General features: G+C 47.7%; 2 protein-coding genes across 3 annotated transcripts; one reads left to right on the forward strand and one right to left on the reverse strand.

The window, feature by feature from the left end:
• The first annotated feature begins 30,438 nt into the window (after positions 1–30,438).
• Positions 30,439–104,594, forward strand: LOC134908827 (zinc finger protein 239-like). 2 transcript variants are annotated; one of them, XM_063914974.1, is made up of 4 exons: positions 30,439–30,563; positions 91,103–91,214; positions 92,515–92,615; positions 103,048–104,594. In XM_063914974.1, the coding sequence occupies exons 2-4, from the start codon at positions 91,153–91,155 to the stop codon at positions 104,019–104,021; spliced, it is 1,137 nt and encodes a 378-aa protein (XP_063771044.1). In that variant the 5' UTR covers positions 30,439–30,563; positions 91,103–91,152; the 3' UTR covers positions 104,022–104,594. The 2 variants fall into 2 exon arrangements, with proteins under 2 accessions (XP_063771044.1, XP_063771045.1); XM_063914975.1 differs by lacking the exon at positions 30,439–30,563 and adding an exon at positions 30,704–30,742.
• A 9,542-nt stretch (positions 104,595–114,136) lies between these two features.
• Positions 114,137–118,099, reverse strand: LOC134911085 (fucolectin-like). The gene is made up of 3 exons (XM_063919467.1): positions 118,029–118,099; positions 116,239–116,535; positions 114,137–114,349 (listed from the first exon to the last, which is right to left on the reverse strand). The coding sequence occupies exons 1-3, from the start codon at positions 118,097–118,099 to the stop codon at positions 114,172–114,174; spliced, it is 546 nt and encodes a 181-aa protein (XP_063775537.1). The 3' UTR covers positions 114,137–114,171.
• Between the last annotated feature and the right edge of the window lie 26,080 nt (positions 118,100–144,179).

The raw sequence follows: 144,179 nt of genomic DNA on the forward strand, positions 1-144,179 counted from the left end.
TATACTGTAAACATTTGTGCAGTGACAATGTGTAGATGTAATGCAGTGTAACCTTGTTAGCTTAAAAGCTGTATGTGCGACTATGACGCTCTGAGAAACCTTTATGCATTTATAATAACCAATCAAATACCGGTCTAAGGTTCTAACGCCTTTAGTAAGAATGTTATTACTTGCAAAAAGAGTAATACAGTACAAGTCACACACTACAATATAACATAGACTAACTAACCAGATAACTGCACAGGAAATACAATACAATTACGTTTAAGGGAAAATGAGAGAAAAAGAGGAGAAGAGAGAGAGAGATATGGCTCACAATAACAAAGACAATATGATTGCAGAGAAGCTTACACATGTGAGGAACAATCGCTGCGCAGTTAGTCAATGCTGAGAATCTTTGTGGAGAAAATACTTGAGCTTACCCATACTGGCTGTCCCTATATACACAACCCTACAATACCGCATGGGACAGAAGCTAGACTCCATTTTGGGAAAACTCCAATGATTCCAAAGACTGCAACACATGGTTGAAAGGGGGAGGGGAAAACACCCAGCAGCAGCCATTTTACTCAAACCAACTAATCTTATTCCACATTCCAATCCAACTTCCTAGAACCATCTTATTCAATTTCACATTCCAAACAACTTCCTAGAACCATCTTATTCAATTTCACATTCCAAACAACTTCAGTATCTCAATAACCAGAGCATATTCATCACAAGACCAGATCACAATGTAACCACACATATCAGCCTGCCATTGCTACCAGCACATATTCCCAGATCTATCACACAAACAAGTTACAATATCCTATTTAAACCAGCACCATTGACCTTAAAGCAATCTGTCTATATTTCCTTATCTAGCCATGTGAATTCAATACTTAGCCTTTAGCTTGGAGGTCAGTCCTGGGGATGTAGCCGCCATGCTGCTGGGTGCCAGGTAGCTGTGTGAGTGAGTGAGCCCTGTGATCTCCAGTGGGTATATCATACCCTCATTCCAGCTGTGGGGGTGTGTCAACAACAGGATGTGTGTGTGTCCCTCACAGCATGTGAGCCAGCTGCATCAGTGGCCTTGGTTATGCAAAACAATGGATGATGACTAACACATTCCTGTCTTGTGGGAAGCTATTGTTTGGCGAATACTGTCCCACTGTCCACTCTCAGTTGAGACAATGACATCTCAGCAATCATTCTTCTGGAGACAAATCCAGCCCCATTTCGTAAACACAGGTGTTGGCCCTCCTCATTGAGTCTCAAAGCTCAGTGTAATTAAAGGCTATTGTACTCCGTCTGTGGGAAAGATACTGATTCGGAATACAATTAATCTTCAATTACTATTCCTGTGCTTAACTATGCATATGAAGATGTGAAGCCCTCCCAACATGCAAACTATTGTTTGGGGAATCTCTAAGGTCAAACACCTAAGATACATAGGAGAAACTTCCCAACATCCATTATGACTCCTTGAGCCCATTCTCCTAAACCAGAGAACCAATTTTGCGGGTTCAACCATGACACCCAACCAGTCAGCTCATTACCTACAGCAGCAAGAGTGAGATTGTGTCTCCTGCGAAATTCCCACTTTAATTGGAGAATATCGTCCATCTTTTGGTCTATGACCTCGACCGGGTCCTCGGTACTATTCGTAATATATGTGCAACATTTCACGCCGTACTGCGTTGCCAGTGTGACACAATATCCACCTGTCACTGCTGTGAGATAATTAAGAACCATTCTATGCTGAACCAGTTCTGTTTTATAAGCTTGAAGTTCTCTTCCAGTATACCTAAACGTGTCATCATACATTTCCGTGATATTGTCTAACAAATTGGCAAGCGCAGATATGTATCTATAGTTCATCACTCCTCGAGCGGTGCAAGTGAAATCTAGCGCAAGTAGAACCTGAATCCCGGTGGATTCATGGATCATGTCAGAGGCCAAATGCTCTGTCCTTTCTGTCAGTTGCCTTTTAACTACGTGCTCGTAATGAGTGTGAGTATAAGGAGCTTGGGCACCATGGTGTATATCTTTCATTTTGGCATGTGATACAGTCATTACTTCAGGCAGTACTTTTCCAATATAACACAATCCTTCAGAGTTTGGGGCAAGCCACTTATACGCCTTCCTCCCGCATATGAAATATGCATCATCGGGGAGGACATATGGGACGGAGTAGGACATTACCATATTACACATCTTCCATGTGAAATCTCCTAACCCTAATTCTCCCATCTGTTTTGTACACGTATCAGTTTGTACGATATGTGCACAGTATCCTGGTGATACCTCTCCAACTCTCGTAATCCTACTTCCTAGGGTATACATATACCGGAAAGATTTTCCTCTACTGGCTATGTGGCGTATAAGTTCTGTATCTGTTGGCATTCTATCGGCTCTATGTGAAAAGGTCATGGTTTGGTTACTCCATGACACTTCCCAATTTCCCGGCTTTCGGGGATTGGAAATGTTAAAATATATTAGGGATCTATCCACATGATATTGGTGGAGCTTCAAGCTAGGAGGACTGGAGATATTAAACCTCCTGTCCACAGGTCTCCCACCCTTTAGCTCAAGTACCTCCCCTACCGTTAAAGGAAATGGTACTAGCCCTGATTTGCTATGACCTTGAGGTACTTGAGAGCATACCCAACAATCTGTCTTATTTAACACACTACCCACTAAGGAGTGATAGTCACTCAATGGATGCCGGTCCATGTGGATATTAAAACTGGATTGGCATTTCTTAATGCACCCATCCTCAACTACATTGTCACAGAGCCTACAGATACAGAACTTCAGCTAACAATCCTTCACAATGTTTACAAATAACATGGCTGCTAGATCGTTTCCGGTACTCGCCGTTGCTTGGTGATTGTGTTGCTATTGGAAATTTACACCTCCGTCTCAGTCATCGGAACCTTTCTGGATCCTTTCTCGACCTCACTGGTACTCTCACCGAAACAGACTGCTCTGGTCAACATCAGGGTCAACATGAAAACACGGATCACAGTCTCTTGAGGCGAGTCCATCTTACAGGAGGAGAAAAGGAGACATTTGTAATGGGGGTATAGGAAAACAGTTTGAGGGGAAGAGAAACTTGTTACGATAATTAGTTCTCTAGTCTTGTTGTTCTTCTCGTTCTGCTGTCATCTCAAAGTTGCTGTCTCTCAGTCTTCCAAACGAACATTCCGGTGATGCAATATTCCTTCCAAACCAGCGATCTTTCTGTAGGGAGCAAAAATCTTGCATTACCATTTGTCTAACTGATGTGTGACATACCATCTTTAAAACATGAGTGAGAAGAGAGAAACAAAAAAAAAAGAGAGAGAGAACAATTTATATATATATATATATATATATATATATATATATATATATATATATATATATATATATAACATAACACATCAATAAACAACAACAGGAAAAAAAACATTTTTCAAACATTTTAAAACATTGTCATATCATCAGGCTGTCATATCTACATGTCCAATGGTTTCCTTGCGCAGTCCCTCCCACCAGCACCTCCATACTCCACCCTCTGTATCTGGCCAGGATACATTGATGCGGATAGGTCATGCTGGGGTTTGGTAGACTTCTGCAAAGACCAAGCAGATATGCAATGTTTGAGTCCTATCAATAATCGTCAGAGATGGGGAGAGAAAAGAAACATTTCACAGATACATTTACAACGTTTCACCCGGTCATTCCTGTGTCTTCAGGGAATGACCTCCCAATTTATTAACTGTTACCTCAGGCTTACCATCAGTCCTAATGATCACCTTTTATAGTTTGGTGTGTCATATTCATGTCTAGGGGGTCTGACTTTATGTGGGCTGTTGCAGTTACTGGCATAATGCCCTTCTCTTTTGCAAAGATCACAAACCCTGGGCTTCCTCCAAGTGTCAGTGAAATGGGGTCTTGGTTGATTTGATGTCTCCTCAAAAGCTTGGATGCTCATCACCATCAACTGCTTTCCCTGTACCTCCCTGATTCCTTGGATACCCTGATTATGTCGTTGTCTAGGGAGTTGATATACCTTCTGTGAATCTTTGATCATACACTTAGATCTTTCCTAGGATCTGGGAAATCAGACATGATTGATCTCAATTCTGTCCGGGACCAGGGATGGCGCATTGCACTGTCCTTGACGGGAATGATTCCCTGATCGTCAGTCTTCCCATTGGGGACTGTGATCATCCTGACAGGACTAAATTCAATTACATCACCTTGTGTTGGTCTTACAATATGGGGTACATTTGTTTGTGCGTGATATAAAACATTGTACGTACCTGTGGACACGACCTCACCTGACCCTCCATTAGGGGGTTTGATTATTGCCTTTACCGATTTGGTCGCGTCCACCTGGATGTCTTGTGTGATGGCTGCTGGAAGGGGTGCCGATATCGTGCTGGGCTCACTTTCTTGCTGGCAATCCTGAGGGAAGTTTAACATGGGGTGCGACTTGCACAGGTTAACATTTGTGATTTTTACACTTTCATTTTTATAAACATTATTACATTTGTTACTTTCGTTCTAAATACAGTTACTAAGTGCATTTTTATCGTACAACATTGTGCCATTTCTCTGCAACCATAATCCTCTCCATTGCCATGTCTCTCTTCCCAAGATGAGGGTCAGATATGTAAGTTAAATTTCTTTGCATTTCACTTTCCTGTTGCCATAATTTTAAACAATCATAATGTTTGATCCGTCTCTTTACTGATTTAATGAGACCTATCCTTCTCCTTAGATTTAGTAACACATCTGGGCTGAAGCTGCCTACTCTTGGGAATTTCTCCCCGTCATGTACTGTCATTCTCTCCCATTCATCACATAAAACCTCTGTGTGTGAACCGTATTTTTCACACATTACATATCTTGCCGACCCAATTGGTCGGTTTACTGAATCAACCCGAACCGAGGTTGATCGTCCCCTACCTGAACAATTGGCCCCCATAACTTGCAGGCGTTGCTCTTAGCGAACCCTTACAAACAAACCAAAATGTTCAAAATAGGCCAACGGTGGCGGTTTACCGAGTACCCCACTCACTCGCCCACGCCGACCAATACGACCTACACACTGCCCTAGTGCTGGTGTACTCGACCCAGGGCCCCTGACCTGAACCTCTATTTACTGGAACATGCGAGGGTTATCCGCAGAACACTTACTCTTTCCAGTAACTATTGGTTGTTGGACAATTCCTGAGTGACCAGCGAACTTCCCTTTAGAAAATAAAAAATTACACAAATCACGTCAGAATGTACAAATAGCGTTTATGACCCTTAATGGTACGCAAATGGTACTGGTCAGGTTTACTAATGCACACAATTACGTGCGGTACAATCGTTCAGTACATAAGCAACTAATCTTATGTACGGAGCGACCAACGGAATCGAAAATTTCGGCTGCGAATTCCTTCAGCAAGAACTTTATGGCCTATATGGGTTCTGCACCAACCCCCGGGGTTGTGCTCTTTTCTCTATTTATAGCGGACTTCCTTGTCTGCTGTACCTGGACCTCCTGGTCTGTTCTGGACCTCCTGGTCTGTGCTACAGTATGACCTCCTGGTCTGCTATGCTCTAATGCTCTGATTTATGTTTAACAAGGGATGCCTCCCTAGCCACCATGTACGTCACTTACACGTATGTACCCTGCGGGAACCCGACTTCCTGTGGTTCAACCTCAAAATTGTATATAACACACTCACTCACCACATGTACACTTTTGTTTCTATTTCTATTTCTGCGCAGAAATTTCTCTTTAGACCAGATGTGTTGTAAATTTGGAGAAGGATCTGTTAGTCTAAATTTCGGACACTTGCGCTATTTATCGCGTTGCCACCTCTTCGCCTGCTAAAATAACACTATCGTGTGACTTGAGTTACGTGGGCGTACCCAGACGCTCCGTTGCGTAATTTACGTTGCGTGCGTCGGCCTTTGCGCACGCGAGTCTCACCCTTTGTTAGAGACACGTGTACACCAGTCTTTTATCCACCGTAACACAACTAACACGTTTATCAATGTAGATGATCCTCGATCGTCTACCGAGCACCACATCAATCTCTCCTTGTACCTTTAGGTAGAGCTGCGTGTGTGCTTTTTAAAATTATACCCTTAAATATTACTTTTTATCTTTTTAACTACTAATAGCAACAAATCTTTCTTAGCACGTTATCAATGCAAATTGCAAACAGGAAGGTGAGATGTGAAAATTACACAAATGAACATGCAATTCTAAATTTAATCTAATAACATACATTGATGTAAGCACACGCATATAGATATTACATATAAGTACCAATCACTATTACTTATGATTGACTATGATATAGATTAAATAAATGCATTAAAAAAAACTAATTAAATGATGATTTCTTTTTGACAATGGATGGCTGATTATTTCCTGAGTCAACTGAAAATCAGCCGCTTAGGGAGAAAAAAATAAATAAAAAAATGTGACCTTCCCAAAATGGCCGCTGCTCCTCCCCCTTTCACCTCCATGAGGGTCACACAAAATGGTGGACAGACCATGCTGCTTCTTGTCACAAAGAAAGTCATCATTCAAACTCCTAAAGTTATCATGCTATGCAGAGCGATTAAAAATAATTTTAAACCTATTTAAACAGACAAACCATCCAATCTGCGTGTGTAGTTAGGCACAAAATAGAAATAAAAAAAACAGATTTTCAAAGACAATAACGTACTGTTCTTACCTTCCAGTTCCCGAATTCCCTCAGCACTCCTTACCAAGTGAAGCAGACAATTAACTGGTCAGCACTGCAGTATCCCCGACCTCCAAACGGTTTAACGAGGGATACTACCTTCTCCGCCCTTTGCTGACCGATAATGTCTGCTAAAATTACCTAGTGCAGATATGTGAAGACCGGAGGACGAGTCCCCAATTGACAATGTCTATAATATTTGTCCTATTAAAAACACGTTAATGGTTAAAGAACACAGTACGCCATTGGCGCAAAAAGTACCGCAAGGGTACTCCCTTAACTATACCTTAAGGAATGTACTTATACTGTAAACATTTGTGCAGTGACAATGTGTAGATGTAATGCAGTGTAACCTTGTTAGCTTAAAAGCTGTATGTGCGACTATGACGCTCTGAGAAACCTTTATGCATTTATAATAACCAATCAAACACCGGTCTAAGGTTCTAACGCCTTTAGTAAGAATGTTATTACTTGCAAAAAGAGTAATACAGTACAAGTCACACACTACAATATAACATAGACTAACTAACCAGATAACTGCACAGGAAATACAATACAATTACGTTTAAGGGAAAATGAGAGAAAAAGAGGAGAAGAGAGAGAGAGAGAGATATGGCTCACAATAACAATAAAGACAATATGATTGCAGAGAAGCTTACACATGTGAGGAACAATCGCTGCGCAGTTAGTCAATGCTGAGAATCTTTGTGGAGAAAATACTTGAGCTTACCCATACTGGCTGTCCCTATATACACAACCCTACAATACCGCATGGGACAGAAGCTAGACTCCATTTTGGGAAAACTCCAATGATTCCAAAGACTGCAACACATGGTTGAAAGGGGGAGGGGAAAACACCCAGCAGCAGCCATTTTACTCAAACCAACTAATCTTATTCCACATTCCAATCCAACTTCCTAGAACCATCTTATTCAATTTCACATTCCAAACAACTTCCTAGAACCATTTTATTCAATTTCACATTCCAAACAACTTCCTAGAACCATCTTATTCAATTTCACATTCCAAACAACTTCCTTGAACCATCTTATTCAATTTCACATTCCAAACAACTTCAGTATCTCAATAACCAGAGCATATTCATCACAAGACCAGATCACAATGTAACCACACATATCAGCCTGCCATTGCTACCAGCACATATTCCCAGATCTATCACACAAACAAGTTACAATATCCTATTTAAACCAGCACCATTGACCTTAAAGCAATCTGTCTATATTTCCTTATCTAGCCATGTGAATTCAATACTTAGCCTTTAGCTTGGAGGTCAGTCCTGGGGATGTAGCCGCCATGCTGCTGGGTGCCAGGTAGCTGTGTGAGTGAGTGAGCCCTGTGATCTCCAGTGGGTATATCATACCCTCATTCCAGCTGTGGGGGGGTGTCAACAGGATGTGTGTGTGTCCCTCACAGCATGTGAGCCAGCTGCATCAGTGGCCTTGGTTATGCAAAACAATGGATGATGACTAACACATTCCTGTCTTGTGGGAAGCTATTGTTTGGCGAATACTGTCCCACTGTCAACTCTCAGTTGAGACAATGACATCTCAGCAATCATTCTTCTGGAGACAAATCCAGCCCCATTTCGTAAACACAGGTGTTGGCCCTCCTCATTGAGTCTCAAAGCTCAGTGTAATTAAAGGCTATTGTACTCCGTCTGCGGGAAAGATACTGATTCGGAATACAATTAATCTTCAATTACTATTCCTGTGCTTAACTATGCATATGAAGATGTGAAGCCCTCCCAACATGCAAACTATTGTTTGGGGAATCTCTAAGGTCAAAGAGCCATTTGAGACCCACTGATACCTGCTGGACTCAGGGGAATATTAACTTATAAAATACATTATATGGTTAAATTATGTAACGATTGAGTCGCACGCTACGAACACATAAACTTCACCGTAAATGCGCATACCGTGCGCCTGCGGGTGCACGCAACAGCGAGTATGCGCACGCACGGGAGAGCTCACGCATGCGCAGCGCGGACATGTATGAGGTGCAAATATGGCAGTGTGCATAGTGATATTTTTCTGACTTTGACACTGGTCACATGTTACCTTTCAGCCAGTGGCGTAACTAGAAATTTTTCTCCCCCAAGCCAAAAAATCCTTCTGCCCCCCCCCCCCCATACCCCCCGTAAGTGGCACTAGCAAAAGTAGAAAATGCGTGCGCCGCAGGCGCGCGTCGGAAAAAAGGGTGTGTGGCTTTGTCGAAATGGGCGTGAAGGGCGTGGCATTGCAGGAAAAGACTACCTTATACCCCAGTTTTGCAACCTGCACGCCCAGACGTTGGCCACCACAGGAAAGAAAAATAATCCTGATTCATGCCCCTTACATTATTTGTCATTTTTCCTCCTTATAGTAATGCCCAGTATACATTATTCCACATACTGCAATGGCCCTTAGACATTATTCCACACACAATAATGCACATGACACAATATGCACACACCGTAATGCCCCAGACACATTATGCCACACACCGTAATGCCTGTGACACATTATGACAGGAATCGCAATGCCCGTTATACATTATGCTACACACTGCAATGCCCCTGATACATTATAGCACATACAATGTCTGTGACACAGTATGACACACACCACAATGATCCTGAGACATTATACCACATACCACAATGCCCGTGATATAGTATACAACACATCGTAATGCCTGATACATTATGACACACACCGCAATGTCCGTGATATATTATGCCACACACCGTAATGCCCATTACACATTAAGTTCTACAGTAAGGCTTCTAATTACTTTTAAATTACCTGCTCGTTGCCAGGGGTTTCATGCTCTTGGTTCCATGCACGGTGCCAGGGGTTTTCATGCTCAGGGTGTCATGCTCGTTGCCAGGGGTTTCATGCACTGGGTGTCATGCTCGTTGCTAGGGGGTAGTGCTTATTGCTAGGGCCATGCCCCCAGTGCCACATATGCCCCCAGTGCCACATATGCCCCCAGTGCCAGATATTCCCCCCTAGTGCCAGATATTCCCCCACAGTGCCAGGTACATGCCCCCAGTGCCACATATACCCCCCCCAGTGTCACATATGCCCCCTCAGTGCCTGCTCCCCCCAGTGCCAAATATTCCCCCACAGTGGCACATATGCCCCCTCAGTGCCTGCTCCCCCCAGTGCCAAATATTCCCCCACAGTGCCAGGTATATGCCCCCAGTGCCAGATATTCCCCCACAGTGCCAGGTATATGCCCCCAGTGCCAGATATTCCCCCACAGTGCCAGGTATATGCCTCCAGTGCCAGATCTTCCCCCCACAGTGCCAGGTATATGCCCCCAGTGCCAGATCTGCCCCCAGTGCCAGATCTGCCCCCACAGTGCCAGGTATATGCCCCCAGTGCCAGATCTGCCCCCACAGTGCTAGGTATATGCCCCCAGTGCCAGATCTTCCCCCCACAGTGCCAGGTATATGCCCCCAGTGCCAGATCTGCCTCCACAGTGCCAGGTATGTGCCCCCAGTGCCAGATCTGCCCCCACATTGCCAGGTATATGCCCCCCGTGCCAGATCTTCCCCCCACAGTGCCAGGTATATGCCCACAGTGCCAGGTATATGCCCACAGTGCCAGGTATATGCCCCCCCACAGTGCCAGGTATATGCCCCAAGTGCCTGCTTCCCCCCCCCATGTGTTGGAGGGACACGGAGCGCATCGCGCGTCTCTCCTGTGTCCCTCCTGGCTCTCCCCCGGCTGGTCTAATAAAGGAAGTGCCGGTTCGTGAGCCAATCAGAGCTCACGAACGGCACTTCCTTAGACCAGCCGGGGGAGAGCCAGGGAGGAACACAGGAGAGACGCGCGATGTGCGTTCCGTGTCCCTCCAACACAGCAGGGAGGGAGAGGAGACCGCAGATTGACATGCGGATGCTCGTCCGCATGTCAATCTGTTCTATGTCAGTGGCGCCCCCGCAGCCCCTCGCCCCCAAGCCACCGCGAGGGCTGCGGGGGCAGTAGTTACGCCACTGCTTTCAGCCTATCAGCTGCACTCTGGTTTCTACCTGATTACCCAGCAGCTGCACTCTGGTCTCTGCTTAATCAGCCAGCCAATCCCTGCTTCCCAGCAGGTATAAATTAGTGATGAGCGGGTTCGGTTTCACTCGGTTTTACTCGGTTCTCAAAACGGCATCTTATTGGCTCACGGATGTCACGTGTTTTGAATAGCCTATAAGGTTCGGTTTTGAGAACCGAGTAAAACCGAGTAAAACCGAACCCGCTCATCACTAGTATAAATATCTTGTTCCTGGGCTGGAAAGTAAGTCAGTGCTTCAATTGTCTTCACAGATTCCAGTGTGCAGTTCTCCCATGGACTTTCTCTGCAGTACAGCCTGACTCCCTGGTGACTGACTCTGCAGTGTCTCAACATTGCACCCTGTGACTGGCAGTTATCCGACACCGGCTTCCAGCTTCTAGCTTCCAGCGGTGCTCTGCCCTGCCAGTAACCATTGGTGTTCCGCCATTGATCCCAAGTCTCCATCTGTGTTCCGCCATTGATCCCAAGTCTCCATCGGTGTTCTGCCATCGATCCCTAGTCACCATCGGTGTTCCGCCATCGATCCCAAGTCTCCATCGGTGTTCCGCCATCGATCCCAAGTCTCCATCGGTGTTCCGCCATCGATCCCAAGTCTCCATCGGTGTTCCGCCATCGATCCCAAGTCTCCATCGGTGTTCCGCCATCGATCCCAAGTCTCCATCGGTGTTCCGCCATCGATCCCAAGTCTCCATCGGTGTTCCGCCATCGATCCCAAGTCTCCATCGGTGTTCCGCCATCGATCCCAAGTCTCCATCAGTGTTCCGCCATCGATCCCCAGTAACCATGGGTGTTCCGCCATCGATCCCAAAGTAACCATCGGTGTTCCATCATCAATTCCAAGTCACCATCGGTGTTCCGTCATCGATCCCAAGTATTTCTCTGAACTGTGTTTCCTATTACCAGTACCAAGTCATCAGTATTCCTCTGAACTGTGTTTAATAAAACCTTTGAACTTTCCCTTGTTGTCGTGGTCACGCCTTCGGGCATTTGTTCTAAAGGTTCCCTGCATGTCCAAGAACCCTGTACTGCCTCCCAGGTACACATATACCTCAGCCCCTACAACTGAGGCTTCCCCCTGGTCAGCACCAGCCCTCAGTTGTGACATTTGGTATAATCCCCATGGTCCTTACGGAGTCCCCAGCATCCTCTAGGACGTAAGAGAAAATAAGATTTTAAACCTACCAGTAAATCTTTTTCTCCTAGTCCGTAGAGGATGCTGGGCGCCCGTCCCAGTGTGGACATATTTCTGCATGACTTGTATATAGTTATTGCTTACATAAGGGTTATGTTACAGTTAAGATCAGTCGTTGGCTGATACTGTTTTGTTCATACTGTTAACTGGTTGCGTATATTCCATGTTATACGGTGTGGATGGTGTGGGCTGGTATGGATCTTGCCTTTGGATTAACAAAAATCCTTTCCTCGTACTGTCCGTCTCCTCTGGGCACAGTTTCTCTAACTGAGGTCTGGAGGAGGGGCATAGAGGGAGGAGCCAGTGCACACCCATTCTAAAGTTCTTTATAGTGCCCATGTCTCCTGCAGAGCCCGTCTATACCCCATGGTCCTTACGGAGTCCCCAGCATCCTCTACGGACTAGGAGAAAAAGATTTACCGGTAGGTTTAAAATCTTATTATAATTACCTACCAGTAAATCCATTTTTTCGTAGTCCGTAGGGGATACTGGAAATCCATTTAGTTCCATGGTGTATAGACGGGTCCCCTAGGAGCCATGGGTACTATGGAAGTTTGATTAGGTGTGCTGGCTCCTCCCTCTATGCCCCTCCTACCAGACTAAGTCTAGGAAACTGTGCCCGAGGAGATGGACATACTTTGAGAGAAGGATATAAAAGGAAAGTGGTGAGATTTCGAACCAGCACAACCATAACAAAAGGAAAGCCATGCTAACCAAAACTTGTAAACAGGAACAGCAACAGCTGAACCAAACAAGAGTAGTTAAACAATTAACCATGTAGGAAGAACGAAGCACCGGGCGGGCGCCAAGTATCCCCTATGGACTACGAGAAAAGGATTTACCGGTAGGTAAATAAAATCCTATTTTCTCTTACGTCCTAGGGGATACTGGGAATCCATTTAGTACCATGGGGAAGAACCAAAGCTTCCAAACCGGGTGGGAGTGTGCTGAGGTCCTGCAGAACTGACTGACCAAACTCAAGGTCCTCAGAGGCCAAAGTATCGAACTTGTAAAACTTAGCAAACGTGTTCGAACCTGACCAAGTAGCTGCTCGACAGAGCTGTAAAGCCGAGACACCCCAGCCAGCCGCCCAAGAACCCACCGACCTAGTAGAGTGGGCCTGTACAGATTTCGGAATTGGCAAGCCTGTTGTGGAATAAGCATGCTGGATAGTGAGCCTGAACCAGCGTGCAATTGACTGCTTTGAAGCAGGACACCCAATCTTATTGGTAACATAGAGAACGAACAGCGAGTACGATTTCCTATGATGAGCTGTTCTCTTTACATTCACCTTCAAAGCCCTCACAACATCCAAAGACTTTGAAGTAGCAGAGGTGTCCAAAACAAATGGAACCACAATAGGTTGGTTTATGTGAAACGCGGACACCACCTTAGGAAGAAATTGCTGACGAGTCCTGAGTTCAGCTCTGTCCTCATGGAAAATCAGGTAGGGGCTGACGCCCCCAACTTCGAAACACGTCTTGCTGAAGCCAAGGCCAACAGTGTGACGGTCTTCCACGTAAGGTACTTTACGTCTACCTCCGGTAATGGTTCAAACCAGTCTGATTGGAGGTACTGCAGCACCAAATTGAGATCCCAAGGTGCCGTGGGAGGCACAAAGGGAGGTTGGATGTGCAGAACACCTTTCAAGAACGTCTGGACCTCAGGGAGAGAAGCCAATTGTTTCTGAAAGAAAACAGACAAGGCCGAAATCTGGACTTTTATGGAGCCTAGACGTTGGCCCATATCCACTCCCGACTGCAGAAAAACCAGGAAACTTCCCAGATGAAATTCGACCGCAGACTATTGTCTGCTCTCACACCAAGAGACATATTTCTTCCAAATACAGTGGTAATGTTTAGACATTACCCCCTTCCTGGCTTGGATCATAGTCAGGATTACCTTGTCAAAAATCCCTCTCCTGGCTAGAATCAGCCGTTCAACTTCCATGCTGTTAAACATAGCCACGGTAAGTCATGATAGACGAATGGGCACTGTTGCAGAGGATCCTCATGAAGAGGTAGATGCAGCATATCAGAAGATCATCCAGGAATGGAATTATGTTCACTCCTCGTTTGCGGAGTAATAACATAATCTCTGCCATCACTTTGGTGAACACCCTCGGTGCCGTGGAGAGACCAAATGGCAGGGCCTGGAACTGGTAGTGACAGTCCTGCAGTGCAAACCGTAGATAAGCCTGATAAGGGGGCCAGATCGGAATCTGAAAGTACGCATCCTTGATATCCAGAGACACTAGGAATTCCCACTCCTCCAGACTTGAGATCACCGCTCTAAGAGACTCCCTCTTGAATTTGAACACACGTAAGTACGAGTTCAACGACTTGAGGTTCAGAATAGGTCTTACCGAACCGTCCGGCTTCGGTCGTACAAACAAGTTGGAATAATAACCCTTGTTTTGTAGATGAGCTGGAACTGGAACAATGACCTGTGTCTGTAACAGTTTTTGAATGGCGTCCTGTAAGGTTATTCCTGCCTCCTGTGAAACTGGTAAACCTGATTTGAAGAATCTGTGAGGTGGGAGCTCCTGGAACTCCAGCCCTGGTATATAAGGACTATCCTGGCACGATCTTGTCCAGATGTGACTGACATTTTTTAGTCGGGCTCCCACCTGCCAGTCTTCCAGGCATCGCGGTCCACCGTCATGCAGAAGGTTTTGAGGAAGCAGAGCCTGAACTCTGTTCCTGTAAACCGCCAGTAGCTGGTTTCCGTTGTTTACCTCTAGTACCTCTGGCCTTGCCCCTAAACGTAGCCACCCGAAAGGACTGTAAGTTGGACCCTGAATAGGCCTTCCTAGCTGGGGGAGCTGCAGAAGGTAGGTATGTGGACTTATCCGCAGTAGCTTTGGAGATCCATTTGTCTAGTTCATCTCCAAATAAGGACTCGACTGTGAAAGGTAGGCCTTCCACGCCTTTCCTGGAGTCTGGTGTAGCCATAAACCCCTGCATGCAGACACTGCCATAGCTGTAGTGCATGCATTAAGCAAGCCTATCTAACCCCTCAATTAGGTTACCGGACCATTTAGCAATGGCTCGCGTAATCCACCCACATGCTATAGTGGGCCTCTGGACCACAAAGATTTGAGTGTAGCCTCAGGAGGAAAAGGAAAAGATGATAACAACCATTTAGGAATTTGGAATTTCCTATCAGGATTAACCCACGGTTCTTCATACGGGGTATTTAGTTCCTTTGACACAGGAAAAGTGTCTGAGGATTTCTTCTTTATATTAAAATAAGATTCCTCACTCTCCTCTGTCACCTTATCAGGGATATTCAGAACATCTCTGATAGCCTCTATTCCCTGAGACAGAGTACCCTCCTCCACCTCTGAGTTTACCTCACCCTCCTCCATTTCTGACCCCTAATTATCAGAGTCGGATTGCAGGATATGGGCCAAAGTACGTTTTTGCTGACAAATGGCAGGGAACTGAGACGCTGGTTTGGGGACTGAGGGGCAGATTTATTAAGCCTGGTGAAGGGATAAAGTGGAAGGTGATAAGGCACCAGCCAATCAGCTCCTAACTGACATGTCACAGGCTGGGTTTTAAAAATGACAGTTAGGAGCTCATTGGCTGAAGTTTTATCACCTTCCACTTTATCACTTCGCCAGGCTTAATAAATCTGCCCGAGTCTTTTTTCATAAACTTAGTCATAGATTGTCTTAAGTATTGCGTCTGAGATAACTTAGTAGAGATTGTGGAAATCATTCCCCTAATGGAGTCCAGCCATGCTGGTTCTGCCCCGCTAGCTAGGGAAGGGTATCCGGACTCCAGGTCGACATCACTTAGGTCGACACCAATTGGTCGACACGCCTTAGGTCGACATAGACAAAGGTCGACATGAGTTTTTCACTTTTTTTTCATTTTTTTAACTTTTTCATACTTTATGATCCACGTGGACTACGCTTGGGAACGGTAATCTGTGCCAAGCGCAGCGGTAGCAGAGCGAGATACCTTGCCTGAAGCATGGCGAAGTGAGCCATGCGAGGGGACACAGTGCACTAATTGGGGTTCCTGGTCACATTATGGAGAAAACGACACCAAAAAACATAAAAAACTCATGTCAACCTTTTTCCATGTCGACCTTGTTCATGTCGACCTTTTGCCAATGTCGACCTAAGGTGTGTCGACCAATTGGTGTCGACCTGAGTGGTGTCGACCCTGAGTCCCAGACCCCATGGGAAGGGATACTACATTGAGTACACACTAGTGAACCCCCTGGAGAAGAGGAACACTGTGCCTTACATGAAACACACTCTTTGCCTGACATACTGTAACAGTGAAAGCACACACACACACGAAAAGGTTAAATGCACAACTAACCCACAAAGCCCTTCCAGGGAGACACAGAGAGAGTATGGAACCAGCACATGGCGCCCTAATCGCTAATGCTAAGCTTAGCCAGGTCGCAGACTAAGTACCAAGATTAGGTATCCCCTAGTACGTAAGAGAAAATAGGATTTTGATACCTAACGGTAATTCCATTTCTCCTAGTCCGTAGTGGATACGGGTGTGGTATTGAAAGTCGACAGTAACTAGGTCGACAATGTCTAGGTCGACCACTATTGGTCGACAGTAACTAGGTCGACAGGGTGTCTATGTCGACAGGGTCTTTAGATCGACATGTTCTAGGTCGACAGGTCAAAAGGTCGACATGAGATTTTCATGTTATTTTGGTGTCGTTTTCTTCGTAGAGTGACCGGAAACCCCAATTAGTGCACCGCTTCGCTCGCCATGCTACGGGCATGGTGCCTTCGCTCCGCTACCGCTTCGCTCGGCACAGATTACCGTTCCAATCGTAGTCCACGTGGATCGTTAAGTATGAAAAGGTTCAAAAAAAGAAAAAAATTGTGAAAAACTCATGTCGACCTTTTGACCTGTCGACCCAGAACATGTCGACCTAAAGACCCTGTCGACCTAGACACCCTGTCGACCTAGTTACTGTCGACCAATAGTGGTCGACCTAGACATTGTCGACCTAGTTACTGTCGACTTTCAGTCCGGATCCCAGTGGATACTGGGGTCTTGTACTTTAGTACCATGGGGTATAGATCGGGTACACTGAAGCCTGGCACTTTAAAAACCATTAGTGTGTGTATGTGTGTGCTGGCTCCTCCCCTCTATGCCCCTCCTACCAGACTCAGTGTAGGAAAACTGTGTCCGAGGAGACGGACATAATATGAGAGAAGAACAATATACCAACAATAAGCCAACACACAACCATAAACGAAAGGAGGGCGCTAACCAGAACAGAGGATAGCAACACCAACCTAACCCGGATAGCACAGCTATCCCAACAACATAATGAAACCGCAACGCTGGTCCAGACAAATACTTACAAAGGTAAGCAGGAACGAAGCACTGAGGCGGGCGCCCAGTATCCACTACGGACTAGGAGAAAAAGAATAACCGGTAGATATCAAATTCCTATTTTCTCTTACGTCCTAGTGAATACTGGGGTCCTGTACTTTAGTACCTCGGGGAAGTCCCAAAGCTCCCAAATGGGTGGGATAGTGCTGAGACCCCTGTAAAACCGCCTGACCAAACTGAAGGTCATCCTTGGCCAAGGTATCGAGCCTAAAGAATTTAACAAACGTGTTCGAACCACACCAAGTAGCAGCTCGAAACAACTGTAGGGCCGATACTCCCCAGGCAGCTGCCCCGGAAGATCCCACCGACCTCGTCGAGTGGGCCTGAATAGACATCGGCAAGGACAGAGCCGCCAAAGTATATGCCTGTTGAATGGTCAACCGGAGCCAGAGAGCAAGAAATTGCTTAGAAGCCGGCCGACCAACTTTGGATTCATCATAAAGGACAAACAGCGAGTCAGATTTCCGGTGACGGGCTGTACTTTTGACATAAATCTTCAAGGTCTTGACCACATCCAAGGACTCAGGACCAACGGAAGCGTCAGACAACACTGGAACCACAATAGGTTGATTCACATGAAAGGCTGACACCACTTTTGGTAAGAACTGAGGACGGGTGCTAAGTTCCACTCTGTCTTCATGAAATATCAAATAAGGGCTATTACAGGATAAGGCCCCCAATTCAGACACACGTCTGGCAGACGCAAATGCCAATCACATCACCGTCTTCCAGGTGAGAAATTTTAACTCCACCCTATGTAAGGGTTCAAACCAGTCCAATTGGAGAAAGGACAGAACCACATTGAGGTACCACGGAGCCGTGGGAGGTACAAAGGGCGGTTGCAAATGAAGAACTCCCCTCAGGAAAGTTTGTACTTCAGGCAACATGGCAAGTTGTTTCTGGCAGAAAATAGAGAGCGCAGAAATCTGAACTTTGAAGGAGCCTAACCGTAGGCCCATATCCACTCCCACTTACAGGAAAAGTAGAAAATCGCCAATTCTAAATTCAACGGGAGAAACCTTTCTACCCTCACACCAGGAAACATACATTTTCCAGATACGATGGTAATGTTTTGACATTGGCCTGGACCATGGTGGAAATGACCCAGGAGGGAAGACCTTTCCTAGCTAGAATTTCCCTCTCAAATTCCAAACCGTCAAACTTAGCCGCTGTAAGTCTGGATAGACAAACAAACCTTGTTGAAGAAGATCTTCTTGGAGTGGTAGAGGCCAGGGATTCTCAAGAGCCATGGTTAGGAGGTCTGAGTAACACGCCCGTCAAGGCCAATCCAGGGCAATTAGAATTGCCTGAACGCTTTCCCTTCATAGTCTTTTGAGAACCCTTGGGATTAGCGGTAGAGGAGGGAACAGGTATACAAACTGGTACATCCATGGCGTCGTCAGCGCATCCACTGAAACAGCCTTCGGTTCCCTCGTTCTAGAACAGTAACGGCATAGCTTCTTGTTGAGTCGAGAAGCCATCAGATCTATCTGCGGACAGACCCACCAGTGAATTAACTGTTGAAACACCTGGGGATGTAGGCCCCATTCCCCTGGATGGAGGTCGTGCCTGCGGAGGAAGTCTGCTTCCCAGTTGTCCACTATTGGAATGAATATGGCTGAGATGGCCCTTGCGTTGGCATCCACCCAGTGGAGGATTTTTGACACCTCTCGCCTCACCGCTCTGCTTCTTGTTCCCCTTTGTCGATTTATGTACGCCACCGCCGTGGCATTGTCCGACTGAACCTGGATCGCCTGATCCTGCGTCTCTCATCCACACTCATTACTCGCTCCCACTCACGATGGCAGGACTATCATCGGGCTGCACCCACTCTGTGAATTGCCCAACCACGTACAATAAGACTCTCCTCTAGTCTCCAAACCTTCAAGCATTCCCTGAAAACTCACCTCTTCAGGCAAGCGTATCAAATTCCAGCACCACCCACATAACTTTCATAAACCTTCCTATCAAATTGCATCCACTGTGCACAGTCCACACATATCCTAACATGTCTTCTCATCCTTCCTCTCGTCCCCGGTTCATTATTGCTGTATGACCATATCATACAGCCCACCAAGAACCTTTGCAATCTGGTGGACAACTATGCAATAGATAGCACCTAGCCTTGTGTATCCATGCCTATTTCCCTATAGATTGTAAGCTTGCGAGCAGGGCCTTCCTACCTCTATGACTGTTTGTTATTACCCAGTTTTGTTATATCATTGTTTTGTTATATCATTGACATTTCCAATTGTAAAGCGCAATGGAATTTGCTGCGCTATATAAGAAACTGTTAATAAATAAAATAATTAAATCCTTCAGGATATGAGAAGCCTGCAGAGGAGCATTGTAAATTGGCCTGAGTTACAGGATGTTTATCGGCAGAACAAATTCCTGTCTTGACCATATCCCCTGGAACTGGGCTCCTTGGGTCAAAGCCCCCCAACCCCGGAGGCTGGCATCCGTTGTCAGTAGAATCCACAAGCGGACATTGAAACTCCTGCCCTCTACCAGGTGAGGAACCTGTAGCCACCATAATAGAGAAATCCTGGCTTTCGGAGATAAGATCACTTCCTGATGCATGTGAAGGTGAGACCCCGACCATTTGTCCTGCAGATCCAGCTGAAATGGCCGGGCATGAAATCTGCCATATTGGATTGCCTCGTAAGCAGCCACCATCTTGCCTAGTAATCGGATGCAAAGATGTATGGATACCTTGCGAGGACTGAGCACCGAGCGAACCACAGCCTGGATAGTCAAGGCCTTGTCCATCGGGAGAAACACCCAATGAGACACTGTATACAGAATCAGTCCCAGAAACTGAAGATGTTGGGTTGGTTCCAGGTGAGATTTCTGAAAATGTAGGATCCACCCATGATCCGTAAATAGGCGAGCCACCAGATCGATGCTGCGCAGCAGACACTCCTTGAACACAGACTTGAGGAGATTGTCCAAGTAGGGGACTATGTTTACTCCCATCATGCACAGTTGCAGCATCATCTCTGCCATGACTTTGGTGAAGACCCTCGGAGCTGTGGATAATCCAAAGGGTAAGGCCTGAAACTGGAAATGGTCGTCCAATATGGTGAACCTGAGGTAAGCCTAATGAGGGGGCCACATGGGAATGTGTAGGTAAGCATCTTTGACATCCAGAGACACCAGGAATTCCCCCTCCTCCGTCTTGCATGCACAGTTCTGACCCGATCGCACCGCTGCTATAAACTGCAGCGTGTGATCGGGTCAGAATGACCCCCATAACCTTGTCAACAGACATCTTACACAATAGTAATATAGCGCAACTCTCTGACCAACACCTCCACACAGACCCTAGAGAGCCCTTGAAGTGACACTGAGGAGCGGACACCAGCACACAGAACACAGCAGCGCAGTGTGTAGAAATATGTGTATGACCCGATATTAGTGCAACGGCGCTACCGCCGTCGTGCTCCCCCGTCTATGACCCCCTGGTCACAGTGTTAGAATCTGTAGCAGCGTGGGTCCTGGAGAAGCAGCGTGCATGCAGCCTTGAAGAACCACAGCAGCAGGAAATGGTGCCTTTCCGCCGCTGGTCCAGTTCCAGGAAGCCCCGCCCCTTGTAATGGCGCGCAGTCCCTATCACAGTTTATACTGGCCACGTAGGAAACTATGCATTGTACAGTATACACAAAGCTTTGATACAGTGAGCACTGCGGGGCAACAGCCCTGAGCCAGTTTGTCCACGGCGGGCACCGCAGCTCCGGGCCCGTGACCGCCGCATGACTTGCCGACAAAACTGCACCGGGGACCCGCTAACCGGGACCCCGGTGGAACTCTCACCGCACCTTGTAACTTTGGCATCTGTTAGAGGGTGGCGGCTAGCTGCCAGCGTGGGCACACATACTAACGGTGTGTGATCAGCACATCAGGAGCTCAGTGTCCTGTCAGCTGGGATTATGAACTATTAACCCTCAGGAGGTTGGTTCGGTCCCCCCTCTAAGTCCCATGAGAGGCTGACCTATGGAACCATGAGGGTAATTCAGACCTGATCGCTCGCTAGCGTTTTTTGCACCGCTGCGATCAGGTTAGCACCGCATGCGTATGCACCGCAATGTGCAGGCGTGTTGCATGGGTACAAACTAGATTGTTGCTGTGCAATGGGTTTTACACAGAATCCATTCGCACAGCTGATCGCAAGGAGATTGACAGGAAGAGGGCTTTTGTGGGTGTCAACTGACCATTTTCTGGGAGTGGATGAAAAAACACAGGCATGTCTAAACGTTTGCAGGGCGGGTGTCTGACGTCAATTCCGGGCCCGGACATTCTGAAGTGATCGCAGCGGCTGAGTGAGTTCTGGGCGTCTCAGAAACTGCACAAAGTTTTCTGGTACCGCTCGGCTGCACATGCGATTGCACACTTGGACAGCTAAAATACACTCCCCGGTGGGTGGCGGCTATGCGAAAGCAGGACTACAAAAAACAGCTAGCGAGCAATCAGGTCTGAATGACCCCCGTACATTACGCAGTAAGCAGAGAGGACACTGCAGATCAGTAATGCAGTGATAACGGCATACATGCACCAGCTCTACGTAACAATGCATGCACCAGCTCCGACTGTGTAATATTGCATGCACCAGCTCTGTGTAATAATGCATGCACCAGCTCCGACTGTGTAATATTGCATGCACCAGCTGTGTAATAATGCAAGCACCAGCTCTATGTAATAATGCATGCACCAGCTCTATGTAATAATGCATGCACCAGCTCCGACTGTGTAATAATGCATGCACCAGCTCTATGTAATAATGCATGCACCAGCTCCGACTGTGTAATATTGCATGCACCAGCTGTGTAATAATGCAAGCACCAGCTCTATATAATAATGCATGCATCAGCTATATGTAATAATGCATGCACCAGCTCTGACTGTGTAATAATGTATGCACCAGCTCTATGTAATAATGCATGCACCAGCTATATGTAATAATGCATGCACCAGTTCTGACTGTGTAATAATGCATGCACCAGCTCTATGTAATAATGCATGCACCAGCTCTATGTAATAATGCATGCACCAGCTCCGACTGTGTAATAATGTATGCACCAGCTCTATGTAATAATGCATGCATCAGCTCTACGTAACAATGCATGCACCAGCTCCGACTGTGTAATAATGCATACACCATCATACCATATAAACTGGAATATACGCAACCAGTTAACAGTATGAACAAAAACAGTATCAGTCAAAGACTGATTCCAACTGTAACATAACCCTTATGTAAGCAACAACTATATACAAGTCTTCCAGATTTAGTCCGCACTGGGACGGGCGCCCAGCATCCTCTACGGACTAGGAGAAAAAGATTTACCAGTAGGTTTAAAATCTTATTTTCTCTTACGTCCTAGAGGATGCTGGGGACTCCGTAAGGACCACGGGGTTTATACCAAAGCTCCAAACCGGGCGGGAGAGTGCGGATGACTCTGCAGCACCGATTGAGCAAACGCGAGGTCCTCATCAGCCAGGGTATCGAACTTGTAGAAATTTGCAAAAGTGTTTGAACCCGACCAAGTAGCTGATCGGCAAAGCTGTAATGCCGAGACGCCTCGGGCAGCCGCCCAAGAAGAGCCCACCTTCCTCGTGGAATGGGCCTTTACTGAATTAGGTAACGGCAATCCTGCCATAGAATGAGCCAGCTGAATCGTGTTACAGATCCAGCGAGCAATAGTCTGCTTAGAAGGAGGAGCGCCAACCTGCATACAGGACAAACAGAGCCTCTGTTTTCCTAACCCTAGCCGTCCTGGCTACATAAATCTTTAAAGCCCTGACCACATCAAGGGACTTGGAATCCTCCAAGTCTCCCATAGCCACAGGCACCACAATAGGTTGGTTCATATGAAACGATGACACCACCTTAGGCAAAAATTGAGGACGAGTCCTCAACTCTGCTCTATCCTCATGGAAAATGAGATAGGGGCTCTTATGAGATAAGGCCGCCAGTCCCCCGTAGCCACAGGCACCACAATAAGTTGGTTCATATAAAATGAAGAAACCACCTTAGGTAAAAATTGAGGACGAGTCCTCAACTCAGCTCTATCCACATGGAAAATCAAATAGGGGCTTTTGTGGGACAAGACCGCCAATTCGGACACCCGCCTTGCCGATGCCAAGGCCAATAACATGACCACCTTCCACGTGAGAAATTTGAATTCAACCGTTTGAAGAGGCTCAAATCAGTCAGATTTCAGGAAACTTAACGTTAAGGTCCCACGGTGCCACTGGGGGCACAAAGGGGGGCTGGATGTGCAGCACTCCCTTCACAAAAGTCTGGACTTCTGGGAGAGAAGCCAATTCCCTCTGAAAGAATATAGATAGGGCCGAAATCTGTACCTAAATGGAGCCTAACTTCAGGCCCATATCCACTCCTGTCTGTAGAAAGTGAAGAAACCGGCCCAGATGGAAATCTTCCGTAGGAGCATTCTTGGCTTCACACCAAGATACATACTTCCTCCAGATACGGTGATAATGTTTCGCTGTCACCTCCTTTCTAGCCTTTATCAGAGTAGGGATCACTTCGTCCGGAATACTCTTCCCAGCTATGATTCGGTGTTCAACCGCCATGCCGTCAAAAGTAACCGCGGTAAGTCTTGGAACACGCAGGGCCCCTGCTGCAACAGGTCCTCTCTGAGAGGAAGAGGCCACGGATCTTCTGTGAGCATTTCCTGAAGATCTGAGTACCAGGCCCTTCGAGGCCAATCTGGAACAATGAGTATTGTCTGTACTCTTTTACTCTTTTTCGTCTTATGATCCTCAAAATTTTTGTGATGAGAGGAAACACATAGACCGACTGAAACACCCATGGTGTCACCAAGGCGTCCACTGCTACTGCCTGAGGGTCCCGGGACCTGGCACAATACCTCCGAAGCTTCTTGTTGAGGCGTGACGCCATCATGTCTATTTGAGGAATTCCCCAGAGACTTGTTATCTCTGCAAAAACTTCTTGATGAAGTCCCCACTCTCCTGGATGGAGATCGTGTCTGCTGAGGAAGTCTGCTTCCCAGTTGTCCACTCCCGGAATGAAGACTGCTGACAGAGCGCTTACATGATTTTCCGCCCAGCGAAGAATCCTGGTGGCTTCCGCCATCGCGACTCTGCTCCTTGTCCCGCCTTGGCGGTTTACATGAGCCACGGCTGTGACGTTGTCTGATTGGATCAGAACCGGTAGGTCGCAAAGAAGATTCTCCGCTTGTCGTAGGCCGTTGTATATGGCCCTCAATTCCAGTATGTTGATGTGTCGACAAGCCTCCTGGCTTGACCATAGTCCCTGAAAATTTCTTCCTTGTGTGACTGCTCCCCATCCTCGGAGGCTCGCATCCGTGGTCACCAGAACCCAGTCCTGAATGCCGAACCTGCGACCCTCTAGAAGGTGAGCACTCTGTAGCCACCATAGGAGAGACACCCTGGCCCTGGGGGACAGCTTTATTTTCTGATGTATTTGTAGATGGGATCCGGACCACTTGTCCAGAAGGTCCCACTGAAAAGTCCTTGCATGAAACCTGCCGAAGGGGATGGCCTCGTAGGCTGCCACCATTCTTCCCAGAACTCGAGTGCATTGATGAACTGACACTCTTTTTTGTTTTAGCAGGTCTCTGACCATGTTCTGGAGGTCCTGGGCTTTTTCCGATGGGAGAAAAATCTTCTTTTGTTCAGTGTCCAGAATCATGCCTAGGAATGATATTCGTGTCGTTGGAACCAATTGTGACTTTGGCAGATTGAGAATCCAACCGTGCTGTTGGAGCACCCTCAGGGAGAGCGACACGCTCTTCCGCAATTGATCTCTCGATCTCGCTTTTATCAGGAGATCGTCTAAGTATGGGATAATTGTGACTCCTTGTTTGCGCAGGAGCACCATCATTTCCGCCATCACCTTGGTGAAAATCCTCGGGGCCTTGGAAAGCCCAAATGGCAACGTCTGAAACTGGTAATGACAGTCCTGTACAGCGAATCTCAGGTACTCCTGATGAGAGGGATATATGGGGACATGAAGGTAAGCATCCTTTATGTCTAGTGACACCATAAAATCCCCCCCTTCCAGGCTGGATATTACAGCTCGGAGCGATTCCATCTTGAATTTGAACTTTTTCAAGAACAGGTTTAAGGATTTTAGATTTAAAATGGGTCTGACCGAGCCATCCGGCTTCGGGACCACAAACAGGGTTGAATAATACCCTTTTCCCTGTTGGACCATGGAAACCTTGACAATCACTTGCTGTTGACACAGCTTTTGAATTGCAGCTAACACTACTTCCCTCTCTGGGGGTGAAGCTGGTAAGGCCGACTTGAAAAATCGGCGAGGGGGCACGTCTTCCAATTCCAGCTTGTAGCCTTGGGAAACAATTTCCATCGCCCAAGGAGCCTTAGGGGAGCCCCAGCGTCATGCGGTGGATTTTGTAGAAGCCGGGGAGGACTTCTGCTCCTGGGAACTAGCCGAAGCTGGCGTTCTTTTCCCTCTACCCTTACCTCTGGCAAGGAAGGAGGAACCCCGACCTCTTCTGGACTTATGCGACCGAAAGGACTGCATCTGATACTGTGGAGTTTTCTTTTGCTGTGGGGGAACAAAAGGTAAAAAGGTAGATTTACCCGCGGTAGCTGTTGAAACCAGGTCCGCGAGCCCCTCCCCAAACAAGACTTCACCCTTGTAAGGTAAAACCTCCATATGCTTCTTCGAGTCTGCATCACCCGTCCATTGGCGGGTCCATAGAGCTCGTCTCGCAGAAATAGCCATGGCATTGGCTCTGGAACCCAGCAGCCCAACGTCCCTTTGTGCGTCTCTCATATATAAGACTGCGTCTTTAATGTGGGCTAAGGTTAATAAAATGGTATCCCTGTCTAGGGTATCAAGGTCAGTTGACAAGGGATCTGTCCATGCTGCAACTGCGCTACATACCCATGCCGATGCTATTGTCGGTCTGAGCAAAGCACCTGTATGCGCATAAATAGACTTTAAAGTAGTCTGCTGTCTGCGATCAGCAGGATCCTTGAGGGCTGCCGTGTCCGGAGATGGCAGTGCCACCTTCTTGGACAGGCGCGTTAAAGCCTTGTCCACCCTGGGAGAGGATTCCCAACGTACCCTGTCCTGTGCAGGGAAAGGATACACCATAAGAATCCTTTTGGGAATCTGCAGTTTTATATCTGGAGTTTCCCAAGCTTTTTCAAACAACTCGTTCAGCTCATGAGATGGGGGAAAGGTTACCTCAGGTTTCTTTTCCTTAAACATGCGCACCCTCGTGTCAGGGACAGTTATATGCAAAACATCTTTTATTGCAATAATCATACAGTGAATACTTTTTGACACCTTTGGGTGTAATTTTACATCATCGTAGTCGACACTGGAGTCAGAATCCGTGTTGGTACCAGTGTCCACTAATTGGGATAGGGGACGTTTTTGAGACCCAGAAGGGCCCTGTGACCCAGTCCAATCCGTGGATTGACTCTCTGTGTTCTCCCTGGACTCTGCTTTGTCCAGTCTTTTATGTAATGAGACCACACTCGCATTTAACATATGCCACATGTCCATCCAATCCTGAGTCGGCATTGCCGACGGTCACACATCACACATCTGCTCCACCTCCTCCTTAGACAAGCCTTCCGCTTCAGACATGTCGACACGCACCTACCGACACCCCCACACACACAGGGATATATCTACAAGGGGATAATTCCCCACCAAGATCCTTTGGGGAGACAGAGAGAGAGTATGCCAGCACACACCCAGCGCCAAACTTACACTGGAACAACCCAGATGTCGCTATATATATATATATATATATATATATATATACTCAATGTTATATACTCACTGCGCTTTAAACATGCCCCCCCCCCCCTCTTTTCAGCCCTCTGTCACCGAGTTTAGCAGGGGAGAGTCCGGGGAGCCAGCCTCTCTGCAGCGTTCTGTGGAGAAAATGGCGCTGGTTAGTGCTGAGGGATCAAGCTCTGCCCCCTCGAGCGGCGGGCTTCGGTCCCGCTTCAATATACAAAAATGGCGGGGGAACTATTAATTTACTGCCTCCGCAGCCTAATGTACCCTTTTTATTGCCAGACAGAGGTTTATTGCTGCCCAGGGTGCCTCCCCCCCTGCGCCCTGCACCCATCAGTGCCCGTTCTGTGTGTGTAGTGTGTGGGAGCAATGGCGCGCAGCGTTACCGCTGCGCGCTTACCTCAGTGAAGATCTGAAGTTTTCTGCCGCCCTGAAGTCTTCTTTTCTTCTTATACTCACCCGGCTTCTATCTTCCGGCTCTGCGAGGAGGACGGTGGCGCGGCTCCGGGACGAACGGCAGGGTGAGACCTGCGTTCCGACTCCCTCTGGAGCTAATGGTGTCCAGTAGCCTAAGAAGCAGAGCCTATCAGTTAAGTAGGGCTGCTTCTCTCTCCTCAGTCCCACGATGCAGGGAGCCTGTTGCCAGCAGAGCTCCCTGAAAATAAAAAACCTAACAAAATTATTTTTTCAGAGAAACTCTGGAGAGCTCCCCTGTAATGCATCCAGTCTCCTCTGGGCACAAGATCTAACTGAGGTCTGGAGGAGGGGCATAGAGGGAGGAGCCAGTGCACACCCATACTAAAAGTTCTTTATAGTGCCCATGTCTCCTGCGGAGCCCGTCTATACCCCATGGTCCTTACGGAGTCCCCAGCATCCTCTAGGACGTAAGAGAAAATGCATGCACCAGCTATATGTAAAAATGCATGCACCAGCTCTGACTGTGTAATAATGCATGTACCAGCTCTATGTAATAATGCATGCACCAGCTGACTGTGTAATAATGCATGCACCAGCTCTGACTGTGTAATAATGCATGCACCAGCTCTGACTGTTTAATAATACATGCACCAGCTCCGACTGTGTAATAATACATGCACCAGCTCCGACTGTGTAATAATACATGCACCAGCTCCGACTGTGTAATAATACATACACCAGCTCCGACTGTGTAATAATGCATGCACCAGTTCTGACTGTGTAATAATGCATGCACCAGCTCTGTGTAATAATGCATGCACCAGCTCTGACTGTGTAATAATGCATGCACCAACTCTGACTGTGTAATAATGCATGCACCAACTTTGACTGTGTAATAATGCATGCACCAACTTTGACTGTGTAATAATGCATGCACCAACTCTGACTGTGTAATAATGCATGCACCAACTCTGACTGTGTAATAATGCATGCACCAGCTCTGACTGTGTAATAATGCATGTACCAGCTCTATGTAATAATGCATGCACCAGCTGACTGTGTAATAATGCATGCACCAGCTCTGACTGTGTAATAATGCATGCACCAGCTCTGACTGTTTAATAATACATGCACCAGCTCCGACTGTGTAATAATACATGCACCAGCTCCGACTGTGTAATAATACATGCACCAGCTCCGACTGTGTAATAATACATACACCAGCTCCGACTGTGTAATAATGCATGCACCAGTTCTGACTGTGTAATAATGCATGCACCAGCTCTGTGTAATAATGCATGCACCAGCTCTGACTGTGTAATAATGCATGCACCAACTCTGACTGTGTAATAATGCATGCACCAACTTTGACTGTGTAATAATGCATGCACCAACTTTGACTGTGTAATAATGCATGCACCAACTCTGACTGTGTAATAATGCATGCACCAACTCTGACTGTGTAATAATGCATGCACCAGCTCTGACTGTGTAATAATGCATTCGCCAGCTCTGTATAATAATGAATGCACTAGCTCTGACTGTGTAATAATACATGCACCAGCTCTGTGTAATAATGCATGGACCAGCTATGACTGTGTGATAATGCATGCACCAGCTCTATGTGATAATGCATTCACCAGCTCTATGTAATAATGCATGCACTAGCTCTGTGTAATAATGCATGCAGCAGCTCTATGTAATAATGCATGCACCAGCTCTGTGTGATAATGCATGGACCAGCTATGACTGTGTAATTTATGCATGCACCAGCTCTGACTGTGCAATAATGCATGCACCAGCTCTATGTAGTAATGCACGCACTAGCTCTGACTGTGTAATAATGCATGCACCAGCTCTATGTAATAATGCATGCACCAGCTCTGACTGTGTAATAATGCATGCACCAGCTCTATGTAATAATGCATGCACCAGCTCTGTGTAATAATGCATGCACCAGCTCTGACTGTGTAATAATACATGCACCAGCTCTGTGTAATAATGCATGCACCAGCTCTGACTGTGTAATAATGCATGCACCAGCTCTATGTAATAATGCATGCACCAGCTCTGTGTAATAATGCATGCACTAGCTCTGTGTAATAATACATGCACCAGCTCTGACTGTGTAATAATGCATGCACCAGCTCTGTGTAATAATGCATGCACCAGCTCTGTGTAATAATGCATGCACCAGCTCTGTGTAATAATGCATGCACCAGCTCTGTGTAATAATGCATGCACCAGCTGTGTAATAATGCATGCACTAGCTCTGTGTAATAATGCATGCACCAGCTCTGTGTAATAATGCATGCACCAGCTGTGTGTAATAATGCATGCACCAGCTCTATGTAATAAAGCATGCACCAGCTCTGTGTAATAATGCATGCACCAGCTGTGTAATAATGCATGCACCAGCTCTGTGTAATAATGCATGCACCAGCACTGTGTAATAATGCATGCACCAGCTCTGTGTAATAATGCATGCACCAGCACTGTGTAATAATGCATGCACCAGCTCTGTGTAATAATGCATGCACCAGCTCTATGTAATAATGCATGCACCAGCTCTGTGTAATAATGCATGCACCAGCTCTGTGTAATAATGCATGCACCAGCTCTATGTAATAATGCATGCACCTCCTCTGACTGTGTAATAATGTAACAGTGCCAGTTATTCATCTGCATGGCTCATGTTGTGCCCCATTCCCCATACACCCAGGGCCAGCAGTGACATGTGCCCCTTACTCCCCAGGGCTGCTGGCAGACATACACACAGTGATAATAACAGAGAACTACATTTCCCAGAGTGCTGCAGCCAGGGCATTGTGTGCAGGAACTGGTTCCTGGGTTGGCTGGAATTTCCTTCCCTGGCACATGCACCAGTCACTGCCTGTCTGCTGCCCCGGGAGACCCCATGCCCAGGAGCTCACCCCCCCGTGGTCACCTGAGGGGTCTGACTCTGCAGTGTAAGTGAGGCGGGGGCTGTGCACAGTGCGGGAGGGGGGAGGCAGGACATTAACCAGTGCAGCACCAGAGGGGAGCAAGGTGCACCATATACGCTGCATACACAATAGTATATATATAGGGATGTTTGCACAAACAATGATAATCAGGGAGACATGAGTTGGGGTGAGCCGGGAGACAGGTGTGTGTGGCCTGTGTGCAGCATCCTGTATAACACATATTTCCTGTATCAGCCAGTGCAGTGTTATTCCCCTTATCCTACACACCTCACCCTGCTCACCTTACCCTGCACACTGCTCACCTCACCCTGCACAGCAGTGCACACTGCTCACCTTACCCTGCACACCTCATCCTGCACACTGCTCACCTTACCCTGCACACCTCATCCTGCTCACCTTACCCTGCACACCTCTCACCTTACCCTGCACACTGCTCACCTTACACTGCACACCTCACCCTGCTCACCTCACCCTGTACACTGCACACCTCACCGTGCACACTGCACACCTCACCCTACACACTGCTCACCTCACCCTGCACACTGCTCACCTCACCCTGCACACTGCTCACCTCACCCTGCACACTGCTCACCTTACACTGCACACCTCACCCTGCTCACCTTACCCTGCACACTGCTCACCTCACCCTGCACACCTTACCCTGCACACTGTTCACCTCACCCTGCACACTGCTCACCGCTCACATTACCCTGCACACTGCTCACCTCACCCTGCACACCTTACCGTGCACACTGCACACCTCACCCTACACTGCACACCTTACCCTACACACTGCACACCTTACCCTACACACTGCTCACCTCACCCTGCTCACCTCACCCTGCTCACCTCATCCTGCACACTGCTCACCTCACACTGCACACCTCACCCTGCACACTGCTCACCTCACACTGCACACCTCACACTGCTCACCTTACCCTGCACACCTCATCCTACACACTGCTCACCTCACCCTGCACACTGCACACCTCACCCTACACACTGCTCACCTTACCCTGCACACTGTACACCTCACACTGCTCACATTACCCTGCACACCTTACCCTGCACATTGCACACCTCACCGTGCATACTGCACACCTCAACCTACACACTGCTCACCTTACCCTGCACACTGCTCACCTCACACTGCACACCTCACCGCGCACACTGCTCACCTTACCCTGCACACTGCACACCTCACCCCGCACACTGCTCACCTTACCCTGCACACTGCTCACCTCACACTGCACACCTCACCCTGCACCCTGCTCACCTTACCCTGCACACCTCACCCTGCACACCTCACCCTACACACTGCACACCTTATCCTGCACACTGCTCACCTCACCCTACACACTGCTCACCTTACCCTGCACACCTCACCCTACACACTGCTCACCTTACCCTGCACACCTCACCCTACACACTGCTCACCTTACCCTGCACACTGCTCACCTCACCCTGCATACTGCTCACCTCACCCTGCACACCTCACCCTGCACTCTGCTCACATTACCCTGCACACCTCACCGTGCACACTGCTCACCTCACACTGCACACTGTACACCTCACCCTGCACACCTCACCCTACCCTACACACTGCTCACCTTACACTGCACACCTCACCCTGCTCACATTACCCTGCACACCTCACCCTGCTCACCTTACCATGCACACTGCACACCTCACCCTGCTCACTTTACCCTGCACACCTCACCCTACACACTGCTCACCTTACCCTGCACACCTTATACTGCTCACTGCACACATTACCCAGCACACTGCACACCTCATCCAGCACACTGCTACCTTACCCTGCACACCTCACCCTACACACTGCTCACCTTACCCTGCGCACCTCACACTACACACCTTACCCTGCGCACCTCACACTACACACCTTACCCTGCACACCTCACACTGCACACCATACCCTGCACACCTCACCGTGCACACTGCACACCTTACCCTGAACACTGCACACCTTACCCTGCACACCTCACCCTGCACACTGCTCGCCTTACCCTGCACACCTTATACTGCTCACCACACACCTTACACTGCACACCTTGGCCCTCATTCCGAGTTGTTCGCTCGGTAAATTTCATCGCATCGCAGCGATTTTCCGCTTAGTGCGCATGCGCAATGTCCGCACTGCGACTGCGCCAAGTAAATTTGCTATGAAGTTAGGATTTTTACTCACGGCTTTTTCTTCGCTCAGGCGATCGTAGTGTGATTGACAGGAAATGGGTGTTTCTGGGCGGAAACAGGCCGTTTTATGGGCGTGTGGGAAAAAACGCTACCGTTTCCGGAAAAAACGCAGGAGTGGCCGGAGAAACGGAGGAGTGTCTGGGCGAACGCTGGGAGTGTTTGTGACGTCAAACCAGGAACGACAAGCACTGAACTGATCGCAGATGCCGAGTAAGCCTGAAGCTACTCAGAAACTGCTACGAGGTGTGTAATCGCAATATTGCGAATACATCGTTCGCAATTTTAAGATGCTAAGATTCACTCCCAGTAGGCGGCGGCTTAGCGTGAGCAACTCTGCTAAAATCGCCTTGCGAGCGAACAACTCGGAATGACCTCCCTTATCCTGCACACTGCTCACCTTAACCTGCACACTGCTCACCTTACCCTGCACACTGCTCACCTCACCGTGCACATTGCACACCTTACCCTGCACACTGCACACCTTATCCTGCTCACCGCACACCTTTATCCTGCACACTGCACACCTTTATACTGCACACCTTTATCCTGCACACTGCACACCTTTATCCTGCACACTGCACACCTTATCCTGCACACTGCACACCTTATCCTGCACACTGCACACCTTATCCTGCACACTGCTCACCTTATCCTGCACACTGCTCACCTTAACCTGCACACTGCTCACCTTAACCTGCACACTGCACACCTTACCCTGCACACTGCTTACCTCACCGTGCACATTGCACACCTTACCCTGCACACCTTATACTGCTCACCGCACACCTTACACTACACATCTTATCCTGCACACTGCTCACCTTACACTGCACACCTTACCCTGCACACTGCTCTCCTCACCGTGCACACCTCACCCTGAACACCTTATACTGCTCACCGCACACCTTACCCTGCACACTGCACACCTTACCCTGCACACTGCACACCTTACCCTGCACACTGCACACCTTACCCTGCACATTGCTCACCTTACCCTGCACACTGCACACCTTACACTGCTCACCGCACACCTTACCCTGCACACCTCACCGTGCACAAAGCACACCTTACCCAGCACACTTCACGCCTCACCGTGGGGGTAATTCTAAGTTGATCGCAGCAGGAATTTTGTTAGCAGTTGGGCAAAACCATGTGCACTGCAGGGGAGGCAGTTAGGTTTGGGTGGGTTATTTTGTTTCTATGCAGGGTAAATACTGGCTGCTTTATTTCTCTGACGTCCTAGTGGATGCTGGGAACTCCGTAAGGACCATGGGGAATAGCGGCTCCGCAGGAGACTGGGCACAAAAGTAAAAGCTTTAGGACTAGCTGGTGTGCACTGGCTCCTCCCCCTATGACCCTCCTCCAAGCCTCAGTTAGATTTTTGTGCCCGGCCGAGAAGGGTGCAATCTAGGTGGCTCTCCTGAGCTGCTTAGAGTAAAAGTTTAAATAGGTTTTTTATTTTCAGTGAGACCTGCTGGCAACAGGCTCACTGCATCGTGGGACTAAGGGGAGAAGAAGCGAACTCACCTGCATGCAGAGTGGATTGGGCTTCTTGGCTACTGGACATTAGCTCCAGAGGGACGATCACAGGCTCAGCTTGGATGGGTCCCGGAGCCGCGCCGCCGGCCCCCTTACAGAGCCAGAAGAGCGAAGAGGTCCAGAAAAATCGGCGGCAGAAGACGTTCCTGTCTTCAATAAGGTAGCGCACAGCACTGCAGCTGTGCGCCATTGCTCTCAGCACACTTCACACTCCGGTCACTGAGGGTGCAGGGCGCTGGGGGGGAGCGCCCTGAGACGCAATAAAACACGTTTTAAACCTTATATGGCTAAAGAAATGCATCACATATAGCTCCTGGGCTATATGGATGCATTTAACCCCTGCCAGTTTTCCTAAAAAAAAAAAGCGGGAGAAAAGGCCGCCGAAAAGGGGGCGGAGCCTATCTCCTCAGCACACAAGCGCCATTTTCCCTCACAGCTCCGCTGGAAGGACGGCTCCCTGACTCTCCCCTGCAGTCCTGCTACAGAATCAGGGTAAAACAAGAGAGGGGGGGCACTAATTGGCAGATAATACAAATACAGCAGCTATAGAATGGAGAAACACTTATATAAGGTTATCCCTGTATATATATAGCGCTCTGGTGTGTGCTGGCAAACTCTCCCTCTGTCTCCCCAAAGGGCTCGTGGGGTCCTGTCCTCTATCAGAGCATTCCCTGTGTGTGTGCTGTGTGTCGGTACGATTGTGTCGACATGTATGAGGAGGAAAATGATGTGGAGGCGGAGCAATTGCCTGTAATAGTGATGTCACCCCCTAGGGAGTCGACACCTGACTGGATGGTCGTATGGAAGGAATTACGTGACAGTGTCAGCACTTTGCAAAAAACTGTTGACGACATGAGACAGCCGGCAAATCAGTTAGTGCCTGTCCAGGCGTCTCAAACACCGTCAGGGGCTCTAAAGCGCCCGTTACCTCAGATGGTCGACACAGACCCAGACACGGATACTGACTCCAGCGTCGACGGTGACGAGACAAACGTAATGTCCAGTAGGGCCACACGTTACATGATCACGGCAATGAAGGAGGCTTTGAACATTTCTGATACTACAAGTACCACAAAAAGGGGTATTATGTGGGGTGTGAAAAAACTACCCATAGTTTTTCCTGAATCAGATGAATTAAATGAGGTGTGTGACAAAGCGTGGGTTTCCCCCGATAAAAAACTGCTGATTTCTAATAAATTATTGGCATTATACCCTTTCCCGCCAGAGGTTAGGGCGCGTTGGGAAACACCCCCTAGGGTAGATAAGGCGCTCACACGCTTATCAAAACAAGTGGCGTTACCGTCTCCTGATACGGCCGCTCTCAAGGAACCAGCTGATAGAAGGCTGGAAAATATCTTAAAAGGTATATACACACATACTGGTGTTATACTACGACCAGCAATCGCCTCAGCCTGGATGTGCAGCGCTGGAGTGGCTTGGTCGGATTCCCTGACTGAAAATGTTGATACCCTGGATAGGGACAGTATATTATTGACTATAGAGCATTTAAAGGATGCATTACTATATATGCGAGATGCACAGAGGGATATTTGCACCCTGGCATCAAGAGTAAGTGCGCTGTCCATTTCTGCCAGAAGAAGTTTATGGACACGACAGTGGTCAGGTGATGCGGATTCCAAACGGCATATGGAAGTATTGCCGTATAAAGGGGAGGAGTTATTTGGGGTCGGTCTATCGGACCTGGTGGCCACGGCGACGGCTGGGAAATCCACCTTTTTACCCCAGGTCACCTCTCAGCAGAAAAAGACACCGTCTTTTCAAACTCAGTCCTTTCGTCCCCATAAGGGCAAGCGGGCAAAAGGCCACTCATTTCTGCCCCGGGGCAGAGGAAGGGGAAAAAGACTGCAGCAGACAGCCTCTTCCCAGGATCAGAAGCCCTCCCCCACTTCTGCCAAGTCTTCAGCATGACGCTGGGGCTTTACAAGCGGACTCAGGCACGGTGGGGGCCCGTCTCAAAAATTTCAGCGCGCGATGGGCTCACTCGCAAGTGGACCCCTGGATCCTGCAGGTAGTATCACAGGGGTACAAATTGGAATTTGAGACGTCTCCCCCTCGCCGGTTCCTGAAGTCTGCTCTACCAACGTCTCCCTCCGACAAGGAGGCAGTATTGGAAGCTATTCACAAGCTGTATTCCCAGCAGGTGATAATCAAGGTACCCCTCCTACAACAGGGAAAGGGGTATTACTCCACGCTGTTTGTGGTACCGAAGCCGGACGGCTCGGTGAGACCGATTTTAAATCTGAAATCATTGAACACTTACATAAAAAGGTTCAAATTCAAGATGGAGTCACTCAGAGCAGTGATAGCGAACCTGGAAGAAGGGGACTATATGGTGTCTCTGGACATCAAAGATGCTTATCTCCATGTCCCAATCTACCCTTCTCACCAAGGGTACCTCAGGTTTGTGGTACAAAACTGTCATTATCAGTTTCAGACGCTGCCGTTTGGATTGTCCACGGCACCACGGGTCTTTACCAAGGTAATGGCCGAAATGATGATTCTTCTTCGAAGAAAAGGCGTCTTAATTATCCCTTACTTGGACGATCTCCTGATAAGGGCAAGGTCCAGGGAACAGTTAGAGGTCGGAGTAGCACTATCTCAGGTAGTGCTACGTCAGCACGGGTGGATTCTAAATATTCCAAAATCGCAGTTGATTCCAACAACACGTCTACTGTTCCTAGGGATGATTCTGGACACAGTCCATAAAAAGGTGTTTCTCCCGGAGGAGAAGGCCAGGGAGTTATCCGAGCTAGTCAGGAACCTCCTGAAACCAGGACAAGTGTCAGTGCATCAATGCACAAGGGTCCTGGGAAAGATGGTGGCTTCTTACGAAGCGATTCCATTCGGAAGATTCCATGCAAGAACTTTTCAGTGGGATCTGCTGGACAAATGGTCCGGATCGCATCTTCAGATGCATCAGCGGATAACCCTATCTCCAAGGACAAGGGTGTCTCTCCTGTGGTGGTTGCAGAGTGCTCATCTTCTAGAGGGCCGCAGATTCGGCATTCAGGACTGGATTCTGGTGACCACGGATGCCAGCCTGAGAGGCTGGGGAGCAGTCACACAGGGAAGAAATTTCCAGGGCTTGTGGTCAAGCATGGAAACGTCTCTTCACATAAATATCCTGGAACTAAGGGCAATTTACAATGCCCTAAGTCAAGCAAGGCCTCTGCTTCAGGGTCAGTCGGTATTGATCCAATCGGACAACATCACGGCAGTCGCCCACGTAAACAGACAGGGCGGCACAAGAAGCAGGAGGGCAATGGCAGAAGCTGCAAGAATTCTTTGCTGGGCGGAAAATTATGTGATAGCACTGTCAGCGGTGTTCATTCCGGGAGTGGACAACTGGGAAGCAGACTTCCTCAGCAGACACGACCTCCACCCGGGGGAGTGGGGACTTCACCCAGAAGTCTTCCACGTGATTGTAAACCGTTGGGAAAAACCAAAGGTGGACATGATGGCGTCTCGCCTCAACAAGAAACTAGACAGATATTGCGCCAGGTCAAGGGACCCTCAGGCGATAGCGGTGGACGCTCTGGTAACACCGTGGGTGTACCAGTCAGTGTATGTGTTCCCTCCTCTGCCTCTCATACCCAAAGTATTGAGAATCATAAGAAGGAGAGGAGTAAGAACTATACTCGTGGCTCCGGATTGGCCAAGGAGGACCTGGTACCCGGAACTTCAAGAGATGCTCACGGAGGACCCGTGGCCTCTACCTCTAAGAAAGGACCTGCTCCAGCAGGGACCTTGTCTGTTCCAAGACTTACCGCGGCTGCGTTTGACGGCATGGAGGTTGAACGCCGGATCCTGAAGGAAAAAGGCATTCCAGATGACGTCATCCCTACCCTGATCAAGGCCAGGAAGGATGTAACCGCGAAACATTATCACCGCATTTGGCGAAAATATGTTGCGTGGTGTGAGGCCAAGAAGGCCCCTACAGAGGAATTTCAACTGGGTCGTTTCCTGCATTTCCTGCAAACAGGACTATCTATGGGCCTAAAATTAGGGTCCATTAAGGTTCAAATTTCGGCCCTGTCAATATTCTTCCAAAAAGAACTGGCTTCAGTGCCTGAAGTTCAGACGTTTGTCAAAGGGGTACTGCATATACAGCCTCCTTTTGTGCCTCCAGTGGCACCTTGGGATCTCAATGTAGTGTTGAGTCTCCTAAAGTCACATTGGTTTGAACCACTCACCACTGTGGAATTAAAATATCTCACATGGAAAGTGGTCATGCTGTTAGCCCTGGCTTCAGCCAGGCGTGTCTCAGAATTGGCGGCTTTATCATATAAAAGCCCTTACCTAATTTTTCATTCAGACAGGGCAGAACTGAGGACTCGCCCTCAATTTCTCCCTAAGGTGGTTTCAGCGTTTCACATGAACCAGCCTATTGTGGTGCCTGCGGCTACTAGGGACTTGGAGGACTCCAAGTTGCTGGACGTAGTCAGGGCCCTGAAAATATATGTTTCCAGGACGGCTGGAGTCAGAAAATCTGACTCGCTGTTTATCCTGTATGCACCCAACAAGCTGGGTGCTCCTGCTTCTAAGCAGACGATTGCTCGTTGGATTTGTAGTACGATTCAGCTTGCACATTCTGTGGCAGGCCTGCCAAAGCCAAAATCTGTAAAAGCCCATTCCACAAGGAAGGTGGGCTCATCTTGGGCGGCTGCCCGAGGGGTCTCGGCTTTACAACTTTGCCGAGCAGCTACTTGGTCAGGGGCAAACACGTTTGCTAAATTTTACAAATTCGATACCCTGGCTGAGGAGGACCTGGAGTTCTCTCATTCGGTGCTGCAGAGTCATCCGCACTCTCCCGCCCGTTTGGGAGCTTTGGTATAATCCCCATGGTCCTTACGGAGTTCTCAGCATCCACTAGGACGTCAGAGAAAATAAGAATTTACTTACCGATAATTCTATTTCTCATAGTCCGTAGTGGATGCTGGGCGCCCATCCCAAGTGCGGATTGTCTGCAATACGTGTACATAGTTATTGTTACAAAAATCGGGTTATTATTGTTGTGAGCCATCTTTTCAGAGGCTCCTCTGTTATCATGCTGTTAACTGGGTTCAGATCACAGGTTGTACAGTGTGATTGGTGTGGCTGGTATGAGTCTTACCCGGGATTCAAAATCCTTCCTTATTGTGTACGCTCGTCCGGGCACAGTATCCTAACTGAGGCTTGGAGGAGGGTCATAGGGGGAGGAGCCAGTGCACACCAGCTAGTCCTAAAGCTTTTACTTTTGTGCCCAGTCTCCTGCGGAGCCGCTATTCCCCATGGTCCTTACGGAGTTCCCAGCATCCACTACGGACTATGAGAAATAGAATTATCGGTAAGTAAATTCTTATTTTTTACACTGCAATTTAGATTGCAGATTGAACACACCACACCCAAATCTAACTCTCTCTGCACATGTTATATCTGCCCCCCCTGCAGTGCACATGATTTTGCCCAACTGCTAAAAAATTTCCTGCTGCGATCAACTTGGAATTACCCCCCATGTACACTGCTCACCTTACCCTGCACACTGCTCACCTTACCCTGCACACTGCTCACCTTACCCTGCACACTGCTCACCTCACCCTGTACACTGCACACCTTACCCTGCACACTGCTCACCTTACCCTGCACACTGCTCACCTTACCCTGCTCACCTTACTCTGCACACTGCTCACCTTACTCTGCACACTGCTCACCTTACCCTGCACACTGCTCACCTTACCCTGCACACTGCTCACCTTACCCTGCACACTGCTCACCTCACCCTTTACACTGCTCACCTTACCCTTACCCTGCACACTGCTCACCTTACCCTGCACACTGCTCACCTTACCCTGCACACTGCTCACCTTACCCTTACCCTGCACACTGCTCACCTTACCCTTACCCTGCACACTGCTCACCTTACCCTTACCCTGCACACTGCTCACCTTACCCTGCACAATGCTCACCTTACCCTGCACACTGCTCACCTTACCGTGCACACTGCTCACCTTACCCTGCACACCTCACCCTGCACACTGCTCACCTTACCCTTACCCTGCACACTGCTCACCTTACCCTGCACACCTTACCCTGCACACTGCTCACCTTACCCTGCACACTGCTCACCTTACCCTGCACACTGCTCACCTTCACCCTGCACACTGCTCACCTTACCCTTACCCTGCACACTGCTCACCTTACCCTGCACACTGCTCACCTTACCCTGCACACTGCTCACCTTACCCTTACCCTGCACACTGCTCACCTCACCCTGCACACTGCTCACCTCACCCTGCACACTGCTCACCTCACCCTGCACACTGCTCACCTTACCCTGCACACTGCTCACCTTACCCTTACCCTGCACACTGCTCACCTTACCCTGTACACTGCACACCTCACCCTGCACACTGCTCACCTTACCCTTACCCTGCACACTGCTCACCTTACCCTGCACACTGCTCACCTTACCCTGCACACTGCTCACCTTACCCTGCACACTGCACACCTTACCCTGCACACTTTACCCTGCACACTGTTCACCTTGCATTGCACACATTACCCTGCACACTGCACACCTTAACATGCACACCTTACCCTGCACTCTGCTCCTACCCTGCTCACCTTACCCTGAACACTGCATACCTTACCCTGCACACTGCACACCTTAACATGCACACTGCTCCTACCCTGCTCACCTTACCCTGCACACTGCTCCTACCCTGCTCACCTTACCCTGCTCCTACCCTGCTCACCTTACACTGCACACCATTCTCAGCATCTTAGTATCTTATGCGTTTTATGCTTATTGAAGGTGATAGTTCAGTGAGCGCTGTCAGGTCCGTGCTTACGGTACATGCCCCTGCAGATCAGTCTAAAACATTGACAACTATGGGAACTGTGAATTGTAATCAGATAAAGGATAAAAATACAGATGTGTCCTGAATGAAGTAGTGTCTTGTGCCATATGGTGCGATATGACTGGTGCCACTTAGCACCATGGATAGTAGTGTCTTGTGCCATCTGGTGCGATATGACTGGTGCACTTAGTGCCATGGATAGTAAGTAGTGTCTTGTGCCATCTGGTGCGATATGACTGGTGCACTTAGTGCCATGGATAGTAGTGTCTTGTGCCATATGGTGCGATGTGACTGGTACCACTTAGCGCCATGGATAGTAGTGTCTTGTGCCATATGGTGCGATGTGACTGGTACCACTTAGTGCCATGGATAGTAGTGTCTTGTGCCATATGGTGCGATGTGACTGGTACCACTTAGTGCCATGGATAGTAGTGTCTTGTGCCATATGGTGCGATGTGACTGGTACCACTTAGTGCCATGGATAGTAGTGTCTTGTGCCATATGGTGCGATGTGACTGGTACCACTTAGTGCCATGGATAGTAGTGTCTTGTGCCATATGGTGCGATATGACTGGTACCACTTAGCGCCATGGATAGTAGTGTCTTGTGCCATATGGTGCGATATGACTGGTACCACTTAGCGCCATGGATAGTAGTGTCTTGTGCCATATGGTGCGATATGACTGGTGCCACTTAGTGCCATGGATAGTAGTGTCTTGTGCCATATGGTGCGATATGACTGGTGCACTTAGTGCCATGGATAGTAGTGTCTTGTACCATATGGTGCGATGTGACTGGTGCCACTTAGCGCCATGGATAGTAGTGTCTTGTGCCATATGGTGCGATGTGACTGGTGCCACTTAGTGCCATGGATAGTAGTGTCTTGTGCCATATGGTGCGATGTGACTGGTGCCACTTAGTGCCATGGATAGTAGTGTCTTGTGCCATATGGTGCGATGTGACTGGTGCCACTTAGTGCCATGGATAGTAGTGTCTTGTGCCATATGGTGCGATGTGACTGGTGCCACTTAGTGCCATGGATAGTAGTGTCTTGTGCCATATGGTGCGATGTGACTGGTGCCACTTAGTGCCATGGATAGTAGTGTCTTGTGCCATATGGTGCGATATGACTGGTACCACTTAGCGCCATGGATAGTAGTGTCTTGTGCCATATGGTGCGATATGACTGGTACCACTTAGCGCCATGGATAGTAGTGTCTTGTGCCATATGGTGCGATGTGACTGGTGCCACTTAGTGCCATGGATAGTAGTGTCTTGTGCCATATGGTGCGATGTGACTGGTGCCACTTAGCGCCATGGATAGTAGTGTCTTGTGCCATATGGTGCGATGTGACTGGAGCCACTTAGTGCCATGGATAGTAGTGTCTTGTGCCATATGGTGCGATGTGACTGGTGCCACTTAGTGCCATGGATAGTAGTGTCTTGTGCCATTTGGTGCGATGTGACTGGTGCCACTTAGTGCCATGGATAGTAGTGTCTTGTGCCATATGGTGCGATGTGACTGGTGCCACTTAGTGCCATGGATAGTAGTGTCTTGTGCCATATGGTGCGATGTGACTGGTGCCACTTAGCGCCATGGATAGTAGTGTCTTGTGCCATATAGTGCGATGTGACTGGTACCACTTAGCGCCATGGATAGTAGTGTCTTGTGCCATATGGTGCGATGTGACTGGTACCACTTAGCGCCATGGATAGTAGTGTCTTGTGCCATATGGTGCGATGTGACTGTAACATAGTATCTGAGGTTGAAAAAAGACAATTGTCCATCGAGTTCAACCTATTTGTGGTCTCCTATGCATGATGATTTGACTAAAATTTCTGACTGATGCTGCTGTCAGCCGTTGCATTTTATCCCTTTTTATAGTAACTATAGGGCATGACTATGCACCATACCCCTGGATATCCTTATCCAATAGGAATTTATCTAACCCATTTTTAAAGGTGTTGACAGATTCCGCCATTACAACTCCCTCGGGCAGGGAATTCCAAACACGTATTGTCCTTACCGTGAAAAAGCCTTTACGACGTATTGTGCGGAATCTCCTCTCCTCTAACCTGAGCGAGTGTCCACGAGTCCTCTGTGTTGATCTAACCAAAAACAGGTCCCTCGCAAGCTCTTTGTATTGTCCCCTTATATATTTGTAGATGTTGATCATATCCCCTCTTAGTCTCCGCTTTTCTAATGTAAACATGCCTAGTCTTTCAAGCCTTTCCTTGTATTCCATCGTCTCCATGCCCTTAATTAGTTTGGTCGCCCTCCTCTATACCTTTTCAAGCTCCAGGATATCCTTTTTGTAGTACGGTGCCCAGAACTGTACACAGTATTCAAGGTGTAGCCTCACTAGTGATTTATATAACGGGAGTATAATACTCTCGTCCCTAGCATCAATACCCCGTTTTATGCATGCTAATATCTTATTAGCCTTCTTTGCTGCAGTCCTACTTTGGGTACTACTGCTTAGCTTGCTATCTATGAGGACACCTAAGTCCTTTTCCAGTACAGAATCCCCTAATTTTACTCCATTTAGTAGGTAGGTGTAATTTTTGTTCTTGTTACCACAGTGCATTACCTTACACTTGTCTGTGTTGAAGCGCATTCTCCATTTGGCTGCCCATGCTTCTAATTTAACTAAGTCGTTCTGAAGAGACTCTGCATCCTCCTCTGTATTTATAGCCTTACACAATTTGGTATCATCTGCAAAAATTGACACCATGCTCTCTAGACCTTCTGTTAGGTCGTTAATGAAAATATTGAACAATAGCGGTCCTAATACTGAGCCTTGCAGCACACCACTTAGCACTTCAGTCCAAGTTGAAAAAGATCCATTAACCACAACGCGCTGCTTCCTATTATCTTACCAGTTTTTGACCCAAGTGCATATTGTGCTTCCTAGCCCTGATTCTTGTAGCTTGTATATAAGTCTGTGTGGTACAGTATCGAACGCTTTGGCAAAGTCTAAAAAGATTACATCCACGTCTTTACCCTGATCTAGGTTTGCGCTTACTGTTTCATAAAAGCCAAGTAAGTTGGTTTGACAGGATCTGTCCTTCATAAACCCATGTTGATTCCTTTTAATGACCTTATTGGTTTCAAGGAACTTCTGAATACTATCTCTTAGAATACCTTCCAATACTTTCCCCACTATAGATGTAAGACTAACTGGTCTATAATTACCTGGTTCAGCTTTACTTTCCTTTTTGAATATAGGCACTACTTCCGCTATACGCCAGTCTTTGGGAACCATACCTGATATAACTGAATCCTCAAAGATCAAAGATAGCGGTTTTGCCAGTTCAGAGTGAAGCTCCATTAGAACCCTTGGATGAATACCATCGGGCCCTGGTGATTTATTAATCTTTAAATGTTTTAATCGGTCACAGACTACTTCCTCGCTTAAATAAGTACCTATCAGTGTGATATTGTCATTATTGAGATTGTGTGTCAGTTCCTGAATTGGGTCCTCTCTAGTGAATACTGTTGAAAAAAACTAATTTAGTGTGTCCGCTATGTCATTATCATTTTTGCTTAAGACTCCCAACTTGTCTTTCAAAGGGCCTATACTCTCCTTTTCTCTGACGTCCTAGTGGATGCTGGGGACTCCGTAAGGACCATGGGGAATAGACGGGCTCCGCAGGAGACTGGGCACTCTATAAGAAAGATTTGGTACTATCTGGTGTGCACTGGCTCCTCCCTCTATGCCCCTCCTCCAGACCTCAGTTAGATTTCTGTGCCCGGCCCGAGCTGGTTGCACACTAGGAGCTCTCCTGAGCTTCTAGAAAGAAAGTTTAAATTAGGTTTTTTATTTTACAGTGAGACCTGCTGGCAACAGGCTCACTGCATCGAGGGACTAAGGGGAGAAGAAGCGAACCTACCTGCTTGCAGCTAGCTTGGGCTTCTTAGGCTACTGGACACCATTAGCTCCAGAGGGATCGACCGCAGGACCCGTCCTTGGTGTTCGTTCCCGGAGCCGCGCCGCCGTCCCCCTTACAGAGCCAGAAGCATGAAGATGGTCCGGAAAATCGGCGGCAGAAGACTTCAGTCTTCACCAAGGTAGCGCACAGCACTACAGCTGTGCGCCATTGCTCCTCATACACACTTCACACTCCGGTCACTGAGGGTGCAGGGCGCTGGGGGGGGGCGCCCTGAGCAGCAATAATATCACCTTGGCTGGCAAAATAACCACAATTTCTCTGACGTCCTAGTGGATGCTGGGGACTTCGTCAGGACCATGGGGGATCAGCGGCTCCGCAGGAGACAGGGCACAAAAATAAAGCTTTAGGATCAGGTGGTGTGCACTGGCTCCTCCCCCTATGACCCTCCTCCAAGCCTCAGTTAGGTTTTTGTGCCCGTCCGAGCAGGGTGCAATCTAGGTGGCTCTCCTAAAGAGCTGCTTAGAAAAAGTTTTTAGGTTTTTTATTTTACAGTGAGTCCTGCTGGCAACAGGCTCACTGCAACGAGGGACTTAGGGGAGAAGAAGTGAACTCACCTGCGTGCAGGATGGATTGGCTTCTTAGGCTACTGGACACCATTAGCTCCAGAGGGATCGAACACAGGCCCAGCCATGGAGTCCGGTCCCGGAGCCGCGCCGCCGACCCCCTTGCAGATGCCGAAAAGTGAAGGTCCAGAAACCGGCGGCAGAAGACCTTTCAGTCTTCATGAGGTAGCGCACAGCACTGCAGCTGTGCGCCATTGTTGTCACACACTTCACACCAGCGGTCACTGAGGGTGCAGGGCGCTGTGGGGGGCGCCCTGGGCAGCAATGAAATACCTATACTGGCTAAAAGATACATCACATATAGCCCCTGGGGCTATATGGATGTATTTAACCCCTGCCAGGTCTCAGAAAAACGGGAGAAGAAGCCCGCCGAAAAGGGGGCGGGGCCTATTCTCCTCAGCACACAGCGCCATTTTCCCTCACAGAAATGCTGGTGGGAAGGCTCCCAGGCTCTCCCCTGCACTGCACTACAGAAACAGGGTTAAAACAGAGAGGGGGGGCACTTATTTGGCGATATGATTATATATATTAAGATGCTATAAGGGAAAAACACTTATATAAAGGTTGTCCCTGTATAATTATAGCGTTTTGGTGTGTGCTGGCAAACTCTCCCTCTGTCTCTCCAAAGGGCTAGTGGGGTCCTGTCCTCTATCAGAGCATTCCCTGTGTGTGTGCTGTGTGTCGGTACGTGTGTGTCGACATGTATGAGGACGATGTTGGTGAGGAGGCGGAGCAATTGCCTGTAATGGTGATGTCACTCTCTAGGGAGTCGACACCGGAATGGATGGCTTATTTAAGGAATTACGTGATAATGTCAACACGCTGCAAGGTCGGTTGACGACATGAGACGGCCGGCAAACCAATTAGTACCTGTCCAGGCGTCTCAAACACCGTCAGGGGCGTTAAAACGTCTTTTTACCTCAGTCGGTCGACACAGACACGGACACTGACTCCAGTGTCGACGGTGAAGAAACAAACGTATTTTTCTTTTAGGGCCACACGTTACTTGTTAAGGGCAATGAAGGAGGTGTTACATATTTCTGATACTACAAGTACCACAAAAAAGGGTATTTTGTGGAGTGTGAAAAAACTACCTGTAGTTTTTCCTGAATCAGATAAATTAAATGAAGTGTGTGATGATGCGTGGGTTTCCCCCGATAGAAAATTATTGGCGGTATACCCTTTCCCGCCAGAAGTTAGGGCGCGTTGGGAAACACCCCTTAGGGTGGATAAGGCGCTCACACGCTTATCAAAACAAGTGGCGGTACCGTCTCCAGATAGGGCCGCCCTCAAGGAGCCAGCTGATAGGAGGCTGGAAAATATCCTAAAAAGTATATACACACATACTGGTGTTATACTGCGACCAGCGATCGCCTCAGCCTGGATGTGCAGCGCTGGGGTGGCTTGGTCGGATTCCCTGACTGAAAATATTGATACCCTTGACAGGGACAGTATTTTACTGACTATAGAGCATTTAAAGGATGCATTTCTATATATGCGAGATGCACAGAGGGATATTTGCACTCTGGCATCAAGAGTAAGTGCGATGTCCATATCTGCCAGAAGTTGTTTATGGACACGACAGTGGTCAGGTGATGCAGATTCCAAACGGCACATGGAAGTATTGCCGTATAAAGGAGAAAAAGACAACGTCTTTTCAGCCTCAGTCCTTTCGTCCCCATAAGGGCAAGCGGTCAAAAGGCCAGTCATATCTGCCATGGGATAGAGGAAAGGGAAGAAGACTGCAGCAGGCAGCCCATTCCCAGGAACAGAAGCCCTCCACCGCTTCTGCCAAGTCCTCAGCATGACGCTGGGGCCGTTCAAGCGGACTCAGGTGCGGTGGGGGGTCGTCTCAAGAGTTTCAGCACGCAGTGGGCTCACTCGCAAGTGGACCTCTGGATCCTACAAGTAGTATCCCAGGGGTACAGATTGGAAGTTCGAGACGTCTCCCCCTCGCAGGTTCCTGAAGTCTGCTTTACCAACGTCTCCCTCCGACAGGGAGGCAGTACTGGAAACAATTCACAAGCTGTATTCCCAGCAGGTGATAATCAAAGTACCCCTCCTACAACTAGGAAAGGGGTATTATTCCACACTATATTGTGGTACTGAAGCCAGACGGCTCGGTGAGACCTATTCTAAATCTGAAATATTTGAACACTTACATAAAAAGGTTCAAATCAAGATGGAGTCACTCAGAGCAGTGATAGCGAACCAGGAAAAAGGGGACTATATGGTGTCCCGGGACAGATGCTTACCTCCATGTCCCAATTTGCCCTTCTCACCAAGGGTACCTCAGGTTCGTGGTACAGAACTGTCACTATCAGTTTCAGACGCTGCCGGTTGGATTGTCCACGGCACCCCGGGTCCTTACCAAGGTAATGGCCGAAATGATGATTCTTCTTCAAAGAAAATGGACGATCTCCTGATAAGGGCAAGGTCCAGAGAACAGTTGGAGGTCGGAGTAGCACTATCTCAAGTAGTTCTACGACAGCACGGGTGGATTCTAAATATTCCAAAACCGCAGCTGTTTCCGACGACACGTCTGCTGTTCCTAGGGATGATTCTGGACACAGTCCAGAAAAAGGTGTTTCTCCCGGAGAAGAAAGCCAGGGAGTTATCCGAGCTAGTCAGGAACCTCCTAAAACCAGGAAAAGTGTCAGTGCATCATTGCACAAGGGTCCTGGGAAAAATGGTGGCTTCTTACGAAGCGATTCCATTCGGCAGATTTCACGCAAGAACTTTTCAGTGGGATCTGCTGGACAAATGGTCCGGATCGCATCTGCAGATGCATCAGCGGATAACCTTATCGCCACGGACAAGGGTGTCTCTTCTGTGGTGGTTGCAGAGTGCTCATCTGTTAGAGGGCCGCAGATTCGGCATACAGGACTGGGTCCTGGTGACCACGGATGCCAGTCTGAGAGGCTGGGGAGCGGTCACACAGGGAAGAAACTTCCAGGGAGTATGGTCAAGCCTGGAGATGTCTCTTCACATAAATATACTGGAGCTAAGAGCGATTTACAATGCTCTAAGCCTGGCAAAACCCCTGCTTCAGGGTCAGCCGGTGTTGATCCAGTCGGACAACATCACGGCAGTCGCCCACGTAAACAGACAGGGCGGCACAAGAAGCAGGAGAGCAATGGCAGAAGCTGCAAGGATTCTTCGCTGGGCGGAAGATCATGTGATAGCACTGTCAGCAGTGTTCATTCCGGGAGTGGACAACTGGGAAGCAGACTTCCTCAGCAGACACGATCTACACCCGGGAGAGTGGGGACTTCATCCAGAAGTCTTCCACATGATTGTGAACCGTTGGGAAAAACCAAAGGTGGATATGATGGCGTCTCGCCTCAACAAAAAACTGGACAGGTATTGCGCCAGGTCAAGAGACCCTCAGGCAATAGCTGTGGACGCTCTGGTAACACCGTGGGTGTTCCAGTCAGTGTATGTGTTTCCTCCTCTGCCTCTCATACCAAAAGTACTGAGAATTATACGGCAAAGGGGAGTAAGAACGATACTCGTGGCTCCGGATTGGCCAAGAAGAACTTGGTACCCGGAACTTCAGGAGATGCTCACGGAAGATCCGTGGCCTCTACCTCTAAGACGGGACCTGCTTCAGCAGGGACCGTGTCTATTCCAAGACTTACCGCGGCTGCGTTTGACGGCATGGCGGTTGAACGCCGAATTCTAAGGGAAAAAGGCATTCCGGAAGAGGTCATTCCTACACTGGTAAAAGCCAGGAAGGAGGTGACTGCACAACATTATCACCGCATTTGGAGAAAATATGTTGCGTGGTGTGAGGCCAGGAAGGCCCCCACGGAGGAATTTCAACTGGGTCGATTCCTACATTTCCTGCAAACAGGATTGTCTATGGGCCTCAAATTGGGGTCCATTAAGGTTCAAATTTCGGCCCTGTCGATTTTCTTCCAGAAAGAATTGGCTTCAGTTCCTGAAGTCCAGACTTATGTAAAAGGAGTACTACATATACAGCCCCGGTTGTGCCCCCAGTGGCTCCGTGGGACCTTAATGTAGTTTTGGATTTTCTCAAATCCCATTGGTTTGAGCCACTCAAATCGGTGGATTTGAAATATCTTACATGGAAAGTAACCATGCTACTGGCCCTGGCTTCAGCCAAGAGAGTGTCAGAATTGGCGGCTTTATCGTATAAAAGCCCATATCTGATTTTCCATTCGGACAGGGCAGAACTGCGGAAGCGTCCTCAGTTTCTGCCTAAGGTGGTGTCAGCGTTTCACCTGAACCAGCCTATTGTGGTGCCTGCGGCTACTAGCGATTTGGAGGATTCCAAGTTGCTGGATGTTGTCAGGGCATTGAAAATATATATTTCAAGGACGGCTGGAGTCAGAAAATCTGACTCGCTGTTTATACTGTATGCACCCAACAAGCTGAGTGCTCCTGCTTCTAAGCAGACGATTGCTCGTTGGATTTGTAGCACAATTCAACTTGCACATTCTGTGGCAGGCCTGCCACAGCCTAAATCTGTCAAGGCCCATTCCACAAGGAAGGTGGGCTCATCCTGGGCGGCTGCCCGAGGGGTATCGGCATTACAACTCTGCCGAGCAGCTACGTGGTCGGGGGAGAACACGTTTGTAAAATTCTACAAATTTGATACCCTGGCTAAAGAGGACCTGGAGTTCTCTCATTCGGTGCTGCAGAGTCATCCGCACTCTCCCGCCCGTTTGGGAGCTTTGGTATAATCCCCATGGTCCTGACGGAGTCCCCAGCATCCACTAGGACGTCAGAGAAAATAAGATTTTACTTACCGATAAATCTATTTCTCGTAGTCCGTAGTGGATGCTGGGCGCCCATCCCAAGTGCGGATTGTCTGCAATACTTGTACATAGTTATTGTTACAAAAAAATCGGGTTGTTATTGTTGTGAGCCGTCTGTTCAGAGGCTCCTACGTTTGTCATACTGTTAACTGGGTTCAGATCACAAGTTGTACGGTGTGATTGGTGTGGCTGGTATGAGTCTTACCCGGGATTCAAAATCCTTCCTTATTGTGTACGCTCGTCCGGGCACAGTATCCTAACTGAGGCTTGGAGGAGGGTCATAGGGGGAGGAGCCAGTGCACACCACCTGATCCTAAAGCTTTATTTTTGTGCCCTGTCTCCTGCGGAGCCGCTGATCCCCCATGGTCCTGACGGAGTCCCCAGCATCCACTACGGACTACGAGAAATGGATTTATCGGTAAGTAAAATCTTATTATATAGCCCCAGAGGCTATATATGTGGTAATTACCCCTGCCAGAATACAGAAAAAAGCGGGAGAAAAGGCCGCCGAAAAAGGGGCGGAGCCATCTCCCTCAGCACACTGGCGCCATTATTCCCTCACAGTTCCGCTGGAAGGAAGCTCCCTGACTCTCCCCTGCAGTCTACACTACAGAAAGGGTAAAAAAGAGAGGGGGGCACAAAATTTGGGCGCAGTTTAATACAATAAGCAGCTATAAAGGGTCATAATTCAGTTAGTCCCTGTATTATTATAGCGCTCTGGTGTGTGCTGGCATACTCTCTCTCTGTCTCCCCAAAGGGCTTTTGTGGGGTCCTGTCTCCTTTAAGAGCATTCCCTGTGTGTGTGCGGTGTGTCGGTACGGCTGTGTCGACATGTTTGATGAGGAGACTTATGTGGAGGCGGAGCAGATGCCTATAAATGTGTTGTCACCCCCTGCGGGGCAGACACCTGAGTGGATGGACTTATGGAAGGAATTACGTGCAAGTGTCGACTCCTTACATAAAAAATTTGACGACATGCCAAATGCGGGACAGCCGGCTTCTCAGCTCGTGCCTGCCCAGACGATTCAAAGGCCGTCAGGGGCCCTGAAACGACCACTACCTCAGATGGCAGACACAGATGTCGACACGGATACTGATGCAAGTGTCGACGACGATGAGTCAAATTTAATGTCCACTAGGGCCATTTGTGGCATGATTGAGGCAATGAAAGAGGTATTACACCTTTCTGATATAAACCCAGGTACCTCTAAAAAGGGTATTATGTTTGGGGAGAAAAAACTACCAATAGTTTTTCCCCCATCTGAGGAATTGAATGATGTGTGTGAAGAAGCGTGGGCTTTTCCCGATAAAAAATTGGTGATTTCAAAAAAATTACTAATGGCGTTCCCTTTCTCGCCAGAGGATAGGTCACGTTGGGAAACTCCCCCTAGGGTGGATAAAGCACTCACACGTTTGTCTAAAAAGGTGGCACTACCGTCTCCGGATACGGCCGCCCTAAAGGAACCTGCTGATAGAAAGCAGGAGGCTATCCTAAAATCTATATACACACACACTGGTGTTATACTGAGACCAGCTATTGCTTCAGCCTGGATGTGCAGTGCTGCTGCTGCTTGGTCAGATTCCCTGTCGGAAAATATTGACACCCTAGACAGAGACACTATATTGCTAACCATAGAGCATATAAAAGACTCAGTCTTATACATGAGAGATGCACAGAGGGAGATCTGCCGGCTGGCATCTAGAATAAGCGCATTGTCCATTTCTGCTAGGAGAGGCTTATGGACTCGGCAGTGGACAGGAGATGCAGATTCTAAAAGGCACATGGAAGTTTTGCCTTATAAGGGTGAGGAGTTATTCGGGGACGGTCTCTCAGACCTTGTTTCCACAGCTACAGCTGGGAAGTCTGCATTTTTGCCCCATGTCCCCTCACAGCCTAAGAAAGCACCGTATTACCAGGTACAGTCCTTCCAGAAAAACAGGCGGGGAAAAGGCGGGTCCTTTCTGTCTAGAGGCAGAGGAAGGGGGAAAAAGCTGCAACACACAGCAGGTTCCCAGGACCAAAAGTCCTCCCCCGCTTCTTCCAAATCCGCCGCATGACGGTGGGGCTCCACAGGCGGAGCCAGGTACGGTGGGGGGCCGCCTCAAGAATTTCAGCGATCAGTGGGCTCGCTCACGGGTGGATCCCTGGATCCTTCAAGTAGTATCTCAGGGGTACAAGCTGTAATTCGAGGCGCCTCCCCCCCGCCGTTTCCTCAAATCGACCTTACCGACGACTCCCTCGGGCAGGGAGGCTGTGCTAGAGGCCATTCACAAGCTGTATTCCCAGCAGGTGATAGTCAAGGTACCCCTACTTCAACAAGGCCGGGGCTACTATTACACACTGTTTGTGGTACCGAAACCAGACGGTTCGGTGAGACCCATTTTAAATTTGAAATCCTTGAACACTTACATAACAAAATTCAAGTTCAAGATGGAATCGCTCAGGGCGGTTATTGCAAGCCTGGACGAGGGGGATTACATGGTATCCCTGGACATCAAGGATGCTTACCTGCATGTCCCCATTTACCTTCCTCACCAAGAGTACCTCAGATTTGTGGTACAGGATTGCCATTACCAATTCCAGACACTACCGTTTGGACTGTCCACGGCACCGAGGGTGTTTACCAAAGTAATGGCAGAAATGATGATACTCCTTCGAAAAAAGGGAGTTTTAATTATCCCGTACTTGGACGATCTCCTTATAAAGGCGAGGTCCAGGGAGCAGTTACTGGTCGGAGTAGCACTATCTCGGGAAGTGCTACAACAGCATGGCTGGATTCTAAACATTCCAAAGTCACAACTGGTTCCTTCCACTCGCTTACTGTTCCTGGGGATGATTTTGGACACAGAACTGAAAAAAGTGTTTCTCCCGCAGGAGAAAGCCAAGGAGCTGTCATCTCTAGTCAGAGACCTCCTAAAACCGAAACGGGTATCGGTGCATCACTGCACACGAGTCCTGGGAAAAATGGTGGCTTCATACAAAGCAATTCCATTCGGCAGGTTCCATGCGAGGACCTTCCAGTGGGACCTCTTGGACAAGTGGTCGGGATCGCATCTTCAGATGCATCAACTGATAACCCTGTCTCCAAGGACCAGGGTGTCTCTACTGTGGTGGCTGCAGAGGGCTCATCTTCTAGAGAGCCGCAGATTCGGCATACAGGACTGGGTCCTGGTGACCACGGATGCCAGCCTTCGAGGCTGGGGAGCAGTCACACAGGGAAGAAACTTCCAAGGACTATGGTCAAGTCAGGAGACTTCCCTACACATAAATATTCTGGAACTGAGGGCCATTTACAATGCCCTAAGTCAGGCAAAACCCCTGCTTCAAAACCAGCCGGTACTGATCCAGTCAGACAACATCACGGCAGTCGCCCATGTGAACCGACAGGGCGGCACAAGAAGCAGGATGGCGATGGCAGAAGCCACAAGGATTCTCCGATGGGCGGAAAATCACGTACTAGCACTGTCAGCAGTGTTCATTCCGGGAGTGGACAACTGGGAAGCAGACTTCCTCAGCAGACACGACCTACACTCGGGAGAGTGGGGACTTCATCCAGAAGTCTTCCTACTGTTGGTAAACCGTTGGGAAAGGCCACAGGTGGACATGATGGCGTCCCGCCTCAACAAAAAGCTAAAGAGATATTGCGCCAGGTCAAGGGACCCTCAGGCGATAGCTGTGGACGCTCTAGTGACACCGTGGGTGTACCAGTCGGTTTATGTGTTCCCTCCTCTGCCTCTCATACCAAAGGTACTGAGAATAATAAGAAGGCGAGGAGTAAGAACGATACTCGTGGTTCCGGATTGGCCAAGAAGGGCTTGGTACCCAGAACTTCAAGAAATTATATCAGAGGACCCATGGCCTCTACCGCTCAGACAGGATCTGCTACAGCAGGGGCCCTGTCTGTTCCAAGACTTACCGCGGCTGCGTTTGACGGCATGGCGGTTGAATTCCGGATCCTAAAGGAAAAGGGCATTCCGGAGGAAGTCATTCCTACGCTGATAAAAGCCAGGAAAGAAGTAACCGCGAACCATTATCACCGTATTTGGCGAAAATATGTTGCGTGGTGTGAGGCCAGGAAGGCCCCAACAGAGGAATTTCAGCTGGGTCGGTTTCTGCACTTCCTACAGTCGGGAGTGACTATGGGCCTAAAATTGGGTTCCATTAAGGTCCAGATTTCGGCCCTGTCGATTTTCTTCCAGAAAGAACTGGCTTCACTGCCTGAAGTTCAGACTTTTGTAAAGGGAGTGCTTCATATTCAGCCCCCTTTTGTGCCTCCCGTGGCACCTTGGGATCTCAATGTGGTGTTGAGTTTCCTAAAATCACATTGGTTTGAACCACTTAAAACTGTGGATCTGAAATATCTCACGTGGAAAGTGGTCATGTTATTGGCCTTGGCTTCGGCCAGGCGTGTGTCAGAATTGGCGGCTTTGTCTTGTAAAAGCCCTTATCTGATTTTTCATATGGATAGGGCAGAATTAAGGACTTGTCCCCAGTTTCTCCCTAAGGTTGTATCTGCTTTTCACTTGAACCAACCTATTGTGGTGCCTGCGGCTACTAGGGACTTGGAGGATTCCAAGTTACTGGATGTAGTCAGGGCCTTGAAACTTTATGTTTCCAGGACGGCTGGAGTCAGGAAGACTGACTCGCTTTTTGTCCTGTATGCACCCAACAAGATAGGTGCTCCTGCTTCTAAGCAGACTATTGCTCGCTGGATTTGTAGCACAATTCAGCTGGCGCATTCTGCGGCTGGATTGCCGCATCCTAAATCAGTGAAAGCCCATTCCACGAGGAAAGTGGGCTCATCTTGGGCGGCTGCCCGAGGGGTCTCGCCTTTACAACTTTGCCGAGCTGCAACTTGGTCAGGGGCAAACACGTTTGCTAAATTCTACAAATTTGATACCCTGGCTGAGGAGGACCTAGAGTTCTCTCAGTCGGTGCTGCAGAGTCATCCGCACTCTCCCGCCCGTTTGGGAGCTTTGGTATAATCCCCATGGTCCTTACGGAGTCCCCAGCATCCACTAGGACGTCAGAGAAAATAAGATTTTACTCACCGGTAAATCTATTTCTCGTAGTCCGTAGTGGATGCTGGGCGCCCATCCCAAGTGCGGATTGTCTGCAATACTTGTATATAGTTATTGCCTAACTAAAGGGTTATTGTTGAGCCATCTGTTGAGAGGCTCTGTTATATTTCATACTGTTAACTGGGTATAGTATCACGAGTTAAACGGTGTGATTGGTGTGGCTGGTATGAGTCTTACCCGGGATTCAAAATCCTTCCTTATTGTGTCAGCTCTTCCGGGCACAGTATCCTAACTGAGGTCTGGAGGAGGGGCATAGAGGGAGGAGCCAGTGCACACCAGATAGTACCAAATCTTTCTTATAGAGTGCCCAGTCTCCTGCGGATCCCGTCTATTCTCCATGGTCCTTACGGAGTCCCCAGCATCCACTACGGACTACGAGAAATAGATTTACCGGTGAGTAAAATCTTATTTTTTAATCTCTTGCTATTAATGTATTTAAAGAATTTTTTGGGATTCGCTTTGCTTTCCTTTGCTACTAGTTTTTCAGTTTCTACTTTAGCCGCTCTTATTTCCTTTTTGCAATTTTTGTTACATTCCTTATAGTGCTGAAATGACTCTGCTTCCCCGTCAGATTTGTATTTTTTAAATGCTCGCCTTTTCTTGCCCATAAGTTCCTTAATCTTTTTGTTAAGCCACATCGGTTTATGATTTTTATTCCCTTTTTTGCTACTCATAGGAATATATTTGAGTGTATTTTTAGCTAGCAGGAATTTTAGTACTGGTGCCACTTAGTGCCATGGATAGTAGTGTCTTGTGCCATATGGTGCGATGTGACTGGTGCCACTTAGCTCCATGGATAGTAGTGTCTTGTGCCATATGGTGCGATGTGACTGGTACCACTTAGTGCCATGGATAGTAGTGTCTTGTGCCATATGGTACGATGGGACTGGTACCACTTAGTGCCATGGATAGTAGTGTCTTGTGCCATATGGTGCGATGTGACTGGTACCACTTAGTGCCATGGATAGTAGTGTCTTGTGCCATATGGTGCGATGTGACTGGTACCACTTAGTGCCATGGATAGTAGTGTCTTGTGCCATATGGTGCGATGTGACTGGTGCCACTTAGCGCCATGGATAGTAGTGTCTTGTGCCATATGGTGCGATGTGACTGGTGCCACTTAGCGCCATGGATAGTAGTGTCTTGTGCCATATGGTGCGATGTGACTGGTGCACTTAGCGCCATGGATAGTAGTGTCTTGTGCCATATGGTGCGATGTGACTGGTGCCACTTAGTGCCATGGATAGTAGTGTCTTGTGCCATATGGTGCGATGTGACTGGTGCCACTTAGTGCCATGGATAGTAGTGTCTTGTGCCATATGGTGCGGTATGACTGGTGCCACTTAGCGCCATGGATAGTAGTGTCTTGTGCCATATGGTGCGATGTGACTGGTACCACTTAGTGCCATGGATAGTAGTGTCTTGTGCCATATGGTGCGATGTGACTGGTACCACTTAGTGCCATGGATAGTAGTGTCTTGTGCCATATGGTACGATGTGACTGGTACCACTTAGTGCCATGGATAGTAGTGTCTTGTGCCATATGGTGCGATGTGACTGGTACCACTTAGTGCCATGGATAGTAGTGTCTTGTGCCATATGGTGCGATGTGACTGGTACCACTTAGTGCCATGGATAGTAGTGTCTTGTGCCATATGGTGCGATGTGACTGGTGCCACTTAGCGCCATGGATAGTAGTGTCTTGTGCCATATGGTGCGATGTGACTGGTGCCACTTAGCGCCATGGATAGTAGTGTCTTGTGCCATATGGTGCGATGTGACTGGTGCACTTAGCGCCATGGATAGTAGTGTCTTGTGCCATATGGTGCGATATGACTGGTGCCACTTAGTGCCATGGATAGTAGTGTCTTGTGCCATATGGTGCGATGTGACTGGTGCCACTTAGTGCCATGGATAGTAGTGTCTTGTGCCATATGGTGCGGTATGACTGGTGCCACTTAGCGCCATGGTTAGTAGTGTCTTGTGCCATATGGTGCGATGTGACTGGTGCCACTTAGCACCATGGATAGTAGTGTCTTGTGCCATATGGTGTGATATGACTGGTGCACTTAGTGCCATGGATAGTAGTGTCTTGTGCCATATGGAGCGATGTGACTGGTGCCACTTAGCGCCATGGATAGTAGTGTCTTGTGCCATATGGTGCGATGTGACTGGTACCACTTAGTGCCATGAATAGTAGTGTCTTGTGCCATATGGTGCGATATGACTGGTGCCACTTAGTGCCATGGATAGTAGTGTCTTGTGCCATATGGTGCGATGTGACTGGTGCCACTTAGTGCCATGGATAGTAGTGTCTTGTGCCATATGGTGCAATATGACTGATGCCACTTAGTGCCATGGATAGTAGTGTCTTGTGCCATATGGTGCAATATGACTGGTACCACTTAGTGCCATGGATAGTAGTGTCTTGTGCCATATGGTACGATGTGACTGGTACCACTTAGTGCCATGGATAGTAGTGTCTTGTGCCATATGGTGCAATATGACTGATGCCACTTAGTGCCATGGATAGTAGTGTCTTGTGCCATATGGTGTGTGGCCGGAGAGACCCCCAGCCACGAGGCAAATGGCCGCCCTGGCACTGAAGGGGTTAACCCCTAGTGCCCGGCGCCATTTTTAAAGACAAAGGGGCGCTTGGCGCCAAATTTGAATTGTGTTGGGCGCTAGGCGCCGTGTTTGTAAAAATGTGTTTAAATTGTATTTTTAAACTGTGCCGTGGTCCCGGACCCCTCCGGAGACCACGGCAGGGAGGACAGCTCCCCGGCGCGCTCAGCAGAGTGTGCGCGCCGGGGGAGAGGAGGCAGCCGCTGACCGCCGGAGTCCGGGAGCTCCGCTCCCGGCAGCGGTCAGTGTAGCCCCGGGCGCACTGGAGTGTGCGCGCCGGGGAGAAGGGTGAGCGCTGCGGCTGGGAGCTCGGCTCCCGCTGCAGTGCTCTATGTGAGAGCCGCCGCTGGGGGCCGGGAGCTCTGCTCCCAGCGCCTCAGCCCAGCACAGGTGGCCAGCCGCAGCAGCCGGGATGGACGTTGCTAGCCGGCGAGGGGGGTGCGCTGCAGCCCGGCTCCCCGCCGGACGCTGCAGCGAGGCTACCAGACAGGCGCCGCTCATGGGGGACCGGGCTAGCCGGCTCCCTAGCGGCGTGGGTGAATTAGGCGGGCGAGCAGGCTGATGAACACTGGGGTCCGGGAGCTACGCTCCCGGCGCCCCAGCGCCACAACAAAGCCAGAGTCACGGCGGCCGGGACAAGTGTCCCGGGCCGCCGGGCTTAGGTACAGGGGGGTGCGCCGCTGCGTGCGGCGAGGCCACAAAGGTAGTGCCACACTGGGGGGACAGGGAGAGCCAGCTCCCTGGACCCCAGTGGCAGGCAGACAGGCTGGAGGGTGGGGGAAGCCAGCCCCATACCTCCAGCACACAGAGAGCCCTAGCAGCCAGGCTGCAGGGCTAGGGAAGGCACTGCAGTGCCTGAGTATGTAGAGTCTGTGCAGGGCACAGGCTCAGTGTATAGTTACAGGGAAATGTACAGTGTGATTTAAAATGTAATGTATTTAAAGATAAAATGCACTTACTTGATTGTGTGTCCCAGGAGGGGGGAATCCATAGCTGTGCAGGCTGATGGATTCTCCCAGACCTTTTCCCTAAAAACGGAATGCTTTCCCATCCAGCCTCACAGTTCCAATGGGCACAGGGAGAAAGAGAAGCAGCTTAGCTATAAAACAAGCTGAGTGGTTTCTTGGAGCTCCATGGAGATCTGCCGTAGTGCCAAGAAACCTGGACCGGGGAGCCAGGCTGCCCAGCTCTGGAGCCCAAATCCAGGCTGCAGGCAGTGAGAGGGGTCCCGGGCAGGTTTCTGGAAGTCAGTTTAGGAGGGAAAAACTTCCCCCCAGCCAGACTGAACGGCACCGGGGAGTGCCCTGACTCTCCCAGATAGGAGGGTCAAAGGAGACCGACCACTCCCCACTGTCCATAGGGAACAATGTAAAGGTGTGCATGAGACCAGAGCATGCACAGCTCATGGGTAAACATTGATTGGTTGTACACCACAGGGCGGGCTTACCCCCTGTGGTAAGGGGTCTTGGAGAGGGATAAAAGAAGGGCAGTTGGCCCATAGGAGTGTGTATTATAACATCTTCTGCTGAAAAGATCTTGATTGTATGCTGTTGCCCCTAGCAATAGGGAGGAGCCTTTTTAAAGGTTATTTGAGCAATAAACACCTTTGCCTCAAGAAGACTGCTTCATCTTGTGACCAACAGGGTTAGGCCAAACCTAGCCCCGTTCTCCGGCTGTCCAGGGAAGCACCTGACGTCTCCAAGCTCCGCCTTCCGCCAGCTACCGGTAGAGGCCTAGCAAGTGGCTAGTGGGGATTCGTCGACACCACACAGGTGTGGTAAAGCAGTGCGTCGGCACATACAGAGCAGAACCGTGGTTCCAAACGCCACGGCAGGTTAGGAGTTTGGTGGTGGCAGCGAGAACCCGCCCACAGCGCAGTGGGTGGAGTCAGTAACAGGCGGTTACTGACGGTAAGCGGGAATCCCCTATGTGGTCAGGCCTCGTGCGGCTTGACCTTCCAATCTGTGCGCAGTCGACGGGACGCGGCAAGCGGCGAGTGCTTCCGTACGGTACCGTCCTGTCACATGGTGCAATATGACTGATGCCACTTAGTGCCATGGATAGTAGTGTCTTGTGCCATATGGTGCGATGTGACTGGTGCCACTTAGCGCCATGGATAGTAGTGTCTTGTGCCATATGGTGCAATATGACTGATGCCACTTAGTGCCATGGATAGTAGTGTCTTGTGCCATATGGTGCAATATGACTGGTGCCACTTAGCGCCATGGATAGTAGTGTCTTGTGCCATATGGTGTGATATGACTGGTACCACTTAGTGCCATGGATAGTAGTGTCTTGTGCCATATGGTACTATGTGACTGGTACCACTTAGTGCCATGGATAGTAGTGTCTTGTGCCATATGGTGCGATGTGACTGGTACCACTTAGTGCCATGGATAGTAGTGTCTTGTGCCATATGGTGCGATGTGACTGGTACCACTTAGTGCCATGGATAGTAGTGTCTTGTGCCATATGGTGCGATGTGACTGGTGCCACTTAGCGCCATGGATAGTAGTGTCTTGTGCCATATGGTGCGATATGACTGATGCCGCTTAGCGCCATGGATAGTAGTGTCTTGTGCCATATGGTGCGATATAACTGGTGCACTTAGCGCCATGGATAGTAGTGTCTTGTGCCATATGGTGCGATATGACTGGTGCCACTTAGTGCCATGGATAGTAGTGTCTTGTGCCATATGGTGCGATATGACTGGTGCCATGGATAGTAGTGTCTTGTGCCATATGGTGCGATATGACTGGTGCCACTTAGCGCCATGGATAATAGTGTCTTGTGCCATATGGTGCAATATGACTGATGCCACTTAGTGCCATGGATAGTAGTGTCTTGTGCCATATGGTGCAATATGACTGGTGCCACTTAGTGCCATGGATAGTAGTGTCTTGTGCCATATGGTGCGATATGACTGGTGCCACTTAGCTCCATGGATGGTAGTATCTTGTGCCATATGGTGCGATATGACTGGTACCACTTAGTGCCATGGATAGTAGTGTCTTGTGCCATATGGTGCGATATAACTGGTGCACTTAGCGCCATGGATAGTAGTGTCTTGTGCCATATGACTGGTGCCATTTAGTGCCATTGATAGTAGTGTCTTGTGCCATATGGTGCGATGTGACTGGGGCCACTTAGCGCCATGGATAGTAGTATCTTGTGCCATATGGTGCGATGTGACTGGTGCCACTTAGTGCCATGGATAGTAGTGTCTTGTGCCATATGGTGGGATGTGACTGGTGCCACTTAGCGCCATGGATAGTAGTGTCTTGTGCCATATGGTGCGATGTGACTGGTGCCACTTAGCGCCATGGATAGTAGTGTCTTGTGCCATATGGTGCGATATGACTGGTGCCACTTAGCGCCATGGATAGTAGTGTCTTGTGCCATATGGTGCGATGTGACTGGTGCCACTTAGCGCCATGGATAGTAGTGTCTTGTGCCATATGGTGCGATATGACTGGTGCCACTTAGTGCCATGGATAGTAGTGTCTTGTGCCATATGGTGCGATGTGACTGGTACCACTTAGTGCCATGGATAGTAGTGTCTTGTGCCATATGGTGCGATGTGACTGGTGCCACTTAGCGCCATGGATAGTAGTGTCTTGTGCCATATGGTGCGATGTGACTGGTGCCACTTAGCTCCATGGATAGTAGTATCTTGCGCCATATGGTGCGATATAACTTGTACCACTTAGTGCCATGGATAGTAGTGTCTTGTGCGATATGACTGGTACCACGTAGTGTCTTGTGCCATATGGTGCGATGTGACTGGTGCCACTTAGCGCCATGGATAGTAGTGTCTTGTGCCATATGGTGCGATATGACTGGTGCCACTTAGTGCCATGGATAGTAGTGTCTTGTGCCATATGGTGCGATGTGACTGGTACCACTTAGTGCCATGGATAGTAGTGTCTTGTGCCATATGGTGCGATGTGACTGGTACCACTTAGTGCCATGGATAGTAGTGTCTTGTGCCATATGGTGCGATGTGACTGGTACCACTTAGCGCCATGGATAGTAGTGTCTTGTGCCATATGGTGCGATGTGACTGGTGCCACTTAGCGCCATCGATAGTAGTGTCTTGTGCCATATGGTGCGATATGACTGGTACCACTTAGCGCCATGGATAGTAGTGTCTTGTGCCATATGGTGCGATGTGACTGGTGCCACTTAGCGCCATGGATAGTAGTGTCTTGTGCCATATGGTGCGATATGACTGGTGCCACTTAGTGCCATGGATAGTAGTGTCTTGTGCCATATGGTGCGAAGTGACTGGTACCACTTAGTGCCATGGATAGTAGTGTCTTGTGCCATATGGTGCGATGTGACTGGTACCACTTAGTGCCATGGATAGTAGTGTCTTGTGCCATATGGTGCGATGTGACTGGTACCACTTAGCGCCATGGATAGTAGTGTCTTGTGCCATATGGTGCGATGTGACTGGTGCCACTTAGCTCCATGGATAGTAGTATCTTGCGCCATATGGTGCGATATAACTTGTACCACTTAGTGCCATGGATAGTAGTGTCTTGTGCCATATGGTGCGATATGACTGGTACCACGTAGTGTCTTGTGCCATATGGTGCGATGTGACTGGTGCCACTTAGCGCCATGGATAGTAGTGTCTTGTGCCATATGGTGCGATATGACTGGTGCCACTTAGTGCCATGGATAGTAGTGTCTTGTGCCATATGGTGCGATGTGACTGGTACCACTTAGTGCCATGGATAGTAGTGTCTTGTGCCATATGGTGCGATGTGACTGGTACCACTTAGTGCCATGGATAGTAGTGTCTTGTGCCATATGGTGCGATGTGACTGGTACCACTTAGCGCCATGGATAGTAGTGTCTTGTGCCATATGGTGCGATGTGACTGGTGCCACTTAGCTCCATGGATAGTAGTATCTTGTGCCATATGGTGCGATATAACTGGTGCACTTAGCGCCATGGATAGTAGTGTCTTGTGCCATATGGTGCGATGTGACTGGGGCCACTTAGTGCCATGGATAGTAGTGTCTTGTGCCATATGGTGCGATATAACTGGTGCACTTAGCGCCATGGATAGTAGTGTCTTGTGCCATATGGTGCAATGTGACTGGTGCCACTTAGTGCCATGGATAGTAGTGTCTTGTGCCATATGACTGGTGCCACTTAGTGCCATTGATAGTAGTGTCTTGTGCCATATGGTGCGATGTGACTGGGGCCACTTAGCGCCATGGATAGTAGTGTCTTGTGCCATATGGTGCGATGTGACTGGTGCCACTTAGTGCCATGGATAGTAGTGTCTTGTGCCATATGGTGCGATATGACTGGTGCCACTTAGCGCCATGGATAGTAGTGTCTTGTGCCATATGGTGCGATGTGACTGGGGCCACTTAGTGCCATGGATAGTAGTGTCTTGTGCCATATGGTGCAATATGACTGATGCCACTTAGTGCCATGGATAGTAGTGTCTTGTGCCATATGGTGCAATATGACTGATGCCACTTAGTGCCATGGATAGTAGTGTCTTGTGCCATATGGTGCAATGTGACTGGTACCACTTAGTGCCATGGATAGTAGTGTCTTGTGCCATATGGTGCAATATGACTGGTGCCACTTAGCGCCATGGATAGTAGTGTCTTGTGCCATATGGTGCGATGTGACTGATGCCACTTAGTGCCATGGATAGTAGTGTCTTGTGCCATATGGTGCAATATGACTGATGCCACTTAGTGCCATGGATAGTAGTGTCTTGTGCCATATGGTGCGATGTGACTGATGCCACTTAGCGCCATGGATAGTAGTGTCTTGTGCCATATGGTGCGATATGACTGGTGCACTTAGTGCCATGGATAGTAGTGTCTTGTGCCATATGGTGCAATATGACTGATGCCACTTAGGGCCATGGATAGTAGTGTCTTGTGCCATATGGTGCAATATGACTGATGCCACTTAGTGCCATGGATAGTATTGTCTTGTGCCATATGGTGCGATGTGACTGGTACCACTTAGCGCCATGGATAGTAGTGTCTTGTGCCATATGGTGCGATGTGACTGGTGCCACTTAGTGCCATAGATAGTAGTGTCTTGTGCCATATGGTGCAATATGACTGGGGCCACTTAGCGCCATGGATAGTAGTGTCTTGTGCCATATGGTGCGATATGACTGGTGCCACTTAGTGCCATGGATAGTAGTGTCTTGTGCCATATGTTGCGATATGACTGGTGCCACTTAGTGCCATGGATAGTAGTGTCTTGTGCCATATGGTGCGATATGACTGGTGCCACTTAGTGCCATGGATAGTAGTGTCTTGTGCCATATGGTGCGATATGACTGATGCCACTTAGTGCCATGGATAGTAGTGTCTTGTGCCATATGGTGCGATGTGACTGGTGCCACTTAGTGCCATGGATAGTAATGTCTTGTGCCATATGGTGCGATATGACTGGTGCCACTTAGCACCATGGATAGTAGTGTCTTGTGCCATATGGTGCGATGTGACTGGTGCCACTTAGTGCCATGGATAGTAATGTCTTGTGCCATATGGTGCGATATGACTGGTGCCACTTAGTGCCATGGATAGTAATGTCTTGTGCCATATGGTGCGATATGACTGGTGCCACTTAGTGCCATGGATAGTAGTGTCTTGTGCCATATGGTGCGATATGACTGGTGCCACTTAGCACCATGGATAGTAGTGTCTTGTGCCATATGGTGCGATATGACTGGGGCCACTTAGTGCCATGGATAGTAATGTCTTGTGCCATATGGTGCGATATGACTGGGGCCACTTAGTGCCATGGATAGTAATGTCTTGTGCCATATGGTGCGATATGACTGGTGCCACTTAGTGCCATGGATAGTAATGTCTTGTGCCATATGGTGCGATATGACTGGTGCCACTTAGTGCCATGGATAGTAGTGTCTTGTGCCATATGGTGCGATATGACGGGTACCACTTAGTGCCATGGATAGTAGTGTCTTGTGCCATATGGTGCGATGTGATGGGTACCACTTAGTGCCATGGGTAGTAGTGTCTTGTGCCATATGGTGCGATATGACTGGTGCCACTTAGTGCCATGGATAGTAGTGTCTTGTGCCATATGGTGCGATGTGACTGGTGCCACTTAGCACCATGGATAGTAGTGTCTTGTGCCATATGGTGCGATATGACTGGGGCCACTTAGTGCCATGGATAGTAGTGTCTTGTGCCATATGGTGCGATATGACTGGGGCCACTTAGTGCCATGGATAGTAGTGTCTTGTGCCATATGGTGCGATATGACTGGTGCCACTTAGTGCCATGGATAGTAGTGTCTTGTGCCATATAGTGCGATATGACGGGTACCACTTAGTGCCATGGATAGTAGTGTCTTGTGCCATATGGTGCGATGTGACGGGTACCACTTAGTGCCATGGATAGTAGTGTCTTGTGCCATATGGTGCGATATGACTGGTGCCACTTAGTGCCATGGATAGTAGTGTCTTGTGCCATATGGTGCGATGTGACTGGTGCCACTTAGCACCATGGATAGTAGTGTCTTGTGCCATATGGTGCGATATGACTGGGGCCACTTAGTGCCATGGATAGTAGTGTCTTGTGCCATATGGTGCGATATGACTGGGGCCACTTAGTGCCATGGATAGTAGTGTCTTGTGCCATATGGTGCGATATGACTGGGGCCACTTAGTGCCATGGATAGTAGTGTCTTGTGCCATATGGTGCGATATGACTGGTGCCACTTAGTGCCATGGATAGTAGTGTCTTGTGCCATATGGTGCGATATGACTGGTGCCACTTAGTGCCATGGATAGTAGTGTCTTGTGCCATATGGTGCGATATGACTGGTGCCACTTAGTGCCATGGATAGTAGTTTCTTGTGCCATATGGTGCGATATGACTGGTGCCACTTAGCGCCAGGGTTGGCATTATAACATCTCCCAGACATACATCCCAATACGGAATTACAGTGTAGCTGGGACTTGGGATCTGTACCTCTCACAATCGTGACAGTGTAAATTCACAGGACGCTGTGTGGCGGGTTGTGTGGCGCAGCTCAGTCATATCAATTAGCGTGACACACAAATCCACTAGTGGTGTACTGGGTATGTGTGTGTGTGTGTGTGTATATATATGTATATATATATATATATATATATATATATATATATATATATATTTCTCTAACGTCCTAAGTGGATGCTGGGGACTCCGTAAGGACCATGGGGAATAGCGGCTCCGCAGGAGACTGGGCACAAAAGTAAAGCTTTAGAACTACCTGGTGTGCACTGGCTCCTCCCCCTATGACCCTCCTCCAAGCCTCAGTTAGATTTTTGTGCCCGAACGAGAAGGGTGCACACTAGGGGCTCTCCTGAGCTGCTTAGTGAAAAATTTAGTTTTAGGTTTTTTATGTTCAGTGAGACCTGCTGGCAACAGGCTCACTGCATCGAGGGACTAAGGGGAGAAGAAGCGAACTCACCTGCATGCAGAGTGGATTGGGCTTCTTAGGCTACTGGACACCATTAGCTCCAGAGGGACGATCACAGGCCCAGCCATGGAGTCCGGTCCCAGAGCCGCCGTCCCCCTTACAGAGCCAGAAGCAAGAAGTGTTCCGGAAAATCGGCGGCAGAAGACATCAGTCTTCACCAAGGTAGCGCACAGCACTGCAGCTGTGCGCCATTGCTCTCAGCACACTTCACACTCCGGTCACTGATGGGTGCAGGGCGCTGGGGGGGGGGGGGCGCCCTGAGCAGCAATATAAACACCTTGCCTGGCAAAATCATCACAATATATAGCCCCAGAGGCTATATATGTGATAAATACCCCTGCCAGAATCCATAAAAAAGCGGGAGAAAAGTCCGCGAAAAAGGGGCGGAGCTATCTCCCTCAGCACACTGGCGCCATTTTCTCTTCACAGTGCAGCTGGAAGACAGCTCCCCAGGCTCTCCCCTGTAGTTTTCAGGCTCAAAGGGTTAAAAAGAGAGGGGGGGCACTAAATTTAGGCGCAATATTGTTTATACAAGCAGCTATTGGGGGAAAAATCACTCAGTTATAGTGTTAATCCCTGCATTATATAGCGCTCTGGTGTGTGCTGGCATACTCTCTCTCTGTCTCCCCAAAGGACATTGTGGGGTCCTGTCCTCAGTCAGAGCATTCCCTGTGTGTGTGCGGTGTGTCGGTACGGCTGTGTCGACATGTTGGATGAGGAAGGTTACGTGGAGGTGGAGCAGAGGCCGATAAATGGGATGTCGCCCCCTGTGGGGCCGACACCAGAGTGGATGGATAGGTGGAAGGTATTAACCGACAATGTCAACTCCTTACATAGAATAAAGAAAGTCTCTAGGACAACAGTGGGCGCTGATTAAGAATGTATTTATTTAACTTCAAAATTGAATGTGTTTGTTAGATCAAGTCTTTAACGAGAGTCTATTGAATGATCTAAACAAAAATAGCTCTCACCCTTCTGGCTGCCCACAAAGGTGAACCTGGCTATCCACCGTATACAGCACAAGCGGAATATGGGGAAAAGAGATGTAGGCGCTCTGGGGAAAGAGTGAGTCAATTGCTGCTGGTTTTGCAAAAATAAAAGTAATTTATTGATAGAAGATTTTATCACAAATGGACAATGGATAATTGTAATGCCATTAGCAATATATAAATATATTCAAATAAAAATAGTTTTCTAAAATCACAACAATTCAATAAAATATAACTGGTAACTGTGTCCAGGGCCTTTAAGGCTAAAGGTTGGGTACCCTCCCTTTTTAAATTTGAATTGACTTGCATGCAAAAAAAGCTTATTGTTAGTTGCAATTAGGGTTAGTGCATGTTAGATTCAAATTGCACTTTGCGGAATGGAGGCTGTATGATGTTGAAAGAAGCCTGTTAGTACTTCACCTGAAAACTGGTGAATAGAGTCAGAGATGTAACTGAGTGTTCAGTATGCCAATCCCGCATTTGTCTCCTGTGATCTTAATGGTTTATGTCACTCACTGCTCAGATGACTGACCGCACTGCGGCGGTTCTCTTGGGTATCGCTTGGTGTCCTGCACTATCCTTGAGTGCCGTACTCGGACAGGAGCGGAGACAGGGGTACACGTGTCCAGGTCCTGGATGGCAGGGGACGCTGTAATGCCGCGATACGCGGCTTCCGGGTTCGGGGCTTCCGGTTGCGGTCCACCTGCGTTCCACAGTCGTATCAGGTCACCTGACGCGTTTCTCCGCCTCCAAGGTGGGCGGTTTCATCAGAGGTAATTGACTCACTCTTTCCCCAGAGCGCCTACATCTCTTTTCCTTACATAGAAGGCTGGATGACGTAAAACAGCTGTGGGACAGCCGGCTTCTCAGCCCGCGCCTGCCCAGGCGTCTCAAAGGCCATCAGGGGCTCAAAGGGGCTCAAAAAAGCGCCCGTTACCTCAGATGGCAGACACAGATGTCGACACGGAGTCTGACTCCAGTGTCGACGAGGTTGAGACATATACACAATCCACTAGGAACATCCGTTACATGATCTCGGCAATGAAAAATGTGTTACGCATTTCTGACATGAACCCAAGTACCACATAAAAGGGGTTTTATTTTTGGGGAGAAAAAGCAGCCAGTGTTTTGTTCCCCCATCAGATGAATGAATGAAGTGTGTAAAGTAGCGTGGGTTCCCCCGATAAAGAAACTGGTAATTTCTAAAAAGTTACTGATGGCGTACCCTTTCCCGCCAGAGGATAGGTCACGTTGGGAGATATCCCTTAGGGTGGATAAGGCGCTCACACGTTTGTCCAAAAAAGGTGGCACTGCCGTCTTAGGATACGGCCACCTTGAAGGAGCCTGCTGATAAAAAGCAGGAGGCTATCCTGAAGTCTGTATATACACACTCAGGTTATATACTGAGACCTGCAATTGCCTCAGCATAAATAGTGCTGCTGCAGCGTGGTCTGATACCCAGTCAGATAATATTAATACTCTAAGACAGGGATAATAGTTTGCTAACATAGAGCATATTAAAGACGTCGTCTTAGATATAAAGGATGCACAGAGGGATATTTGCCGGCTGGCATCCAGAATTAATGCAATGTCCATTCTGCCAGGAGGGTATTAGAAACCCGGCAGTGGACAGGTGATGCTGCCTATAAAAGGCACATGGAGATTCTGCCTTATAAGGGTGAGGAATTGTTTGGGGATGGTCTCTGGGACCTCGTATCCACAGCAACAGCTGGGAAGAAAACATTTTACCTCAGGTTTCCTCACAGCCTAAGAAAGCACTGTATTTTCAGGTACAGTCCTTTCGGCTTCAGAAAAGCAAGCGGGTCAAAGGCGCTTCCTTTCTGCACAGAGACAAGGGAAGAAGGAAAAAGCTGCACCAGCAGCCAGTTCCCAGGATCAAAAATCTTCCCCCGCTTCCTCTGAGTCCACCGCATGACGTTGGGGCTCCACAGGTGGAGACAGGTGCGGTAGGGGCGCGTCTCGGGAACTTCAGGGACCAGTGGGCTTGCCCACAGGTGGATCCCTAGGTTCTGCAAATAGTATCACAGGGATACAGGCTGGAGTTCGAGGCGACTCCCCCTCGCCGTTACCTCACATCAGCCTTGCCTGCTGCCCTCGGAGAAAGGTAGTACTGGCGGCAATTCACAAGCTGTACTTCCAGCAGGTGAAATCAAGGTACCCCTCCTTCAACAAGGCCGGGGTTACTATTCCAAAATGTTGTGGTACCGAAACCAGACGGTTCGGTGAGACCCATTCTAAAATTAAAAGCCTTGAACACTTATATACGAAGGTTCAAGTTCAAAATGGAATCGCTCAGGGCGATTATTGCAAGCCTGGAGAATTTCATGGTATCACTGGACATCAAGGATGCTTACCTGCATGTCCCTATTTACCCTCTTCACCAGGAGTACCTCAAAATTGTGGTACAGGATTGTCATTACCAATTCCAGACGTTGCCGTTGGTCTGTCCCCGGCACCGAGGTATTTACCAAGGTAATGGCCGAAATAATTATCCCGTACTTGGACGATCTCCTTATAAAGGCGAGGTCCAGGGAGCAGTTGTTCGGCGGAGTAGCACTATCTCGGGAAGTGCTACAACAGCACGGCTGGATTCTGAATATTCCAAAGTCGCAGCTGGTTCCTACGACGCGTCTACTGTTCCTGGGTATGGTTCTGGACACAGAACAGGATAAAAAGGGTTTCTTCCGGAGGAGAAGTCCAAGGAGTTGTCGTCTCTAGACAGAGACCTCCTAATACGTATACAGGTGTCGGTGCATCAATGCACGCGAGCCATGGGAAGGATGGTAGCTTCTTACGAAGAAATTCCATTCGCGAGGTCCCATGCAAGGATTTTCCAGTGGGATCTGTTGGACAAGTGGTCCGGGTCGCATCTTCAGATGCATCGGCGGATAACCCTGTCTCCAAGGGCCAGGGTGTCTCTGCTGTGGTGGCTGCAGAGTGCTCATCTTCTAGGGGGCCGCAGATTCGGCATACAGGACTGGGTCCTGGTGACCACGGATGCCAGCCTTCGAGGCTGGGAGGCAGTCACACAGGGAAGAAACTTCCAAGGCTATGGAAAAGTCAGGAGACTTCCCTACACATAAATATTCTGGAACTAAGGGCCATTTACAATGCCCTAAGTCAGGCTAGACCCCTGCTTCAACACCGGCCGGTGCTGATCCAGTCAGACAACATCACGGCGGTCGCTCATGTAAACCGACAGGGTGGCACAAGAAGCAGGATGGCGATGGCAGAAGCCACAAGGATTCTCCGATGGGCGGAAAATCATGTGTTAGCACTGTCAGCAGTGTTCATTCCCGGAGTGGACAACTGAGAAGCAGACTTTCTCAGAAGACACGACCTCCACCCGGGAGAGTGGGGACTTCATCCAGAAGTTTTCCAAATGATGGTACACCGTTGGGAAAGGCCACAGGTGGACATGATGGCGTCCCGCCTCAACAAAACGCTACAAAGATATTGCGCCAGGTCAAGGGACCCTCAGGCGATAGCTGTGGACGCTCTGGTAACACCGTGGGTGTACCAGTCGGTGTATGTGTTCCCTTCTCTGCCTCTCTTACCCAGGGTAATGAGAATAATAAGAAGGAGAGGAGTAAGAACTATACTCATTGTTCCGGGTTGGCCAAGAAGAGCTTGGTAACCAGAACTCCAAGAAATGATCTCAGAGGACCCATGGCCTCTGCCGCTCAGACAGGACCTGCTGCAGCAGGGGGCCTGTCTGTTCCAAGACGTACCGTGGCTGCGTTTGACGGCATGGCGGTTGAACGCCGGATCCTGAAGGAAAAGGGCATTCCGGAGGAAGTTATCCCTACGCTATTTAAAGCTAGGAAAGAAGTGAACGCAAACCATTATCACCGCATATGGTGGAAATATGTTGCGTGCTGTGAGGCCAGGAAGGCCCCAAAGGAGAAATTTCAGCTAGGTCGATTTCTGCACTTCCTACAGTCAGAGGTGACTATGGGCCTAAAATTGGGTTCCATGAAGGTCCAGATTTCGGCTCTATCGATTTTCTTCCAAAATAGAACTGGCTTCACTGCCTGAAGTTCGGACTTTTGTTAAGGGAGTGCTGCATAGTCAGCCCCCGTTTGTGTCTCAAGTGGCACCGTGGGATCTCAACGTGGTGTTGGATTTCCTGAAGTCGCATTGGGTTGAGCCACTTAAATCCGTGGAGCTACAATACCTCACGTGAAAAGTGGTCATGCTGTGGGCCGTGGCGTCGGCCAGGCGTGTATCAGAATTGGCGGCTTTGTCATACAAAAGCCCTTATCTGTATTTTATATGGATAAGGCGGAATTGAGGACTCGTTCCCAATTCCTTCCTAAGGTGGTATCAGTTTTTCATGTGAACCAACCTATTGTGGTGCCTGCGGCTACTTGGGACTTGGAGGATTCCAAGTTACTGGACGTAGTCAGGGCCCTGAAAAGTATATGTTTCCAGGACGGCTGGAGTCAGGAAAACTGACTCGCTATTTATCCTATATGCACCCAACAAGCTGGGTGCTCCTGCTTCTAAGCAGACTATTGCTCGCTGGATCTGTAGCACGATTCAACTTGCACATGCTGCGGCTGGACTGCCGCACCCTAAATCTGTAAAAGCCCATTCCACGAGGAAAGTGGGCTCTTCTTGGGCGGCTGCCCGAGGGGTCTCGGCTTTACAACTTTGCCGAGCTGTTACTTGGTCGGGTTCAAACATTTTTGCAACAGTCTACAAGTTTGATACCCTGGCTGAGGAGGACCTAGAGTTTGCTCATTCGGTGCTGCAGAGTCATCCGCACTCTCCCGCCCGTTTGGGAGCTTTGGTATAATCCCCATGGTCCTTACGGAGTCCCAGCATCCACTTAGGACGTCAGAGAAAATAAGATTTTACTCACCGGTAAATCTATTTCTCGTAGTCCGTAGTGGATGCTGGGCGCCCATCCCAAGTGCGGATTGTCTGCAATACTTGTTTATAGTTATTGCCTAACTAAAGGGTTATTGTTGAGCCATCTGTTGAGAGGCTCAGTTATATTTCATACTGTTAACTGGGTATAGTATCACGAGTTATACGGTGTGATTGGTGTGGCTGGTATGAATCTTACCCGGGATTCAAAATCCTTCCTATTTGTGTCAGCTCTTCCGGGCACAGTATCCTAACTGAGGTCTGGAGGAGGGTCTTAGTGGGAGGAGCCAGTGCACACCAGGTAGTCCTAAAGCTTTCTTTAGTTGTGCCCAGTCTCCTGCGGAGCCGCTAATCCCCATGGTCCTTACGGAGTCCCAGCATCCACTACGGACTACGAGAAATAGATTTACCGGTGAGTAAAATCTTATTTTATATATATATATATATATATATATATATATATATATAGAATGCAATAATCCGGCACTCGGATGATCTCCACAGTGTATTTGCCCGGTGCCCTCCGAATTAAGCTGCAATTAGCATACAGCTCCATACAAAAGTCATTCGCGGCGGCACTCAGGACTGCATATCCAAATAAAATCACAGACGCATAAGGTAGCTTATCAACGTTTCAGTGCTTGCGCACTTTTATCAAGATGTGTCACAATAATAATACAACAAACACTTACCGTCTAAATAGACCCAGTGAGTGAACGTCTCTGGCGCCACTTCCCGCCACGCCATCCGAATCCTTGGCGTCGCTAGAAGATGACGTCAGACACACTCGACGTGTTACCTAGTAACCAACAAACAATACACAAAGATCCCATTATTCCTCTTCTAAAGCACCACCAGCGAATTACAACTGCATACCAGTGACACTTAATGCATCCTAGATGTAATCATAAATGTAATGCTCAATCATCAAACATGTCAAACATCGTATAAACCCAATTTAAAAAAATCTTGCTAGAATCGATAGCAAGCTATTAGCAAAAACATTATTTTAAAACACTCCGGTCAGAATACAAAGAGGATACAGTAAAGCATTGTCAAACAAATGACCTCTAGTAGGAAAAAATCACTCTGACTGACATAGCATTAAATAACAAGCAGCAAAGTTTGAGGTAGCAATTTAAGATTAATTATAAATAGCAGCTTAAGCCCAGTGTTTCATTTAGTCCTCTAGGGGACAACGTACCCAACCTATCTATCCATTGGACCTCACGCTGTAACAACATCTTTTTCCTATCACCCCCTCTGGTGGGCATAGGGATGTGGTCAATAATACGGTATCTAATGGAAGTAAGACTACTGTATGTCTAGCAATAGCAAAATGACGGGATCTTTGTGTATTGTTTGTTGGTTACTAGGTAACACGTCGAGTGTGTCTGACGTCATCTTCTAGCGACGCCAAGGATTCGGATGGCGTGGCGGGAAGTGGCGCCAGAGACGTTCACTCACTGGGTCTATTTAGAGGGTAAGTGTTTGTTGTATTATTATTGTGACACATCTTGATAAAAGTGCGCAAGCACTGAAACGTTGATAAGCTACCTTATGCGTCTGTGATTTTATTTGGATATGCAGCCGCGAATGACTTTTTTATATATATATATATATATATACTGTATCGTACACATACTGTATCATTTATATATATATATATATATATATGTATACAGTACCAGTCAAAAGTTTGGACACAACTTCTCATTCAATGGTTTTTAATTATTCTCCACATTGTAGATTAATACTGAAGACATCAAAACTATGAAAGAACACATATGGAATTATGGGGGTCATTCCGAGTTGATCGCTCGCTGACGATTTTCGCAGCGATCAGGTAAAAAAAGGCAAAACTGCGCATGCGTATGCCCCGCAATGCGCAGGCGCGTCGTACGGGTACAAAGCGGATCGTTACTGAGCGATGGTTTTAACGAAGAATCTATTCGCATAGTGGATCGCAAGGAGATTGACAGGAAGAAGGCGTTTGTGGATGTCAACTGACCGTTTTCTGGGAGTGGTTGGAAAAACACAGGCATATCCAAGCGTTTGCAGGGCGGGTGTCTGACGTCAATCCGAGACCAAAAAGACTGAAGTGATCGCAAGGGCTGAGTAAGTTCAGACCTACTCAGAAACTGCACAAAATATTTTTGCAGAGCTCGGCTGCAAAGGCGTTCGCACACTTGCAAAGCTAAAATACACTCCCCAGTGGGCGGCGACTATGCGTTTGCACAGCCGCTAAAAGTAGCTAGCGAGCGATCAACTCAGAATTACCCCCTATTTTGTAAACAAAAAAGTGTTAAACATATCAAAATATGTTTTATATTTTATATTCCTCAAAGTAGCCCCCTTTTGCTTTGATGACAGCTTTGCATACTCTTGACATTCTCTCAAATCAGCTTCATAAGGTAGTCTACTGGAATGGTTTTCCAACAGTCTTGAAGGAGTTCCCGGAGGTGTTGAGCACTTGTTAGCTGCTTTTCCTTCACTCTGTGGTCCAACTCATCCCAAGCCATCTCAATTGGGTTTAGGTCGGGTGATTGTGGAGGCCAGGTCATCTGACGCAGCACTCCATCACTTTCCTTCTTGGTCAAGTAGCCCTTACATAGCCTGTGTCACACGCCATGGACGGCGTTCGCCGCGCTTACCCCTGCGTGCCTGCTGGTCTGTGTTGCGGCCTCCGCCTTCGGTGGTCCACGGGCTCCGGCGTCTGGCTGGCGCGGCTCCCGGCGGTTCCCCGGGCCATGACACCCGGCATCACGTGGGCGGGGAGCGGGTGACGTCATCGGACTGTTCCGCCAATCCAGCGGAGGCTGGAGATTCAAAGGCAGACGCCGGGCAGAGCCTCGGCGCCTGAGTATCGTCTTTTCCTCTGAAGTGGATGCCAGTGCTTCTGTTCTCGGCGGATCTCTCTGCAGCATACCCCAGTGTCTCCGGCATTTCCAGGTGTCAGTTGTTGCACAGCTTCCAGCGTTCCCAGCCGCTGCTGGGTTCCACTGCGCTCCAGTCATCAGCACTTCTTGGAGTCAGCGTGGGCTGCAGGTTAAACGTCGCTCACAAGTTATACAAGTCCTCAGTGTCTTTAACCCTCGCTCCCGAGTTATACAAATCATCAGTGTCTTTAACCACCGCTCTCAAGTTCTTCAAATCATTAGTGTCTTCAACCACCGCTCTCAAGTTCTTCAAATCATCAGTGTCTTTAACCACCGCTCTCAAGTTCTTTAAATCATCAGTGTCTTTAACCACCGCTCTCAAGTTCTTTAAATCATCAGTGTCTTTAACCACCGCTCTCAAGTTCTTTAAATCATCAGTGTCTTTAACCACCGCGCTCAAGTTCTTCAAATCATCAGTGTCTTTTAATCACCGCTCTCAAGTTCTTCAGTCACCAGTATCTTTTACCATCACTCACAAGTACTTTCTGGACATTTCTCCATACGCTCCTTCTCTGTTATGTGACATTGTGTTGTCCCCTTCCTGCAATAAAGTCCTTTAATATTTTCACCAAGCTTTACTGTCAGAGTTCTGCATGAGGAAGACCTATATCAAGCCATCCCTGTTCCGACCCAACTGTGGTTCCTCTCCCCTACCATCGGGAGAACCCCCGAGTTCACAACACCCCCAACCTAGGTCAGTGACAGTATACTCAGGCCACATGGCCCCGGGGGATCGGAGCCCAGAGGCAAGTACCATCCAGGACTTGATTTCTCGTGTACAAAGTCAGGAAGCAGCACAGGGCCAGGTGATGCATTATCTCCAGGAATTATCTGGTCGGCTGGATCAAATTCAGACTTCGCTGGCTTCAGTAGTACAGGCCCCAGCTCCAGTACCCGTTCCAGTGGTTGTCTCTAGTAATGTTCCATCCTCCTCTGGAACCAGGTCACGCCTTTAGCTCCCTACTCCTTCTCGCTATAATGGGAATCCAAAGAATTGCAGTGGTTTTCTCAATCAGTGCGAGGTAAATTTTGAACTGCTTTCACATAACTTCCCTACTGATCGGTCCAAGGTGGCATACATTATTTCTTTGCTCGAGGGTTCAGCGTTGGATTGGGTGTCTCCATTATGGGAGCGATCTGATCCATTGGTTTCTAGTTACACCAATTTCATTACGTCATTCCGGAGGATCTTTGATGAGCCCGGCAGGACGACCGCTGCCTCTGCAGACTTGCTTCGTGTCCGACAAGGCTCTCGTTCAGTGGGACAGTATGTGATTAATTTTCAGACCATAGCCTCAGAACTGCGCTGGAATAATGATGCTCTTCGGGCTGCCTTTTGGAACGGGCTCCCCGATCGTCTAAAGGACGAGTTGGTCACTAGAGATTTGCCGGATTCTTTAGAACAGTTGATCTCGCTCTGTGTAAAGGTGGATCTTCGCATGCAGGAACGAGGTGGCGAACGTAGTCGGTCAGGTCGATAAAGGGTCCGATCTCTTCCGCCTAAGCAGACTGTTATTCCAAGTCCTGATGAACCCATACAGCAGGCATTCCCAACCACGGTCCTCAAGGCACACCAACAGTGCAGGTTTTTGTGATATCCAGGCTTCAGCACAGGTGACTTAATTAGTAGCTCAGTTATTTTGATTTACCCACCTGTGCTGCAGCCTGGATATCACTAAAACCTGCACTGTTGGTGTGCCTTGAGGACCGTGGTTGGGAATGCCTGCCATACAGATTAATCGATCTCGGCTGTCCCCAGAGGAACGTCAGCGTCGTCGTGAGGGTAGACTCTGCCTCTACTGTGGAGCCGCGGATCATTCTCTCAAGTTTTGCAAGTCTCGCCCGGGAAACGGGCAGTCCTAGCTTGTTCCGGAGGAGTCGAACTAGGGGTTTCTTCTAAACCTTCTCCGCCAGTGGACTGTTTACTCTCAGTGTCTCTGTTTTCCGGGTCAGTAGCCAAACCCGTTAAGGCTCTGCTGGACTCAGGGGCTGCAGGGAATTTTATTTCCCTTTCCTGTGCCCAGGATCTGGGTTTTCAGTTACGGTCGGTCGAACGACCTATTACGTTGACTGCTATCAATGGTACCCAAATTTCTAACTGTCTGATTTCAAGTTGTACAGTACCAATCAAACTGCAGGTGGGAGCTCTGCATCAAGAACACCTGGAATTTCTAGTGATTCGGGAGATGCCCCACGATCTGGTTCTTGGCCTTCCTTGGCTCAAACTTCACAACCCTCACGTCGACTGGAGTTCGACACAGATAACATCTTGGAGTCCTTTTTGTCATTCGAATTGTCTCACCCCTGTCTATCCACTCCGTGTATCTTCCAAGTCAGATGAAGGGCTCATTCCGGAGGCTTATCGGGAGTATTCTGACGTGTTCTCGGAGCAAGCGGCCGATCAGCTACCACCGCATAGACCCTGGGACTGCCCCATTGAGCTCATTCCGGGGAAAATGCCACCTCGGGGTCGCACTTATCCCTTATCATTACCCGAGACCCAAGCTATGTCGGACTATATCAAGTCTAATCTGCAGAAAGGATTCATCCGCCCCTCTACCTCCCCGGCGGGGGCGGGTTTCTTTTTTGTGAAGAAGAAGGACGGAGGGCTGAGACCATGTATTGACTATCGTGGTCTAAATGATGTCACCATTAATAATAAGTATCCTTTGCCACTCATTACGGAGCTTTTTGATAGAGTTCGCGGAGCCCGAGTTTTCACCAAGCTTGATTTAAGGGGAGCTTATAATTTGATACGTATTCGACAGGGGGACAAATGGAAGACGGCCTTCAATACCAGGGACGGGCATTACGAGTATCTGGTAATGCCGTTTGGCCTCAGCAATGCCCCTGCCGTCTTCCAGGGATTCATTAATGAAGTCTTTCGGGATATGCTATACCTCAGTGTAGTGGTATATTTGGATGACATTCTGATATTTTCTAAAAGTCTCACAGAGCACAGAATACAGGTCAAGGAGGTACTTCTTCGATTGCGAGAGAATCATCTTTATGGCAAGATTTCCAAATGTACTTTTGCGGTTCCTTCTGTTCCATTTCTTGGTTACATCATTTCGGGCACGGAGCTTCGTATGGATCCAGAAAAACTCACTGCCATCCGGGACTGGACTCAGTCTCTTTCCTTGGAAGCAGTACAACGATTTCTGGGTTTTGCAAATTACTACTGGAAATTCATAAAGGGATTTTCTACCATCGTGGCACCTATTACTGCCCTGACCAAGAAGGGTTCTGACCCAAGTCATTGGTCCTCCGAAGCTGTAGCAGCGTTCGCTCAGTTAAAGGCAGCCTTTATGTCTGCTCCAGTACTTCAACAACCAAATTTTTAAAAACCATTCTTTTTGGAAGTTGATGCCTCTACGGTAGGCGTAGGTGCCGTGCTTTCGCAGTACGCTCCAGATGGGAAGTTACATCCATGTGGTTTCCATTCTCGCAAATTCTCTCCTGCGGAACAGAATTACACCATTGGAAACAAAGAGCTTTTGGCAATAAAATCTGCCTTGGAGGAATGGAGATATCTTTTGGAAGGTGCTAAACACCTAATTACAATTTTCACTGATCATAAGAATTTGCTGTACCTCAAGACGGCCCAGTGCTTGAATCCCCGTCAAGCTAGATGGTCGCTCTTTTTTACTCGGTTTTCGTTTGTTATTAAGTACCAGGCCGGGATTTTTAACACCAAGGCTGATGCTTTATCCTGTTCCTTAACAGCTTCGGATGAGGAGAATTCTGTTGAGAAGGCTTTGATTCTCAGTCCTGTTTCTATGTCAGCGGCTCCCACCGCTCTGGGCCCTCCTCCTGGGAGAATGTCTGTGCCAGCTAAATTTCGACCAAGGTTGTTGCAGTGGGCTCATATTTCCAAGTTTTCCGGTCACCCTGGAGTTCAAACGATGTGGGAGTTTCTACGAAGGTCTTACTGGTGGGACATTATGAAGAAGGATATTCAAGATTATGTCAACTCATGTCCTCAGTGTGCTCAGCACAAAATTCTTCGTTTGCCTCCTGCGGGGTTGTTGCATCCACTGTCCATTCCTCAGAGGCCTTGGACCCATATATCTCTATGGACTTTGTCACCGAATTGCCCCTCTCCAAGGGTCACAATACTGTCTGGGTAATTATCGACCGTTTTTCTAAGATGGCACATTTCGTACCTTTGACCGGGTTACCATCAGCTCCCAAGTTGGCGTTGTTATTTATCCGAGAACATTTCCGCCTGCACGGCTTACCTCAGGAAATCGTCTCTGATCGGGGGGTACAATTCACTGCAAGATTCTGGAGAGCTCTCTGTACGGCCTTACAAATAAAACTCAAGTTTTCATCCGCTTACCATCCGCAAACCAATGGGCAAACTGAACGCGTCAATCAAGATTTAGAGACTTTTCTCTGTGTTTATCTCTCTCCCTCGAAAGATTGGGTGGAACTGTTGCCATAGGCCGAGTTTGCCCACAATCATCTGTACCACTCTTCGACTGGTGAGTCCCCATTTTTTTATTAATTATGGGTTCCATCCTCAAGTTCCTGAATTACCCATTTGTCCTTCGGAGGATGTTCCTGCTGCAGCCTCTACTCTTCGACACTTCAGCCAAATTTGGAGTCGAGTTCATGCTAATCTCAAGAGAGTCTCCGGCCGCTATAAGTTCTTTGCTGATAGGAAGCGACGAGCAGCTCCCCAATACAAGGTTGGTGACAGGGTATGGCTCTCCACCCGCAACCTCCGGTTAAGGGTGCCCACTATGAAGTTCGCCCCAAAGTTTATTGGTCCTTACCCTGTGTTACAAGTCCTGAACCCGGTTGTCTGCAAATTGGGATTGCCTTCCCACCTCCGGATACCAAACTCCTTTCATGCCTCTCTCCTTCGCCCCCTTATTTTAAACCGGTTCCATTTAAAATCCCCGAGGCCAACCTCTGCTGAGTCTGAAGCTGGAACGGACTTTGAAATCAAAGCTATTCTCGACTCTCGTTATCTTCACAAGAATCTACAGTATTTGGTGGAGTGGAAGGGTTTTGGCCCCGAGGAGAGGAGCTGGGTCAAGGCTACTGAAGTTATGGCTCCCCGACTGGTGCGGATTTTCCATTCCAGACATCCAACAAAACCTGGAAAGTGTCCGGGGGCCACTCCTGGAGGAGGGGGTACTGTTACACGCCATGGGCGGCGTTCGCCGCGCTTACCCCTGCGTGCCTGCTGGTCTGTGTTGCGGCCTCCGCCTTCGGTGGTCCACGGGCTCCGGCGTCTGGCTGGCGCGGCTCCCGGCGGTTCCCCGCGGCAGGGGCGCCGCCATGACACCCGCCATCACGTGGGCGGGGAGCGGGTGACGTCATCGGACTGTTCCGCCAATCCAGCGGAGGCGGGAGATTCAAAGGCAGACGCCGGGCAGAGCCTCGGCGCCTGAGTATCATCTTTTCCTCTGAAGTGGATGCCAGTGCTTCTGTTCTCGGCGGATCTCTCTGCAGCATACCCCAGTGTCTCCGGCATTTCCAGGTGTCAGTTGTTGCACAGCTTCCAGCGTTCCCAGCCGCTGCTGGGTTCCACTGCGCTCCAGTCACCAGCACTTCTTGGAGTCAGCGTGGGCTGCAGGTTAAACGTCGCTCTCAAGTTATACAAGTTCTCAGTGTCTTTAACCCTCGCTCCCGAGTTATACAAATCCTCAGTGTCTTTAATCACCGTTCTCAAGTTCTTCAAATCATCAGTGTCTTTAACCACCGCTCTCAAGTTCTTCAAATCATTAGTGTCTTTAACCACCGCTCTCAAGTTCTTCAAATCATTAGTGTCTTTAACCACCGCTCTAAGGTTTCTTTAAATCATCAGTGTCTTTAACCACCGCGCTCAAGTTCTTCAAATTATCAGAGTCTTAACCACCGCTCTCAAGTTCTTTAAATCATCGGTGTCTTTAACCACCGCGCTCAAGTTCTTCAAATTATCAGAGTCTTAACCACCGCGCTCAAGTTCTTCAAATCATCAGTGTCTTTTAATCACCGCTCTCAAGTTCTTCAGTCACCAGTATCTTTTACCATCACTCACAAGTACTTTCTGGACATTTCTCCATACGCTCCTTCTCTGTTATGTGACATTGTGTTGTCCCCTTCCTGCAATAAAGTCCTATAATATTTTCACCAAGCTTTACTGTCAGAGTCCTGCATGAGGAAGACCTATATCAAGCCATCCCTGTTCCGACCCAACTGTGGTTCCTCTCCCCTACCATCGGGAGAACCCCCGAGTTCACAACACCCCCAACCTAGGTCAGTGACAGCCTGGAGGTGTGTTTGTGTCATTGTCTTGTTGAAAAACAAATGATGGGTCCCAGTAAGCGCAAACCAGATGGGATGGCATGGCGCTGCAGAATGCTGTGGTAGCAACCACATATGCAGAAACCTTCCGCTCACCTTCTCTGCGTCTCACAAAGACATGGCGGTTGGAACCAAAAATCTCAAATTTGGACTCATCAGACCAAAGTACAGATTTCCACTGGTCTGTCCATTCCTTGTGTTTCTTGGCCCAAACAATTCTCTACTTCTTGTTGTTCATCCTCAGTAGTGGCTTCTTCGCAGCAATTTGACCATGAAGGCCTGATTCACGCAGTCTCCTCTGAACAGTTGATGTTGAGATTTGTCTGCTACTTGAACTCTGTGAAGAATTTATGTGGGCTCTAATCTGAGGTGCTGTTAAGTAGTGGTTTCTGAGGCTGGTAACTCTAATGAACTTATCCTCTGCAGCAGAGGTTACTCTTGGTCTTCCTTTCCTGGGGCGGTCCTCATGAGAGCCAGTGACATCATAGCGGTTGATGGTTTTTGCAACTGCACTTGAGGATACATTCAAAGTTCTTGAAATTTTCCGTATCGACTAACCTTCATGTCTTAAAGTAATGATGGACTTTTTTTTTCTCTTTGCTGAGTTGAGTGGTTTGTGCCATAATATGGATTACAACAGTAGTCAAATAGGGGTGTCTACTGTGTACTAACCCTACCTCTGCACAACACAACTGATGGTCTCAAACACATTAAGAAGGCAAGTAATTCCACAGATTGACTCTTGACAAGGCACACCTGTTAATTCAAAACCATTCCAGGAGACTACCTCATGAAGCTGATTGAGAGAATGGCAAGAGTGTGCAAAGCTGTCATCAAAGCAAAAGGGGGCTACTTTGAGGAATCTAAAATATAAAACATATTTTGATTTAACACTTTTTTGTTTACAGCATACAGTGGGGCAAAAAAGTATTTGGACAGCCACCGATTGTGCAAGTTAACCCACTTAAAAAGATGAGAGAGGTCTGTAATTTCCATCATAGGTACACTTCAACTGTGAGAGACAGAATCTGAAAAAAAAAAAAAAAACAGGAAATCACATTGTATGATTTTTAAACAATTTATTTGTATATTCTTGCAGAAAATAAATATTTGGACAATCAAAAAGTTTAACTTAATACTTTGTAATATAACCTCGGTTGGCAATTACAGAGGTCAAACGTTTCCTGTAGTTCTTTACCAGGTTTGCACACACTGTAGCAGGTATTTTGGCCCACTCTTCCATGCAGATCTTCTCTAGATCTGTCATGTTTGGGGCTGTCGCCGGGCAACACGGACTTTCAACTCCCTCCACAGATTTTCTATTGGGTTGAGGTCTGGAGACTGGCTAGGCCAGTCCAGGACCTTGAAATGCTTCTTACAGAGCCACTTCTTAGTTTCCCGAGCGGTGTGTTTGGGGTCATTGTCATGCTGGAAGACCCAGCCACGTTCCATCTTCAATGCTCTTACTGAGGGAAAGAGGTTTTTGGACAAAATCTCACGATACATGGCCCCATTCATCCTCTCCTTAATACGGATCAGTCGTCCTGTACCCTTTGCAGAAAAGCAGCCCCAAAGTATGATGTTTCCACCCCCATGCTTCACAGTGGGTATGGTGTTCTTGGAATGCCATTCATCATTCTTCTCCCTCCTAACACGGCGAGTGGAGTTTATACCAAAAAGTTTGATTTTGCTCTCATCTGACCACATTACATTCTCCCAATCCTCCTCTGGATCATCCAGATGGTCACTGGCAAACTTTAGACGGGCCTGGACATGTGCCGGCTTAAGCAGGGGGACCTTTTGGGCGCTGCAGGATTTCAATCCATGACGACGTAGTGTGTTACTAATGGTAACCTTTGTGACTGTGGTCCCAGCTCTCTTGAGGTCATTGACCAGGTCCCCCCGTATAGTTCTGGGCTGATTCCTCACCGTTCTCAAGATCATTACTACCCCACGAGGTGAGATCTTGTATGGAGCCCCAGGTCAAGGGAGATTGTCAGTGATCTTGTATTTCTTCCATTTTTCTCATACGTCCTAGAGGATGCTGGGGTCCACTTCAATACCATGGGGTATAGACGTTCCGCAGGAAGCCATGGGCACTTTAGGACTTTTGAAGGGTGTGAACTGGCTCCTCCCTCTATGCCCCTCTTCCAGACCTCAGTTTAGAAAATGTGCCTAGGCAGACTGGATGCACTCCAGGGGAGCTCTAATGAGTTTCTCTGAAAAGACTTTATGTTAGGTTTTTTATTTTCAGGGAGATCTGCTGGCAACAGTCTCCCTGCTTCGTGGAACTTGAGGGGGCAGAAGTAGGAACCAACTTCCTAAAGAGTTTCATGGCTCTGCTTCTGGCTGACAGGACACCATTAGCTCCTGAAGGGAACTGAACGCTAGCTGCGGCTATGTGCTCTCTCCCACAGCCCGCCGTCACCCCCCTCACAGAGCCAGAAGTCAGAAGACAGGTGAGTGTACAAGAAGAAGGCTCTTCATCGTGATGGCTAAAAGGTACCGCGCAGCGGGCTGGAACGCTGCGCGCCATGCTACCCGGTAACACAGGCACAGCAGGGCGCGGGGGGGATGTAACCTACTCAAAACTGGCAGATAAGGGGACATAAGATGCTGAGGCACAGTACTACCCCCGCCAGTATAAAAATTAGTATTAAAAAATCTGAGTGGAAACGCGCCATTACGGGGGCGGGGCTTCCTCCTCAGTCAGCCAGCACACTGCTCAGCGCCATTTTCTCTCCTAGCAAGCTGCAGAGAAGAATGCTGGTCCTTCCACCACTTCTGAACCAAGTATCATGGTGCAAAACAGGGGGGGGCAGAGTGTAATTTGGTGCTATATTGTGAATTTATCATTTTGAAAGCGCTACAGGTCTGTGGCCATTTTGTGTTTCACAGGATTTTTATAACTGGCGCTGGGTTGTGAGCTGGCAAATCCTATCTGTGTCCTTCTGACAGATTTTACTGTGGGTCTGTCCCCTATAAGTCCCGGAGTGTCTGTGGTGTGGTTGTACACGTGTGTGACATGTCTGAGGCAGGGAGCTCTTCCCCTGAGGGAGCCATTTTAGGGACACAGAGTTGTAATGTGGTGGTGCTGCCGACACACCACGAGCCTGAATGGGTGAAAGAATTACGTGATAGTGTGAATCATATCAGTAAGAGATTGGATAAGTCTGAGTCTCGTGCAGAAAACTGGAGAAAATCAGTGGAAGATGTGATTTTTCATAGTTCTGCCCTTTCATCCACAGGAGACCCCTCTGGGTCACATAAGAGACCATTTGCACAAATAGTACAAACTGATACCGACACGGACTCTGACTCCTGTGTCGACACTAGTGATTCTAGAGGAATAGATCCTAAATTGGCAAAAAGCATTCAATACATGATTGTTGCTATAAAGGAGGTCTTGGAAGTTACGGAAGCCCCTCCTTTACCTCAGGAGAAGGCTTATTTTTATAAGGAAAATAAATTAAATGTAACTTTCCCTCCTTCTCACGAACTAAATACTCTCTTTGAGGAAGTTTGGGCAAATCCTGAAAAGAAGTTTCAGATTCCCAAAAGAATTCAGGTTGCTTATCCTTTCCCGGCAGAGGACAGGAAAAGGTGGGAGTCACCCCCCGTTTTAGACAGTGCTCTGTCACGATTAACTAAAAAGGTGATTCTCCCTGCACCTGGGGCGGCTTCACTAAAGGAGCCGGCAGACCGCACGTTAGAGACTACGTTAAAATCTATTTATGTGGCCAATGGTACGCTACTCAGGCCCACCATTGCCTGTGCGTGGGTGAGTAGTGCTATCGAAAAATGGACGGACAATTTGTCGTCTGAAATTGACACAATAGATAGAGACGAGATACTCCTAACGTTAGGTCATATCAAAGACGCTGCTGCATACATGCTAGAAGCCATGAAAGATATTGGGCTCTTGGGTTCAAAGCCGCTACCATGGCAGTCTCAGCTCGGAGGGCGTTGTGGATTCGCCAATGGAATGTTGACGCAGATTCCAAAAGAAATATGGAGGCTCTCCCGTATAAAGGTGAGGCCTTGTTTGGAGATGGGCTGGATGCTTTAGTCTCTGCGGCTACCGCAAATAAGTCGTCATTCTTGCCTTATGCTCCTGCGCCGGCGAAAAAGTCACATCACTCTCAGATGCAGTCCTTTCGGCCCAACAGATACAAAAAGGGTAAAGGTTCCCCTTTCTTTGCAGGTAGAGGGAGGGGAAGAGGAAAGAAGTCCACAGCGTCTCCAGGATCGCAGGAGCAGAAATCAACCCCTGCTTCTGCCAAATCTGCAGCATGACGCTGGGGCTCACTTGCGGGAGTCCGCTCGGGTGGGAGCACGTCTGAAACTTTTCAGTCAGCTCTGGGTTCAATCGGGCCTGGACCCATGGGTCTTGCAAATAGTGTCCCATGGATACAAACTGGAGTTGCAAGACGTCCCCCCATGCCGATTTTTCAAATCGACCTTGCCAGCTTCTCTTCCGGACAGAGAAGTAGTAACAGCTGCAATTCAAAAATTATGTCAGGATCAAGTCATTGTACTGGTACCCTTGTCACAACAGGAAGAAGGTTTTTATTCAAGCCTCTTCGTAGTTCCGAAGCCGGACGGCTCGGTCAGACCAATTTTAAACCTGAAATCTCTGAATCTTTACCTAAAAAGGTTCAAATTCAAGATGGAATCTCTGAGAGCAGTGATTTCCAGTCTGGAGGAAGGGGACTTCATGGTATCAGTAGACATAAAAGATGCTTACTTACATGTTCCCATTTATCCTCCTCATCAAACGTATCTGAGATTCGCAGTACAGGATTGCCATTACCAGTTCTAGACGTTGCCGTTCGGGCTCTCCACGGCACGAGACTATTCACGAAGGTGATGGCAGAGATGATGGTCCTGCTTCGACAACAAGGAGTCAATATAATTCCTTACCTGGACGATCTCCTTATAAAAGCGAGATCCAGGGAACGGTTGGTGTAGAACATTGCACTCTCCCTGTCAGTACTCCAACAACACGGTTGGATCATGAATTTTCCAAAGTCACAGTTGGTACCGACAACAAGATTGTCCTTTCTGGGGATGATACTGGACACAGAAGTACAGAGGGTATTTCTTCCAGTGGAAAAGGCTCTGGAAATCCAGAGAATGGTCAAACAAATTTTGAAACCAACAAGATTGTCGATCCATCAATGCATTCGGTTGTTGGGAAAGATGGTAGCGGCCTACGAGGCCATACAGTTTGGCCGATTCCATGCCAGAGTAATCCAGTGGGACCTGTTGGACAAGTGGTCCGGATCCCACCTACACATGCACCAGAAGATAATCCTGTCCTCCAAAGCCAGGATTTCGCTCCTGCGTTGGCTGCACAGTTCTCACTTATTAGAGGGACGCAGGTTCGGGATTCAGGACTGGGTCCTAGTTACCACGGATGCAAGTCTCCGAGGCTGGGGAGCAGTCACACAGGGAAAAAGCTTCCAGGGAAAATGGTGAAGTCAGGAACCTGTCTTTACATAAACGTTCTGGAATTGAGAGCCATTTACAACGGCCTTCTACAAGCGGTGCATCTTCTTCAAGATCAACCCGTGCAGATCCAGTCGGACAATGTAACAGCAGTCGCGTACATAAACCGTCAATGCGGAACGAAAAGCAGAGCTGCAATGGCAGAGGTGACAAAGATCCTCCTCTGGGCAGAAAGACATGCAAGAGCTCTGTCAGCAATTTTCATTCCGGGAGTGGACAACTGGGAAGCAGACTTCCTCAGCAGACACGATCTCCATCCAGGAGAGTGGGGCCTCCACCAAGAAGTCTTCGCAGAGGTGACAAGTCTTTGGGGAGTTCCTCAAGTAGACATGATGGCATCTCGTCTCAACAAGAAGCTTCAGAGATATTGTTCCAGGTCGAGAGACCCTCAAGCAATAGCGGTGGATGCACTGGTGTCCCAGTGGGTGTTTCGGTTGGTATATGTCTTCCCTCCACTTCCACTAATACCAAAAGTTCTCAAAATAATAAGAACAAGGGTTCGAGCAATCCTCATTGCCCCAGACTGGCCAAGGAGGGCTTGGTATCCAGATCTTCAGGAGTTGCTCATAGAAGATCCTCGGCCTCTTCCTCCTCGCAAGGACCTGCTGCAGCAGGGGCCGTGCGTGTATCAAGACTTACCGCGGCTACGTTTGACGGCATGGCTGTTGAGCACCGGATCCTAGCCCGAAAGGGTATTCCCAAGGAAGTCATTCCCACTCTTATTCAGGCCAGGAAAGGAGTAACGTCTAAACATTACCACCGTATTTGGAGAAAATATGTGTCTTGGTGTGAATCCAAGAAGGCTCCTATGGAAGAGTTTCAGTTAGGACGTTTTCTCCATTTTCTGCAGGCAGGTGTGGATGCGGGCCTAAGATTGGGTTCAATCAAGGTCCAGATTTCGGTCTTGTCCGTTTTCTTTCAAAAACAATTGGCCTCCCTTCCAGAAGTTCAGACGTTTGTGAAAGGGGTGCTGCACATCCAACCTCCATTTGTGACCCCGGTGGCACCTTGGGACCTTAATGTGGTGTTGCAGTTCCTTCAATCAGATTGGTTTGAACCTCTGCAGGAGATAGAATTGAAGTTTCTCACTTGGAAAGTGGTGATGCTCTTGGCCTTGGCATCTGCAAGGCGGGTGTCTGAATTGGGGGCCTTGTCTCACAAGAGCCCTTACCTGGTCTTCCATGAAGATAGGGCAGAGTTGAGAACTCACCAACAATTTCTTCCAAAGGTGGTTTCGTCTTTCCATAAAAACCAACCCATTGTGGTGCCAGTGGCTACTGACACCTTCCCTGCATCAAAGCCTCTTGATGTGGTTAGAGCTTTGAAAATGTATGTTGCAAGAACAGCTCGGATACGGAAAACAGAGACTCTATTTGTCCTATATGCTCCCAACAAGATTGGGTGTCCTGCTTCTAAGCAGACCATTGCACGCTGGATCAGAGGGACGATTCAGCACGCTCATTCCACGGCAGGATTGCCGATACCGAAGTCGGTAAATGCCCATTCTACTAGAAAGGTGGGCTCATCCTGGGCGGCTGCCCGGGGGGTCTCGGCATTACAGCTTTGCCCGAACAGCTACTTGGTCAGGGGCAAACATGTTTGCAAAGTTTTACAAGTTTGACACCTTGGCCGATGAGGACCTCAAGTTTGGTCAATCGGTGCTGCAGGGTCATCCGCACTCTCCCGCCCGTACTGGAGCTTTGGTATAACCCCATGGTACTGAAGTGGACCCCAGCATCCTCTAGGACGTATGAGAAAACAGGATTTTAATACCTACCGGTAAATCCTTTTCTCCTAGTCCGTAGAGGATGCTGGGCGCCCGACCCAGTGCGTACTTTATCTGCAGTTGTTAGTTTTGTAGTTACACAAGTGTTGTGTTACGGTTATTTTCAGCATGTTGCTGCAAATTGTTCATGCCTGTTGGCATGTGTTCTGTTGAATGCCATGTGTGCGGCATGGTTGAGGTGTGAGCTGGTATGAATCTCACCGTTAAATTAAAAGTAAATCCTTTCCTCGAAATGTCCGTCTCCCTGGGCACAGTTCCTATACTGAGGTCTGGAGGAGGGGCATAGAGGGAGGAGCCAGTTCACACCCTTGAAAAGTCTTTAGAGTGCCCATGGCTCCTGCGGAACTGTCTATACCCCATGGTACTGAAGTGGACCCCAGCATCCTCTACGGACTAGGAGAAAAGGATTTACCGGTAGATATTAAAATCCTGTTTTTTATAATTGCTCCAACAGTTGATCTCTTCTCACCAAGCTGCTTGCCTATTGTCGAGTAGCTCATCCCAGCCTTGTGCAGCACTACAATTTTGTCACTGGTGTCCTTAGACAGCTCTCTGGTCTTGGCCATGGTGGAGAGGTAGCAGTCTGACTGTTTGAGGGTGTGGACAGGTGTCTTTTATACAGATAACCAGTTCAAACAGGTGCCATTAATACAGGTAACGAGTGGAGGATAGAAGAGCTTCTTAAAGAAGAAGTAACAGGTCTGTGAGAGCCAGAAATCTTGCTGCTTGGTAGGTGTCCAAATATTTATTTTCCACAAGAATATACAAGTAAATTGTTTAAAAATCATACACTGTGATTTCCTGTGGGGTTTTTTTTTTCAGATTCTGTCTCTCACAGTTGAAGTGTACATATGATGGAAATTACATACCTCTCTCATCTTTTTAAGTGGATCAACTTGCACAATCCGTGACTGTCCAAATACTTTTTTGCCTCACTGTAATTCCATATGTGTTCTTTCATAGTTTTGATGTCTTCAGTATTAATCTACAATGTAGAAAATAATTAAAATTAAATAAAAACCATTGAATGAGAAGGTGTGCCCAAACTTTTGACTGGTACTGTATATATATATATACAGATGGAGCCTCCGTTATTCAGGCTCCACTGTGACTAGGCGCGCCCACCTGGGCGCACCTAGTCACTGTGAGCGTCTCCGTCTGGACGGTCGCGCGCGCTTAGACAGAGACGCTTACAATGGGAAGCGGCTCGTGCACTCCCGCTGTGACTAGGCGGACGGATCGCCTAGTCACGCCGGGAGTACACGCCTGCGACTAGGCAGGGTGAAATGACGGAGGCTCCGTCTGTATATATACACCTAGAGGTATCCATACGCTGAGGCTGCACTCGTTCGGCGTTAATAAAGGTGACATTTATTCCTTGTGTACCGACGTTTCAAGGCCCCAACGTCCTCGGGACACTTGTACGGGTGCTCTCGGGTTGGTGGTCCAGGACCAATTCAAATTATTTATGATCAAGGTAATCTGCAAACCGGAGCTGGTAGGGGCCAATTAGAAAATATGTGGAGAAACAGAAGCGAAACCTGTCTATCACCACCGAATTAAACCTAAAGGATGACACAAACACAATTTACTGTACGGAATATAATATTTATTTTCTAAATTTATCAATAAGAAACTTTTGGCCTAGGGGCGACGTGAAAGAAAATTCTGATGCTCTAGGGCACTGTGACTCAAAAAGTTTGGGAACCACTGGTGTAAGAGCCATCCGTACCACATAGAGGGCGGGGTACCCTGCTAGTATAAACATAATCACCCCCTAAATGTTATCTGAACCTATAATCAGTAATTAGGAGGATACGGGGGAGAGTGGTGCAGGAAATGTATGCAGTTGTCGCTTTTAGGTCCATGAGGGAATTTGTTCAGGCTAAATGGTCCACAGACGCTGGTGGAGGGGGTTGTTGTGCCACGTTCTGGATAAACACGTGTAGCATTTCTGACACTGTTGGTTGAACCTGATTAACCTGCATCTCTTCTCTGTATCTTACTAACCAGGTCGCAGGATTTCCTGTCTATGATCGAGTGACTGAGAAACTGCGCAGAGGATGGCGGATGGGGCGTACTGTATGATCCAGGACGATGATTCCTCAGACTCCGATTCCTGCTGGTACGAATCCGTATATAAGTTGTGACGGGCGACACAACCCTACACATCAGTCAAACAGAAAAACTACAAATATGTTTCCATTTTGTTGCAAAGTTTTGCAAAGCCCTTAATACAAAGTAGATAGGATTGCAAAAATCCAAGAACTACATATAAAACCTAATTGCCCATCGGCAGTCAGAATACTGTACGTTTTTATATTCTGCTGCCTTTTTGTGCATTAATGACGCCTGGATGCAGCTGTTGTTCTTGTACTGACATCGTCAGATGAAACGCGCCGGAAAGTACAACATTCCTCAATATTGTGGTTAGTGATAGCTCAGTATAGTACAGTATAATAAGTTATATGGATGTCCAATCACTTAGAAGTATATAGTGATTGCGTCACTAGGAGCCTTGGAGAGAGAGAAAGTGAACAGAGATAAAATGCCAGCCAATCAGTTCCTTACTGTCCTTTTTCAAATACAATCTGAAACATGGCAGTTAGGAGCTGATTAGCTGATTCTTGATCTCTCTTTAAGGCTTAGTACATAGGTGGTCATTCCGAGTTGTTCGCTCGGTAATTTTCTTCGCATCGCAGCGATTTTCCGCTAACTGCGCATGCGCAATGTTCGCACTGCGATTGCGCCAAGTAAATTTGCTATGCAGTTAGGTATTTTACTAACTGCATTACGAGATTTTTTCTTCGTTCTGGTGATCGTAATGTGATTGACAGGAAGTGGGTGTTTCTGGGCGGAAATTGGCCGTTTTATGGGTGTGTGTGAAAAAACGCTACCGTTTCTGGGAAAAACGCAGGAGTGGCTGGAGAAACGGGGGAGTGTCTGGGCGAACGCTGGGAGTGTTTGTGAGATCAAACCAGGAACGACAAGCACTGAACTGATCGCACTGGAAGAGTAAGTCTCGAGCTACTCAGAAACTGCACAGAGAAGTCTTTTCGCAATATTGCAAATCTTTCGTTCGCAATTTTGATAAGCTAAGATTCACTCCCAGTAGGCGGCGGCTTAGCGTGTGCAATGCTGCTAAAAGCAGCTTGCGAGCGAACAACTCGGAATGAGGGCCATAGATCCCAAAGTACCAGCCAATCAGCTTCTAACTGCTATGTTACAGGCTGTATTTGAAAAATGACAGTAAGGAGCTGATTGGCTGATACTTTATTTCGGTCCACTTTATCTCTCTTCAATGCTTCGTACATCTGCCCTGTATACTGTAATGATCGTCAGTTGAGTATTTTCTCTCTTCACACTTCTTGTAATGTAATATAACGGTCACGGTAAATGTCATATTTTGTGGTTTTTGTGTCCAGGTTGGACCCTGGGAACTTGGAACAACTGTCCAGCATTAAAGCAGAAGATGAATGGGGGGTTTATTCGCATTCAAGGTCTTTTAAAGCGCACTTCAGTTCAGGTACGTCACACCTGAAGAAGCCTCTTCTTCTCTGTATATAACTGCTGCAGTGATGCCCCCACTGAGCTGCAATTTTCCCATGCAGCATTCTGTGAGGGCATCTTCAGTGGAAAGATATTGCCGGGGAAACCTGGCAAAGAAAATGATGGCAATGTATTATTTAATGGCTAGTATGGCCAGATAAAACAGATAAAAGTGGGGGGATGCAGCTCCAGGCCTCCACATACAAACAGGCCCACGGTAATACTCAGGTAAGTATCACAGCATTTACCAGCTTTCAGATGAGTTTAAAGTAGGCCTCAGGATTTCTCTAGTTCGTGCGGTGTGCGGGGGCCTAGTGTCTTCTCACTCTCCATACCAGGTCCTGGTGACTAGTATGGAGTGGAGGCAGCTTTCTCTGTCGGTTTACCACACAGTTCAGAATATGTTACACACCGTCAAAAATTACACAATCGCTCCACAGTCATTTTATTAAGCTGGAACGCCTCTGGGGCTTTTATCACTGTAAGACCTTCTAAGTCAGAATTTCTCAAACTCGGTCCTCGGGGGCACACACAGTGCATGTTTTGCAGGTAACCCAGCAGGTGCACAGGTGTATTAATTACTCACTGACACATTTTAAAAGGTCCGCAGGTGGAGCTAATTATTTCACTTGCGATTCTGTGAGGAGACCTGCAAAACATGCACTGTGTGGGGTCCTGAGGACCGAGTTTGAGAACCTCTGTTCTAAGTAGTTACCATAGCATAGACGATATTGGGGGTGATGTATGAAAAACGTCCTAACGGACGTTATGTGCCTGGGGGCGTATCACCACATTATTGTAGTGATACGCCCGCACCCGCCGCCACAATGTATTACATGTGTGGCAGCCAATGTGGGAGGGCGTTATCTTACCTGTCCCGCGATAGCGCTCCTTCCACATCGGCTCGGCTGGGATCGGCGCCGCAGATGTGAGCATGCGCCCTCCTCCCCTGCTTCCTGTCTGCGCCGCCGGAGGCCCCCGGCGCATGCGCAGTAAGGCTGTGTGGACCAGCAGAAGAATGTCCACGTTCAATAAAGTTTTATTTAAAAAAAAAAAAGACTAAGCGAGTGCACATTTTGCAGACATCGCCTGCCTGGGGGAGGCGTTCCAGCCCGGAGGCTTTACGAGACGAAAAGTGACAGCAGAGGCAATCATACATTGGTCTCCCATTGTCGTCTGCAGGGAAGCGAGAAGTGGCGGGGGGGGGCGCAGCAGCCACAGCACACGGCGTTAACACGCCGTTGATACATTAATGGTTTGTGGTAACTGTAGGCTTTACGTGCGCTGTGGTCAGCAGAAACCACAGCGTACTTTGATACATCTCCCCCATTATTTATAATGCACTCAATGTAGACTGTATGTGCACACCTTGCTCATAAATAGAATAAACATTTAAATAAACAGCAACAATAACTAACAATCTTATCAATGTTATAATAGTCTCTTATAAATGATTACTAATATGCCCCGTGTTGCTAACTTACGTCTGTTAAGCAGTTCACATTGCAGTACTCCGTTTCTGTAAAAGCCAAGCCTTATGTTACATGTGTAAGCCTTGCAGGGATAAGCTGCTTTTCATCCAAATTGTAAAGTATTCCTTTCCTTGCACTGCAATATATATTTGCAGAACGGAACGCAGTTTCAGGCTGCTCCCTGTGCTGAGGAGTACTTATTAACTCTTTCCGTGCTGTGATACGGTGGCAGTGTTGCGGGAGAATGGCTTGTGTAGCTGCAGCCAATGAGCTGTGCACTACGGATAGACCCTGAGTCTGAAGTGCATTATGATGGGTTCCAGTCAGAAGCTCCGTTGGTTAATAAGTAAAATCCCATCTCTGCTCCTGGATTGAGTCTGAGGAATAAACGGTTTCCACATAAGGAAAGCTGGCCAGTTATCTCTTACACTGCTTGGTCCTAGCCGTCCTGAGTACCTGCACTGTGCTGACTATCTCTCGTTGTCACTCTTATGTACTGTATGTACAGAGGAAGTGCCTTTAGTGCAGCAGTGCAGGACTATGTGCCTGTTATATGGCATACCGCTAGTCCCTGGGTTATGTCAAGGCTTTACTGACCGGGTATATACAGGGCTCTTGCCCGCACACCGGCTGTCAGTCACTGGGTAAGTCTGCCCCACGTTCCTCCTCTGTAATGTTAGGAATTGCTAAGGCATGACCCATCGGCTGTCAGTCTGTAGTGGAGGCCGCCTCTGGAGCCGCCGCTCTCCTGGCCAGACTCTCACAGGGGATTCCCAACCTCTGCTCCATCTCCATCAGACACTTCTCCACCAGAGACACTGGAAGCTGCGGCGCCCGTCGGGAGGTGATGTGGGGAGTCTGCTGCCTTAACACTGATCTCGGTCACCGGATACCGGGGCTTGTTATCTCTAGCTGCGCACCACACTCTCCTCAGCTGCCACTCCGTGTCTCTCCCTCTCATGGGGAAAAAAGATGCAGTAAAGACGACCCGGCATAGCAAGGTCTCATGGAACCTGGCGTGTCGAGTCGCTGAGATGTATGAGGACAAATCTGTACAAATCTCGTCCACTTTATCTCCCTCCAAGGCTTAGTAAATAGATTCCTAAGACTCCTGACAAAAAGCTGGTTAATGACTTCTCATGAGACCGTATGACACAATTTAACCTGGTTTTGCCATTTAAATGATTGCCCCTCTAAAATTACCGGCACACTTGCCAGAAGCTCGCCTTGCATTCATCTCACGGACTATTACATAATCCCCTCATTATCCATGTAGCAATAGCATTTCCGCACATCAGGTGCAGTAATAAAAACTTCCCTCAAGTCATTTTGTATTGTGAAGAGCAAAATAGCACGTGACTGAATTATTGTTACAGTAAGTGTATTAGACATTCATGTTCAGATGTCCACTTACACCTAGCCTCCCTGCACATTAAACAGCCCTTCTAGCCATGCCATGGAGTGACTCAGAGCGCTGGGCGTGTTTACGTGCAACTTTTTCCATGTAAATGCGCCTTATTTGCAAAGTGATCTGCTGATTAAAATGATATGCGGCATGCCTATATTCTGTGTGTGACTGTGGCTGTATCTGCATACGGAATGCTATGTTGCAGTGTATTCCCAGAAAATACTGTAATGTAGCATTTCATATGCAGATACAGCCGCAGACACACAGAATATAGGCATGCCGCAGATACATGTTAATCAGCAGAGTCTGCTTGTGCGTCTTATTCAAATAGCAATGTGAATAAGACACATTTTCGGCAAAAAAAGACGCCAGATGCTAACGGAGTTGCATGGGACCTGTCAGCTCTTTTGTGCCAGTCATCTCGAGCTGCATGGCGTATTGAGACAAAATGTGTAAGGGACACATACTGTATGTACTACGTTTAATTAATGGCGGTACCCAAATAGCCGTGAAAATGCAGCAGTAGCGAAAAATGTGAGGGTTTTGCAATTTTTTTTTATTTTTATTTTTTTATCCCTCTATGCAATTAGTCCATGCTAAACCCCCCCCCTGTTTTTGAGCAAAAATACTTAGTGTCTGCAAAGAGCCACGGACCTATGTACTTTTCGCAGCACTTTTAATGTAAAAATTGGTCACTTATCGGGGATTTGGCTTCGCCTTCCTGAGGCGGGTGAAATCAATCCCTGATAAGTGTCGGCATCGGGGGATAAGTGCCGGTTCTCGGAGATAATAGGATAGTCCCTGGCGAACCAATTAGCTGTGGCTAATTGGATAACACCCAGTGTATAAGTATGTTACTTTTACTGCATTGGGGCAATGGACTTTAGTTCTTCACACGGCACATACTGTATACATGTTACAGACATTGGTGACAGTTGGAGAGAGGGGCGGACTGATATAGCTGGGGAGTGATTTGTCCTGTCAGGGAAAGAAGCGCCATGGCACCTGTTTTTCAAGAGCAGAGCATGCACCATCAGCTCCAGTGTCACCATTAGATGTGGGTGTCTAATGTCCGTAGCGCATTCCCAGAGTGTCGTTACCTGGTGGGGACTGGTCAGTAGCCACCACTGAAAGGGCCGCCCAGATCCGCCGGCTCACTTCAAGGATGTCCCTATCCCTTGATGCCTGTCAGTGTATGAGGGAACTGAAGGTGCAGAGGCTGTGGCTGGAGGAGCATTACCTCAGCATAAGGGATCCCTGGTGTCCATGAACACAGTGACGGCATGAGAGAGGGCTGACAGGATGGAGGCCAGCGGCAGCAGCTAGTACAAGAGAGCACCATTTCACCAATATACAGAGAGAGGAAGCCATAACAACCTAGGGCAGTATCACACAGAGGCCGGCAAGAGAATGCAGAAGATGGTAGGGAAGTCTGTAATTTACCACAAGCCTCCATTCTACAGTTACATTGCAGGTGACAGCCTTCAGGGGCTGTGCTTTTGATTGAACAAGTGAAGATCAGGCCATCCTCTGTTACCCATAGCCAGGGCTGTCATCAGAAATTGTGGGGTCCGGAACTGACAAAATAGGCAGTTCCCTGAAAAAAACACACAAAGTAAATACATTTTATATATATATATATATATATATATATATATATATATATATATATACGAAGGAAGTCCTGTACTCGCATCAAATCTTCCAGGGTGGGTGCTATCCCAACAGAACGAAGTCCGCTGAATCTATAGGTGTCCACGAAGGTGGCGGGCGCACTCTCACAAATATATACAAATTCTTTAGTGAATATCAACTGTTCTTTATTGTAGCCTCATAAATCGACGTTTCGATCCTTCCACGGGATCTTTTTCAAGAAAGGCAGTACGATATCATTTATTTCGTGATGCACAATCATTAAACAATGCCTAAAGAGAATACAAAAATGAGAGAAGACTCAGCCTCCCAGGCCCCTTAATAATGGCAGAAAGTCTATATAAACAGGGCTTCAGTTACCCCATTCACATAGTGACTACAGTATAAAATCAATATAATTATTATGATGTTTAATAAACACCTTCAACCAAAGTGTAATTTTTCACCAAAGTGTTCGGAGAAACCACCTTAGTCCCTTTAGCAAAAGTTATACTTATCCACCAAAACGTGCCTAATTGGACCATTTAACCCACACGTGGGAATAATATTATAAAGACTCTCAAGGAAACCAGAGATCACTTACACAAAGACTTAAAAACAGAGGGACAGTATCCAGGTCCGGAGGACTGCCAGCAACGTGTGTGGTCCTATAGCAACTACATGCATAATATGAGACTGTTAGACGACTGAAAAACTCCACAATTTCAAAAAAGACACTAGCATGATAAATAGGCTATTACCTATAGCGATCACAATCTAGGTGTAATGTATCCTGGGTTCATAGTTGTTCGATACGGCTGATCGGCCCAACCTACTGAAACAATACTTGCTGTTCAAAGTGTGCAAATCTCACAACTCAACACAACATATGCGAAAAACAGTGCTTACTATGTGCTGGAGCCTGCCATGTGATCCCAGGAAGCATGCTGTAGACAGCCTTGCCCCGGATGTATATATACGCCCCCGGACCGGAAGTGTGTCCACAAAGTCAAAAAACTCCTCAGTCAGCTATATGAAAAATGTACATTAGCTGCATACACTAACCGCAGGTTAGTGATTCACAGGGCGGACACTGTACTCTACCCGTCGCTCAAGCCCTAATGGTTTCATGTTCGGCCGCGTCTTGCGTTCCACTAACCGGAAGTGGAACGCGATGCGTTCCAAACCCCGGAAGTGGATGCGGTGTGTCTCTCACAGCTGGGCTGTAACAGCACATACTCACTGGTGAATTCAACTCAGTTTCGCGTTTAGGTTCAGGCTCATCGTATCCCCGCACAACCTTCTACCAGCACCGCTTACTCGTCTCAATGGGGCAGTTAGGGAGTGCTTTTGGATCAGCCACTTGGACACGGTGTCCCCAAGAGGACTAAATGAAAATAACCCCTATGGGGTGTTCCTGTAGATATTTTTTGTTATGTGTGTATTGTTTTTATGTACTTTGGTTGTGTCTATTAGCCCACCCTCCCAGGTCCCTGATGGCATGAATTTAAATAATTACTACCATGTAAAGATTTTTAATTAAATCTCAGGTCATGATTGCATTACATCAGAATACACTTCCTGAGCCACGAAGTTTCGTGTAGGCTATTCGGGTTGAGTATGTTGTTAACCCGACTTATCAGTGTAATGGAGAACCACAGTGTTGTTATATATATATATATATATATATATATACGTTTTTTTCTAAATGCCCCGTTGAGACGAGTAAGCGGTGCTGGTAGAAGGTTGTGCGGGGATATGATGAGCCTGAACCTAAACGCGAAACTGAGTTGAATTCACCAGTGAGTATGTGCTGTTACAGCCCAGCTGTTAGAGACACACCGCATCCACTTCCGGGGTTTGGAACGCATCGCGTTCCACTTCCGGTTAGTGGAACGCAAGACACGGCCGAACATGAAACCATTAGGGCTTGAGCGACGGGTAGAGTACAGTGTCCGCCCTGTGAATCACTAACCTGCGGTTAGTGTATGCAGCTAATGTACATTTTTCATATAGCTGACTGAGGAGTTTTTTGCCTTTGTGGACGCACTTCCGGTCCGGGGGCGTATATATACATCCGGGGCAAGGCTGTCTACAGCATGCTTCCTGGGATCACATGGCAGGCTCCAGCACATAGTAAGCACTGTTTTTCGCATATGTTGTGTTGAGTTGTGAGATTTGCACACTTTGAATAGCAAGTATTGTTTCAGTAGGTTGGGCCGATCAGCCGTATCGAACAACTATGAACCCAGGATACATTACACCTAGATTGTGATCGCTATAGGTAATAGCCTATTTATCATGCTAGTGTCTTTTTTGAAATTGTGGAGTTTTTCAGTCGTCTAACAGTCTCATATTATGCATGTAGTTGCTATAGGACCACACACGTTGCTGGCAGTCCTCCGGACCTGGATACTGTCCCTCTGTTTTTAAGTCTTTGTGTAAGTGATCTCTGGTTTCCTTGAGAGCCTTTATAATATTATTCCCACGTGTGGGTTAAATGGTCCAATTAGGCACGTTTTGGTGGATAAGTATAACTTTTGCTAAAGGGACTAAGGTGGTTTTTCCGAACACTTTGGTGAAAAATTACACTTTGGTTGAAGGTGTTTATTAAACATCATAATAATTATATTGATTTTATACTGTAGTCACTATGTGAATGGGGTAACTGAAGCCCTGTTTATATAGACTTTCTGCCATTATTAAGGGGCCTGGGAGGCTGAGTCTTCTCTCATTTTTGTATTCTCTTTAGGCATTGTTTAATGATTGTGCATCATGAAATAAATGATATCGTACTGCCTTTCTTGAAAAAGATCCCGTGGAAGGATCGAAACGTCGATTTATGAGGCTACAATAAAGAACAGTTGATATTCACTAAAGAATTTGTATATATTTGTGAGAGTGCGCCCGCCACCTTCGTGGACACCTATATATATATATATATATATATATATATATATAAAATAAGTGCAAAATAAGCTCCCACAGTAATTCCCCAGACACCAGATTAAGTCCCCGCAGTAATGCCTCGGTCACCATATTATGGTAAAAATACCCTATGCCGCAGTACCTGCTCTCGGGGGTTCTGCTCGTTGTCAGGGGTTCTGCTCGTTGTCAGGGTAACACCCTCTGGCTGCCGCCACGCCTGCTCCCTTCAACCTTTTGAAAACGTCCCTCCCAAAATGCCAGTTTGGGTGGGACATTTTCAATACTTAGGGGCTTTCTCAGTAGCCGGCAGCCCAGGCCCTCCACTCTCCGTCAGAGCGGCCGTGCTCGGGTCAGTTGTGCCCCAAGCACCCCGCTGACGGTGGTTCCCTGTGCTCTTACAGTGGCTATGCTATGGTCAGGGTGCCCATAGCATTGCCACTGTAAGAGCACAGAGAACCCAAATTAGTTTACTGCGTCCCCTTGCATGGCACGCAAACTGTGGGGAAGGTGCTTCGCTCTGCTACCGCTGCGCTCCGCACAGGTTACTATTCCCAGCTGTAGTCCACATGGGATGTAGTCACCATACCTGCGGTCAGCATACCGACATCGGGATCCCGGCTGCCAGAATGCCGGCAGGGGCCGAGGACTATTCCCACTCGAGGGTGTCCACAACACTGATAGAGTGGGAATAGAATCTGTGGCGACCCATCGAGCCCTCAGCGTGGCGAGCGCAGTGAGCCTGCAAGGGGCTTTGTTGCGCTCGCCCCCCCTGTCGGCATACTGGCGGCCGGGGTCCCAGCGTAGGTATGCTGACGGCCAGGATGCCGGTAGCTGGTTAAGCATACCGAACCCGTCCACGTGGATGGTAAAATATGAAAAAAAAGTGTAAAAAAATGCAAAAAAACCTTAAAAAATTGTGTCGATCATTGCCATGTCGTACATGTCGACCTTTTCCAGTGTCAAGCTTTCATAGTTCGACCTTTTGTCCATGGTGACCTAATGCACGTCGACCTTATGATCAACCTATTGACTGAGACATTGTCTGTCTATACATTGGAACCCAGTTTCTTTTTGGAGATGGGGAAACTGCACGGTGGCCCTCAGTCAGTACGGGACGCAGATTACCGAAAATCGCAAACAAGTGATCCGCACAAAGCACCTGCGCCTATCCTCACAGTGCGACTGCATCCCGGAAGGATTTGATCATACTGTGATTGGCAGCAATGTGGGGAGGGGGGCCTTGACGCGACGTTGCAAGGCCGTGGTCCGGATAACGCAGGCATGTCCGGACCATTTTTATGGCGGCAGCGTCACAAGCAGCCGATGCAAAGCTAAAGAAGGCGGTGAGTTAGCAGAATCTGCTGCTGAACCTAGATGAGGTCCTGTGTTCTGTGGTTTTATGGGACCAAGTGAAGATTATGGGGTCTATTTACTAAGCCTTGGATGGAGATAAAGTACCAGCCAATCAGCTCCTAAATGCCGTGTTACAGCGATTGGCTGGTATTCCTAGTCCACTTTATCCCTGTCCAATGGTTAGTAAAAAGACCCCTATGTCCTAGGGGCACATATTCTTCACTTGATTTATCATAACTTGGGTGGAGGTACTTAGATAGTGGCCAGGTAGCCCACATGTCCTAGGGACTGAGGGGTGGGTTACAATATATAGTTATCAGAATGGGGGTCATTCCGAGTTGACTGTAGCTGAGTCCCCCCCCCCCGTCCCCCCCCAACGGTCCAGCCATGCCTGCGTTGGCTTGACCGCGCCCCTTAAACGGCGGCTTAACTCCGCCGTCCAGCCCCCTCCCGGCCAGCGACCGCCTCTGCCTGTTAATCAGGCAGAGGCGATGGCTAGGTAACGTCTGGAAAGCGCATGCGCAGTTCCGACCCGATCGCTGCGATAAAATGCAGTGAACGATCGGGTCGGAATGGCCTCCAAAATCCATAAGCGTGCGCAGACTTATGGCAAGCAGTGTGTAACAACAATGCCCCACCCATCTGTACATAGACAAAGTGCCAATACCGCCCCTTCCCCCACCCGGGACACACTGAGGGACTCATCCACCCCCAGGACATAGACTACTCTTCTGAGCGGCTGATATTGTCTGCTCCCCACAAGAAATCCTGTAAAGGACCACCAGCCCCGCCCCTGAAATATGCAAATTGGTGGGAAGAATTTTGCAGGTCGACCCCGTTTTGTAGCCGAACCAGGCCTAGGTTCTGCATCGTCTGATTCAGACTTCATAGACCCGGCTGACCACTTCCGTCAGCCAGTCTGAGGAAGCTTCAGCTTACATAAACTGGCCGACGGTTGCGACTATAGCGAGCGATGGGCGCGATGGTGATCCGATGCTGCATCTTCGGATGCAGTACTCAGATGGCAGATGCTGGCAGGAGGCGTCTATTACGTACAGACTCCTCCTGCAGCATTTGAATCTTTATTGTACAGTATTGCAGCTACCAGAACTGCAGGGGACGTTTTTATGTTGTCACTAACTAACCCTCTTAGCCGGTTATTTGTGGTAGCGGTTGCTGGGTATTTGGTTCAGTCTCTGGGTGAAGGCAGTCAGCTGGGGTTGCAGAAGCAGGAGTGCAGGCAGCGTGGCCGGCAAGAGACAAGAGGAAATGAGAGCATGTGGAACACTTCCCATCTGCCTCGGCCTCCTGTACTGGAGCCACACTGGTCACAGCTTGTGAATACACTAAATGTGCCACATACAGTATATGAAATGTGCGGGCAAAGAGAATGAGGAGGGTGATCATGTGGTTGATCGCCCCAATCGCTCCCCTCTGGATCTACCCCTGCAGCAAAGAGCAAGGCACATTTAATAAATTTGCAAAACCGGCAGGCCACGGTGCCCTGCTCATGCATCCTGCTGTATTTTCAGGAAGTTTGTGGCCTTAAGTGTGTGAATCATTTGTAATACAGGTATCTAGTGCTAATCTTTATTTCTTATGTTTCTGTTGAGCAGATGAAGAAGTAGTGGACACAAAGCTGTTTGAAGATGCCGCAAACATCAGCTCTCATGGATTGCAACCCAACTTTGGACATATGAGAAGCAAGCACGGCAGAGGAGCTTACAGGCCGCGTGAGCGGGTGCAGAGCTCTGATAGGTCCTCTCCTGAGAAGTCCATTGCCAGGGAGAGAAGTGCAGTTGACTCCGCTGGGAACATAACATTAATGACCGAGACTATATATAAGTGCAATAAGTGCGACAAGACTTTCTACACTCGATCAGGCTACCGGAAACATCAGAGAAACCACTCTGAGGACAGCACCAACATCTGCGAGGCTTGTGGAGAGGCCTTCACCAGCTGGACTAGTTACAATCTCCACAAGGAGGCCCACACGGAGGGGAAGCCTTGGGCTTGCACGGTGTGCCACAAACATTTCAGACTTCAGTCCCACCTGGCCAGGCACGAGAGGACCCACACAGGGGAGAGACCCTACACTTGCGCAGTGTGCGGAAACTGCTTCGCCCAAAGCTCCAACCTCTCCTCCCACATGAGGACCCACACTGGCGAGAAGCCGTACGTGTGTGGCGAGTGTGGCAAGTCTTTCACTCACAACTCCCAGCTGACTGTCCACCGGACGGTCCACTCCGGAGAGAAACTCTTCAAGTGCCCAGAATGTGGGAAAGGCTTTGGAAGAAGCTCCCACCTGGCCTCCCACCAGAGGACCCACACGGGGGAGAAGCCCTACACCTGTCCCCACTGCGGGAAGAGTTTCAGCAGCAGCTCCAACCTCATCTTACACCAGAGAACCCACACTGGGGACAAGCCCTATGCATGCGTTCTATGCGGGCGCAAGTTCAGCAGCGGTTCCAGCTGCGCCAGACATGAGAAGAGGCATACCGGCAGAAAGTCCTACCCGTGCAGAGGGTGCGGGGAAGACTTCAGCAGCAGCGAAAGCTATATGCGCCACTTGTGTGTCCTTATAAGTTAAAGAATGTTGACTTTGTGCGGTTTGGGGACCAGGATCTATTAACATAGTGGCATTTTGTTGTACTTCAGTAGGCTGGAGGCACTAGAATTAATCCGGAAATGTCCGGGATGAAACTATTCTATTAATTATTAGTTATTTATAGTTAGACGTGATCAAGCTCAGACACCAGTCAGGCCAGTCACTTCCGCGGAATCCTCTAAGGCACAGCTGGAATTAAGTAGTCACTCCCTATGCGTACAGTATGTGAAGCATTGCAGCTACATGTGGGGTACAGGCGCCCCCCGGAATTTATGCTGCAGCATCCTTGTTAGAAGGCCAGGGACTATCACCTGCCTTTATATTAAGTGGTGCAAAACAGAGACTGGCAAAACAGCATTTCAAACGGTTTCCTCTCAACAAAGGGATAATAGGACAGACGGCATGTTATATTATTCTTCAGTTTAGTCATATAGAGGTTTAGATGTACTTTAAATTGAAAATCTTATTTCACTGTGAGGTAAAAGAAAAAGTCTGACTTACTGTATATGTCAATGGTTGCGAATAAAGACGTGCACACACTGAGAACGCACCGTCCAGCTGTAGTGATGTGTTATATGTCTTCAGCATTTCACATTATTGTCGGACACTATGGGGCTGATAAAACAAGGAACTTTGTATTGCTGCAAAGCAAGGGAGGAAAATACAGTACATGTATTATGTTTGCATGCAGGGTAAATACAGGCTGCTTTTGCACGTAGCCCACAAACCTTGAGCCGCTTTATTTTTACACTGCAATTTGAATTTAAGCCAGGACACACCCCTCCCAAATCTGTGTCTCTCTGCACATGTTACATCTGTTCTCCCGGCAGTATCACCTCAGGCCAGATTCATACTTTCCATATCATACAATGGGGCAGATGTATTAACCTGGAAAAGGCATAAAGAAGTGATAAACCAGTGATATGTGCAAGGTGATAAACACTAGAGATGAGCGCCGGAAATTTTTCGGGTTTTGTGTTTTGGTTTTGGGTTCGGTTCCGCGGCCGTGTTTTGGGTTCAACCGCGTTTTGGCAAAACCTCACCGAATTTTTTTTGTCGGATTCGGGTGTGTTTTGGATTCGGGTGTTTTTTTCCAAAAAACCTAAAAAACAGCTTAAATCATAGAATTTGGCGGTCATTTTGATCCCAAAGTATTATTAACCTCAAAAACCATAATTTCCACTCATTTTCAGTCTATTCTGAATACCTCACAACTCACAATATTATTTTTAGTCCTAAAATTTGCACCGAGGTCGCTGTGTGAGTAAGATAAGCGACCCTAGTGGCCGACACAAACACCGGGCCCATCTAGGAGTGGCACTGCAGTGTCACGCAGGATGGCCCTTCCAAAAAACCCTCCCCAAACAGCACATGACGCAAAGAAAAAAAGAGGCGCAATGAGGTAGCTGTGTGAGTAAGATTAGCGACCCTAGTGGCCGACACAAACACCGGGCCCATCTAGGAGTGGCACTGCAGTGTCACGCAGGATGTCCCTTCCAAAAAACCCTCCCCAAACAGCACATGACGCAAAGAAAAAAAGAGGCGCAATGAGGTAGCTGTGTGAGTAAGATAAGCGACCCTAGTGGCCGACACAAACACCGGGCCCATCTAGGAGTGTCACTGCAGTGTCACGCTGGATGTCCCTTCCAAAAAACCCTCCCCAAACAGCACATGACGCAAAGAAAAAAAGAGGCGCAATGAGGTAGCTGTGTGAGTAAGATAAGCGACCCTAGTGGCCGACACAAACACCGGGCCCATCTAGGAGTGGCACTGCAGTGTCACGCAGGATGTCCCTTCCAAAAAACCCTCCCCAAACAGCACATGACGCAAAGAAAAGAAAAAAGAGGTGCAAGATGGAATTGTCCTTGGGCCCTCCCACCCACCCTTATGTTGTATAAACAAAACAGGACATGCACACTTTAACCAACCCATCATTTCAGTGACAGGGTCTGCCACACGACTGTGACTGATATGACGGGTTGGTTTGGACCCCCCCCAAAAAAGAAGCAATTAATCTCTCCTTGCACAAACTGGCTCTACAGAGGCAAGATGTCCACCTCATCATCACCCTCCGATATATCACCGTGTACATCCCCCTCCTCACAGATTATCAATTCGTCCCCACTGGAATCCACCATCTCAGCTCCCTGTGTACTTTGTGGAGGCAATTGCTGCTGGTCAATGTCTCCGCGGAGGAATTGATTATAATTCATTTTAATGAACATCATCTTCTCCACATTTTCTGGATGTAACCTCGTACGCCGATTGCTGACAAGGTGAGCGGCGGCACTAAACACTCTTTCGGAGTACACACTTGTGGGAGGGCAACTTAGGTAGAATAAAGCCAGTTTGTGCAAGGGCCTCCAAATTGCCTCTTTTTCCTGCCAGTATAAGTACGGACTGTGTGACGTGCCTACTTGGATGCGGTCACTCATATAATCCTCCACCATTCTATCAATGTTGAGAGAATCATATGCAGTGACAGTAGACGACATGTCCGTAATCGTTGTCAGGTCCTTCAGTCCGGACCAGATGTCAGCATCAGCAGTCGCTCCAGACTGCCCTGCATCACCGCCAGCGGGTGGGCTCGGAATTCTGAGCCTTTTCCTCGCACCCCCAGTTGCGGGAGAATGTGAAGGAGGAGATGTTGACAGGTCGCGTTCCGCTTGACTTGACAATTTTGTCACCAGCAGGTCTTTCAACCCCAGCAGACTTGTGTCTGCCGGAAAGAGAGATCCAAGGTAGGCTTTAAATCTAGGATCGAGCACGGTGGCCAAAATGTAGTGCTCTGATTTCAACAGATTGACCACCCGTGAATCCTTGTTAAGCGAATTAAGGGCTCCATCCACAAGTCCCACATGCCTAGCGGAATCGCTCCGTGTTAGCTCCTCCTTCAATGTCTCCAGCTTCTTCTGCAAAAGCCTGATGAGGGGAATGACCTGACTCAGGCTGGCAGTGTCTGAACTGACTTCACGTGTGGCAAGTTCAAAGGGCATCAGAACCTTGCACAACGTTGAAATCATTCTCCACTGCGCTTGAGACAGGTGCATTCCACCTACTATATCGTGCTCAATTGTATAGGCTTGAATGGCCTTTTGCTGCTCCTCCAACCTCTGAAGCATATAGAGGGTTGAATTCCACCTCGTTACCACTTCTTGCTTCAGATGATGGCAGGGCAGGTTCAGTAGTTTTTGGTGGTGCTCCAGTCTTCTGTACGTGGTGCCTGTACGCCGAAAGTGTCCCGCAATTCTTCTGGCCACCGACAGCATCTCTTGCACGCCCCTGTCGTTTTTAAAAAAATTCTGCACCACCAAATTCAAGGTATGTGCAAAACATGGGACGTGCTGGAATTTGCCCATATTTAATGCACACACAATATTGCTGGCGTTGTCCGATGCCACAAATCCACAGGAGAGTCCAATTGGGGTAAGCCATTCCGCGATGATCTTCCTCAGTTGCCGTAAGAGGTTTTCAGCTGTGTGCGTATTCTGGAAAGCGGTGATACAAAGCGTAGCCTGCCTAGGAAAGAGTTGGCGTTTGCGAGATGCTGCTACTGGTGCCGCCGCTGCTGTTCTTGCGGCGGGAGTCCATACATCTACCCAGTGGGCTGTCACAGTCATATAGTCCTGACCCTGCCCTGCTCCACTTGTCCACATGTCCGTGGTTAAGTGGACATTGGGTACAACTGCATTTTTTAGGACACTGGTGAGTCTTTTTCTGACGTCCGTGTACATTCTCGGTATCGCCTGCCTAGAGAAGTGGAACCTAGATGGTATTTGGTAACGGGGGCACACTGCCTCAATAAATTGTCTAGTTCCCTGTGAACTAACGGCGGATACCGGACGCACGTCTAACACCAACATAGTTGTCAAGGCCTCAGTTATCCGCTTTGCAGCAGGATGACTGCTGTGATATTTCATCTTCCTCGCAAAGGACTGTTGAACAGTCAATTGCTTACTGGAAGTAGTACAAGTGGGCTTACGACTTCCCCTCTGGGATGACCATCGACTCCCAGCAGCAACAACAGCAGCGCCAGCAGCAGTAGGCGTTACACGCAAGGATGCATCGGAGGAATCCCAGGCAGGAGAGGAATCGTCAGAATTGCCAGTGACATGGCCTGCAGGACTATTGGCATTCCTGGGGAAGGAGGAAATTGACACTGAGGGAGTTGGTGGGGTGGTTTGCGTGAGCTTGGTTACAAGAGGAAGGGATTTACTGGTCAGTGGACTGCTTCCGCTGTCACCCAAAGTTTTTGAACTTGTCACTGACTTATTATGAATGCGCTGCAGGTGACGTATAAGGGAGGATGTTCCGAGGTGGTTAACGTCCTTACCCCTACTTATTACAGCTTGACAAAGGGAACACACGGCTTGACACCTGTTGTCCGCATTTCTGTTGAAATACCTCCACACCGAAGAGCTGATTTTTTTGGTATTTTCACCTGGCATGTCAACGGCCATATTCCTCCCACGGACAACAGGTGTCTCCCCGGGTGCCTGACTTAAACAAACCACCTCACCATCAGAATCCTCCTGGTCAATTTCCTCCCCAGCGCCAGCAACACCCATATCCTCCTCATCCTGGTGTACTTCAACACTGACATCTTCAATCTGACTATCAGGAACTGGACTGCGGGTGCTCCTTCCATCACTTGCAGGGGGCGTGCAAATGGTGGAAGGCGCATGCTCTTCACGTCCAGTGTTGGGAAGGTCAGGCATCGCAACCGACACAATTGGAGTCGGACTCTCCTTGTGGATTTGGGATTTCGAAGAACGCACAGTTCTTTGCGGTGCTACTGCTTTTGCCAGCTTTAGTCTTTTCATTTTTCTAGCGAGAGGCTGAGTGCTTCCATCCTCATGTGAAGCTGAACCACTAGCCATGAACATAGGCCAGGGCCTCAGCCGTTCCTTGCCACTCCGTGTGGTAAATGGCATATTGGCAAGTTTACGCTTCTCCGACGACAATTTTATTTTAGGTTTTGGAGTCCTTTTTTTACTGATATTTGGTGTTTTGGATTTGACATGCTCTGTACTATGACATTGGGCATCGGCCTTGGCAGACGACGTTGCTGGCATTTCATCGTCTCGGCCATGACTAGTGGCAGCAGCTTCAGCACGAGGTGGAAGTGGATCTTGATCTTTCCCTAATTTTGGAACCTCAACATTTTTGTTCTCCATATTTTAATAGGCACAACTAAAAGGCACCTCAGGTAAACAATGGAGATGGATGGATTGGATACTAGTATACAATTATGGACGGGCTGCCGAGTGCCGACACAGAGGTAGCCACAGCCGTGAACTACCGCACTGTACTGTGTCTGCTGCTAATATAGACTGGTTGATAAAGAGATAGTATACTCGTAACTAGTATGACTATAAAGAAAGAAAAAAAAACCACGGTTAGGTGGTATATACAATTATGGACGGGCTGCCGAGTGCCGACACAGAGGTAGCCACAGCCGTGAACTACCGCACTGTACTGTGTCTGCTGCTAATATAGACTGGTTGATAAAGAGATAGTATACTCGTAACTAGTATGACTATAAAGAAAGAAAAAAAAACCACGGTTAGGTGGTATATACAATTATGGACGGGCTGCCGAGTGCCGACACAGAGGTAGCCACAGCCGTGAACTACCGCACTGTACTGTGTCTGCTGCTAATATAGACTGGTTGATAAAGAGATAGTATACTCGTAACTAGTATGACTATAAAGAAAGAAAAAAAAACCACGGTTAGGTGGTATATACAATCATGGACGGGCTGCCGAGTGCCGACACAGAGGTAGCCACAGCCGTGAACTACCGCACTGTACTGTGTCTGCTGCTAATATATAGACTGGTTGATAAAGAGATAGTATACTCGTAACTAGTATGTATGTATAAAGAAAGAAAAAAAAACCACGGTTAGGTGGTATATACAATTATGGACGGGCTGCCGAGTGCCGACACAGAGGTAGCCACAGCCGTGAACTACCGCACTGTACTGTGTCTGCTGCTAATATATAGACTGGTTGATAAAGAGATAGTATACTCGTAACTAGTATGTATGTATAAAGAAAGAAAAAAAAACCACGGTTAGGTGGTATATACAATTATGGACGGGCTGCCGAGTGCCGACACAGAGGTAGCCACAGCCGTGAACTACCGCACTGTACTGTGTCTGCTGCTAATATATAGACTGGTTGATAAAGAGATAGTATACTCGTAACTAGTATGTATGTATAAAGAAAGAAAAAAAAACCACGGTTAGGTGGTATATACAATTATGGACGGGCTGCCGAGTGCCGACACAGAGGTAGCCACAGCCGTGAACTACCGCACTGTACTGTGTCTGCTGCTAATATAGACTGGTTGATAAAGAGATAGTATACTCGTTACTAGTATGTATGTATAAAGAAAGAAAATAAAACCACGGTTAGGTGGTATATACAATTATGGACGGGCTGCCGAGTGCCGACACAGAGGTAGCCACAGCCGTGAACTACCGCACTGTACTGTGTCTGCTGCTAATATAGACTGGTTGATAAAGAGATAGTATACTACTAATATTATATATACTGGTGGTCAGGTCACTGGTCACTAGTCACACTGGCAGTGGCACTCCTGCAGCAAAAGTGTGCACTGTTTAATTTTAATATAATATTATGTACTCCTGGCTCCTGCTATAACCTATAACTGGCACTGCAGTGCTCCCCAGTCTCCCCCACAATTATAAGCTGTGTGAGCTGAGCACAGTCAGATATATATATACATTGATGCAGCACACTGGGCTGAGCAGTGCACACAGATATGGTATGTGACTGAGTCACTGTGTGTATCGTTTTTTTCAGGCAGAGAACGGATATATTAAATAAAACAAACAACTGCACTGTCTGGTGGTCACTGTGTGTCGTCAGTCACTAAACTCTGCACTCTCTTCTACAGTATCACAGCCTCAGGTCAATCTCTCTCTCTCTCTCTCAACCCTAATCTAAATGGAGAGGACGCCAGCCACGTCCTCTCCCTATCAATCTCAATGCACGTGTGAAAATGGCGGCGACGCGCGGCTCCTTATATAGAATCCGAGTCTCGCGATAGAATCCGAGCCTCGCGAGAATCCGACAGCGTCATGATGACGTTCGGGCGCGCTCGGGTTAACCGAGCAAGGCGGGAAGATCCGAGTCGCTCGGACCCGTGAAAAAAAACATGAAGTTCGGGCGGGTTCGGATTCAGAGAAACCGAACCCGCTCATCTCATATAAACACACCAGCCAATCAGATCCTAACTGTTAATTTACATAATGGAGCTGATTGGCTGGTGCCTTTATCACCTTGCACATATCACTGGTTTATCACTTCCTTATACCTTCTCCAGGTTAATACATCTGCCCCATTGTATGATATAGAAAGTATGAATCTGTCCCAAAAGATTGTTTATCTCAGATATGGGTCCCGGTAGTCCTCCAAATGCCCGCCACACGCTCCAATTGGCAGCGTGTCATCACCTGGCAGTGCCCTGTGTGCTTCACAAAACAGATCAGGATAGAGAACTATCCAACAACTTCCAATGTACAATGGTAACCCCCCACCCCCTCCGCTGTGTGCCCTGTCTCTATACACAAGCAGAACGTGATCTTTGCGGACCCCCCTTCCCCATATCACAGTTAAGAAATATTTTGGGAGAAACGCTACCAAAAACTTAGGGGTAAATTTACTAAGATGGGCGCTCTATTTAAGATGAGATGTCTCCCATAGCAACCAATCAGCTTCTACTTCTCATTTATCTAGTACCTTCTAGAAGAAAATACCTGGAATCTGATTGGTTGCTATTGGCAACATCCTATCTTAAATAGAACTCCCATCTTAGTAAATTTACCCCTTAGTTTTGAATGGAGAGTAGTAATTAATGGTAAGTGGTTCTTTCATTGGTAAATAATAATTTCTAGTTGCAAAAGCATCCCCATACTAAATGTAGCACTTTGGGTGGCATTATTTGTTATACCAAAAACGGTAACCGGTCTTTTGGTCGACGTGATCACTAGGTCATCATGGCAAAGGTCAACACATGAAAAGGTCGATATGACTTTCACTTTTTTTCTTTCTTTTTTTTTTTTTTGGAACTTTTTCCTACTGTATTATCCACGTGGACTACGATTAGGGATGATAACCTGTGCGGAGCGCAGCGAGGCACCTTGCCCAAAGTATGGCGAGCGAAGTTAGGGGACGCGGTGCGCTAAGTGGGGTTCCCGGTCACTTCATGGAGAAAACAACTCAAAAAATATATAAAAAATTCATGTCGAACTTTTTCTATGTCGACCCATTGTAATGACTGCGTCGACCTATTTCAGGTGTCGGACCCTATGATCCATACCCAAAAAAACAGTAGAAAACGCAGCGTTCCAACCACTGGGGCCCCTTTATTCAGCCTAGTATTGGGGGCTCTCTGTTTGGTGTATTGGTCCTCTGATGGGGCTTTGGGTCCTTACTCCTCCGCAGCCCAAACTACAGATGATCTAACCCGTTATCAACTCTAGGAATGTGAGAATAACGCGTTTCACTCATTCTGTCCCCATTTTTATAGCTACATGTGCAGGGAACAGCGCACGGGGGTAGAGGGGATTTCTGCACAGGATAGGATACGGTACAGTAAGTGTATACCAATAATACCGGGGTAAGTCACACGCTCATATGTTCAGAATAACACTTGGTGGTGCGTCCCGGAATCAGCGTGTACAGCATTAAACACTGCGGGTTCTCTCCAAGATGGCAGAGGGAAAGAGAAGATTCCGTTGTGGGGGCTCGTAGTTACTATAGAAAAAATTGTGTATTGAACACATAACTGAATACAAATTCAGATATTACAATAACTCGTATCTAGGCAACAGAGACAGATATATCATGTGAATGAAATAAGAAACTCAAGACCCTATAATAGGATCAGTAATCTTAGTGTGAACTCCAAGTATGATTTTGTAAAATCAGGGTGATATATACAGTATATATATAGTGCAGCATGGTCTTACCCAGGTGCACAGGTAACATATGCCCCACCCGCAGTGCAGCATAGTATTACCCAGGTGCACGTTACATCTGCCCCCCTGCATCTCCGGGCACACAGACACACGTGGCCATCAGCGTGCTGGAGAGTGGGAGCCATTATTATTATTCTTCCCAGTGGTGGGCAGAGAGTTACGTCCTTTCACTGTGTGGCGCCCACCCGGCCCGTCCTCAGGGAGATTGCTGGAATCCTCAGGGAGTCAGAGAGGTCACCCCTATCTCAGGGAGTCTCACTGACATTCAGGGAGAAAGAATGATGCACAGTACAGAAGTCTTGTTATGATGTATTCTAGCGACACCCTGTACCCGGCATAGTATATACTTTCTCTGACTGAGCCCTTGACCTGGGATATTGCCATGGCAACCCTGGTCCTGGCTTGGCGTGAAAGGGACAGCCTGGGTCCGGTGCCCCGTGAAATCATCCCTGGTCATGACCACGGTTGAACCTGGGACTGAACCGGGTAGTCTTCAGTGTGAATGCGGGACCCAGGTTATCCGACCCGGGTCACGCTAAAAGTATGCAGAGAGCCGAAGATCACCGGCGCTTAGAGATGATGTCATCTCCAGGCACCAGCAAAGGGACGACCTGGCAGTAACCCGGGTCCAGCCTGCAGGGTGAACGTGGTTTCAAGCAGCTGTGACACCCAGTTTGGAGCTGGACCCGGGGTTTTGGGGTGAAAGAGGTATACAGTAAATAACATACTTTGAAGCTCCTCCAAACTGCAGCAGTATCAGTCTAATTGTAACACTGCAGTAACATGGGTAATGTCCGTCTCTGGTTTTCTCCTTAATGCTACAGCACATTATATTCTATTTTATTATTTATTAACAGTTTCTTATATAGCGCAGCATATTCCGTTGTGCTGTTGGAAACAACAGTGATGAAACAAAACTGGGTAATAACAGACAGTCATAGAGGTCGGAGGGCCCTGCTCACAAGTTTACAATCTAAGTCCAGTTAAACCATGACGTTAGGATTTATTAGGCTCTCTAAGGGCAGAAATATTTCTATGGTCAGACGCTACTATAAATACTGCAGACTTCATCACCAACTCTTGTACATTGTTATCATTACTTTTAAGATCATTTTGTATTTATTATTTCTCTAAATCCGGCACAGGTAAGTCGGCGGTGGGAATCCCGAAGACCTGCACTTCACACAGCTGGAGATATTTCTGTTTGGCCGGTAAGATGATATTCACAAACTGTCCGACCATCCCTTTACACTGGAAGGTTTGGGTGGTGCCGGTGGACGTGGAGGTAATCTGCGCGCACCTGGGGAAACCAAACAAATCAAAGACATTGCGTGATTGTTAATAACATGTATTTTCTCCATGGCATATACTTGATATGTATTTACTAATACACAGTATTATCAATACGTGCCCGGGGTATGTGCGGTAACAATATCTACTGTATTTAATATTCTCTATATACTCTCTTGTCCCCCATTATATAATACATTCAGGGATGCCAGTGCACATACAGTAGTGGTTTTTATTGGTTTTTTTTGGATGGGGTGTGGCCACACCTCCCAGATTTGGCCACGCCCCCAGTAGCTGGGCCCTATTCAGCTCTCGGCAGCCTCGAATACATTGTCCTATTTGCACCATATAATACTCATACGGTTCATGAGTTCATTAGCAGTGCCAACAAAACTGCACCCTAGTGTGTACGTGGTAGGGATTATAGGGCTGATTCCGATTTGTACGGAATGCCGATGTTCGTGCAGCTGAGCGATTATCTTCTGCACTGCGCAGGCAGCAAGGTACCTCAGGAAAGCCGCTCGCAGTGATGATCCAGTGATTGACAGGAAAGGACCTTTTTGGAAAGTTAATAGAGATTACTGGCAAAAAAACAGGCTTGTCGCAACCGTTTTTGGGGCGTCACTGCCTTCATCTGCAATCGCATGCACAGAAAATGTGGCGCCAGTGTCGCTACTACAGCGGCCATTCTTTATTTTTATTTTTTTCCGCAATGGAGCGATTAGTCGCTAATGCGCATGCGCAATGTCGGCAGTGCGACTGCGCCAAGTAAATTTGCTATGCAGTTAGGTATTTTACTCACGGCATTACGAGGTTTTTTCTTCGTTCTGGTGATCGTAATGTGATTGACAGGAAGTGGGTGTTTCTGGGCGGAAACTGGCCGTTTTATGGGTGTGTGCGAAAAACGCTACCGTTTCTGGGAAAAACGCGGGAGTGGCTGGAGAAACGGAGGAGTGTCTGGGCGAACGCTGGGTGTGTTTGTGACGTCTAACCAGGAACGACAAGCACTGAACTGATCGCAGATGCTGAGTAAGTGGCCCTCATTCTGAGTTGTTCGCTCATTAGCTGCTTTTAGCACCTTTGCACACGCTAAGCCACCGCCTACTGGGAGTGAATCTTAGCTTATCAAAATTGCGAACGAAAGATTAGCAGAATTGCGATTAGACACCTCTTAGCAGTTTCTGAGTAGCTCCAGACTTACTCGGCATCTGCGATCAGTTCAGTGCTTGTTGTTCCTGGTTTGAAATACCTAACTGCATAGCAAATTTACTTGGCGCAGTCGCACTGCGGACATTGCGCATTAGCGACTAATCGCTCCGTTGCGAAAGAAAAATAACGAGTGAACAACTCGGAATGACCACCAGTGTGGAGCTACTCAGAAACTGCTAAGAAGTGTCTATTCGCAATTCTGCTAATTTTTCGTTCGCAATTTTGATAAGCTAAGATTCACTCCCAGTAGGCGGCGGCTTAGCGTGTGCAAAGCTGTTAAAAGCAGCTAATGAGCGAACAACTCGGAATGAGGGCCAATATAAATAACTGGTAATAATAATATATATAGAAAATGCTGCAATACGAGATACCTTTTGATGTGCGGCAATAGTAGATTTTTAAATGCGACAACTGTCTAGGAAAAGACCCACATGGTCAGATGGGATCAGTACGAGAGACCAGCAGCCCGGATCCCGGCAGTGAGCGCAGCATGTCCCCTCGCGGGCTCGCTGCACTCACCGCGCAGGTTTCTATTCCACTCCGGGTGGTGGCGTGGACCACCACCCAAGAGGAGTAACCAACCGGCGGTCAGCACTCCGACCACCGGTATTTCAGCTGGTGTCAGGATCCCGACAGGCGGTCAGTTGACTGCCTCCCGGTCAGATATGTCTACTCCGAAAGAGGATTTACCTTGGATTGTCATTTCCGTTGTTTTCTACGGAGTTCCCGATCAGAATCTCGCCGCCGTTCAGCCAGTCTCCGCAGCAGTCACCCCTGTTAGTGATTATTATGTGGGATATCTTATGGGGCTCCAGCAAGTCCACCTTCCACCAGGCCGAATAGTCGTTGTTGGTGCTGGAACATGATCCGAATCCGAAGTTGGAGTTCAGGTTCCCGTCTATGGCGTTGATGGCGTTGGAGAGGTAACCAAGCTCGAAGTTGTAGAATATAGAGGACTGGGTGGCACGGCCCCGCATGGCAACATTTCTATCTGTAGAGAGTGTGAGTAGAGAGAAACATCGGTGATCTGTAGTTGTGGACGGGCATTGGCCAACGACATTCATTGGTCACTTTAGTAATATGTCTTCCTTCCTGTTCAGTTCATAATTGGTCTTACTACCTTATTATTGTGTTGGAAATAATAATTAATCAGGTGTAAATAATGGTTTAGCAGCAGTAACAGCTTTCCGGACCCTTGTACTTGCCTCCCAAGTTGCTGCAGGAAACTAAAATGCCGCCTGTGTAAGATGGAATCAGGGGGCTCCATAATTAAATTGGGCATAATTCAGACCAGATAGTAGCTGTGCAAAATTTTGCATGGCTACGATCAGATTCTCAGACATGCGGGGGGACGCCCAGCACAGGGCTAGTCCGCCCCGAATGTCAGCCCTCCCCCCTGCAAGGTCCGGGCACGCCTGCATTGTCCAGACCGCGCCCCCTAAACGGCGGACAAACGCCGCCAGCCTGCCCCCTCCCGTCCAGCCACCGCCTCTGCCTGTGAATCAGGCAGAGGCGATCACAGGGCTGAGACGGCTGTCTGGCATGCGCCGGCGCACTGCGGCACCAGCACGTGCATAGTTCAGACCTGATCGGCTGCTGTGCGAAAACGCACAGCACCGATCAGGTTTGAATTAGGCCCCCTGTACTCAACAGGGCGAGGAGTGTAACTGATTTGCCCCCAAAGTTAAGTCCCTACTAGTAATGATAATAATATGGCCCAAAATGAGTACATTAAAAGAAAAGACCATTTGGATTATATAGATTTTTGTTTTTTGGTTATATAGATATTGTGGTCGTATAAAGGTAAATGGCATTACAGAGCCACGGATTCTGTGTGGGGCTGGAGAGATGTGTCCACACAGGACAAAAAGCAGGTGTGACCACGCCTAATGGCTGCTGCCGGAGAGTGCAGACAGTATGGCAGGGACTGTGGCAGCCAGGCGAGGCAGCTGCCTGTGGAGACAGAGCCAAGTTGGGGTTCCAGCAGCCGAGGCCGGGACTGGACAGTCAGAGCCCAGTGTGTCCAGAGGCCAGTGGGGGCTAGGAAGCCGCATTCTTACATGCAGGAGGCAGGGAGAAGCAGAAAACGGACACTGCATTTATGAACCTGTAGCAGCCAAGCGAAGCCATGCAGGAGCCTGTGATATATACCTACAAGAAGCAGATTAATAACTGGCCAGTATAATGATGGGCGAAGGAGTGAGCTACCGACCTACACAGGGGCTAGGCTGCTTGTTATTTTCTCTTTCATTATCACTGCATTTATTTACCTGAAAATCTGTGTGTGGGCCCCAATTGAGCACCAAGACAATGAACCACTGTACTCCTCTACCAAGCTAATTTCCCCTGTTTGTGTATATATATATATATTTAGATATATATTTAGATTGATTTAGGTTGTGGAGTTTTATTTTTATCTTATGTGGCCCCAGTTGTCTTGTGCCCTTGTTTTTATCCCAACCCCGACAGCAAAAGCAGACTCACACTCACAGGTCCGGGCTGTAGTAGCGGTCACCAGCCAGAAGAGAGCAGCGGTGAGTAGTAACACCATTGTGCAGTTAGACAGCAGCTGTAAAGACACAGAAATAGGTTTTGGGGGGAAAAAAAGATTCCTTCAAATCCATTTTATAAGGATCAGATGCGGAGTTGAATGCAAGTCAGCAGCTGTTACACGTGTATTAAGTGCTTGGGTATAAATGTGTCTATTCACCCACCCGCACCACTCCTATCCATACACTGAGCACTATCACTATCGTAGCTGAATGTCGTCATTATCATTGCGCACTGGTCCCAGACTTATCCGGCGTGTCTTCACATACGCAGAACTCTGCAGCCCCCCGTAATTCTGTCCCTCGACATGCCCCGTACTGAGTTTTGTCTACGGTACCATCACTACCACCCACCCAATGCCCCTTCAGCGGCTCGGACTCACCGATAGACGCGTTAGCTCCTTTGCGGAGCATGAGTACTGCAAAAACGTGCGCAGTACTTTCCCAAAACTGACTTGCGTTCAACACTGTATAGGCCCAGTGTATTCACGCAATTAAAAAAATGATAATGGAATTATTGCTAATATGTAGAAATTATCACATGAGCAACTATCTTACAGTCATTTTATAAATATTTCCTACAATGTGAAAGAGATGACGTGGAGAAGTTGACCATAGCAACTAATTAGCTTTATAGACAGTGCTAGATAAATGATAGGAGCTGGTTGCTATGGGCAACCTCCACTTTAGCTCTCTCAGAGGTTTGACTTCTTGACCTAAATCATTTCTATGGAAAGTAACTATTTTTAGAAAAATAATAATAATTTGATCTTTTAAATTAAATATAAATTGTCTGTATGACGTATTCAGGTTAAAAGTTATTTCATTATGTTTATATGGGTTTTGTTAGATGAAACTGTGCTCGCTATGTTGTAGGTACTGTACATTGTATGAACACCGTTATCTCCATTATATGCCATACTGTCATTGTTTGTATCTATTATAATTTAGAATTTCTCATTTAAGGTACAGTACTAATGTGAAACCCCACTAAGTTGATTGAGCCCTGCAAGGATGATGTGCAATGTATGGGCTATCACTGTATACACAGAGGACAGAGTGAGGGGCTGAGTAATACAGAGCAAAGTGTGTGTGATCTGTCTCTGAGGAGCGGGGCGGAGTGATATAGTCTCAGGGTGAGTCGTCCTGTCAGGAGAACTCTTGAGTAGAGATGGGCAAGCCGAGACACTGGTGTGTGTCAAGTCAAGTTATTCAGCTCAGTGGAGTGGCTCGACACAGTGTCTCGGCTCACGGCTCATCTTCAATGCATCCCACTGCAGAGGGACTCGGAGCAGAGACAAGGGGGCGGATCCTAATGCCAGGAGTCACTCAGGATTCATCAGGAGAGGAGAGCACACCCTCCAACTGTACCTTTTTGGCCGGTACAGTACCGTTTTTTTAAGGTCTGTACAGGCCAAAAAGGGCTTTGTACCGATTTTTTACTCACTGCATCTCCATTGAAAGTATAGGAAAGGGGGCGTGACCACGCCCCCTTTACCCGCGGCCACGCCCCCTTTCCTTATTTGTACCGGTTTTTACGTGTACAATGTTGGAGGGTATGGGAGAGCCGTCGCCTGGGGGAGACAAGGGGGCGGATCTTGAGACCAGGAGTCACTCAGGACTCATCAGGAGAGGAGAGCCGTCGTTCGGGGGAGAGACAAGGGGGCGGATCCTGAGACCAGAAGTCACTCGGGACTCATCAGGAGAGGAGAGCCGTCGTTCGGGGGAGAGACAAGAGGGTGGATCCTGAGACCAGGAGTCACTCAGGACTCATCAGGAGAGGAGAGCCGTCGTTCGGGGGAGAGACAAGGGGGCGGATCCTGAGACCAGGAGTCACTCAGGACTCATCAGGAGAGGAGAGCCGTCGTTCGGGGGAGAGATAAGAGGGTGGATCCTGAGACCAGGAGTCACTCAGGACTCATCAGGAGAGGAGAGCCGTCGTTCGGGGGAGAGACAAGAGGGTGGATCCTGAGACCAGGAGTCACTCAGGACTCATCAGGAGAGGAGAGCCGTCGTTCGGGGGAGAGACAAGGGGGTGGATCCTGAGACCAGGAGTCACTCAGGACTCATCAGGAGAGGAGAGCCGTCGTTCGGGGGAGAGACAAGGGGGCGAATCCTGAGACCAGGAGTCACTCAGGACTCAGCAGGAGAGGAGAGCCGTCGTTCAGGGGAGAGACAAGGGGGGCGGATCCTGAGACCAGGAGTCACTCAGGACTCATCAGGAGAGGAGAGCCGTCGTTCAGGGGAGAGACAAGGGGGCGGATCCTGAGACCAGGAGTCACTCAGGACTCATCAGGAGAGGAGAGCCGTCGTTCGGGGGAGAGACAAGGGGGCGGATCCTGAGCCCGGGGGGTCGCTCTGGATTCATCAGGAGAGGAGAGCCGTTGCCCGGGGGAGAGACAAGGGGGCGGATCCTGAGACCAGGAGTCACTCAGGACTCATCAGGAGAGGAGAGCCGTTGCCCGGGGGAGAGACAAGGGGGCGGATCCTGAGACCAGGAGTCACTCAGGACTCATCAGGAGAGGAGAGCCGTTGCCCGGGGGAGAGACAAGGGGGCGGATCCTGAGACCAGGAGTCACTCAGGACTCATCAGGAGAGGAGAGCCGTTGCCCGGGGGAGAGACAAGGGGGCGGATCCTGAGACCAGGAGTCACTCAGGACTCATCAGGAGAGGAGAGCCGTTGCCCGGGGGAGAGACAAGGGGGCGGATCCTGAGCCCGGGGGGTCGCTCTGGACTCATCAGGAGAGGTGAGCCGTTGCCCGGGGCAGAGACAAGGGGGTGGATCCTGAGCCCGGGGGTCACTGTGGACTCATCAGCAGAGGAGAGCCGTTGCCCGGGGGAGAGACAAGGGGGCGGATCCTGAGGCCGGAGGACATGTGGGCTGCGCTATATGTGAGTGTGTGTGTGAACTGGGGGGAGAGGCTGCTGCAGTGAGTATCATGTCTCGACACTTCAGCTTTTCCTGACTCGATTCATTCGACCATCTACAAGATTCGAGTCAGTGTGTTGAGAGTGACATTCACTCAGTAGCAGTCTCTACTCCTGAGGGGGCAGGCAAGGCAAGAGAAGGGGAGATGCACTGATATAGCACCGTGTCAGGAACATTGCGGCGTTTGCTGGTGCTAGTCGGAGAGCCGACACTGGGACTCATCTGAGGAAAGGGACCGAGACTTCCTGTGAGAGCTTGGCAGGGAGCTGCAGCAGTAAGACTCCACAGAGCCGCCCCTTCATATAAAGAGACAGCTGCAGTTGTGAGATGAGGAGAAATTGATGTCACTGGTTCCGTCAGTGCTGAACTACAGTAGCCACTCACATCGTCCAGGAGCAGCTCAGTCAGTAGCCATACACTGCGGCACACCATATACTGAGCTAAACAGGCACAAGTATAGGAGGAAGAGTGCAGCTAGTTTCCCTCACTGCAGCAAGATTGTGAGCGATGGTTAGAGCTCATTATGCAAGGAAGCCATTGAGGGCCAGGAGGTCAGTCCAGACCTGCATGTGGCAGCAGGGTGGTTGCGAGGGTTGCTCCAGGTGCTGGCAAAGTTAGAGGGCGCACCGCCGCTTCCCCCCGCTGTGCTGCAGACCGCTGTATAGGCAGAGCAGGAGAGGGATAAAAGAGGGTGCGTACATTGACTCGGACTTTGAGACTAGGTAGGGAACAGGGCAGGCCAGAGGCAACAGCAGGAGATACTGAAAGCCAGCGAATGCTGGAGCTCTGTCTGTCCTCTGTATATGGCTCATTGTGTGCTTGTAGCTGTGCAGCAGAGTTACGTCTGTCCTGCAGGGTTGTATTCATGTGACCGCCGGTCAGCTGACCGACAGTCACATGACCTCCTCCACCAGCCCGACGGGTCACTGTCCCGATGGTCGGCATGCCGAACAACAGGGACTATTTCCACTCGTGGGTGTCCACGACAGCCATAGAGTGGGAATAGAACGCTGCGGTCGCCACCGAGCCTGCAGTGTGGCGAGCGCAGCGAGCCCGCAAGGGGCTTGCTGCACTCGCCCCTCCCCGCCGGGATCCCGGCGTCGGTATCCTGCCAGGATCCCGGCGTCGGTAAGCTGACCGGCGGTCAGGAGACCGCCGGTCAGCCGTACTACACCCGTCCTGCAGCACCACTCTCTGCCTCCACTGCTGCAGCACCTCTCTCTGTCTAGCCCAGATGCTGCAACACTTCTTTCTGTCTAGTCCAGCTGATGCAGTACCTCACCACCACATGTTGTCCATGACCCAAGTTCAGTACAGGGGAGGGGGGCACCAAAACATACCCTTGCTCCGGGCACCATGGCACCTAGCTACACCTCTATGTGGCAGTGTGGGTTACCAAACTGTGGGGATGAGCTACATGTTACCGGACAGAAGCCAGGCCAGTGAGCCTGTGCGTGAGTAGGACAGGAGGAGCCTTACCCAAAGCCTGTGAGTTACCCACAAGGAAACAGGCCAGACTGTGAGACTTTATATGTGAGTAGCTGTGGTACCCAAGCCAGGCTGGAATCTGTGATATACCTCTGAAACAGAGCCGGCCTTAGGCATAGGCAAACTAGGCAAATGCCTAGGGCATTTGGTATGCTTAGGGGCACCAGCAGCTTCTGCTGATAAAAATGATATGCGGCATGCCTATATTCTGTGTGTGACTGCAGCTGTATCTGCATACGAAATGCTACGTTACAGTGTATTCCTGGAAATCACTGTAATGTATGCAGATACAGCCGCAGTCGCACACAGAATATAGGCATGCTGCATATCATTTTAATCAGCAGAAGCTGCTTGTGCATCCTAGCCACAAAGTAATGCAAATAAGATGCATTTTCATAAACAAAAGGCGCTCGACGTTCGCAGAGCTGCCAGCTGACTCATGCCAGGCATCTCCTGCAGAACTAGCGGCGGTGCTAGGGGGCACCAGCCAAAATCTTGCCTAGGGCATCATTATGGTTAGGGCCAGCTCTGCTCTGAAAGGTAGGACTGGAAAGACCTTTAGAGACTAGCTGCACAAGGTTAGTCAGGGGCGAAGAAGTGAGTCAGTGGCCTGAATGGGGGCTAAGCGTTTGCTATTCTCTGCTCATTTGTGTTCAATGCTGCCAGTAAAGCTTTATTACTTCATTCATTCACCAGAAAAGCTGTCTTTGGATCCTGATTCAGCACTTAGACCAATACACCCTTCTACCGAGCTAATTAGCCCATATCACCTCGATATATATATACATATATATACTGTATATCATTGGAGATCCGCACTCACATCAAAAATAAAATATACACATGCTTGGGTGCTCCCAGTGGAACTGACTAAGTCAGCCACAAATACAGAACCAGGATTCCACAAAAGTGGAAGGGGCACTCACAATCTCATAATCATACAAAAAAATCACATTTCATAAAATATCATAGTTTAATAGTTGGATCTTCTATTACACCAACTCGCCCTTTAATCGACGTTTCGACCCTAATCCTGGGTCTTTTTCAAGATAGGCAGATTCGGTGAAGGTTCAAAGAGTTCACAGACATAAATATTACAACATCAGTGGAGATCTAGAAAAGATATAGAACATGAAAAGACACACTCAGTGCCTCCCAGGCCCCGTTGTTGCAAAACAAACACTTAATTACAACTATAGGCACAGTCATCCATTACACCTTAAGCCCAGTGAGTATACACAACCATACTGTTGTGGCCACCCATAATGAGTCAATACATCGAAGGCTTACATGAACATAACTCTCTCTAGGAGAAATCCAAACAGCGCCTGTCCAATCAAAAAGTAGGCAGTCCGCAGACATCTGCAATCAATATATATATAAACAAAAGGGTCAGCTATGTATAAAGAGGACATCACTAAATTGCAATAAATCAAATAGACACAAAAGACCACATACTGTGATAGCCGTGCTTCTTCATCAGTCAACCTATTGTTCCTCTAATTACTACTATAGGCTCTCTAAGAACAAAGGAGGGAATACAATTAGCCAATCACTAAATGTATATACACAATAAGCATAAGAAATGCTAATAATAGACACTCACTCACTATATTAACATGGCCTAATCAGACCAAATTTGCATAGATCCAAGCTGGCCACTTAGTGGGTCCTCAAATAGGTCATAAGGAACACTAGAAATATAAAACACTATATATTAGCCATTGAATACCAGAGATAAAACGACAAATAATAAACACCACCACTGAAGTGGATACTCACACAGCTGAAGTCAAACTGTCCTCCTGCACATGGCTACATAAACACTATCCCGGCACCAGGAGTTTTAAACCCGAGCACCCGGAAGCGGAGACAACGTCACTTCCGTTCATTCGATCTCTCAAATAGTCCCATTAAACCACCGAATATCAACTGGGCCAACTCCTCACCTCTTTGACAATGCCACCAGCCACCGCAATATAGATCCCTCCAATATAACCAACCCTTTCATCGGGTCCAGCAGTGTCACGGTCCGAGACGCACTTTGCGTTCCACGGACCGGAAATATCACCCTCAACGTGATCCGGGACGCGTCATGCGTACCGCCTCCCGGAAGTAAATCATGCGTTCCACCGAAAAACAGTGAGACGCATCGCTTCCTACACAATCAACAAGCTAAAGCCAGGGGCAAAGGTTACTCACATGTGTTTTACCGGCCATTATCTACACTTACATAGTAACAAAACAACCCCAATACCAGGATCACCACAACAAAATGAAGTATAAATCAGTGCTGAAACACTCAAGTATACTAACTGGGCTCAGAGGGTACTATACCAATAAAATAAGCATTACATTCCCAAAAGGGAATGTATACTTAATAAACCATGCATAATCTTATGCTTTATTGTAATTTTTCATATTTATTATTTATATATAAATGTTTGTGAAAAAAATGCGTTTTTTTATTCATAAAATATTATGATATTCATAAAAATTGCAACAATAGGACCTGAGGACTAAGTGTGGGGCATACCTCCCGCCTGTCCCGCCCTCTGGACCAAACCTACAGGATTAACAGTTCAAATCAATATTATGCATATAATAATCAATATTCCATTCATTGTGCAAAAAAAAAATCATACAGATAATCCACTGGTCACAGATCCCCGAAAGGGATCTCACCCCCCCAGAAACTTACACGGAAAATACATTGTCAAAAACACAAAATCATAATAAACAAACTATACATACAGTATTAATATATCACAATCCGTGTACATTTCAGCAGGGGGTGACACATGAGTCATACATTTAATGTTGCATAGAATATGAACATATAAGATCATTCATTCAGTTCCTTATTATACAATAATCAAAAGTTTAAAAAATGGACCAGAAGGCGAAACCAGAGACATATGCAATAAGGACATGCGTCTCCGAATAGGATCATAATACTCGGTTGGTGATTCACTATCATAACAACCACTTTTACCCTTCTAAACTGATAAGTCGATGCACCAACCGGTCTATAAATATCAAAATTAGACAGAGAGATAATGGAATACAATCACCAAAATGAGCTCTAACAGGGTCTATCTCTTAATAAAGAGATTCAGTGGATTATATTCATTCATACCTTTAGGTGCGACAGTGTCCAGGGTGTAAATCCAATAACTCTCGCGCTGTTTAAGCGCGAGCACCCTGTCTCCCCCACCCAATTTAGGTGGGACCTAATCTATCAATTTACATCTCAAGCTGGAGACCTGATGTCTGTTCTCAAAAAAGTGTCAGGCCACTGGTTTATCAGAGTACCCGACATCAAAAGCTGCACGTATGGTGGTGCGGTGGTTGGCCATTCGGTCTCTAAAGGCCCTCGTGGTGAGCCCCACATAATATAAACCACAGGGACAAATTAATATATAAATAACGTGATCACGTCGACAATGTAGGTGATATGTGATCCGTATTTTCTTCCCAGTTTGAGGATGAATTATATTGGGACCCACCACCATGGACCTACAGGTCACACAACTCCCGCAAGAGAAACAACCAGGTTTCTTTTTCATAATAAGGGTCGTGTCAGAGTTATCACCAGGGTATAGAGTAGGGCGCATCAGGAGTTGTTTTAAATTAGGTCCCCTACCATATGCCATCATTGGTCTAGGCATATTGGTAAAGGGCAATGCTGCATCTGAAGTCACAATTGGCCAATGTCTATTAATAGATCTTCGGACACAACCAGACATACCATTATATGTAGTGGGGAATATCATTCTGTTAGTATTTGCTTGTTTTGCTCCAACTTCTCCTTTAAATATCCTCGTTGCCTTCCTTAAGCAACCCTTAAGAACCCTGTGCTTATAGCCCCTAACAATGAATCTGGCAGTCATTTCTGCAAGCTGTGTATCCATCGCTCCTGTCTCAGAATTTATATGCATAACTCTGAGGTACTGAGATACTGGCAAGTTATCTTTTAATGACGGTGGATGATGGCTACTGGCTAACAGTGTAGTGTTCCGATCAGTAGCCTACCGAAAGAGTGTTGTCACTAATCTCCCCTCTCGGACTAATACCCTAATGTCCAAAAAACTGATCTCGTCAGTTGACACCGTATATGTAAATCTAACAGGGTTTGCCAACCGATTTAGATCTTTGACCATACTAACAAACATCTGTTCGGAACCAGCCCATAATATGAACACATCATCAATAAATCGCTTATACATGCGTATAAAGCTTCCATATTTCGGGTAAATGTATGTTTCTTCATAATGTTCGATGTATTGACTCATTATGGGTGGCCACAACAGTATGGTTGTGTATACTCACTGGGCTTAAGGTGTAATGGATGACTGTGCCTATAGTTGTAATTAAGTGTTTGTTTTGCAACAACGGGGCCTGGGAGGCACTGAGTGTGTCTTTTCATGTTCTATATCTTTTCTAGATCTCCACTGATGTTGTAATATTTATGTCTGTGAACTCTTTGAACCTTCACCGAATCTGCCTATCTTGAAAAAGACCCAGGATTAGGGTCGAAACGTTGATTAAAGGGCGAGTTGGTGTAATAGAAGATCCAACTATTAAACTATGATATTTTATGAAATGTGATTTTTTTTGTATGATTATGAGATTGTGAGTGCCCCTTCCACTTTTGTGGAATCCTGGTTCTATATATACTGTATATATATATATATATATATATATATATATATCTTGAAAAGAGCTGGCACTCACCCCAAATGAATACTGCTCAGGTGCCATCTGGAGTAATACACATACAGCAAATAGAACCATGCAGCGGTACTCAGAGACTGGATCCCGGTAAATGATGTGAAAAAAAGGGACTTTAATCCATAACAACAGATAAGGTGACCAACGTTTCGGGGCGCTGGGGCCCCTTTGTCAAGTACCTTGACAAAGGGGCCCCAGCGCCCCGAAACGTTGGTCACCTTATCTGTTGTTATGGATTAAAGTCCCTTTTTTTCACATCATTTACCGGGATCCAGTCTCTGAGTGCCGCTGCATGGTTCTATTTGCTGTATATATATATATATATATATATATAGTATATATTCGGATCGGCACTCTCCATATAAGTTCAATAGTGCTCCGGTGCCATCTGGAACATGCATGCAGAAGTTTTCAATGAAACAATCAGCGGCACTCAGAGACTGCAACAGCCAGGAATAAAGTGCAAGTGCTTTTAATCCATATAAACAAAAATGGGTGGTCCAAGTGCAAATGCTTTTAATCCATATAAACAAAAATGGGTGGTCCAACGTTTCGGGGCGCGGACGCCCCTTTGTCAAGGTGAACAAATGCAGACCCTGCATTTGTTCACCTTGACAAAGGGGCGTCTGCGCCCTGAAACGTTGGACCACCCATTTTTGTTTATATGGATTAAAAGCACTTGCACTTTATTCCTGGCTGTTGCAGTCTCTGAGTGCCGCTGATTGTTTCATTGAAAACTTCTATATATATATATATATATATACATATATACACAGTAGTATATATATGTATTCAATAGTGGGAATAGCACCTGCAAGTTTGCAATATTTACCAATGGGTGTTTAGCATACTTATGCACACAAGGACAGTGGGGGTCATTCCGAGTTCATCGCTCGCTAGCTACTTTTAGCAGCAGTGCAAACGCATTGTCGCTGCCCACGGGGGAGTGTATTTTCGCTGTGCAGAAGTGCGTACGCCTGTGCAGCAGAGCGCCTGCAAAATCATTTTGTGCAAAACAAGACCAGCCATGTAGTTACTCTTCGTGTGCGTTGATTCTAACGACGAAGGGACGGCTTTTGACGTCACACAACCGCCCAGCGTCCGCCCAGCCACGCCTGCGTTTTCCCCGACACGCCTGCGTTTTTCTAAGCACTCCCTGAAAACGGTCGGTTGACACCCAGAAACGCCAACTTCATGTCAATCTTCCTGCATTCGGCCGTTCGACTGAAAGCTTCGCTAGAACCTGTGCAAAACCACAAAGGACTTTGTACCCGTACGTCGCGTGTGTGCATTGCGGTGCATACGCATGCGCAGAAACGCCGATTTTTAGCCTGAACGCTGCACTGATAACGGCAGCTAGCGATCAACTGGGAATGACCCCCGGTATTAGAAGTCTTATATATGGGAAAAAAACTGCAAATAAAGTAAAATAAACCGTAAAAGCAATGTTCCAGATGGTCTTTTTTACTTCTTCTGGCCCCCAAACTTTTGTCAGAGCAGTACTTTATAAGCGATCCCTCTGTGGTTTACCTGAGCGTGAACTCATCCAGTTAAAGCACCAAACGTATGTGAAAGACAGAGAAAATATATCTCATAGAGTGGTATTTAGGAATTTAATACAACACAAATATAATCACATTGCCTGGACATTTAAAAATAGTTATAACGCTTATATGTCAGCTCCAAAACCCATGGGAGACTATAGCTGGTGAAGGCGAGAATACAAGTCACCGCAAAATGTTTCCTCTACGCGTTTCGACTCTTACACTTGTATACAGCCGGACTTCATCAGGGGAAGCATGTAAGAAAGTCAGGCTCGTGATATTATAAAGTTTAATGAATTATTGTGCCCTGAATATCAATTTCACTAAATTTCAGGTCCAATAAAACTAGAATTCTAACAAAACGTAGAATCGGATTATTATTAGTGTTCTTTATCTACATAGTGACACATACTATATTCCTCAGCTCTGTTAGATAGGCGTTGTTACAGCAGGTATTATTATAAATCAGTGCTGAGGACTTCAATATGTAACAACCGAGCGTATAGTTACAGTACCTGGCTTATTACTGTACTTTATAGCTATACTTTTCATTTAATCAGCTACATTATTTGCTGATACATGTACATTCTGTAATTGGGCGCTGCGGAACCCTTGTGGCGCCATATAAATAAAGGAATAATAAGAATAATTACCTGGTTATCCGCGGGGATGTACTTGCTGCTCTGTATTGTAAACCAGAATCCGTCTCGCACTGACCCTCAGCTGCGTATTAAAAAGGGATTTAAATACTTATCCGAATAAAACATCATATGTAAATGAGACGGAATCTCGCCGAGCGGCCGCACCCACTGATAATTACTTCTCGCTAATGCTGATATTAAATGTCAACAACGGCTGATAAGATGCTGTAAATATGGGGAGACAAATATTTGTATTAGGGTAGGTACATGTAAGGTGCTAGTTATGCTAGATTATATTATATTGGCTGGCTTCAGTGCTCAGTTGCAGCATGCGGATGGAACTGGGCCGTCTGTTAATTGTAGCACCCAGTGGTCATTACTAATGATGGCCCTCATTCCGAGTTGTTCGCTCGGTATTTTTCATCGCATCGCAATGAAAATCCGCTTAGTACGCATGCGCAATGTTCGCACTGCGACTGCGCCAAGTAACTTTGCTATGTAGAAAGTAATTTTACTCACGGCTTTTTCATCGCTCCGGCGAACGTAATGTGATTGACAGGAAATGGGTGTTACTGGGCGGAAACACGGCGTTTCAGGGGCGTGTGGCTGAAAACGCTACCGTTTCCGGAAAAAACGCAGGAGTGGCCGGAGAAACGGTGGGAGTGCCTGGCCGAACGCTGGGTGTGTTTGTGACGTCAACCAGGAACGACAAGCACTGAACTGATCGCACAGGCAGAGTAAGTCTGGAGCTACTCTGAAACTGCTAAGTAGTTAGTAATCGCAATATTGCGAATACATCGGTCGCAATTTTAAGAAGCTAAGATACACTCCCAGTAGGCGGCGGCTTAGCGTGTGTAACTCTGCTAAATTCGCCTTGCGACCGATCAACTCGGAATGAGGGCCGATACACAGACAGAATCTTGCCTTAACGTAATTCTCAGAGATGAGAGGTTCCGGTTCTCTGAGAACCGGACCCACCCGAACATACCAGATCGACATGGGTTGCGATGCTGACCTCAGACGCAGCACTCGGATCCTGGCTAATGTAAACAGGAGACGCCTGTCTCCTACAGACGCCTCCTGCTGGAATCGCGTTTCAATGACACGGAATTGCCCAGCCGCTTCCTTCCTTACAATCATGAATCAGACCCTATGTAATAACATAATGAAATGTCAAATAAGAGAGAGAAAAGTAGTGATGAATATGAAAGTCACATTTTCAATACAAAATGTAATAAAATACAAACATACAGTAAATGCAAAATATTAGTGCAAAAAGTAAATTAAATGATGTACAAACATCTGTAGTTTCCACCTTTCATACGTGGAGTAGCCCAAATGGAAATGTAGGCTAAATAATGCGACCCGATAGACACGACATTGTATAATATAACCGCTGACAGTCATCATCATCGCCATCGTCATCATCATCATCATCGCACCTGCTTTCCAGCACCCAAAAGATATATGCCACATAAAATGTATATAGGCGTATGCACCCACATCTAATGCCACTGTCACAGTAATACAGTACGTCACATGCATGTATCAGGCTATATATATATATATATATATATATGTGTGAACACCAGTAAATTATGATGGAATTCATATGGTTTGTCAGGGGTCAACGTGTCGACAAATGATATGTGGATGGGACAATCGCGGCATCATTATGCCGACACGGTTGTAATGTTTGTTGCAGCACTTTAACGGTGTTGGCAGTTATCCTTATCCACTGTGTTTGAAGTTATACTGCCGACACAGTTAAAATGATGTTTCTAACATTACAACCGTGCTGGCATAATGGTGTCGGCATTATCCTCTCCACATATAGATTGTGAGCAAGCTGACTATGGGCCTTATTCAGACTTTGGATGCTGCGTTCACATGCGTCCAAAGGGTCTGTGCAGCGGCTGTAGTGCGTGACCCTTCACTATGAAGGATGCGATCGCATAGTGATTGACAGACGGCGGGCGTCCGGGGGTGGCGATACGGCGTTGGGGGGGGGGCAGTTTTCGGGCTGGCCGATTACATCGCCTGCGTTTCCTGCAATAGGTAACATGGCGCGGGACCGACTGCATACGCATGCTGCGTAGGCATGGGTCAACCTATATTTGATGTGATCGCAATTGAATTGCCATTGCATCGCATGGTGGTAACACACTTGCCCTGTGCAGGCTGGCTCCCAGCATGTGATTTCAGTGGTCGCAGATTTTGCTACGATAGCAAAATCTGCGACCAACTCTGAATGACCCCCTATATCCCATCAAATCGGCATAGTCGTACTATCTATAAAAAATAAGAAAATTGTCTCAGTCCATTTGAACCATGCCCTTAAGTCCAATGCCGCAGTATACTATCTTTCATGTGACCGGCTGGGGACAATATCAGTATAAGTGTCCTTCATGCACCATAATGTACAGGAGGCCGTTCCATTGCCGGCAGTCAGGATCCTGGCCGTCGTTCACCCATACCCAACGCTAATGTACTTATGCAGGAAATGCTGCTGATAGGGTGATGCCCAGTTACACACTTTCCTCCCTAGCCTAATAGATATATCAGTGATGGGTTGGGTATAGATGTGAAGTGTAATATTTATAGAAGGTATTTACCAACTTGCTGTGTAATCTCCCTGCCCACATAATGACACTGCTGTTTAATACTAAGAAATGTAAAAACAATCTGCCTTAACTCTTAAACATATGTTTAAAATGTTTTGGGGCACATTTATTAAAGAATATATGCGGGATGGCCCCTCAAAACACCCATTTTCTGGTGGTTGGTTCCTGCAAATATAAAGGATCTCCTGACTGCAACAAGGAGGAACCACAGGAGATATCTCAGATATCTGCCACAGTCCCTCCATTTACAACCCAAAAGCCACCTCCTGGGTTTATCACGCTTCACATTACGGATCTTGGCCCCAGCCACTAACGCCATCTCAAGATTGTACTGTCCTTTTGCTTCTCTAAGCCCGATTCTTATGCAGAGGAATCCTCAGGATCCTTCTCCGTCTGCCCCCACGGATGCATGTTGGGCGCGCGCTGGTTCTGAACCAGGATACAGAGTGTTAGTGTGACCTATAATGCTACTTCCAGCTCAGCGCCGGGACAGGCTCTGGGCAGACTCCAGGATTTTAGACTCACCACTTGTTATCATGTTCTTTACAAATAAAACAAAAAATTCAAATTTTCCTTTTTAAAAAAAAATTTTTTTTGCCAAACTTGGAGTGTTAATATTTTACGTGTTTTTTTTTTCTTTTTTCAAAATAAACATTACTTCACGTCCAGCTACAGGTGTCTGGCCACCTTGGTTGGGATGTGCCATGATCTGATGATGAGTCCAGATTTCCTCATCCCAAACATAACTGAGGAATTGAAGTAAAAATGTTTCTCTTTATTCTTATCTAACCTACAGACTTCTATACCAGGATCTCATCCATGGATGGAACTATTGGGCCTGTCCAAAGTATAGTCCTGCTGCGGTGAGTGAGACCACAAGGCCTGACTCCTACAAGGTGGGGACGGCTGGTGGCCAAGATTGGCACTGATCAGCTCCTGAGGCGTTCAGCTGACGATAACAGACTGTGGGGGAAACGTATAAAAAATTCTAGAGAGATATCAACTAATCATCTTATAGCTATCAATTTTCTAGCATAGTCTAAGGGGTCTATTTACTAAGCCTTGGGCAGATATAAAGTACCACAGACTCGGCTCCTGTCATTTTTCAAACACAGTCGGGAAATGCACACACACCGTTTTCGGGGGTTTTACCGCATTTTCACATGTACTAAGAGCCGGATGCCGGGTTTTGGCGATACCCCATAGAAGCCTATGGGCTTCTTATCACCGGCCACCGCAACCCGCCTCCGCCGCATATGCCTCCCCCCCTCCCCCCCGGCATACCTTCCTCAGGAGACAGCACTGTGGAATAAATTGTTCTTATCTGGTTTGGCATGTACGGATGAACAGCCCCGACGCAATGGAGTTTCTCTCAAATGGATGGACAATTGCATTATATACGGAGGGGGAATGTTGTGTATCCGGCAGGAGTTCTCCATGTGTAATCTGTTTTTTATTTTTGTTGTGTTTTTGCCACTTTTTGGTGGTGCAGACAGTTCATGTGTTTTGTGTGTTCTTTATTATCCAACGGCAGCTCATAGCCAAGCAAACTGCATACAATACACAACACTGAAAGGCCCTACACACTGGGCGATTTGGTCGATTTTACCGACCAACGGCATTGTCGTTGGTCGATATTTTCATCAACGATTTTTGCATACACACCGGATGATATCTATGGCCGATTTGGACGATATGACATTACATACATTGATATCGTCCAAATTGGCTTGCATGATTAAATGATGATCGATTAACGATTGCGGGAACGCTCATCGTTCATCTGTCAGGTCTGTAACTTTGTCTGTCCCCGGAGTGGGCACTAGTGGGTCAGTGTAGGTGCGGTAGAGGAAACGAGGAGGCTGAAGAAAAGTCCTGCGCATGTGCACTTGATTTTTATTAGCACACAGGGGTATATACAGCAACTGGAACACAATGATAAACTGATGGTTTGAAAGTCAATGAGAATAACAAAACGTTGATTGACTTGGAAGTCGGTAACAGCAGAAATTATATATGGATGAAAAACAAATGCAGTTGATGACAACAAGAATGAATGGCAGTAAATGAATCCAATGAAATGAGTTTTAAAAGTCACTGATAACAAATGACAACGATGGTTAACTTGAAAGTTGATAATAATGGTAATGATAACAGCAGAAGCAGATGAAATGGATGACACAAATATGCAGCAAACGAAACTCCGGTGGATGGTTGAGAAACCAGTAATGAAGAGCACACAGTCTGTATATAAGCACACGTTCACTAAGCCAAGCAAGGCCCAAGCAGGAGACAGTTCATAACACAGCAAGCTGGTATATTAAGTGCTGAATGCAATTGCACAATGCTGAATGGTGGTAATTAAATGCACAGGTTGAATGAATGGAGAAACACCTGGGGGTATATTTACAAAGATTTGTGTTTTGGCCGTTTTGAAGGGTGTTTGAACTCGAATGGTATCGGGTGCATTTTACTGCAATGTTTTGAATCCTGATACGATCATTCACTAAGCTGCCGAGTTTTGCACAATCGTTTTTTCCGATGTCGATGTGATTCGTAATGTCAGGCAATGTTTTACGGGAGTGATGAGTAAAACACTGCCTGACAAAACACAAGGAATCCCAGCTGGATCTGTGAGATCTGTGCAGGGCTTTATTGTGTACCTTAAAAAGTTGTTTAAAGTCTTAAAAAATCAGAGAAAAATTGCATGGGGTCCCCCCTCCTAAGCACAACCAGCCCCGAGCTCTTTGAGCCGGTCCTGGTTGAAAAAATATGGGGGAAAAAATGACAGGGGTTCCCCCATATTTAATCAACCAGCACCGGGCTCTGCGCCTGGTCCTGGTTCCAAAAATACGGGGGACAAAAAGCGTAGGGGTCCCCCGTATTTTTTAAACCAGCACCGGGCTCCATTAGCCAGGTACATAATGCCACAGCCGGGGGACACTTTTATACTGGTCCCTGCGGCCCTGGCATTACATACCCAACTAGTCACCCATGGCCGGGGTACCCTGGAGGAGTGGGAACCCCTTAAATCAAGGGGTCCCCCCCCTCCAGCCACCCAAGGGCCAGGGGTGAAGCCCGAGGCTGCCCCCCCCCATCCAAGGGCGGCGGAACTTTGCGGTCAGCGGTTGACCGAAAGTAACCTCACCGCTGACCGCAAAGTTCCCACCATTGGCTACAATGGAGCGCATAGGCGCTACATTGTATCTGTGCCGTGTGCTGCCTGACAGACACTACAGGAGCACACAGCCAATCTGGAGAGTGCCATGACGTGGCGCTCCCTGATTGGCTGAAGGGACCCTCTTTGACAGGAGTCAGGGGGGGTCCTGGCAATCAGGGAAAGGGGTCCCATGTGTAAACATGGGACCCCTTTCAGTGCGTGGTCGGGTTTCCGTTTTATTATTTTGCCAAGTACGTGGATTATACAAAGGTCTGATTCTACACTGGATTATGTGAGTATAATTTTTTTCACAGGTACCCCAAGGATTCTACATGGAGAAGAGGACAGAGCCTCGTGGGAACATAGGTAAGTATGTGTGTATGGAGGTGTGCATGTATGTAATAAACTTATACTTTCACGGTGTGTGTGTGTCCTGTTTTTTTGGGGGTATTTTTTTAGTAGTAGTACTACAGGTACCTGCGGGCCCGGTTTTCCACCGCATGCTGGTACTTGTGGTTCTCCAAGTACCAGCTTGCGGGGGAGGCTTGCTGGGACTTGTAGTACTGCTACTAAAAACAATATTCACATTTTTTCAAAAGGCTATCAGCCCCCCATCCGCCGCCCTTGGATGGGGGGGACAGCCTCGGGCTTCACCCCTGGCCCTTGGGTGGCTGGAGGGGGGGACCCCTTGATTTAAGGGGTTCCCACTCCTCCAGGGTACCTCGGCCAGGGGTGACTAGTTGGGTATGTAATGCCAGGGCCGCAGGGACCAGTATAAAAGTGTCCCCCGGCTGTGGCATTATGTACCTGGATAGTGGAGCCCGGTGCTGGTTTAAAAAATACGGGGGACCCCTACGCTTTTTGTCCTCCGTATGTTTGGAACCAGGACCAGGTGCAGAGCCCGGTGCTGGTTGATTAAATATAGGGGAACCCCTGTAATTCCCCCCCCCATATTTCTCTAACCAGGACCGGCTCAAAGAGCCCGAGGCTGGTTATGCTTAGGAGGGGGGACCCCACGCAATTTTTTTTTCAGATTTTACACTAAACAGACCCTTTCCCATAGATAAACATGCACAGATCTCACTGATCCGTGCATGGTTATCTAAACTCGACTGGAAAAAGCAGGTCTATTTTTTTACTGCTTTTTTTAACGAATCGAAAAAAAACAGACCCGCACTTTAGCACTCAGAAACTAACACCCAAATACGAATGAATAGTGAATGCCCATATTGTATGAAATAACAGCCGTGTTTGACCGATGGTCTATTCATTCGTATTTCGGAACTTTGCAAATCAAACCATTACGAAAAGTCCAAACACTGCCGAGATTGGTGCTTAGTGAATTCCCGGATTGGGACTTAGAAAAAAAAAACACAAATCGGACAAACTCGAATTCTTAGTAAATATTGGCCCTGGAGAAAGTCTCTTACTGCAAGTTGTATGGTGGCTGACTGTGGTAGGAGTTCATTACAAGCTGGATGACTGAAGACTGGAGATCAACAAAGGAATAAAAGCAAGGAAGCCACTGGAAACAGGAACACAGGAACCAGGAGAACTTGTTCACTGAATGTGACTCGTTGTTCGAGGCGATGAGACTGAACAACGGACCTGTATTTATACCTCTTGCTCCGCAGTGATTGGTTACCGGGATCATGTGTGCAAATACACTGCAGGATTATGTCAGGCCCGGGTGTTTTTGTGAATCCGTTAACCCGGAACCAACCACAGGTGTAGGTGCTGGGCTATGAAGAAAGCAGGGAGGACGAAGAAAGTTCCGATTCATATATTTATTCAAAATAACAATTCAGTAAAGGGTTAACTGACAAGTTGTTAATCATCATATTATACTGAAGTATTGCAGGAATAATATGCAAGAGAAAACTCAAAAATAAATAAAAGAAATGTTCATGGAAACATATGCAAAACAAGCTGATGAATAAATGTTGGATTGTCCAAATATAAACAAGCTTTGATGCTGAACTGCAGAATGTGATTAACTGGATAATGCAGACATGAAGAGATAACTGTAAGGATTTGCAATGGAGTTTTGAGAGTTAACTGAGAGACTGTGAAGAATTATCCTTGTTATGACAACATAGCAAATATAAACAAGCTTTGATCCTGAACTGCAGAATGTGATTAACTGGATAATGCAGACATGAAGAAATAACTGTAAGGATTTGCAATGGAGTTTTGAGAGTTAACTGAGAGACTGTGAAGAATTATCCTTGTTATGACAACATAGCAAATATAAACAAGCTTTGATGCTGAACTGCAGATTGTGTTTAACTGGTTAATGCAGACATGGAGAATTAACTGTAAGAATTGGCAATGGAGTTTTGAGAGTTAACTGAGAGACTGTGATGAATTATCCTTGTAATGACAACATAGCAAATAAAAGTACTGAATTGGGTTACTTGCGGGTTCCGGAGATCACTGTGAAACTGTAGTAGAAGACAAGGTGATGAATGGGTTAAATGCAGAGTTGAACAAACGAACAGCTGAGAGAAACGGAATCCTCCAGACTTTGAATGATAGGCAGACTGACAAGGTAACCTCATGCAGGACACTGGGAATCCAACTATTTCCAATAGGAGTGCAATTAACTGACAGCACGGCGGAGAGCCGGTGGATCTTTCAGCAGTGAAGGCTGCAGACGGACCTCTGGGAACGGAGGCGATATCTGGACCACGGGAATCACACAGGAATGCACGGAGAGAGCTCAGAGCTAGAGCACAGCTTTGATACAACAAAGCACTGGCCCAGAGTAACATAATCCCAGCCTACTTAAAGGCAGCACAAGCACGGGATTGGCTTACACCTGCCCACAGGTGTTTTCACAAGTGCTCAGTATTAGCTATTTGGTCTCCAACATGGCCACCTCCTATACAGCAGACACACCGCAGTGCCTTAGGCCATTTGGTCCCCACACTCACAGTTCCCAGACTCTGCATTACCTGTGCCATTGATCACGCCGTGAGCAACCGCACTGGCAACGGATGAACCCCAGAACCCGCAAAGGTGAGAGACCGGTTCGTGACAGTACCCCCTCTTCTACGGGTGGTCTCCGAACACCTTTGAACCTTGTCAGGATTTTTGGAGAAGTATTTCTGTACCAGTCTTGGAGCATGAACATCTTCAGAGAAAACCCAGGATCTCTCCTCCGGACCGTAACCCTTCCAGTCGACCAGAAACTGTAAACGTCCATATCGGGAACGTGAGTCCACAATCTCTTTAACTTCAAATTCCTCATTCTGCAAAGAGTGAACTTTAGGAGGTTTGGACTGGGTAGTACGGAACTTATTGAGAATCAAAGGCTTCAGTAAAGATGTATGAAAGGCGTTAGGAATTCTCAAAGACGGTGGCAACTTGACTTTGTATGACACAGGGTTGAGTACCTTTACAATGGGAAATGGACCAATAAACCTGGGAGCAAATTTCTTAGAAGGAACTTTGAACTTGAGATTGCGCGTAGAAATCCAAACTTGGTCTCCCACTTTGTAATTCGGTACAGCTTTACGTTTTCTATCTGCAAAAGATTTATAACGAGCGGAAGTTTTGACCAAGGACTTACGTACACAACTTCAGATGCTAGATAGATGGGCTGGCAATGGATGAAACCCTGGTGGAGAACTTCTTGGACTCTTATGTTGGGCACATTTAGGACATGCTGCTATAAACTCTTGGACATCGGCTTTGAGACGTGGCCACCAATAAGACTGTTGAATAAATTTGAGAGTCTTTAGAACCCCAGGATGACCCATGAAGGAAGAGGAGTGAGCCCAGGTAAGCAGCCGTTTTCGGAGACTTGTGGCGACAAAGGTCTTGCCAGGCGGAGGAACTGGAGAGGTTCGAGTCATTAAAAAGGACGTAGGATTCACAATGGCTTGATTCGTGGTAGCATCATTTAATTCAGAAGAAGCACAGGACCGGGAAAGGGCATCTGCCTTTTTGTTCTGAGACCCTGGACGATAGGTGAGTTTGAAATCAAATCGTGAGAAGAAAAGCGCCCATCGAGCTTGTCGTGGATTCAAACACTGAGCTGACTGCAGATACAGAAGATTCTTATGATCAGTATAAACTGTAATGCGATGTTGAGCTCCTTCTAAAAGGTATCTCCACTCCTCAAATGCCAACTTGATGGCAAGTAACTCTTGCTCACCGATTGCATAATTACGTTCTGCCGGGAGGAACTTACGGGAGAAATATCCGCAGGGATGGACCTTTTTATCTTCAAAGACTTGTGACAACACAGCTCCTACTGCTTCTGTAGATGCATGCACCTCTAGTAGAAAGGGACGATTCAAATCAGGCTGTCGAAGAATGGGGGCTGACACAAAGGCTTGCTTTAAATCAGAGAAGGCTTTGATTGCTTCAGAAGACCAGTTCGTAGGATTTGCTCCCTTGCGAGTTAGGGCTGTGATAGGAGCAGCTAACGTAGAATAATTCTTAATGAATCTCCTATAGAAATTAGCAAAGCCAGGAAATCGCTGAATCCCCTTGAGAGTTGTAGGAGTGGACCAATCCCGGAAAGCTCGCGTCTCTGGGATGGATAGCGGATGAATTTGTCCCCTAGGAGGGGTCTTGCCCGGAACCAGGACGACTGGGCAGTCCCATTCACGATGAGGAGGTAGAGAGTCTGCTGCTTGCTTACTGGAAACATCCGCAAGGGATTGATACACCGGAGGTAGATCGGAAAGGCTAATTGACCGAAGAGGTACAATTGTAGCTACACAGTCCTTGGTACAAGATTTACCCCATGAAAGGACTTCCATGGTTTGCCAATTAAGTTGAGGATTATGTTTCTGCAGCCAAGGTAAACCAAGTATCACATCTTGAGAGGCTTTGGGAATCACGTAGAAGGAGAGGTATTCGGAATGGAGCTCACCAACTTTCATCTTGAGACATACGGTTCGATGAGTAATTCTACCATCTGGAATTCGACTTCCATCCACTGCTGTAACGGCAACTGCTGCTTCCAGAGGCATGGTTTGAACTTTAGACCGTATGACAAAGGCTGAGGAGATGAAGTTCTCGGCTGCCCCGGAATCTAGGAGAGCTGAAACTTTCACTGTAGAACTTGGAACTTCTAATTGAATAGACAAGGTCGGCTCTTTCCCAGAACGTGATTCTAAAGTAACTCCTAGCTTAACCTCTCTTGAATAAGCTAGGAGGCGAGAGTTTCCCGGTCGGAGTTTGCAGAATTTAACTAAATGTTCGGAGGACCCACAGTACATGCAGAGGTTACCCTGTCGACGACGAAGTCGTTCCTCCTCTGTGAGGCGAGAGCGCCCAATCTGCATAGGTTCTTCAGTCATTACTAGAGACTGTGATGAAGAATCTTGTCGAGGTCTAGGATGATCACGTGGACTGGATCGCTCTGCCCTGGATTTCTCTAAACATCGCTCCCTGTAGCGTAGGTCAAGTTTGTTACAGAGAGAAATCAATTCATCCAGTTTAATTGGCACATCCCGGATAGTTAAATCATCCTTGATTCTTTCTGAAAGTCCATTCCAAAACGCGTCGATCAGGGCCTCCTCATTCCAGTTTAACTCTGAAGACAACGTGCGAAACTGAATAATATATTGACTGACAGGACGTAAACCTTGACGTAGACGGAGAATCTCCAAGGATGCTGAGGTGGTCCTGCCTGGTTCGTCAAAGATTCTCCGGAAGGAAGATACGAACTCTTTGTAATTCAAAAGGATAGGATCACCTCTCTCCCATAATGGTGATTCCCACTCCAGAGCCTGACCGGAGAGGAGGGCAATAATATATGCGACCTTAGAACGAGCTGATGGGAAACTGGCGGACATCAGTTCGAACTGGATCTCGCATTGATTCAGGAATCCTCTGCAAAGTTTTGGAGTTCCGTCAAACTTACTCGGAGAGGGTAACTGCAAGCGGGACGTAGGCAGCGTCACAGGAGAAGCTGTAGTGGTAACTGGGACATCCGGGGTTGGAATCTGGACTTGGGACGTTTTAATAGCCGTATGGAGAGTCTCTAAACGGTCTGCCATAGTTTGCATAAACTGCACTATTTGTGTCTGTATAGACTCCTGGTTTTCCAGACGGGAAAGGATATCTGACGTAGCACCGCCTCCTGCGAATTGGTCACTTGACGGATCCATGTGGCCAGTGCTTACTGTCAGGCCCGGGTGTTTTTGTGAATCCGTTAACCCGGAACCAACCACAGGTGTAGGTGCTGGGCTATGAAGAAAGCAGGGAGGACGAAGAAAGTTCCGATTCATATATGTATTCAAAATAACAATTCAGTAAAGGGTTAACTGACAAGTTGTTAATCATCATATTATACTGAAGTATTGCAGGAATAATATGCAAGAGAAAACTCAAAAATAAATAAAAGAAATGTTCATGGAAACATATGCAAAACAAGCTGATGAATAAATGTTGGATTGTCCAAATATAAACAAGCTTTGATGCTGAACTGCAGAATGTGATTAACTGGATAATGCAGACATGAAGAGATAACTGTAAGGATTTGCAATGGAGTTTTGAGAGTTAACTGAGAGACTGTGAAGAATTATCCTTGTTATGACAACATAGCAAATATAAACAAGCTTTGATCCTGAACTGCAGAATGTGATTAACTGGATAATGCAGACATGAAGAAATAACTGTAAGGATTTGCAATGGAGTTTTGAGAGTTAACTGAGAGACTGTGAAGAATTATCCTTGTTATGACAACATAGCAAATATAAACAAGCTTTGATGCTGAACTGCAGATTGTGTTTAACTGGTTAATGCAGACATGGAGAATTAACTGTAAGAATTGGCAATGGAGTTTTGAGAGTTAACTGAGAGACTGTGATGAATTATCCTTGTAATGACAACATAGCAAATAAAAGTACTGAATTGGGTTACTTGCGGGTTCCGGAGATCACTGTGAAACTGTAGTAGAAGACAAGGTGATGAATGGGTTAAATGCAGAGTTGAACAAACGAACAGCTGAGAGAAACGGAATCCTCCAGACTTTGAATGATAGGCAGACTGACAAGGTAACCTCATGCAGGACACTGGGAATCCAACTATTTCCAATAGGAGTGCAATTAACTGACAGCACGGCGGAGAGCCGGTGGATCTTTCAGCAGTGAAGGCTGCAGATGGACCTCTGGGAACGGAGGCGATATCTGGACCATGGGAATCACACAGGAATGCACGGAGAGAGCTCAGAGCTAGAGCACAGCTTTGATACAACAAAGCACTGGCCCAGAGTAACATAATCCCAGCCTACTTAAAGGCAGCACAAGCACGGGATTGGCTTACACCTGCCCACAGGTGTTTTCACAAGTGCTCAGTATTAGCTATTTGGTCTCCAACATGGCCACCTCCTACACAGCAGACACACCGCAGTGCCTTAGGCCATTTGGTCCCCGCACTCACAGTTCCCAGACTCTGCATTACCTGTGCCATTGATCACGCCGTGTCCCCACACGGGCGCACAGCACCGCGAGCAACCGCACTGGCAACGGATGAACCCCAGAACCCGCAAAGGTGAGAGACCGGTTCGTGACAGATTAGATGTTCAGGTCAGCTGAGCCCAGGTGTCATGGCGGCGCCCATGCTGTACAGACGCCGGCACACAGTGGGGTACACTCTGGATGAGGTTCAGGGGTACATGGCGACAATGGACATCACGCTCGCGGACAGTGCATTCACGCAGCCGCGACTGGGCGCTGGTAAGTGAAATGCCGCTGAACGCCGATTCCTGACATCATCGTTGTAGCATACACACTGAAAGATATGAACGATTTATCGTTCATTTGTGAACGATATCATTCAGAACTTTCGAAGATATCGCGCAGTGTGTACGGCCCTTAAGCCCAACAGGATGTGACCACTATTGGCTGTAACTTATGTGCATATTTATGTTTTTAAGGCTAAGGGGTCTATTCAATGCCTGTCGGAATTGCAGTCAAGTTGGAGAGACGGCAGTTTCCAACTTTTTTTGGTCGAATCAGGATTCGACCTATTCAGTGGAGTTGCCGTTTTTCCAACTTGTCGGCAGTTCTGACTTGTCGGAAAACACGTGGATCGGCGGATTAGCCACGGATCCACATGTTTTGCCAAATTAGCGTCCAATTCTGACAGGTTTTTGGACCGTTTTCGACAATGTTTATCCGACTTCAAAAAAAGTCGGATCAGCATTGTCGAAAACAGGCAAAACCCGTTGGAATTGGCCACTAATTGAATACTGACCTGTCGGATCCTCTCTGACAGAGAGGATCCGACAGGCATTGAATAGACCCCTTAGCAGATGATCATGGAGCTTTTCTGGAAGTGTGAAATTACCCGGTTTTACACTTTCCCGGGGCGGTCAGAGAAATTGACCAGGCGATATGGGTGTGTCCCACACATTTGACAGCATCATAGAAACAAACGCCCGGCTGACCAATCTGCAATTTAGATGATTGGAGCACACAGAAATTATATTTGTGATGAAACTTTCTCTTAAATGTGCAGCATTATATAGGGGGTCATTCCGAGTTGATCGCTAGCTGCATTTGTTCGCTGTGTAGCAATCAGGCTAAAAAACAGCACTTCTGAGCATGCGTATGCGGCGCAGTGCGCACGCGCGACGTACTAGTGCAACGAACTATGTCGTTTCACACAGGGTCTAGCGAAGCTTTTCAGTCGCACTGCTGGCCACAGAGTGATTGACATGAAGTGGGTGTTTCTGGGTGGCAACTGACCGTTTTCAGGGAGTGTTCGGAAAACGCAGGCGTGCCAGGAAAAACGCAGGCGTGGCTGGGCAAACGCAGGGCGGGTTTGTGACGTCAAATCCGGAACTGAATGGTCTGAAGTGATCGCAAGCGCTGAGTAGGTTTGAAGCTACTCTGAAACTGCACAAAATAATTTTGTAGCCGCTCTGCGAAGCAAGCGTTTGCACTTCTCCTACGCTAAAATACACTCCCAGTGGGCGGCGGCTTTGCGTTTGCAC

The sequence above is a fragment of the Pseudophryne corroboree genome, chromosome 4 (genome assembly GCF_028390025.1).
Source record: "Pseudophryne corroboree isolate aPseCor3 chromosome 4, aPseCor3.hap2, whole genome shotgun sequence".
Taxonomy (NCBI): domain Eukaryota; kingdom Metazoa; phylum Chordata; class Amphibia; order Anura; family Myobatrachidae; genus Pseudophryne; species Pseudophryne corroboree.

What these genes read in the sequence shown, in the direction of transcription:
- LOC134911085 (XM_063919467.1), bottom strand. Translation starts at nt 118,099, where the DNA reads ATGGTGTTACTACTCACCGCTGCTCTCTTCTGGCTGGTGACCGCTACT. An exon ending in GCCCGGACCTGTGAGTGTGA is followed by an intron (nt 116,536 to 118,028) that starts GTCTGCTTTTGC and finishes CTCTACAGATAG; the next exon opens with AAATGTTGCCATGCGGGGCC. An exon ending in AACGGAAATGACAATCCAAG is followed by an intron (nt 114,350 to 116,238) that starts GTAAATCCTCTT and finishes TGGTTTCCCCAG; the next exon opens with GTGCGCGCAGATTACCTCCA.
- LOC134908827 (XM_063914974.1), top strand. Translation starts at nt 91,153, where the DNA reads ATGGCGGATGGGGCGTACTGTATGATCCAGGACGATGATTCCTCAGAC. An exon ending in TCAGACTCCGATTCCTGCTG is followed by an intron (nt 91,215 to 92,514) that starts GTACGAATCCGT and finishes TTTTGTGTCCAG; the next exon opens with GTTGGACCCTGGGAACTTGG. An exon ending in TAAAGCGCACTTCAGTTCAG is followed by an intron (nt 92,616 to 103,047) that starts GTACGTCACACC and finishes TCTGTTGAGCAG; the next exon opens with ATGAAGAAGTAGTGGACACA.